Here is a 121,896-nt window from a genome sequence, read left to right on the forward strand (position 1 = left end):
TCACAAACTACGTGTTAATGTGCTTGTGAAAATCAAATTGAAACAAGTAATATCTCATACTGCCAAAGAAATTAACAAAACTTCTTAATTCCTTAGTCAAGTGATCATGTGTTCATCATGTTAAGCTCACCAATGAAATACGAATCAGAATTCAAAATCAACAGCATGCTCAAGAATAACATAGCAAAATATTGGACAGTGTTTCGTTCTTCCATACTCCCAAACTGGAATCACACATTGTCCCCAATGTGTGTATAAAACTAAACATAACAATAAGAGGATAGGAATACCTGAATGAGCAGATGCGGGGCATATCATACCCCCAAACTTGATTGCAAAAACACATGTCCTGAAAAAGAGAGTGATACTCCAACCAAATACTAGTAAAGTGCAACACATTGTTGTAAAAATATAAACTAAGAATGAAGCAACAATGGAGAAGATAAACCTGGAAGGAGATCATGTACCCTAGCCTGATAGAGGACTCGAGCGTACAGGGCCTCTGCTCGAACCAATAAGGCTGACTCATTTAGTCAAAATATGTGGGATCTGTCAAGCCAACAGAATCCACATCCTTGATGCGCTCAGTGCTCTCTGACCTTTAAGTTTAAATTTGAAGCACCAATCTTTTCTTCTCTTTGACCAAAGAGAATAAATTTTACCTACATAAAGGTAATTTCGAATGCCCGCATATCGAGGTAGATCCTTCTGAGTATTCTTAAGTAGTTTCTCATCCGGAAGGGAATCATGAACTGGAATAGAATGAGGAGAATACACAAGGAAGTTTTCTACCTTGATGGTCTCTTTTTGCTCTTCTAATATCCCCAACAAACTACTCTCTTGACCTTTTGGTAAATCACAAGCAATAGGGGCTCGGGGTTCATACTGCGTATCGAGAATAAGAGTGGATGATATATGAGCCTCAGTGCTCACTTCCTCGCCTTTTGCCCGATGTAGAGCTTGTGGGGCCTCAATATACTCCTCCTTCTTCTCTCCCCCTTGAATTTCGACCACTTCACCATTATTCATTGTGGTGATGGTTTGCTCATGATAAGAAGTACTCTCATCCATCACATAGTATCTATCAAGATCAGCCTCTGATTGTCTTTGAAACTCTTCTTCTTCTATTTGCTTTGCCATCTGCTCCATCTGAAGCTCTAACTTGGCAATGGCTTGGGAGTGAGAGTTCAATGTCTGACCCCGAGATTTCAAATTCTGATTGATCTCACCCATAAGTTTCAATATTTGAACTTGAACGTCAGAATCTGACTGAGTAGATGGTGTAGCCTGAGACTGCTGTTGTGGAGGCCAGTAGATGGGAGATGGCTCCTCTTCGTGAGCATCCATCTTGCTCATAAATTTCAACAGCTGATCTTGAGAATCCGAATCCAACCGAGATGGTGGTTCGGCATGGTATTGTTGTTGTGGAGACCAGTCAATGGGAGATGGCTCCTCTTCGTCAGCATCTATTTTAACAATGGATTCAGAGCGAGAGTTCCATGTCTGACTGACAGAGGTCACTATCTGATCCATCTTGTTCATAAATTTCAACAACTGATCTCGAAAATCCGAATCAAACCGAGGCGGTGGTGTGGCCTGAGAAGAAGGTTGCCAGTTATCCTCAAAGTTAGCACAATATGGAGATGATTGCCATTGCTGGTGGGGAGGACGGAAGTTAGATGGTGGATAGGTCGCTTGATCATTGAACTGCGGATATGTCTGATGGTACAGTTCATGAAATTGTGGAGCATAACTTTCAGGAGCTTGAGCTTGCCATGGGATATCAGACTGGTTACTCCATGCCGGGTCATAGGAATCACAGTAAGGCTCATTCCTCGGTCTAGAGAACTGTGTGTTCATATGCTCATAAGAATAATTAGAAAATTGTCCTGCAGTAGGACAATCTTTAACATGATGATAAGGACTATAGCAATATGAACATGGTTCATGGGGTGTTAGAATGCCTCCCCACATGACCTAAATTGAAAAAAATAAAAGAAAATAACAAAACAAAATAAAAACAAAATTGAAACCAAGAAAAAAAAAATAATAATAATAATAAAGAAACCAAAATTAAAATAAAATAAAATAAAAACAAAAAAGAGAATCAAGTTAAATTCAATCTTTAAAACTTAATAACATAACCGTTTGCAGTCCCTGGCAACGGCGCCAAATATTGATGTGGTCTTTTGTTTACCAAAATATATCAATAATAATTAACCACTCGCAATAGGACGAATCCTTGTAGGATAAGGCTATAGAGAGGGTGTCGAACCTCAAGGACTGCAGGGGTATTGCTATCAAGTTTATGAAGATTAAAAATAACTAATGAAAAGATTGTTGAATTTGTAATTAACTAAAGTGCATAAAATAAACGTAAAAGAGAATTGAAATATAAGAGAGAGAGAAAGAGTAGAGTATTGACTTCACCGCTATCCGCACATCAATGGTTAATCATATTTAATTAGAGAAATTCATTCTATGCATGCTATAAATAAACAAGAAATTACCATATTAAAGCATAAGTATAATCTATCTTCGGTTGGCACGGACCGTCCACCTAACCACTAAGATGCGGTACGACCCGTCTTCCCTAGGCATGGATTAGCTACGTCTTTAATAGGATACATACAATCAAAGCATAAGTATAACCCATCTTCGGTTGGCACGAATCGTCTACCTAAATTACACTAAACTAGGGTGTAGTACGATTCGTCTTCCCTAGGCATGGCCTATCTAATCCTCTTGATCATATGTCAATTAAACCCGTTGTATAATCATCATTCTCATAATCACAGAAAATAAGAATGATTTGAGTTCAATAAAGGTAAAAAGCTTTCTAAGACAAGAGAAGAATTCTACCAATATTGATTATGAATTGAAGAACAATTGCATTAAAAGATGAAGAACAATATCAAATTGTAGCAATTCTCATAATTATACAACCAACATGCATAAACTAAAATTCTCTAAATTAAAATACAATCAAACCATTGTGCTTGGATAGGGCTACATCAATACCCTACAAAGGTTTTTAGCCGTTCATGAAGTTGCTGCAATGGCCTCTTGCCATGATTACTTCTCTTCAACTCTTCAAGCCTTCAAGAAGTTTTTCTCTGAATTTGCTCTAGGTAGCAGTGTCTTTCTTCAATGTTTAGAGGCCTATTTATAGAGATTAGGAGAGGCCTAGAAGCTCTTATAATTCCAGAAAAATTGTCTCTTGAGTCTTCTTGTCCAAGTAGGAGATTGAAACTTCAATCCAAGTAGGAAAAGGATTCCAAATTCGGCCAGAATTGCGGTCTTTTATTACGAGGCAATTTTGATATAGTAAACGTTCGAATAAGAGAAAAGCTATTTCTGACATATTTGTTTAATATTTTATTAGCTTTCCAACACCACCAATTTCATTGCAATCCGATATCTGACGCAAAATTTATGATCCAAACACTGAGACATATGCAGAATCCAAATTTGAACCCAATCCGATTTTGACTCTTATTAGAGAAATTCCGATTTAGTCATTCCTTTGATTTGATTAAACTTAACCACATCACATAGGTATTCTATTATGATTGGTTAAGTTTAAACATATCTTCTAGATCTTCTCAAAGTGTGCTTTAAGCCCAAAATTAACGGAATTAATTGTATCTTTATTTAAAACCTGAAAACATTAAAACAACACAAAATCAAACAAATAATAATGCTAAGGAATTAACATATATAAGTTAAGGGGCTTGAATGTGCAACATTCAACGCTTATCACACCCCCAAACTTACATATTGCTAGTCCCTTAGCAATACAAAACAAGAAATAAAACTGAAAAACAACAAGATAAATCCTTCTTTCGTGGGATGTACGATTGCATTTAGCGTATGCAATAAGCCTTTTAAACCCCTAGGACTCCCTAGTGGACGAGTGAAGTCTCGTGAGGATTTGCCAGGAATGTTACCCACAAACATTGTTCTTACCATGTTATCCCCAAAATTGCAGCATCATAAAAATAATGGTTCTCATTCATTGCCAAGCTTAACAAAATAAACTTCATCTTCACAATTTCATGGAATTAAAAATTAAGCTACCAACATGGCATTATGAGATATCACAAGATTCAATTAGTGTAAAGTGAACTTAACACATAGTCATGAGGTTTCAAAATTAATCTCAATCACGAATGGTTCAATACTCAAAATTTGTTGGACTCCCCATTAGAAAAAACAACCAAGGCATATATATATTTATTATTATTTTTATATATGCAGGCTGTGCAATGCTTAGCTCCCTTAAGCTTTCTAATTGACCCATGTAACAAGTGTTAGGTCAATGACTCCCAAACCAGATGGTTTTAGGGCATTAGGTGTAAAACACCCTAAAGACTTACTAACTCAAGTCAAAAAGGCTACGGAGCTAAACTTAGCCATTTTATCAATCAAAACAAACTTCCACCTTTTGACGCGAATACTCAATGCTTAATGAGGCAAGAGATCCGGTTACTCAGCGAAAAGCTCAAAGTGATCAATATTTTTTTTTTTCTTTCTTCTCTTTTTTTTTTCTTTTTTTTTTCTTTTCATTTATTTTTTATGCCAAGGTTATTCCTCCAATAAGTTACCCAGCTGCATCCAAGATATTGATAACAGACATAACTGATTTCAAATTTCATACCCCACAGACTACGTGCTAGTGTGCTTGTGTGAATCAAATTGAAACAAGTAATATCTCATGCTGCCAAAGAAATTAACAAAACTTCTTAATTCCCTAGTCAAGTGATCATGTGTTCATCATGTTAAGCTCACCAATGAAAACTTCTTAATTCCCTAGTCAAGTGATCATGTGTTCATCATGTTAAGCTCACCAATGAAATACGAATCAAAATTCAAAATTCAACCAAATTCTTAGAAATAGCATGATCAGGCGGTCACAATATCTATAAGAGGACAAAATGTTTTTTCCATCCCCAAACTTAAACGATACATTGTCCCCAATGTATAGATAGAGATACAATACCAGGTGGAAGGAAAAAAAATAAATGGGATTGGTTGTACTCCCCCAATCTTCAACGCAAGAATGCATGTCCTAAAAAAAAAAAAAAAAACAAAAACAAAGCATTACTCCAGCTTTATAATAAGAATCAAGAAAATCAACAAGAGAAGTGTTTGTAAAGTGGGTTGCCTCCCATTAGCGCTAAGTTTAACGTCTTCAGCCAGACAAACTAGATCCACAAACAAATCAAAAATAAAAATGAGGAAGGGTAAGAAAAACTCCTCTAGTCCAAGTAGATAGGATCCGTCAAGTGGATGGATGCAGCATTTTCATTCTGTGCAACGCCCTCTATGTAGGGCTTCAATCTTTGGCCGTTGACTTTGAACAAAGTGCCATCTTTTGGGTCCTGTAATTCGACGGCGCCATGTGGAGACACTGACGTGACTATGAAAGGGCCATCCCATCTGGAGCGAAGCTTCCCAGGAAAGAGCCGGAGTTTAGAATTGAAAAGCCATACCTTTTGTTCTGGCACGAAGGACTTGGGCAGAATATGTCGGTCATGAAATGCCTTTGTCTTTTCCTTGTAAATGCGGGCATTATCATATGCATCATTGCGCAGCTCCTCCAATTCTGTCAACTGAAGTTTCCGGTGAGAGCCAGCTTCTTTCATGTCAAAATTGAACTGCTTGATTGCCGACAGAGCTTTGTGCTCTAGCTCCACAGGAAGATGGCATGCCTTGCCATAAACAATCCGGTATGGAGACATACCGATTGGTGTCTTGTAAGCTGTGCGATAGGCCCATAGTGCATCATGGAGGCGCAAGGACCAATCCTTGCGATCGGGCCTAACTGTCTTCTCTAGAATGTGCTTGATCTCCCTGTTGGAAACTTCCACTTGGCCACTAGTTTGAGGATGGTAGGGAGTGGCTACTTTGTGTGTGACGGAATATTTAAGGAGCAAGGTCTTGAGAAACCGGTTACAAAAGTGCTTACCTCCGTCACTAATGATGGCCCGTGGGGTACCGAATCGGCTGAAAATGTTAGTCTGGATGAATTTGACCACAACCTTGTGATCATTAGTCTTGGTGGCCACAGCCTCAACCCATTTAGAGACATAATCCACTCCTACAAGAATATACTCAAACCCAAAAGATGGCGGGAAGGGTCCCATGAAGTCGATACCCCAAACGTCAAAGATTTCAACAATTAGGATAGGGTTTAGTGGCATCATGTCCCTCCGAGACATAGCTCCAAGGCGTTGGCACCTCTCACAAGCTCGACAAAACCCATAGGCATCTTTGAACAAGGTAGGCCATGTGAATCCGCTCTGTAGAACCTTGGCTGCAGTTTTCTTGGCACTGAAGTGTCCTCCACATGCTAATGAATGGCAGAAGGTAAGAATACTGTGGAATTCACTCTCGGGAACACAACGACGGATTATCTGATCAGCACAATACTTGAATAACTCCGGATCTTCCCAAAAATAAGATCGAACTTGCTTGAAGAAGCGGTCCTTGTCTTGTTTGGACCAATGAGAAGGGATCCGACCTGTGGCTAAATAGTTAACAATATCAGCATACCAAGGCAGCTCCCTCGAAGTAATCTCAAATAGTTGCTCATCTGGGAAGGAATCATTAACTGGAATAGGCTGAGGTTTCTCAAACATAATCCGTGACAGGTGGTCAGCGACAACATTCTCAGTTCCCTTCTTGTCCCGTATTTCGATGTCAAATTCTTGCAGAAGAAGTATCCATCGAATCAACCGGGGCTTAGTTTCTTTTTTGGCTAGCAAATGGCGCAGAGCCGCATGATCTGAGTAGATGATTACCTTGGATCCCAGAAGATATGAGCGGAACTTATCCAAGGCAAAGACAACGGCTAGCAACTCTTTTTCTGTTGTTGTGTAATTGACTTGAGCATCCATCAGAGTCTTGCTAGCATAATAGATGACATGAGGAAGTTTACCTTCATGTTGTCCCAGGACCGCACCCACAGCATAATCAGATGCATCACACATGATTTCAAACGGCAAAGACCAGTCGGGAGGCTTCATGATGGGAGCAGAAGATAGCATAGAACGGAGCTTATGGAATGACTCTAGACATGCATCATCAAAGTGGAAAGTAGTATCCTTGGCAAGTAAATTACACAAGGGTCTTGAAATCTTACTAAAATCCTTGATGAAGCGGCGATAGAAGCCAGCATGGCCGAGGAAGGAACGAATCTGCTTCACTGAAGTAGGTGGCGGTAGATTTTCAATCAGCTCAACTTTGGCACGGTCCACCTCAATTCCTCTTTTAGATACTATATGGCCCAAAACTATTCCCTCTTGCACCATGAAGTGGCTCTTCTCCCAGCTTAAGATTAGATCTGTTTCTTTGCAACGTTGAAGCACAAGTGATAGATTGTGGAGACATGTATCAAAGGAGGAACCAAAAACAGAGAAATCATCCATAAATACCTCTAAAAATTTTTCTACCATGTCTGAGAAGATCGACATCATGCATCGCTGAAAAGTGGCAGGTGCATTGCATAATCCAAAGGGCATGCGCCTATAAGCGAAAGTGCCAAAGGGGCAGGTAAAGGTCGTCTTCTCTTGGTCCTGGGGATCAACTGCCACTTGATTATACCCGGAGTACCCATCTAGGAAACAGTAGTAGCTTTGGCCAGCAAGACGTTCCAGGATTTGATCAATGAATGGGAGTGGAAAGTGATCCTTCCGAGTATGGGAGTTGAGCTTGCGGTAGTCAATACAGACGCGCCATCCCGTGGTTGTGCGCTGGGGAATCAATTCACCAACTGAGTTCTCTACCACTGTGATGCCCGACTTCTTTGGAACCACTTGGGTGGGGCTCACCCACTTGCTATCGGAGATAGGGTAAATGATACCTGCATCAAGTAATTTGACCACCTCCTTCATCACTACCTCTTTCATATTGGGATTCAGCCGGCGCTGTGCCTCACGAGATGGTCGAGCATCTTCCTCTAAATGAATCCGGTGCATACAGATGGAGGGGTCAATGCCCTTCAAATCAGCTACAGTCCATCCAATAGCCTCTTTATGCTTCTTCAATACTGCTAATAAACTATCTTCCTGGTCCTTTTGTAGATCTGAAGCAATGATGACCGGCAAGGTATCATTAGCGCCAAGGAAGGCATACTTAAGCTTGTTTGGCAGTGGCTTCAATTCAAGCTTCGGTGGAGACTCAAGGGAAGGAATGAGAGGAGTGCTTGAAGTTGGAGGTAGGGGCTCCTTGGGTAGTCTCCATGGATGAAAATCTGCACTGGCAGCTGTCTCTAGCAAGGTATTTACCTCATCAATGTATTGATTGGTGTTGAAGTCTTCAGAGCCAAAGTGAGTTAGGCAATCTTCCAAAGGATCCCTTGCCAAAATACTGGGGAGTGAATCTTCTACATATTCTTCAATGTTGTCCACAAAGAAACACTCATTCTGATCAGGTGCATGCTGGAATGCATTGAAGATATTTAACTTGACCTTCATATTACCAAAGGAGATCTCCATGACTCCTGTACGACAATTGATGCATGCATTGGCCGTGGCTAAGAAAGGGCGCCCAAGGATGACAGGGATCAGCTTCTCAGGATTGGGAACGGGCTCAGTGTCAAGTACGATGAAGTCCACTGGGAAGAAAAACTTATCTACTTTGATGATGACATCTTCTATTACCCCTCTTGGTTTCTTAATAGACCGATCAGCCAACTGTAGAATTACTGTGGTGGGCTTCAGTTCCCCTAGGTCAAGTTGCTGATACACTGAATAAGGAAGTAAATTCACACCAGCTCCTAGATCTAGGAGTGCTTTATCAATCTCACTCTGTCCGATGATACATGAAATTGTAGGGGATCCAGGATCCTTGAACTTCGGAGGAGTGTTGTGTTGAATCAGGGAACTCACATGCTCAGTAAGAAGTACTTTCTTGGGAATATGATTTCTACTTTTCCTTTTCTGAGTACACAAGTCCTTGAGGAATTTTGCATAGGCAGGTACTTGCTTGATGGCATCAAGGAGTGGAAGGTTGATTTTTACCTGTTTGAAGACCTCCATCATATCTTGTATTTTCTCTCCTTGTTTCCCAAAGTGAGAAGGTGCCTTGAGACGTTCCGGGAATGGAACCTGAGGCTCATATGGTATCTCAAGAGTGGGAGCTGATGAAGAAGAGGCCTCAATGTTTACTTGCTTACCCTTGTCCTTCTGCAGATTCTGTGGGATCTCAGTTTGCTCATCCACCTTTTCTTGCACATAATTGTCGACCCTTTTTCCACTACGCAATGTGGTGATGGCGTCTTTCCTAGGCATGGTCTATCTAATCCTCTTGATCATATATCAATTAAACCCGTTGTATAATCATCATTCTCATAATCACAGAAAATAAGAATGATTTGAGTTCAATAAAGGTAAAAAGCTTTCTAAGACAAGAGAAGAATTCTACCAATATTGATTATGAATTGAAGAACAATTGCATTAAAAGATGAAGAACAATATCAAATTGTAGCAATTCTCATAATTATACAACCAACATGCATAAACTAAAATTCTCTAAATTAAAATACAATCAAACCATTGTGCTTGGATAGGGCTACATCAATACCCTACAAAGGTTTTTAGCCGTTCATGAAGTTGCTGCAATGGCCTCTTGCCATGATTACTTCTCTTCAACTCTTCAAGCCTTCAAGAAGTTTTTCTCTGAATTTGCTCTAGGTAGCAGTGTCTTTCTTCAATGTTTAGAGGCCTATTTATAGAGATTAGGAGAGGCCTAGAAGCTCTTATAATTCCAGAAAAATCGTCTCTTGAGTCTTCTTGTCCAAGTAGGAGATTGAAACTTCAATCCAAGTAGGAAAAAGATTCCAAATTCGGCCAGAATTGCGGTCTTTTATTACGAGGCAATTTTGATATAGTAAACGTTCGAATAAGAGAAAAGCTATTTCTGACATATTTGTTTAATATTTTATTAGCTTTCCAACGCCACCAATTTCATTACAATCCGATATCTGACGCAAAATTTATGATCCAAACACTGAGACATATGCAGAATCCAAATTTGAATCCAATCCGATTTTGACTCTTGTTGAGAAATTCCGATTTAATTCTTCACTTGATTTGATTAAACCTAACCACATCATATAGGTATTCTATTATGATTGGTTAAGCTTAAACATATCTTCTAGGTCTTCTCAAAGTATGCTTTAAGCCCAAAATTAATGGAATTAATTGCATCTTTATTTAAAACCTGAAAACAATAAAACAACACAAAATCAAACAAATAACAATGCTAAGGAATTAACATATATAAGTTAAGGGGCTTGAATGTGCAACATTCGACGCTTATCAATAAGCCCATTTACTAATTGTTGAGAATATTTCTCAACATTTGGTAAATGGTTTTATATTGGAATCTTTGTTTGAATATTAATAAAAGGTGATTGATGTGATATAAAGTAGTAAAATCTTTGTTTGAATATTAATAAAAAATTATTGATGTGATATAAAGTATAAATAATTTTTGAATTTTTTAAAAGGAAAAGTGAAAAGCTTATGATATGATATGTTATAAAAAGTAAGAATGTTTTGAAGTTGTTTTTTTTATAAAAATTTGGATTGTTTGCCAAACGGTGTCATGGATGGATGGATGTAAGGCCTAGTTCTATATCTTAATTTCTTCGGGGTAAGTTACCTCTCAACTCTCGTATTTAAAAATATTTAAATTTATGTAAAATTTGAGTAGCTTCATAATAGGGATCCTTATCATTAGTGTTAAGTAATTGATGTCATTCCTTACTTCTGTCAACTTGTTACTCAAACAAGAAAATGTCTAATTGTCTATGGTTTAGTACAAAATAAGTCATATGCACTTCCAAAAAAAAAAAAAAAAATGAAAGTCGTATGTGTATAACACAGATTTATTTTACAAGTGACGTGTGGAATTACCATATCTATTTTATAAGCAAATCTTTAATTAGGTGCTTAGAAACAAAATTAGATACCAATCTTGCCGAATCCGACATTTTAGAAAAAAAAAAAAAAAAAAAAAAAAAAAAAAAAAAAAAAAAAAAAAAAAAAGAAGAAGAAAAAAGAAGAAGAAAGAAAAAGGTAAAAATATATATATATATATATATATATATATATATATATATATATATATATATATATTTTTAGAAAGCCTTGGGTTTTTAGAGGGTTGATATAGCTAGCAAGGGAGGTCAAGAAATGTTCGTCCAAAGATTAGAGCAAAATGGAACATTTTGCCGAGAGGGAAAAAAAAAATACGTAAGGTATTATTGTTCAATGAATGACTATTTGGTCATGTTAAATCACTATTTATTTTAAATGTTTAAACTTTCAGGAAAAATTATTTAATATGGTAAGAGTAAAAGTCATGACTTCGAATTCTGGTTCCAAAGTTTACACCCTATTTTTTAGTTGAATATTCGATATGTTAGAGCATTACTAACAACTTCTCTAAATCTCATTTCTTTCCTTAAATGTAGAGAAAACTTTTGGAAAAAAACCCTGCAATGGACTCTCTTAGTGTTTTCTTTATTAGCACCAACTTCTCTAAATCTCATTATCTTCTCTAAATAGAGAAAACTCTTGAAAAAAAAACCATGCAATAGAACACTAGCTTAATTCTCTAAATCTCATTGTCTTCCCTAAATATAGAGAAAACTCGTAAAAATTAACTGCAACAAACTCTTTTGGTGTTCCCTAAACCAAAGGAACCAAAAGTACTGCTATCTTAAATCTTGAACATGATCATTCTTCCATAAATCTAGGGTATCACTTTTGTTTCTCTTAACATTATTTTAATATAAAGACTCTCTCTTTTCTCTATCATTATTTGAAATAATGGTTAAATGTTTTCAGTGTCCTCTCTTTTTTCTTATAATTTATTTGAAATAATATTTAAATGGTACGTGCCGAAGGAAGGTCGAAGCAGCAGATGGAGTTCGTTATCCTCCATAATCAAAGCTAACTAATTTTCTCGGTCCTAAATTTGTAGTTTAAGGAGGTAACAAAATCACTAGCTCTCTCTCTCTCTCTCTCTCTCTCAACTTTGTATGATGATCTCTGGAAATTAAGGTGGCCATGGCGTACAGTATCTAGCTAGCTTCTATTATTTAATTATAATCTGTGTTGATGGCATGATTATTATAATTATGATTGTTTTTATATTGTACGATTTGAAAGTACTCCAATATTCTGTGATGGTTGCAGATTACCATTCAAGCATTATATGGTTGCATTTAAATCATTTGTGGTTTGACGATATATAAAATCATAGTGGGGCTTAAAACCCATGTAATTCAACTAGCTAGCTAGGCTCATATATTGAGCCTGCTGCTAGAAGATCAGAATTATCCTTTATTTTGATGGTAGGATGGTTAATTGTATTCTTTGATTTGCCTCATTTCCATACTTCCATGATTGTCAAGCCTTAATTGATCAATTCCTCAATAACATGAAAGCATTACAACTTTGTCCATATAAGCCCTCTTCTTTTCTTTTTCTTTTTCTTTTTTTCTTTTTTTTCTTTTCATGAATGAGATAGTCAATTGAATTAATGAAACCAAGCAATACAAAAGCAGGCCGTTAATGGAAACAACCCAAAAGAAAGTGGGTTGTCTCAAAACAAGAACAAGACAGATTAAGAGTTAACCCTGGTCCTAATCCATAAGGAAAGTGGCAAGGTTTTCCTTCTACCTGGCTGGATCAGAAGAAATTTCTCAAACTTAGTTTAGCTACTAAATTGACATATATCCAATGTTTAAGGAACCTATAGGAAAGCTGTTGTAATCGATATTTTTTATTTTTTTTTTTAGATTTTTCTCATATTTAGGGAAGAGAAAAAAACTATAAGGTAATTGTGAGTCTCACTTGTTGAGAATGAAAGTTTAAGTGCACAAGTGAAGGAGGCCGTTAACAAAATGATTAAATAATTAAATTTACTTTAAACATTTAAGAAAAGTAGTAATTTAAAAAGTGGAAATGGTATTCATGATTGAGAAATAGTAGGCATCCCAATTTTTTTTGTTTTTAGAATTTGGTTTCAACTTGATGTGTCACAATCCTATAAGATTGTGGCACAATTCTCAAAATAATAAATCTCATAAAATTATAACACATCATATTAAAATCAAATTTTTTAAAAAAATATTTAGATGTCTATCATTTTCATTCATGGTTTGAAAGGATTCAACTCCATGAAGGTGGTTTCTCGTCGCCCATGGTCTCGTTGATTATTCTATTATCCATTCATGCATGCGTATCCTAACCCAATGGGCTCGTGTCGGCCCACTAATGATCATAACAATAAACAACCTGCTTGGGAGAGCCGTTACGTTCTCTGTCAGCCTTCACAATCACATCCCTTTCGAAACGCACCGGCCCTCGTGAATGCAAATTCTCACTCTACAGTCTACAATCGGATAAGATGGAAAATATTCGGGTCAGAGGAGGCCCATTTCCCTTCCAAGATAATATTATAAATATACTTCACGCAATTTCATTCATACATTGTTTCTTTTTTTTTTTAATTTCTTCCACCTCTATAATTTCCTCGAAATATCGTACCCAGAAAAAATCAAAACATTTGTAACCGACACAAATAAAACAGCTGGTCGATTATTGAGGACCCGGGTCGTCGTAAGATTGCCTGGTGGCCTCTAGTTGCGGCTTAGTGGGAATGAAAAGCTCCAGGCTTGGCGGCTCGAAAGCGATTTGCGTAGTCGCATGCCATAAGGATTGGATTACATGGGTGTCCGTATGGTAGCGCGAAATTGAGATTGTGGATGAAAGTTTTTCTTGGGTAATTAGTTTATTCAACTATATAATATAATTGTATGTGGTTCTGTATCGTTCTAGCGAGAGAGAGAGTACGGGAGAGAGATATTTGGCAGGGTGTGTGAGGTGTCAAGCTTGTGCTATTGATAATTAGTCGGCGTTTCTGGTCGGATATCGGGTATTTCTTTTCGTCGTAGAGAGTTGATATATAGGTTCTTCAATCTTTTGATCAACGGAAACGAAGACAGAGAAGTGAAATCTCTTCTGGGTTGGCCGTAGATCCCTGTGGTTGCTGGTGGGTTCTTTTTTTCCTAATCCAAGTTATTTAATTTCCTGTTCTGTGATATATTCCTGCTATGCTAAATTCTGAATTTGTTTGATACTTTCTTTTTTTGATCATTCAGACATTTTTTGAGCTTCGTCCTCCGTCACTTTCTGTCGATACTAATAAGATCAGTTACGAATCTGAATTGGTTCTTAATTGTTCTCTGTTATAATTGTTTGAAACTGAACTGTGTATTTGTCACACATATTAGAGCATTCACATTTTTTTTTTTCGTTTGGGTTTAGTGGGGTTGCTTCTTGGTCAGCCTGCATTTCCTTGCAGTTGTGATTTGGTCTTCAATTTTTTTTTTCTTTCCATATTTAAGGGTTTCTGTTCCTTTTTTTATGCTTTTAGTTACAGCAAAGTAAAGTAAAGGCGACCTTTATTTAGCTTTGTTCTATTTGTTATAGATCGATATTGACTCCTGGGTTCTCTCTATTTTTTTCCTCCCTATTTTATCTTTTTCATCGGACCCAAAAGTTGATAGAGGGAAAAAAAACTGAATTTTTATTTGTGTTTATCTAACTAACAAATTTTCTGTTGGTTTTTGAGGCAGGTTTTTCACTGGTAATCTGATTCCATTTTGCATGGCAATTGGCAATGTCATTGTCTTAGCTAATAATATTGGAGGGTTTTGAAGATTAATTAAGCTTGTGAATGATGGAGGGTCTTTGTGAAACAAAGTTGAGCAATGGTGAAGCGGCCAATCACAACCTTCAGATTATTAGGTACCAACCCTACATGAAACTATCATCACCTTGGTTTGATTTGAGAGTCTTCTATGTGAGGATCAGCCATTTCCGTGTGGATGATTCAACCCCCGAGTTCCTCACTCTAAACCATATTCCTCTAAGCCCTGACACCCTTTTGGAAGTCAATGGTGCTAGAAGTGGCAGTTACTCTGATGGGGTCTCTTCCCTTCTTAGAAGGGATCGTGCAGATAAGAAATCTGAAGAAGCCACGTTTGTCGGCACAGATAGTATAAGGTTGACAGGGAGTGTGAAGTTTGAGGTTTTCGACAAAGAAGATCTCATTCTCTCTGGGGTTTTGGAGATGCTTAACAGCAATGGAATCATCGAGGAATCAAAAAACAACAAGACCAAGAGGTGGAACATGAATTGTGAATCATCGATCACCGCTGGCACTGGATTCTTAAAGGGAAAACATCTTGGTGGGCCCGAATTTCCCACACCAACAATTGAGGTTTATGTCGCAGGTTGTTTCTCTGGAACACCCATCATCTTAACCAAGACTTTACAGCTTGGTTTTCGGAAGAAGCACAACCGGAAGGGCATGTTGGATGCAATTCCGGAGTATGAGACAACTGAACCCCAGAAAGATGTGTCTCCTGAAGATCTACAGGTAATTATACTGGAAAATTGTTTAGTTTGGAATTCAAAGATTGTGATGTTCTCTTTGTTTCTCTGGTTTTAATTTATTGGCGTTCACTTTAGTGTTTTAGTACAGTACTGATATTTGCATGTTTAAGGGAAGCGAAGTCTTTTTATTTAGGTTCTCTAAAGTCTTGGCAATGTCCAATCAATGGAGTGACTGAGCAACCCCTCCATTGTGAGAGACGGGTTACTGTGATCCAAAACTACAGTGCGGTTGAGGAATCATATGTTACTTACCTTTCTGTTATGGCAATGTCCATTATTAACATGCTTCCTGTGTTGAAGCATGTTCATTTCTTGTTACAAAAAGTTCAATTTTTGTTGCGCATTGATGTCTGGGATATGGCGAAGAGAATCTTATCCTGATGTGTCATTGGGGTATGGGCAGGGAACAAGTTTTCAAATCAGAGTGTACTGGACAGTAGTACCTACTAATGTTATAAATTATATTTTTATTTTATAATTATCTCATAAATGCTGATATGACTGTCCAAATTAGATTAGCTATGGTTAAAATAAAAAAGAAAAAAAATTAATGGTTGGTTGAGACTGTCATATCAGCATTGTGAGATAATTGTAAGATAAACATCTTGTATATAGCATTACTCCTCGATCAACTCCCCCTTTTATTTTTGGTTCTTTTCTGCTGCATTGTTTTTAAATATCATTTTTTCTGGCAGAATCTGGTTTGCATGGGCCTCATCCCAAACTCACGTGGAGGATTGTCTACACGTGGGGTCCACTCCACTTTTTGGGTTTTTCTTTGGCTATATTGACAACTGCATCATATGTGCTTAAGCTTAGAGCATCCCTAGAGGTCTTTAAGTTTTCTCCAAATTTTAACTAAACAATCTACTTTTGTTATTTTATCTATCACTTTTAACAAACTTCATACACCAAATTCTCTAAATATTTCTCTATTTCAACTAAATGTTAATTTTTTATTGGTTTTAAGCAACCACTTCTGACAAATGAGGAGAGAGGAAAAGTTAAAAGTGAAGTGAAATGAGAGAAATGATAAAATATTCAATAGCTCATGAAATTTGTGAGCTAAATGGTGAAATTTTGACAAGAGATAAAATAGAGAAATTATAGAGAGTTTGTTGAAATGAATTTTTTTGAGTTTTTCACCAAATTTTGGTGAAAATTTTGACATGGAGAGGTCACTAGGGATGCTCTATGGGGTTGTTTATAATTTCTCTTCTTTGTTCAATACGCATCTCAGGCTGAGCCAGTAAATATCTTGGTTTGTTTTCGAAAATCCTTGACAACTAAGATTATCTTGCTCGTCAAATGTTCTATTGTTAATTAACATTGAATCAGTGTACTTTGTGATTTGTACTTGAAGTTGCCATAGAGACTATATATCTGCCAGATTGCCAGAAACAAGCATGGCATAATTTTGGCTGTCAGATATATTGAATGTTTCTCGAACTTAATAAATTGGATGAAGAGTTAAGAATATAGTTTTTGATATTGAGATAGTTCTGAATCTCTGCCTCTTTTTTTCTTTTTTTTCCCTAAGTTAGTTCTGTTTCACTGCTTGCTGTCCTTGCATGCATAATATTATCATTAAATTAATTCCTTAACCTCATTGTCTTTCACCAACTTTATAGAATGCATCTCTGTTGAGAACTGATATAATATTGATTGATATCTGCAACTTTTCTCCTAACATGGAAGAAGTAAATCTTATAAGTTTCTTGAGTAGCTGTCATGGATTGATTATGTGTACTTTCAAAATTTTCTTAAGCATTCTGCTGACAATTTCCAAACTATGTGTTCGAGTGGCGGTGTTCATTTGAGGATGGGAGGGCTAAGTTTGTGTTAAATTGAAAGCAATCTTACTTCAGTCTTTTGGGTACTTCCATTATTCTGGAAATTTTTTATCTGTCTTGTTTGGTGATTATAGCATATGGCCTTTGCACATGGAGTTCTTTCGCAAGCTGCAGAGTTTTGGAGTTTTCTAATCAATCATATCTCGTAAATTCATTTATTCTTCTTTTATTATTTAGATCCAGATCTGAGTTTTGAGAGGTAGCCCCTTTATTCTCCTGCATTTCGTCATTTCCTTGTGATCATACAATTTTCTCTTCCATAGTTAGTATGGTTTTAGCTTTGATGAAAACTCCTGCAAACCTTTGAATGTCTTAGATACTTTTCTTAGGCAACTGCAAGAAACTTTTCTATTCAGATTATTATATATCTTGAAGAGTAAATTGTCTGTTTTTTAATATTACTAGAGTGCTTGTAGTGAATCTTGAGTATTATTATCGGGCCATCGGGTGCTTGTAAATCATATTCCTGTAGTGGTATTCTTACAATGATGATATGGAGAATGTTAAAAAGACATGTTGGGTTCAGTCAGGAGCAGAACCAGAAATTGTGATATACTGGATTCTCTTTCATCATGGGACATTAGTGCAGCCAATTATATGAACATTGTTAACAGTAGGATTGTATATGAGCCTATTACATGCGGTGTTTCTTCACAATGTGTCATTTCTTTGGCTAAGTTGTGATATCAGTGACCCCGCTTAATTTTTCATGACTGGTGACAAGTGGCTGTCAGGTTAGAATATCCTACTTTGGTGTAGTTCTACAATGTTTCTACTATCTAGTGCTGCTTATATGGAAGATTTTAATAGGAAAAAAGCTAATGAATGAGTGTAAACAAGCAATTAGGCTGTTGCCACTTTTGGTTCATCAAGCATTTTATACTTGTTGGTGCACTTGGTTAATCCTCCTGAACTGTTCACAGCAAATACTTGTAGCTTTCTGGGCCTTTCTTGTGAAGTGATAAGCTCCTTGTCTGATTTTATTCTTTATGTTATATGTATGCTTTTAGCCTGTACCTTGGCTGCCAGAATCCCAATAGTCGGTCTTTTGAATTTCAGGTAGAAGAATACAGAACCTACAAACCAGAAAATGAAGACTATTACAGTAATATGTACTTGAGGAGGATGGAATACATAGATGGTGAAGATGGTGAATTGTCCTGGTTCAATGCTGGTGTGAGAGTTGGTGTTGGGATTGGGCTTGGCATTTGCGTTGGAATCGGTATAGGAGTCGGGTTGCTAGTCCGCACTTACCGATCGACTACACGTAACTTCAAAAGGCGGCTCGTCTAATCCCCTTCGTTAGAACTACCATACAATTGGTTCCCTCAAATCCAAACAAGGCTAACTTCATTGTTTTTCTCCAACGTTCATGCTTGTTTGACATGCATTTTTCATTGCAGGTTTTGACCAAGTAGTTCTCTATGTACGTAACTAAGGCTCCTTTGCTCATTTTGCGTGATTTTGGCCCCCATAAAATTCTATGAAATGTTTGTTTAGAAGCGTATGAATTATAGATAACTAGTTCCTGAAAAAGGGTAGGGATGAATGAAAGTTATGTGGTTCATGAAGTTGTACATGTTGAAGCTTTTGGTACTCGTATTTTTCTGTAAATAAATTTGTCTTTGGGAAGTGAAGCGTAGTCTTTCAAAAATGTTAATGATACTGGCGTGCGTGGACATGGATATAGTCTATAGATCATCTTCGTATTCTTAAAATAGAAATCCTAGTGCTAATGCCTCCTAAATTTATTGTTTGGGAAGGGACATGTCAAAGTTTTTTGTTTTTTGTCTTTTATTTTATGTTCTCAAGACAAACACATTAACAAACAACTTAAAACACAACACAATTAAACAGTTTTTGACTTTATTTAACATGAATATTTTTCCAAACTAAATATAAAAAAATACCTTTCAAAACACATTAACAAATAGTTCAATCATAAAGATTGAATATGATTGCTCGTCTCAAATAGTTCGATATGCTGAGCGTGAAGTGGACAATCTATGGTCATGTGAAATTGTGAATTGGCCTATGAAAGCTTGTGACTATAGATTTTAATACTTCAGATTATCTTTCACCCAAAGTTATTGCATCTAAGGACTGTTCTTCTGCCAGTTAATCCTTCTGACCTTCTTCGAACTTATGTTGGTCTATCACATATTATTACCCTTAACCCAAAATCATATTTAGAGAGAGAGAGATTTGGATGGTAAAAAAAAAACGTATTTAAGAAGATGTCACGATTCTAAGGGTAAAGGGTTTAACCAAATCAGTGTCTAACAATTTTAGATTACGCCCTTAACAGAAGATTATGCAGGATCTTACACAAACAAGAGAGAGACCCATCATATGCCTGTATTTTTTTTTTTTTTTTTTGACATATCCACACAAAAAGGAAGAGGGAAAGGGAGATTCAAACTAGTAACCTCAACTTCTTGAGGCGTGATTCCCAACCGATTAAGCTAATCCTTGGGAACCCATCGTATGCCTTTATTGTTCATATCTTTATTTCAAGGACGCTGGGAATGGATCCACGTGGCCGTGCATATGCCTATTTCATTTCATATAGTTTTTTCCGGGACAGGTGGGAGTGTGATCATATCAGCAACAAGATGAGGAATACATGAAGATAGATAATTTCCCATGTTAAATAGTAAGGAGTTCAAATTGAATCTGTTTATGATATGCTAAGCCCGAACATCGCTGGCGGCCGCTCTTGAGTTTTCTATCTCTTTTAGTCAATGGACAAGCATTGAGGCTTGGAGAGAATTCTACGACTTTATTGTAGCAAAATACCGTGCAGGGGTAGTCAGCTCAGCTGGCTGGCGGTGCAAGACACACTGGCTCTGGAACCACCTCAGCTCCTGCATATCCATTGCCAACGTGTTTGGGCTTGTCGTCAAATCCCCAAAAGGCAGCAGTTTTGGAATCATCTTGAGTCATTAGTCTGGTGAACTCCTCGTGGTCATAATTCAGTATGGCCTTTCCTCCAAACTCGGTAGGAAGATTTTCCTCGTCGAAATATGATCTCATCAGCTCCACACTATCTTTATTTTTAGGGTACACAAACTTCACCTTCTGGAATGTCTTGGCATCCAAGAAGTACTTGACGATCTGTATGTATGGAAGCAGAGCAAGTCATATACCCTAAAAGCAGAATCTTAACATAATGAAAAAATAAAAAATAAAAAAGAGAGAGAAGAGAGAAGAGAAGTAGAAAATAAGGTAACCAGACTTTGGAGAAACCTCGGTTAAGTTCTATCTCGTTGTTCTGGGTGGTCTCAAAAGATTACTTCAGCTAGTATACGGTATACCTTATTTTGTTGAAGGCGAAGGAGGAGAACGCGGGTGCTCATAGGTGGCATGGAAGCAGAAAGTAGGGCCGATAATGTTTTACACAATGAGTCGAGTTAAGGTTGACTTATGTAGTCTTTCTCAGAGGCGGATCTACATGAGGGCCAGGCCAAGCCCCAAAATTTTCCCCCAATTTTTTTTTAAAAAAATTAAATTAAATTTTACCCATAATTTTTTATTATTATTTTAGTTCTGCCCCCCTAATTTTTATTTTTTTTTTTCAATTTAGCCCCCTCATATTCACAAGGCTGGGTCCTCCACTGGTCTTTCTTATGCCTATACCTCGATACAACCAGAACTCGACATGTAAACACGAATTATCACCCCTAGCAAAAAGCAACCATGAAATGTTACACAAGCATATTAGCAACTGCTAGACTGCTAGTGCAGGGAAGTACCATTTTGAAGGATTTTCAAACTAGGAAGCAACTTTGTCTAAATAAAGCCTATATTTATCTGACAAGAAACAATCATACGTCGCTCTATCTTCATCTTCAAGGATATTTGTGGTGAGAGGTCTTAATCCACAAATCAGAATTCTAAGCAAATGGCCCTTGGTCAAAATCACCATGTCTAGGAAGGAATATAAAAGAGTACCTAGACTTGGTGTAACTCTAAGATGCTTTAATTACCTATAATTTAAATGAGGGGTCTAATCCGTTTAATTAAATGAGTCAGATTAAGGTTAACCTATATAGTCTTAAACCCATATATTGATACAACCCGAATCTAATAGGAACACAAATTGCCACCCCAACCTATAAAGCTATTTAAACTTATTCTGTTAGGGACATCACCTTCAGGGAATCAGGGGACTCTGCTGCACTAGGGGCACTCGAAAAAACGGCCCATATTTGTTTAGTTACCACACATTCATTAAAGTAATTTAAATTCTAGTCATCATTCTGCTATTCTCTGATGAATCGGAATGCAAGTGGGGAGAGAGCAGAAGTCAAACCTTCCAAAATGCTTCAAAAATCCGTGGGGGATTGTAGAGAAATGCTACACCTAGCCTCTCAGGATAGTGGTTCTGCAAAATATTGATGGTATCTCGAGCAGATTTGACGGGCACGCTGGTGCTTAAGGACCACCCAGTGAAGTCTATCAACCATGACATCTGTTCTTGACCCTCTGGAAGGTTCAGAATAGCATTCTCTATGAGATACACTAGATGCCGCATCTGGCTATCCAAACATTTAGTGTTCTGCAACATTTATCGTAGCATTAATTTTCAAAACCTGTCAGGGAAATATGGCACTTTAAATAAATAAAACTGTACCTGCATTCCTGGTCTAAGTATAAGAACAGTCCTGCCATGTCGGTCATGAAAATTTGCTCTGTATACTTTTCCAGTCTCACCTTCATTTGCAATTTCATGCTGGCAACAAAATCATTATATCTATTAGTATTAATTTCTGGCTTTTGCAAGCATTACCAAGCAGGAAAATTAAACCCAACATACCCATTGGATTTCCTCAGGCTTATAGGTTGATCTCCAATTGAGTGTCTCTTCCAACATTTTCTTTGATTTCTCTAAATTCCAATTCCGAGCTGCCAAATATCTCCTCAAGCATGCATCACTGCAATACTGTAAACTACGTCCAGATTGGGGTCCGATTGCAGCCTTAAGCTCATTGATCTGCATGTGAAATAATGCCATCAACGATTTTAGAAAGTTAACTGAAAGATCTTATTTTGTCAAATTAAAAGTATAAATCAAGTATGACAAAGTACAAATGAGCTTTCTTATCACAAAAACCTTTTCTATACATATTAACCGAAAACCAAACAAATGGCAATTTGTGTTTTCGTGTTGGATTCAGGTCATGTTGAAGTATGGGTCATGAGCCATGTCAAAAATTGAGAGCCTTAAGTATCGTGTGTTAGGTTTGGGTCGTGTTGAGGCATGAATATAAAACTATATAGTTCAACCCTAACTCGAACCATTTGATTAAACGAGTCAAACCCTTCAACCCTAATCTACTAATTTTGTGTTGGATTCATGTAAAAAAATTGGCAATCCTACACTAAGTGTTTGGTATTGGTTCAGTTGAGCTAGACTATTTGATAGATTTTTACCAACAAAATGATGGGTACGGGTGTAAAAGCCATTCTAAATTAAAAATTGAAATAAACTTAACATAGTGGAGCGAAATTCATGTCCTAATCTCCGAAATTCCAATTTGTAATTACCTTTAACTCGGGCCGTAGTGGATCATCCTCCTGATCATGATGAGAATTACTCCAAAGACCAAACATCGTGACTGGCAGCCTGATACCACAATTTGACAACCAAGTTTAACCTACAACATTAAACATCACGAAAGAGCACTCGAAAGAGATTTATTCTAAGTCAGCTTTAAAGAAAAATCCCCACTCAACAATCTGTCCAACAGACAAGTAGAAGATGTCAACTAGCTTAATTACCCGATCAAGTTCTAATCAGATCTTGATCGATTTCTGTCAACTCAAGTGATAATCATGCTATAATAATATCAATAACATTAATGACAGTAAAAACCTACCACGCAAATTGTCTGCTATATCAGCAGATAAAGCATGAGTTTTCTTTTTTTTGATAAGTATAAAGCATGAGTTTTCTATTACTATACTAGTTATTGCTATTATTTAATTAATATTAAAAAAACTGTCAAGCAAATTGTATGTTACATGTACAGATGAGGCATGATTCACACCCCCCTTCCACACACCCAAAAAAGAAAAAAAAAAAAAAAAAAAAAAAAAAAAAAAAAAAAAAAAAAGAAGAAGAAGAAGAAGAAGAAGAAGAAAATAATTCAACTGAATCCAACCCCGTTAGAAGAAAGAAAATCGCATTTGCTCTTGTGTTAGTATTCCCAAATTGAAACCATATAAATAAAATCAACGACCTCAAGATATTCTCCACTTAGGCAGCTCTAAACTCAACGTAAGAACACCTTTTTTTTCGCTTATTTAAGGTGGGAGGTAGTTCATATTAATTTCAGGGTCAAATTTCTGGAGCTTTTCTTTGTTTTCTCAGCAAACAAAAAGAAATTTGGGGGAAAATATTCAACATTTAGTCAGATAATTGAGAAGAATCAAAAGAGAAGCTTGTGCACATCAGATTATGATAAAAATAATAAATATAATAGATTATAATATAGTTACTGATACTAGATAGTAGCAAGATCTCAACGTAAGCTCAAAGAACAGCTCTATTCTCAGTCGAAAACAAAAATTATTAGAGAAAAAATAGCATGAAAGATCCATCCATTAATACAAAAGATTCTCATCCAAAATCCACATTAATTTCAATGCAATTCAAAAAATTAACAAAAAAAGAAAGAAAAGACCACGCGTATAAGCACACTCACGGGCTCCAGAAACTGGGCGTACCTCCTCCTCCTCCTCCTCCAATCTATTGTCTCTTCAAGGAGATCATTGGTGGTCTACGATTGAGTGCACCAGGGAGAAGCGAAAGTCGGAGAAAGAGAGAAAATTGAAGCTTCTTTTGTCTGTTTGTGGTTAGCTCTAGATATTTTCTCAGAAACTTCACTTTTACCCGTAAAGTGCCACGTCATTTTCCATATTAAATTTTTCATTAACTCCTAACAAAATAAATAAAAATGGCCAAAATGTTTCGTATATAAAATTAAAAATAAAAAATAGACGTTGATCATTGTAACCTTTTTTCATAATTAAAAGTATATTTAAATTTTTATAAACCGTAAGAATTATTTTTATTAGGTTTTGAATATATATATATATATATATAATCATGGGTCTTCCTTCATTAACCATTTTGAGACATGTTCTATAGTACATTTTTTATATATCAATTTTTTAAATTAATCATTAAATTTATAAGATCTACATATAAATTTTTGTAACTCTTACAAATTTAATTGTTAATTTAAAAAAATAATTTAAAAGAAATACAAAAAATGTGTAAAAAAAAAAAAAAAAATCATTTCTCAACCCTTTGTTTTCAATGTCACCTTCATTAACCGTAAGAACTTTTTTTAAAAAAAGAAAACATTAATCATAAGAGTGATTGAAAGGTGACATTGAAAAAGGTTGGATGAAGGTGACATTGATGGCTTTAGCAGTGTCCAGACAATGCACAGACAATGCTAGAGCCACCAATTGTTTAATGTATTTTGTAGTGACAGGCCCACGCGGACCATCGCGTGGAAGAGGATGAACCATCATAATGTAAGGGAAAAGAAAAAAAAGAAGTGTTATTTTTACACCATCTTATTTTATATCAATTTTATATTAAGATATATTAAGTGTGAAATTTATATATAAAAAATTTACGTATATAGAATTTATATGCACAAATTTTACATTTTATATGTTTTAATATAAAATTGATACAGAGTAATATATGGTAAAAAAATTATTTCTCAAAAGAAAAAAAAAAGTAGGCTTTTGCTTTTTCGTCCAATTGACTTTACACGCGTGCTCTGGATGGACGAGGATTTCTCCACCCAAGTTGTTCAGAAACAGAGGAGATCTACCCGTTCAGAAATATTCTGACATTAATTTTCCGAGAATCAATTAATGGTGTCACCTATGTTGGTTTTGTCTGAAATTATGGGTCCGTACCCGTTCCCAAACCGTGGGAGTTTTGAACAGCGAGATTGGACCAACGAGTCCTTGTTATTATATATATATATATATATATATATATATATATATATATATATATATATATATATATTTCGAATAAAAAAAACGGAGAAAGAAAAAAAAAATCATGGACACATCTAGAGGATTTCTAAACTTTTCATGATAATATTTACTATTTAGGGAGTGCCACCCAATACAACTATTTAAGTGATAGGGTACTAATTTTTTATTTTTTATTTATATAAATTTATGTCATAATTTATATGAGTGCACGTGAGAGAACATGGTTAAAAAAAATTAAATAATAAAATTTGACACATAATTTAATGGTTTAATAGTTAATATGTTAAAGTATCATGTAAAATATTATATTAGTTTATAAAAAAAAATTATAGTAAAGATTATAATATCGATGTTCTTTATGAATTTGAGATCATTTGCTCAAAGCAAAAGATGCATTATTTTTATTTATATTGGATTAAATTATCAAGAGGAAAGAAAATGAGAAAATAAATAGACCTTCTTTTGTCATTGTTCTTAAGAATAGATGAGGCCCCTTTTGTTTTTCTTTTTCGGTTGGCCATGGAAGAGCACTTCTCACGGAATTATGGGCACGTCAATTGGTTTTTCTCTTTTTTTCTCCATTATTTTTTTTTTTATTCATTTTGACAAAAAAGAAAAAGAAAAAAAGAAAAGAAAAGGAGCTTTTAAAGTCAATAATTTTGCAGTCAACAAATGTGAACCAAACGGCCTCTTTTGAAAGTGAACATTGATTCCTTCAAGGCTTCTAGAATAAGGCCCACAAAGCATTCGTTGTGCTGTAAACATTAATCTATTTTTCACTTAAAGTCATGCCGACCATTGACTTGATGATAGGAATCAGAGCATTAGAAACAGTTGTCCTATAAATAATTTTATTTTAAAAATAAATAAATCACAACAGACCGTAGCTACCCAATTTAATATTTTAATAAAATAAAAAAAATAAAAATAAAAACGTCTCTATCTGACTCTCTCTCCTTCACGCTTCATGTCTCTTTCTTTTTCGTTCTTCTTCCTTTCTCTGATTCTCTCTCTCATACACAGTGGCAGCGATAGAAATAGCAAAGAGGTCTCTGCAAGGAAGCTTCTTTCCTTCTATTTACGGATGAGTCTATGAATCTATGGATTTCAAATATACGGCTGGTTTTCTGGGGTGGGATTTTATATTTTCGTATGAAGATTAATTGGCATTAAGGGAAATTCAAGGCTTTTCCAAAATTGCAGCAAGGTGTGCATTACTTCGTTGAAGCAGAGAAATTATTCAATTGTTGTTCTTGGTTTTGTTTGCTAAGGGTGTTGTGGCATTCCTTCTATTGGTCAAGATTGGGCCATTGAGAGAGCTCGTGATAAAAAGTTTGGATCAGCTGAAAATGGGTAAAGGTCCTGCTACAATGAAAACCATAGCTGGTATCATGTCGGTGATTCTCCTATCAAGCCTTATGAGCATTGTTAAGATCCAGAACAAGGGTGCAAAGCTTGGCACCATGTCATGTCACCCATGCGCGTGAGGAACATGGAGACTTAGTAGATGGTGTTCAAGGAAAAGCCTAAGAGAATGGAAGATGACGGCGATGGTGGTGGGGAAGGGAGCGGGGTTGAGAAGGTTGATGTTGCGGCGCTGCGACGGGGAAGATTGTGAAGAAGGTGAAGCAGGCCAGGGATGGTGAGGCCGAGATGATCCACAGTGTTTAGATGACGGAGGTGGAAGATAAATGAATAAAAACTAAAATTAATATTTTAATATACAAATAAAGATAAAAGAAATCTCTTGCGGAGTATTTTTGTAAAAAAAAGTGATTTAGTTTCATAAATTTTCCTTAAAATAAGATATATAGTTGGGTGTCTGCTGGCACCCATAAGCGATACCAAAAGAAAATTATTTTAAGTTTTGAAAAGTATAATTAGGCCTTACCAAAGAAAATCGCACACCCTAAAAATTGAGAACTAATTTAGCGGAGTAAACTTTTGAATAAAGTGTTGTGAGCGAGGTCATCAAAAGAAAAGTTGTTTGGTAAAATTTTGCCAAGTTATTTGGGTTTTGAATATATACATATACGCAAAATATTAAATCCATAACAAAAGAAGTATATAAAAATTAAAAAAAAAAAAAAAAAAATTTACCCCACCATGGCGCGATGATCTAGCGGTCGGTGCAGGCCGACAGACAGAATTGGCGACCACCAAATGCATCTGACATCTCTGCATGACCACTATACTGTGGTCGGCACTGCCATCAGTTGGCGTCAACATCACCCTAATTTTTATTTTTATTTTATTTTTAAAAAAAAAAAGACGTTTACTGTTTTTATTTGTTATAAATGTAATAATACCCTACATCTTACAAAAAAAATTTAGGATTAAATACGTTTGACCCACCTATAGTTTAAAGATTTTATTTTTTTGTCTCCTGTGGTTCATTTTGTATCGTAGATAGTACCTCGTTTATTATTAAAGACGGAAATAGTACCACAATGTAACTTTCATTTAAAAATTGACAGAAGTCCACGTCAACACCTTTAGGCCTGATTAAAAATAAAAAATAAAAATTTAAAATTTTTTTCTTTTTTTTTTTAAAAAAAAAAAAAGATGAGTGGTTGAGTGACCTCATAGCACGCCTAGGGGTGACCAAACCACCCCCAAAAAGTAAAATGGGGGTCGTTCAACCACCACCACAAGGGAAAATAAAATAAAAAACAAACAAGCGTTTAGGGTTTAACCCTTGAGGTGGCTAAACCCGGGTACAAGCAAAACACGGGTGGAAAGCCACCCACAAGCCCATGGCTCTTGTGGGTTGTTTCGGCTATCAATTTTTAGCCACCCCCAAGGGCCATGGCCACCCCCACAAGGGCCCAAAAAAAAGAAAAAAGTTTAAGGTTTGGTCATTGGAGGTGTCCAAACCACCCCCAGATCGACTTGTTTGGGGTGGTTGTGGTTCAAGCCACCCCTCTTTTTTTTTTCTTTTTCTTTTTTTTTTTTCTTTTTTAAAGTTTTTTTTTATTAATTTTTAATTAGTGATAAGACATGTATCAATCAATTTCTTAAAGGTGTCGACGAAGACTTCCATCAAATTTTAGACGGAAGTTGGACGGAACTACAATCTCTATATTTAGCTATAAACGAGATACTATCTATAATACAAAATGAACAATAAGAAGCAAAAAATAAAGTATTTAAACCTCAGCGGTCAAAAACATATTTAACCCAAAAAATTATACATCAACAACTTCCTTTAATATTAATTATTTTTTGAGAAATATTTTTTGTTTTATTTTTAAAAAGTTTTTAATGGTTTTTGAAAAGTATATTAGTAGTAGTGAGAAACACATCTAAAAATCCTCAGAGCAATAATATCAACTTTTATCTAATTTTTCTTAAATTTAAAAAAAATAACTTTTCTTATCTTTCCATATATCATTAAAATATTATTTATTTACAAAATACAAGTTCTTTACCTATTTTCAATCTTTTTATAAAATGGCAGTACAATTTTCAATGAAAGACAAAAAGAGGAGGGAAGTGAGAAGAGAGATAAATATTATTTTTTTTAATTTTTAATTTTAGAAAACCTTGGGGCTTAGAAAAACTAGGCCCCAAACTCCTTAGTGGATCCGCCACCGATAAAAGATTTAGCAACTCTAAAATTTCTAAAAAAAGCTTTGCCCGGAGCATAAACAAAGCCTTCCTCAACCATGAGTGGGCTAGCTAGCGTAAAAGTTAAAGTACTTCGACGTAGCGTAAACGTGAAAAGCGTTTTGATTGTTTTGTGTTTGTTAATAATTTTTTATTTTGAAAACATAAAAACAAAACTTTTAATGGTCATTTCCTTTACGTAAAGTTACAGGGTAAAGAAGATATAAAATTCGTCAATTTAGTTAGTTATTTCACGGCACGTTTGGACTTGACCCTTAAGCATTGGTGTGGGGACCCAAGGGCCAAGGGGGAGAGAATGGAAGGCGGTGGGAGTGGGGAGACTGGAGAACCCAATCAATTGAAAATTAGAGTAGAAGATAAACAAAACAAACAAAATTGACAAAACGAACAGAAAGAAAAAGAGAGGAAGATGACAAAGTCCAAAGAAAAAAAGGTGACAGACGTCTACCAGGAAATCCAACAAGCAGCTTCCCACTATAACCAAAAAGTAAAAGTCGACTCCCATCCAAACGTTAAAAAGGCTTTATCTATCTAATCGATAGTGGGCATCTGATTCCATTAGATGCCCCCGATGCCTCATGGAAGCTTTGAGATTATCTTTAGTTTTTTTCTTTTTCTTTTTCTTTTTCTTTTTGTGACCAAGTTCCGAGAAATGAAAACTAAAGAACTTCATTAACGAAGGAAAACTAAAGGCATAGCCAGCGATTAGTTTAGGGCTTTAGGCAAACACGTTGTACTCTTGAAAACAAAAGGCGAGTTTCCAAAACCAAACACGTTATCTATGATTTTTTTTTTTTTTTTTAATGTTGTTCTGATAAATAGGCCATGAGCATCCCTTAACTCTCAAAGTGTCTTTTAAAGGTGAGTTAGGCTAATTGGTCTTTAACAATCTGCATTAAGATAATTAAAAAAAAAATCAAAAGGAAGACCCGCCTTAAGGGGCGATCGACCAATAGAGTGACCGACCATGATTTTCTCTCCAAGTTTAAAGAAATGATCGGCTACCCAAAATAAAATGCTTTAAAAGGAGGGGACAGTCGACCACCTTCAAGCTAATTATGAGGTAACCAATCCTCCTTTAAGGAGGGTGGAGATGGTCGGACCATCTTAACCACTCTTTAAAGTAGATGGCCATCCCAATAAGATAGTTTGACTAACTCTTAATTCCAGACCAATCCAACTCCCTTAACAAACTAAACTGATGGCATAGGCGTTGCAACACATTAAATTCTTCAAAACACAAGGCTTAGGTTTCCATAGAGCAGAAGAACATAATTGCCACCAACTACAGAAATTACTTCTTTTATATAAAATACAAGAAATCCAAGATTTTCTTTTATACAAACAACAATATCGGACCGCACGTTCACCACCCCACCTCCACCTCTTCAAGACTTCAACCTGTTGGCAATGATTAAGGCAATGTGTCGGAACAGCAACACTCTCTTGAATGGTAGGAACTTCAACTACAAGACGGAGCCACGCCTCCATTCTTTGAGGGAGTCCGTGGGTATGACCAGATATTCCACAGCTGCCTTCCTTGGACTCCTTGCCCTTGGGCCGATCCTTCAAGGCACTTGGGAGACCAGTCCTTCACAGTTTGGATTGCACAACATGCAGGGGCGGAGCCAGGCCCACCAACTCAGGGGGTTAAATTGAATAAAAAAAAGTTTTGGGGAGCCAAAATTAGAAAAAATAATAAAATTTGGGGTAAAATTTTTTTAATTTTTTCTTTTTTTTGGGGGGGAGAACCTTGGAGCCTAGGCCCCCCAAGCCCCTTAGTGGCTCCGCCCCTGACAACATGCCCAAACAAACCTAAGCTACGCTATCAGTCGCAAGGTCTATTAAAACTCTTTCAATTGTTAATGTTTTCAAAACTATTAATTATGTTATTGTCTTCCTAATATGTTTTCACATATATAATTTTAACATTTATTATTTAAAAAAGTACGTATGAAAATCACAAATAGTAATGACAATTTTTAGTTCAATACAATAGGTTATACGATTTTTTTTTTTTTTCTTTCTTAACTCTAAAACCGCAAATTCGCCAATATTATAACAGTAATTTATGAAAAAGAGTTTTTCTTCAAATAGAATTGGAGGAACTTTCTCGATCTATAAAAATGTCATATCCTTTTTACCTGTAAAAAATGTATGTTTCTTAAATAGTAAAGATAAACTGGATTGGAGGAGCTTTTACTGTCTATAGAAATGTCATGTTTCATTTACATGTAAAAAATCATATATTTTTTAAAATAAAAACAAAGTTAGAAAAAATATTATTTAAAAAGCATGTCTCTTCCAACCGTTTTTGCTACATAAAAAGCACGTATAAAAACACAATGGTATCTTACTATCTTTATAGATTGGATTGAAAAAACTTTCTCCAACCTAATTTAAAAGAAATCTTAATCAATAATTTAAATCGATTAGTAAATATCTTTGTAAGTAATTTAAATCAATTAGTAGATATTTGTAACCATTCCATTAAGATACCCTCTTCCTTCTTTTGTTCTTAATTATTAACTATTACTTATTTCATTTTTCAATTTAAGATAAATTCTACCTGAAGTAATGAATACTTTAATTACAATCCAATTAAAAAGAGACTAGATATTTAGTACACTTAGTCCTATTTTGAAAATCGACCAGGTACGGTTGATTTTCAAAATGGTAGGATAGAATAAAAGGCTAGAAAAAAGATAGACGAAATAACCAAACCACACAATAAAAAATTAAAAATAAAAAATAAAAAGAAAAAAAAGAGCTCCATTAAAAATGTTCCCAGGCAGATATTCATTCTAAAAAGAATTTGGATAAATAAGATAAGTTGTAAAAATCGTAAATTTCTCAATACAATAGGTTACGGGTAGTAAATTTCTCAATATACCAACGGATCCAGGTGGAGTCGAACCACCAACCTCTCAAACCTTGCAAGCTTGAGCGCTCTCCCCATTTTGAGCTTATGGATCCACATCATGTTCGGAAGCAAATATATTTTACCAAAAAACCATTTAGAATTTCAAATTTAAGATCACCATTAAATTCAAAACAATTATTGTTGCATTTAATTTTAATGATAATTTTAAAAGTATAAAATATTTCTTTTTTTTATGTAAAACTACAGAATACTTGAAAAGACAATTAAGACTCTAGTCCTCACTCGAAAGTGAAAAATTTTCAGACCACCATGCCTGAAGCACTTTCTAATAACATTAAACTCCAAAAAAACATTTAAAACAAAAATGTTTAATAAAACTACTTCATAACTAATTGTCTTTAACACAATCATAACTAATTGACACGTCAGGATATGATTAGAAGATAGACAAAGCCCCAAATTTATATAGTATCAACCAAAACATTATTGAAAATTAAGTAATGCTATATAATATATTTTTAATATATAATTGTCTAACCCCGTTGACATGACAATCCAAATCAACTATTAAGTATTCTATTTAACTTAGCAAGAATTAGTTGAAAATTGTACTCCCTAGCATTTCTCTTAAAAGTAACACACGGGTCCAAAGCATATTTTCAACAGTCCTGTTTGGCTACAAAAATAATAGGAAATACTACCTCCACTTCCACAACTTCCAAATTCCCTCCTGGCAGAAAATTTACCATCAGTGCTAACAGTGATACGTTACAATTTTCACTGCCACATCAATACATGCACCGAGTATGCTTAGCCTCTCTCTAAAAATAATATCCCAGGGCACCCTCAGTAGGACCAGGAACCTCTCCAGTTTAGAGGATCCTTTATACATGGGCATTTTTGAAATTTCACACCTCGTAATATTTCAAAAAAAAAAAAACCATGAATAAAGGACTGGCTCTTCTCCGGTTGATTTTCCTCAGTAGTCCAACATACAAAATACGTTCGAATAAAATATTTAAAGACATAAGCCAGCAAAAATAGAATAAGACACATTAAAGAATAAAGAAAACCCCACATCTTATTAGCCAATCTAAAATGCATTCGAACTACAATAAGAAGCATTTTAACACAACGCACAAAATTTTCATTCAATTCTCTTTCCTGAATAAAATGTGTCTTCATTGAATAGAAAAAGATTAAAATATAAAATAAAATATACAAAACAATACTTAAATGTTAAAGAATGATGATAAGATGTGTGAGTGAATTTGAAAAGTCCAACTGCAATTTACTTTAAAACATAAATAGGATTAGCAATAATAAACAGAAATTTAGAGAAGCATGCAAAATGGCCTTGAGAACCAATGTCAACAATTATACAATAAAGCTAATAAAATGTGGGGAAAAATAGCCGGATCAATAAACCAAATAACATGACATAGAAACTAAAAATTGGGTATAACCGTATCATGAATTGCTTTTTACCTTTAATAGCCTTCATCATCCTAGTAGGATGAATATAGCCCAGAAATACATATATCACACTTGAAGCCGATCAAAGTTCAGTCTCAGATCCGCACGCACGGACCTCCCATGGAAGATTTTGAATTACAATAATGACCTCCTGTGGCTGAAGATTTTACTACGACGAATAGCCCAGAAATCCATCAAATGTTGAACACCTTATGCCGATCAAACTTCAGTAAAATCACAATTCCAAGCATGTCTCAGATCCACAAGCATGAAGAGTATTCAGCAGAAAGTCTTCTAATCCCCTGGTTGAATTATAATAATGACCTTCTGAGGTTGAAGATTCAAGTGTTATGCCACAACCCACAAACACCCGCTGACCTAAAGTAGCTCTACCACAAAATCAATAGTTATTTTAGCATTTAAAAATAAAAACCTTACATGAAACCATCATTCAACACTCCTGCCATCTAGATCAACAACATAATTTCAGCTGTCTAATGTCTTTGAGCAAGTAAAACACAACTAACATCAAACTTTAAGGAGTTCAATGAATGAATTAGCAGCTATAAAATGAACAAATTCCCAAATATGAGGTAGCCGCAACAAATAAACTTACTGCTTCATCCAAGCTACTTAAGAGGACTGAAATATAACTTACAGAAAAGAAATTTGATAACTAAGAAAAAGCTAAAAAAATTCTGTTAATGCGGGTGACATCGAAAGTACAATTAGTGATCAAATTCCCGGTTCATGAAATGCATTTACCTTGTACAGTCCTCAAAAACCCCAAAAATACAAGAAAATCCCAATCTTGCAGCAGATAAGCATTTGTTTCGCACTTCTAAACTGGTCAAGGTTGAGTAAGAAACAAATCCAGTCATATCTCCAAATTTGAATGAAAAAACAAAAATTCTTCATCAACAAATCTCCGGCTCCAAGAGAGAAGCAAAAAGACCGAAAGCAGACACTCTGTTGCAGAACATTTACACCAAAAAACAGGATACAGAAACTCTACCACAAAACACGATATCTCAGAAGCTCTAGAACGAAACAAAAGAAATTCTCCTGCCAGCACAAGAACCCAAGATATGTCAGATATAAAACAGAGGCAGCTTATTCTATGAAAAAAAATACCTAATGCAAAGATTAAAAAAAAGAAAACGAATCAGCATAAAATCAAAAGGAGACATCATAAACTTCAGAGGACAAAATAATCAGTAATAGAAAAACAAAACATTGGCAACATATTGGAAGAAAAAAGATATTTGATGCTATTAGACAATTTAAGGAAAAGAAGCAAGGAATAATGTGTTGTATTCCCCAAAACTCCAATTTAGCTAATTCTAATCACTGCAGCAACTATCAAGCAGAATAGAAAATGAACGTGAAAGGGAAAAAGAAGAGATCAAACAATGCAATTGTCCCCAAATCTCAAGTTTGCAAAATGCGAGCAACTAGTCAAAATACATCAGACATTCTCAAATCACAGAAAGTTGCCAATTTAACATGATAGAAAAAATCCAGTTTAACAGACCAAACAAAAGGATAATATTCCGTAAGCAAGGAGAAAAGCAAAAACTAGATGGAATTATAAAGATATTGCTGAAAAACTATAATCACAAGCATCACCAGTCCTGATATATAACCTTTTACCTTGATACCCAACAGAACACTTCCGTGGCTAGGAATGGCAGGTTAGGAGTCAAAACAACACATATTTGCAAGCCATAACATCAATGAACTTGAAAAGATGCCTGAAACTCCATCCTCGCTTCCAAACTTCAACAGCAGTGATTCTGGTACATCAATGAACTCGAAAGCATGCCTGCAACTCCATACTTGCTACCGAACTTCAACAGCAATGATTCTGGTGTGTCAAAGGAAGACAACCCAATTCCAGCAATTGGAAGCAAATTGCTCTACAGACGGCACTCATCATTATCAAGAAGAAATTACAATATGACATAAAGGCAACCCCACAATTCATTTAAGGATCCACTGATAAAAGTACAATACCGAATTCCCCATGCCTAAAATTAAGTGGACTACAATGATAAACACCACGCAAATTTCACTAAGAGCATAAATTCATTGCAAATGTACAAAGAAGAGGACAACAATAAAAGATGCATTTCAATTGAAATTCGCATCCTCATTCTTGTATCATTGCATATCAGAATTTGTACTCAATAAATCTTCATGAAATGCCATCTTTTAACGAAGAGTAGCAGCTTGCGCGTGCAATGGAAACTAACAAGAATGAGTGCAGATAACAACTTATAGGAATGGTTGCTGATATCTACCGCATATATATTCACCTTGAGTTGAAAAATAACCGGCTCATGCTTAAAATAAGCTCATTAAGACGCATAATCATGTGTACAAAAATAATAACAGACCTTTATAGAAGATGGCGTACCCGGGGTTGTAAATAGCGGAGAATATAAGTTTTACCTTGATAGGGCATATTGTAGTCGAAAAACACGATTCCTTTTTAACGTTTTTATCTTCGTTTTGATAGTAAGTATGATCAAAATCCTTACGCTAAGTATAACGAAAATGAATAGATAGCATATAAAAAAGCCTTGTTTATTGAAGAACTGACTTTAGATTCAAATAGCAGATAATACCTTTTGAGGAACTAAACTTGATGAAGATTGATGCACCATTTGTTCTAGCTCAAGTGGCAGTTAATACCTTGTGTGATTAAAAACTTGATTTGGCAGAACCCAATGCTTATTGAATGACAGACTTCAGATTCAAATAGCAGATAATACCCTTTTTGAAACCAAACTTGATATTGAAGATTGATGCTCCTTTTGTTCGAGTGCAAATGGCAGTTAATACCTTGTGTGATTACGAATTTGATTTGCCACCCATGCTGATTGACCAACAGACTTCAGATTCAAAGAACATAACCTTTTGGGTAACCAAACTAGATATTGAAGATTGATGCACCTTTTAGCGAGTGAACAGATATACTTTGTACCTTTCATGTCTTCATCCGTAGTCTGTTTGTGTCAATGTTATAGCCACAGCCAATGACGCACTTACTTGGGCATATAACACCAAAAAGAGAGCGATCGGGCCATTTAGAGGGGGAGAGACAGAGAGAGAGAGAGAGAGCACGCACACACACACATGGGAGGAGGCCGGCCCAAAATGGAAAAGAAGAAGCTAGGGCCGTCTCCCCCCAAAACCCCCCAAAAAATAAATTTTATTAAGCATCTTTGACCTGCCATGCAAGCGCACCCGTCATGGCAAAGGTCGATACATGGCTACAACCATCTTATCATATCCTACGATAATACCTGCAGGTGTCATATATAATAACCACCCGCGGCTCTATCAATGGATCAGACTGATATAATAACAAACAGGAAAGGAAAGGTATGTTACATCAAAACCGCTTGTAATTTCCAAGATCCCAGGCGTCTTCCGCGCTCAACGACTCCATCACAGTACACAGATCCACCACCACGATCCGATCCCAAGGCTGATCACAAGTCCTACAAGACTCTCTGAAAGTCGACAAAAAGCATCGAATATAAGAAATCTATAAACTGATAAACAAAGCCACGAAAAATAAAAAAATAAAAAAATAAAAAACAAATTACAAAGGGCTTCAATTTGTTACCTTTTCGACACCTCAAAACGAAAGTAAACCATTGAAAATAGAGACGGAGCAGATCCAAATTCGTTTGTAACTGCTTGAATGAAACCACAAAAATCCCCTCTGATTCAGACTCCAAAGAAGGCAGGAACCAAAGATACCTCCAGAAGCGTTCGATCACCAAAACTCCGCAGATCTACAGCGAAAACGAGCCGGAGTCTGCGAAAAATGAAGATACCGACCAAAAACGAAACAGCAAAATTCCATAATCGAAACGCGGGTAAAGAAACTGATCGAATCTGGGGCAAGAAACGAAAGAAACCAGAAGGAGAGGAACCAGATCTAGGAGAAAGAAGAGGGGATAGGTTTATATTGGGGAAAAGAGAGCGGCAGCGGGAATGAAATATTAGAGGAGGAGGAAGAACTATATTTATAGTGGAATCTTAGGTTTATCAAACGGTTGTGATTGATTGACCTAAAAAGATAGACGGTTGGATTTGCGCGATGACGGAGTCAATGTATATAGGGCACGCCCCCTCGTGTAGTCTCTATCCTTTAAAAAAAATATATAATAATAATAATAAATAAATAAATAAAATTATTGTGACACAAATTCTCTTACAACTCGAACAAATATTTTTTTAAAAAAACTAATTAATAGACTTGTTTACCGGTTTGATACATTTTTTGTGCAGTTTTTATACAATTTTAACAAATTTTTTAAAAATTAACCATTAAATATATATAACTCACAAGTAAGAAAATAGATCTAATTGTTAATTTAAAAAAAAATTATTGAAGTTGTATAAAAGTTATATCGAGAATTGTATAATAATTATTTCTCTTTTTTTGCATATAAGTCCTGCATATTAAAAAAAAAAAAATATATATATATATATATATATATATATGTTTGAATTATACAAAAAATTATATAAAAATTATAGGCGTATTAAATCTCAAAAAAATATATAATTTGTGACAGATTATTATTAAATTTTAATTAATAATTTTAAAAGCGACGTAATTACGTAGGAAGGATCTGGAATACAACTCAGAGATTTGTAAACATTACTTTGATAAGGCATCGACGGCTCTTATGCGAGAGAACGTTCTCGAATGTACTGTTGGATGAGAAATTTCTATCCGTTACACGTGTTTTACATGCTGGCCGTCCCTGGCACCGACTAAATCCAGGTGTACAGACCAATGAAAATGAAACAGGCATATCTAAATAAACGTCATCCTACCATATAGTTTTTTTAAAAAAATCCTACCATATAGTTAATTACGTTAATTTTCTTTTAAGAAAAAAAAAAATGGGGTAAAATCGGACAGAATTCTTTTCTAAACTAGGTAAAATAACTTTTTTTCAATTTAATTTATAAAAATAACATGTGTGATTTGCATGTGAAGCGTTTAAAATAACATATATTTTTAATAATTTTTTTAAAATAAAAATTGTTCTTGCAATTAAAAAAATATGCATTTTTGACATTCAAAGTGACATGTCATTTTTATAGATTGGGTTAGATAAAGTTTGGAAGAAATCTTTATCCTTTAAAATTCACCATCACCATTCCCAATGAGTAGCTCAATCGGCTGGAGACCATGCATTATGAAGCGGAGGTCACTAGTTCAAATCTCTTCTTCCCCCCTCTTGGTTATGGTGGATTTTTTTTTTTGACACGTTCACACAAGAGAAGGGATGGAGAATTCGAACTAGTGATCTCTGCTTTATGAGACGTGGTCCCCAACCGATTGAGCTATCCCTTGGAGACACTCTTCTTTTAGAATTGATACATCTAATTGTGTAAATTATTTTATATTATTTAATTTTTTTGTAAAAAAAAAAATGTTAATATTGATTTGATATATACAGTTAAAGCTTATTTAGGATTGCCTTCGGAAGCTTTAAAAGTATTTTTATTGCCTAAAAAGTTTTGTTAAAAAAAAAAATTATCTGTTTAGTTAAAAAAACTCTAAATTACTTTTTTACTCTAAAAAAAGGCTGGGCTTTTTCTAAGGATCCGACTTTAATGCAGTAGAAAAAAAGTAAACCAGGTATGCTCAGCTGTAAAAGTAATGAACGTTCTAGATTTTACTCTAGAGTTTTAGGCCAAACCACGCGATGTAGGGTAGAGGAGTCAGGAATTTAGTAGGGGTGAAATTGGAATAATAAAATGTACTGATAAAATAACTTTTTTATTCTCATTATATACTATTTTTTATATATAAAAAATTATGATAAACAAAATTCAAAATAAAAATAGTAACCCAATATGTATATCACAAAAAAGTATAAAATTGAATCCGACGCTCAAAATTGTTTGTGCTATTGAGCCGGCCATGTTGGCATGACTTCCCAAAAAAATTAAAAATTAAAACACCACCTGATACGACGCTGTTTTGTTGAAGCGGTGATAATATATGCAGCTAGCAATTTGGTCGGCTGGTTTCCTTTTTCAGGCTGGGGAACATGAATATTAATTACATGTTTGGCACCATTAGTATAGCAGCATGGCATGCTGTCTCTTTGTGTGTGGATCATGGTTTTCAACAGGTTGTGTATTGTGTTCGAGGGGATTCAATGGTGGTAGTTTCAGCTCTCAACCAGCTACTTTACAATATTTCTCCGAATTTAACATTGATGGCCGTGCATAGACGTCTAACTGGGCCCTCTCATGAATTTTGAACGGGCTTCAACTAGCTAGTTGAGTACGATTATATTCGAACCGTATCGAGTTAAGTATTTAATTGTCAAAATAAATATCTTATTCTCAAGTTGCATTATTATTTTGTGACAGCCAAGCAGCCATTCATATAAATATCAACTCTATCTGCCAAGAATGTGTCAAACACATAGAAATAGACTGTCACATTGTTTAAGAACAAATTCAGAAGGTTCACACCTTACGTGTTAGCTTCAAGAATCAACTGGCATACACATTCACTAAAGCTTTGGGCTTTTCTCTTTTTGCTGATAATGTATCCAAGATAAAGCTCATGAATATCTATGCTTCCTCTTGAAGGGGGTTTCACATATTAGGTTTTAATGATATGGATCTTATATATTCAATGCTTTATTAAAAAAGAAAAAAAAATTGTTAGAGTTATATAAAAGTCAACGATCATTTCTTATCTCATAAATTCAATAGTAAATTTGAATTTTTTTTTTTTTTTTTTTTAGAATAAAATAAATTGAAACATAGTTGTATGGAGATGTACAAAAACGTACAAATATCATTTATCTTCTAACCCTAGCTTTACAAGATTACAAACGTCTAAATTTCCAAGCATTATGGCTTTCTAACGGCTGTCGACAGTTACAGAATTAAAAGTTATCCAGGAATTTACTTTTAAGAAGAATCATAATTCTGAAATATTTTGCATGCAGAACCTACTTCATCACGAAATCAACTTTTTAGACAACTATCAAGGAATTTGCTCATAGTGATTCGGATCCAGAATTACTATTATCATTTTGCAAGAATCATCCAAAAATATAGTATCCAGACAAGCTATTTAAGTTACTGTTCATGTACCACCAAAGTGCCGGTGGTAGTTGAGTTGGTAAAGTAACAGGGGATAGGATTCAACTCCCCCCACTCCTTTCTTCCTAGTGGTCACGGGTCTGAACCTATTTGCGATAGTAGTCCGCGAACCAGATGCTACTAAGAAGGGGCTTTACCAACTTGCATTTTGGTGAGGCTGTAGTGACAGACTCGCTTTCTAAGGCTGTAGCTATGCTCAAACCGAACATTTCACAGTGGATGAGAACCCCGATGGTCAGCCCAAGAGAATAATTACACTAATCTCCCCTTTGCATTTTTAATTAGAAAAAAAAATTTATTGTTCACGTAATGAATATGCAATTATATCCGGCAAGAAGAATATCCTTTTACTATATTTTGATTTTATTTAGTTAAGCTTTTTACTATATATATAAGGGATAATTGCACGACTGGTCTATGAAATTTGTCTAAATTACAAATCACTCATTATGGTACAAAAAGTTAATGGAGGGTCCATGTGGTAAACTATAATTACGAATCACTCTTTGAACCCGTTTTCCGTCCACCAAGTTAACAGATTCCATTACAATAAAAAAATATGAATAAATAAAACTTAATATATATATATATATATAATTTTTTTATTTATATATTTTTTTTATTGTAATGGACACATGTCGATTTCTTATTGGGTACGACATAGCAAACTAACGAAATCTGTTAATTTGGTAGACAAAAAACAAGTTCAGTGAGTGATTCGTAATTGTAGTTTACCACAGGGACTCTCCATAAACTTTTTGTACCACAATGAGTGATTTGTAATTTAGGTCAACCCTAAAGACCAATGGTGCAATTATCCATATATAATAATATAGAGAAATGATTGGTGTACAAGTCTAACAACTTTTTTTCAAACTAATCATTTAATTTGTTTTTTTACATGTGGATCCTAAATATCCAATAGTTGATCTTATAAAAAGTTATTAAAGTTGTGCGAAAGTTGTAAACATATCATATCTCTATAATACAATCTTAGTGAAGTCTAAGGTGATTGAATATCATTAAATCTTTGAATTCAATATAATTTTCATCAAATCCCTAATTTCAGGGTAATCAAAATATACTTTAACATTGATTTTATTTTAGTTAAGCTTTCAGCTATATAAGGGATAGAGATAAGAGGGGCAAGGCATATATCTCTCTAAGTTAACAGGATTGTCTTCGGTTCATGAGATCAAATTTAGCCTTCTTTTCAATTAATCTTGTTTTCATTCAGGCTTTATAATTTCGATTTTATTTTGGAAGAAATCAAATACTTTTCATAATGATTTTGATATCTTCTGTTACAGGACATTATACGGCTTCAGCCACTTATTTGATAACCGTAAACAACAGAAATAAAGAACTAGTACGTAGTTGATTATAAAATAAAATAAAAGCTAAGATAATTATTCAATCTGGTCCTGCAACAAAAGGGAATTTATCTCCATGCAACAAGAAAAGTTGATCCCCAGGCAAACTTATCTTCTTGGGTGGTAGTTGAGGCCAAAATGGACTCCATCAACAAGAAATCTTATTGACCAATGACACGTTCCTGAACCAAGGAGTCTTGTTTTTTACTGGTCTTCAAGTCTAATAATGATGTATTCCTATTATCAAAAAAACTATCTAAATAAGATAGTAGTAGTAGGATTGGAATAAGACACTTATCTTATCTATAAGGTAGTAGACTCTCAAGTCTCAACAGTATGTGTTCAAGTGATAAGATTTTATTTATAGTTGTTCTCAAACTTCTATTTGCTTTTCACTTCTTCGTATCAATTGTATTATTTAAAGACGTTTGATAATGAATAAAGTATGTTGTTTTTTAGAGTCGCTCACTCTCTTTTCCTTTGTTTTATTTTGTGTCAGTTGATTCACATCAATCAACTTTACTGTTTGGTGCAGTCAGTCGACTTGAAAGAGACCATCATTTTTTCCATATCATACCCAATCAAGAAATTTGATTGAGCGAAGTTTTCACATATTCCGTATTGTTGACCATTGGGAGAAGCAGCAAAAAACCTTAGATATAGGAAAAGGTGGTGGAATGAAAGTGTATAAGGGCGTTAGCACCACGTCTGCGCCCTCAAAATGGACAATCAATATTGGTGCGTCTAGATTAATATTTTCACTTTTATAGCAAAGATGCGACATCAAATCTTCGTCGTCCACAATTGGATCCAACGGAATTTGCTGCTTCACTTCTGTTGTCAAGCGGTTGAGAAAATCTAGTGGCACATATATACATTATCGGAGTTCCTGAATCGAGAAGCATGTTTCCCTCGAAAATCGTACTTGAAGAGTCATAGGACAAATATTTATCTCCAACACTAATTCCTTTTAGGGTGACAAAATAAAAACTAGGTTGAGTGTCTTTGGATATTAAACATCACCCAAAACTTCAATGCTATCGCCAAAACTTATCCTGCTTGAATTGTTGGGATCATTACCTAATGGGGTGAAGCAATGGGAGAAGCTCTTGCTGCCAGAAGTGGAAAGCTAATTGAGAAACAAATGACATAACCCCTCTTCCTAAGCCAAGAATTCCAGTCTCAATAGTAAGAGGCAATATCCTTGCTATTGTTATGACCACACCTAAAAAATATGTCTAAGGAAACTTCTTCCCCTGAGGTGGAAGTCATGGCGACAGTTTCTTTGGCCCAAACACCTTGGGTAAAGGAATGGTATGCGTACCAACAATCATAATTGCAAAGATTTTCAGGAGAACACGTCCAACTGTGTAGTAGATGATATTGTTCGGATTGACAAGAAATGCCATATGTTGAGGACATTAAAGGATCGAAAGGTGGATATTTATGCTTGTAGCAGCTATCACAAGGTAAGCATTGTTTCCAAATAAGGTCACAACCTGCAGACATAAGACATTCTTGTAAGGGATGAATGAAAAATATATTAAAATTTATGAAAAAATATACATAACCCCCTAAAACTAGCATTTGGATCCTCCCCATTTAGTACATTTTTAGGGATAAAAATGTACTTTCATATTCCCTAAAAATATACTAACTAGACAAGGATCCTCTCCTTTTGAAATGGAGAGGATCCTTGTCCTCAAATCTACTACCATATTGTCAAGCCAATTGTGTCAATGTCCTCTGTAAGCTACAAAAAATGTAAATGTCATCTCTAATGACAAAAATACCTTTCATAAAATTATATAAAAAACTAAAATATATATATATATATATATATTAAAAAAAATCTGGTTTTTAATTTTTTTTTTTTTTAATAATTTCAGTTATTTGTTTTCGTTTTTTTATTTCTTTAAAAAAAATCTTATTTTTTTAACATTTTTATAATAATTCTCAGTTATTATTATTTTTCTTTTTTAAAAAAAATACAGATTTTTTTAAAAAAATTTATAAGGATATTTTTGTCTTATTAAAAAAAATTTAGGCTCATTTTTGTCTTAGGGGTGGCATTAAAATTTTTTGGTAATTTGAGGGAACAATAACAGATTTGGTAGTTTGGGAAGGACAATAACAATTCAGTGGTAAGTTGACAGGGATACGTGTATTTTTTCCTAAAATTTAGGATTAAATTAATCAAGGACGGAGCCAAAAACTCTTAAGGACAGGGATCAATGGCCAAAAAAATTTGTTGGTAGGGATCGGACCAATAGGCAAATTTTTTTTTTTTTATCTTTTTTTTTTTTTTTTTTTCCTAACCTTATATTTTTTTTTTTTTAGAATTTGGGGGGGGGGGGGGGGGGGGACACCCGGGCACCCCCTCCCTCCGTCCCTGAGATTAATATATAAATAATAAAACTAGTATCAATAGTTTGTGTTAGTAAAATATAAATAAGAGGAAAACACATAAAATAGCAATTTTTACCCGTATCGATAGTGACAAAGATGTCTACCGGTGGTTTTCCGATGGAGAGCTTAATGACAAAATCACTTCCATATGCTCTTCCTTCATATTGGAGGGTGTTTGGATGTACTTTTCTCATTCGACGCTGAGAAAGTGCATCCAAGTGCTCTTTATGAGTATGAATAGCATTGTAAAAGGGAGATTTAGGAGAGTCTCGTCAGATTAACTCGACTGTAAATCCACCATTGCTAGCAGCTGTAACCAAAAGCCCTATAAGATAAATGGAGAGAACAGACAAAACAACAAAGCGTGAATGAAACATGATTTAATTTTGATATGATTGGTCTCCAAGGGGTAGCTCAATCAACTAGAGACCACGCCTCATGAAGCGAAGGTCACTAGTTCGAATCCCCCCTCTTGTGTGGACATATCAAAAAAAAAAAATTAATAATTTTAATATGACTGTCTCCAATGTGTTAAAATAATTTAGGGAATAGAAGATTCGGAACTATGAGTTATAACTTTAAACATAAGTCAGGCATATTTATAGGTCGGCGGATAGGAAATACAATAAGAAGATTAATGCAAAATCTTACCGAATTAATAAAATCAAACCTTACAAACAAAATAAATCAGTGTTTGATTTGTCTATAAATGACTAGTGAACACAATGAAATCATATTCTGATAACAGGCAAACAAGGAAATAATTGTGAATATTTCTAACACCATGATAGCGTAGACACTAATTCTGAAACAAATTTTCGCTAATTCTTCTATATTTGAATGATTGCTATAAATTTTTTTCACAATAAGTAAATGAAGGAATTAATTTCTTATTTTTGAGAAGAAAGGAATTAATTGTTAAGAGTAAATGACAACAACATTGATTTAATATTCAAAAATGATAAATTTATATCTGATGCATAAAAATTATCTTAAAATTCATTGTGATATTTTTTTGTATCAAATTAATCATTCCATATATTTTTCTAACTAAATCTTATAAAATAAAATTCTATCCTCAAAATTAAAAACTAAAAATGTAAAAAGTATGTAACAGTATCATTAGTGTTAATGGACTGGATGGGCTTAGTTTTAATAGTAGGCTGGATGGGCTTGGGTTTAGTAGTTATTAATAAAGCTCATATCAATTGTTAGAGTTTAGCTTAGATGCTATAGAAGGCCTAAGAGTCTAATTGTAGGTATCTCTGGAAAGTATAGAATTTACTTTGGTAAATGGAGGATGAGCACCTCGAATAGCTCTAGGAGACTGAACATCTTTAATTGTCCAATTTCATTGTTGTTTCGTTCATCAATCTTACAGATCTTCCATTGTCTCATTGATTCATCAATTTCTTTCTATTTCATTCCATTTCCATTTACAATTCAGCAAAGCAAACCTAGATTCAGCAACAGATAATCTACTTGTTACAGATAAACACGAAATTTTTATAGAGAAAAAAAAAAAAGGCTACCCCCCACCTAAGATGCTCAACCTCCCCTCATGAAAAATGTGATTCACTTTCTACATTTAGTATGATAAAGTTTCCATATGCTAAATAAAGATATTTGTTATTAGGATTAAATCATTTTCATATCTGAGTAAATTAAGGGATTAACTATTAGGATAAAATATGTACTAATATTACAACAATCAATTAGTTGATTTTATTAGGGGTGTAAATCCGGAGCGGGTTCCCGGGTATTGGGTGAAACCCGGGATCCGGCTCCGGGTCCCCGGATTTTACTTTTTTTACACCCGGGCCCGGACCCGGGTATCCCGGATATCCGGGGTGTCCGGGTACCCGGTTTTTACACGGGTACCCGGGTAAAACCGGGTATCCGGTCCGGGTTATATTTTAAAAAAAAAAAAAAAAAAAATCTCTTGCCCAATTTTTTGAAACTGAATGCTGTAAATAATTTCAACCGAACCCTTATAATTGTCTAACTAGATCAGTAGCCAATAGAGTAATAAAGTCTCATTATCCTTGATGTTTTTTTAGCCAAAAACTTAGTAGTAATGCCCAGAATCAAAATTGTTATCTAATTTATCTGATTTACAGGAATCTCATAATGTCATTGAAGAGGGAAAAAGAAGTAAAGAACAATGCAATAGGCATTATATTACTGATATAAAATAAATGAATTGAACCACCCCTGAATGTGTACAGAGAGAAAAGATGCAATCCACCATAATGCATTAATTCTCATAAACATATTACATATTAAAAAAGTTCAAACTTCAAATCCAAAAGTCCATAACTAAAAGTCCATAGACATTAAAAAAGTTCATAACCAAAAGTCCATAAACATATTAAAAAAGTTCAAACCCAAAAGTCCATAAACATATTAAAAAAGTTTATAACCAAAAGTCCATAAACATATTAAAAAAGTTCATAACCAAAAGTCCATAAACATATTAAAAAAAATTCATAACCAAAAGTCCATAAACATATTAAAAAAGTTCATAACTAAAAGTTCCCAGCATGGTCCGGTTTCTGGCTTTTTGTAGCTTTGCCTTTGCTCTCAATCATCTACAACTACAATAGAAGGAAAAAAAGAAGAAGAGAAGAGAATTAGTTAAATGAATAAATAACTAAAATGAATTAATAATAATGAAAACTAAAATGAATTTATAAACATTTACCATGCTCATCAAACATTTCAATAAAATTCTCATACTCCAAGCCTCCATTGCTCTTTAACCAATCTTGTGTGCAAACCAAGGCCTCAACTGTCAATGGAGATAAAGAACTCCTAAAGGGATCCAATATGCGTCCTCCATTGCTGAATGCAGACTCAGATGCAACTGTAGAAATAGGAATGGCCAATATATCACGGGCTATCTCTGCGAGGATAGGATATTTATGTGCATTAACCTTCCACCAAAGTAAGATGTCAAATTCATTTGTTGATGCTTCACACCCATCCAAAAAATAACGATCCACCTCCGACATACACTCCGAGTTGCTCTCTTCATCAAGGTGTTTCATGAAAATCTTCATATATTGCGTCTCTGTAAGTGCATCATCATCATCATCAACATCAACACTAACATCTATAGAAGCAACACTTGAACTTTCCACACCCGCATCAAGGTTAGACAAATGCCTCACATATAACTTATCATATTGCTCCCACAAACGGTTCAAGAGGTCTTTCACATTTGTCTCGATTTGTTTCGCCCAATCAGAGCCACTACATTTTTCCAAATAATATTTTAACGCCTTCAACTTGGTACGCGGGTCAAGGACATGAGCAATATACAACAATAAGTTAATCCTTTCCATAGTCCCCCAATACTTTTCATATTTTTTTTTCATATCCCAACTCACTACACTAATGATAGGATTACAACTCATACACCCATCGGCCAATGTCTTTATAATAATACAAAGTTGAATGAAATATGAGTTGGAGGTGACATGAGTTGAACTAGAAAACTTCAATGTGGCTTCATAAAAAGGTTTCAAAAACTTCACAAATTCCCTAGCATTTTTCCACTCATCATAGCTAGGAACAACAAAAGGATTACCATCTTCCTCCCCAAGTCGAGTAAAAGCTTTTTCGTACTTCTCAGCCGCACTCAACATTAAGTACGTAGAATTCCATCTTGTTTGAACATCTAGACACACTGTCTTCGTACTTTGAATTTTTTCACACTTTATGCATTCTTTAAACCTTGCCATTCTCTGCGGTGAAGACCTCACAAATTTCACTGCGTTCCTAATATTAGAAACACAATCACCCAATCCTTTCAAGCCTTCATTTACAATAAGATTTAATATATGAGCGGCACACCTCATGTGAATGAATTCACCTCCCAAAATAGAACCTTTCTTGTCCTTCAACTTCCTTTTCATATAATCAATCGCCACATCATTGACTGTCGCATTATCAGCTGTAACAGTGAACACGGATTCAATCTCCCATTCTATCAATGTATTTTCCAACATTCTTCCAATATTTTCACCCCTATGACTTGAAATCAAGTTAAACTTGATTATTTTTTTATGCATTCTCCAACTAGAATCTATGTAGCTAGCGGTGACAACCATGTAGTTCAAATTTTGAAGAGAAGTCCATGTATCAGTAGTGATGCAAATTCTTTTACCCCTCAAAGAAGCCTTCAATTTAAGTTTTTCTTCCTCATAAAGTTTCATGCAATCTTTTTGTAGAGTAATGCGACATGGTAAATTGAACCTTGGTTCAATTCCATTTATCAATTCTCTAAACCCATAACTCTCCACATGCCTAAAAGGTAATTCCTCCATGATGAAATATTGAACAACCAACTTCCTTATTTTAATCGGATCGTACTTCACAAATCCTAGTTGGGTGGTAGTGGTATGGGAACTACCGCTCTCTGATATTTTTTTAAATGACTGTTGCAAGAGAGTTTGACCTTTGGGTACACTGCATTTTTCCAAATCTCTAAGTGGAGAGGTTGGACAGTTATAGGTAAGGTGGTTCTTCAACGCAGTAGTGCCATGTCTCCAGTGACACCCTAACATCTTATGGCAATGATTGCATGTTGCCTTAGGCTTTTCCTTGTCAATTGGTGTCGCTTTTGTAAAGTGCAACCATACTTTTGATCGATTCATAGCTTGTGATTTGTTTTTGGAGGGATCCAATTCAGTTTGCAAGGAAGGCGAAGGGGTTTCAACATTTGTAGTTGGAGGCTTGTCATATGAATCATTGTCATTGACATTTTTCATAATAGGCCTAGTTGGAGCATAAAAACAATATTACACTTAATAGTATTGACCATACAATAAAGAACCATAATAATATAAAACAACATTAACAACATAATAATACAAAGTTTCTTGCAATCATATTCATCGATAATATGAAAAACAATAAAACATGCATAAATTTAATTGTTCTTTTTTTTTAAAACACCCCTCAAAATACAATAAGAACACCCTACAAGCTCCCAACCAGAAGCAATGAACCCCCAACATGGTACCAACCCTAAAGAAGCAACCCCAAAAATACATTAAGAAACCTTCAACAAGCTCCCAACCCTAGAGTAGCAACCCAAAAAAACAAAAAGAACCCCCAACATGCTCCCAACCCTAGAGTAGCAATCCCCAAAAATGCATAAAGAACCCCCATCAAACTCCCAACCCTAGAGCAGCAACCCCAAAATTACCATAAAAACCCCCCATCAAACTCCCAACCCTAGAGCAGCAACCCAAAAATACCATAAAAACCCCCCAAAGCCCAAGCCGAAATATAAAGGAACCCAAAATACAAAGGAAAGAGAGAAATACAGCGGAAAAAAAAAAAAAAAAAAAAAAAAAAAAAAAAAAAAACTGCAGACACGCCGGCGCGTGGAGCCACTCGCGCCATCGCCGGCAGGGAAACCGCCGGGCAAACCAACGGGCGTCGCGGAAAATGCCGGAGAATCCCACTGTGCGGCGCGTGCGCGGTGAAGAAATCCCATACTTCGCAGATCTAACACCCAAACTTCAGAAAACACCCACGCTCACGCGCGGTGAACCGGCACGTGGCGGCCACCGCAGCTGATCTGGCGGCGGGGAAGAGCCGAACCACGACGGGAAACCCTCCGGTGAGGCACGAGCACATGGATGAGGACCCAAGCACCGTAGATCTACAACCCATGAAGCTAAAGAACCCATCGACCACTCACAACGGCGCGGCGGCCAACCACAAAAAAACGACGACGACAGGAAAGACCGGAACAAGCCGGCGAGGCCTCAGGAAGGGGCGCGAGACCGCCGGAGAAAGCCCAACCACCGTAGATCTACACCCAAGAAGAAGAGAAACCCCAACCTAAAAGACCAAAAAGAAGAAGAGAAGCACAAGAGTATGAGGAGGAAGGAAACAGAAAAGGAGAGGAGAGGGAGGGAACAACGTTCCCTCCCTCTCCTAGACGAAAACTGAGAAGAGGAAAGGGTTTTTTTCGGAGAGGGAGACGAGAGCGAGAATAGGGAAAAATAGATTACAACACAAAGAAAATAATTATTGTTGCTATCTACAAAAAACAGACTCAAATAACCAACACTCAGAACAACCCAACTCAGAACAACCCAAAACAGACAAGAGATATATTATTTCTTACAGTGATGCCGTGATGCCGTGAGGAATGTGATGCCGTGTCGCCGTGAGCAGGAGATGGGTTCTGAAGGTGAAGAAAAATGGAGCGGCGGCAGTGAGGCGTGAGCAGGAGACGGGTTTTGAAGGTGAAGAGAAATGGAGCGGCAGGCCGGTGGCAGTGAGGCTTGAGCAGGAGATGAGTTTTGAAGCTTTTGAAGTTTTGATACTTGATTCTTGATTTGGATGATCTGATAGCTTAGGGCAACAATGAATCAACAGAGAATGACCAAATGGTCCTCCCCCTCTTCCTATGCATGTAGTTTTAGGATAAAAGGGCAAGGAGGTAATTTTTCATTTTTTAATTAAATAACCTACCCGAAGCCGGGTACCCGGGTATATCCGGGATTTTTTGAAATGGATACCCGGCTCCGGCTCCGGGTACCCCGAGTACCCGGATCCGGGTATCCGGGTTCCAACCGGATTTCCCAGATTCCCGGTTTCCCGGAGCCGGGTAATGCCCGGAGCCGGTTTCCTGGCCGGATATATCCGGTCCGAATTTACACCCCTAGATTTGATATTCAATTATGATGAATTAGTTGACTATCTATTTTCATATTTTTGAGATTTTGCTGTAAATATAGGATTAGGATCTCAAATGATATTTTTTATACCATCTATCAATATGCTTATGAAAACAGAAGAAGTTTAGCACGTCATAAATATCAGGATGTCATTTGCTTTATCTCATGTAACCCTATTTATACATAATCATGTGATATCTACTTGGCCAAAACTTTGCTAGAAATCTATAGCAGATATCTATTGGAGGCAGAATCCGTAAGATAAAGGGTGAAAAATGAGAGAGAGAGAGAGAGAGAGAGAGAGAGAGATTTACCACTTGTTCTGGAATAAAAAGAGATAGGCTGAAATCCGGAGCTCTAGCAGAATCATAAGTGCTTATTAGGCCTATACAAACATGGTGGTTATAACCGCTCTATAACCGCTAACTGTGTAAGCACTTTTGAAGGTGGTTATAAATGGGTTTTGGTTATTTTCCTCCTTTACACACGTGGGTATGCTGAAAATTGAGGTTTTGATGGTGGACTCGGGTGTAAAGAAAGCTTTGGCTGAGTCTGATTTCTGCTCCATTGGTTTCTTGTTATGGGTGCGTGTGTGCATGTTGGCAATATGTCCTTTGTGGGTTTTGGTTGTGGAGTGGTATTTGAGGGGTTACTTAGCTTTTTTTTTTTTTTTTTTTTTTGTGTGGGATGGAAGGGGTTACTTAGATTTGAGTCGCCTTTAACGCTTGCTTTGAGACATTGTTTTATTCTCTTTAATGATGTTATGATGTGGATTGTGCTTGGTTTTTGATTTCTTGTACAATGAATTGAAGTGACCTATTTATAGATTAATGAAGTAAGAAAATAAGGAAAATACCGTAATTACAGCATAAGAAAAATTTTGGGACACGAATGCAACTCCGGAATGCTTACTTTTGTTTCGTCTGAAATTAATTCTGTAATTTTATTCTTCTGTGTTTTTTTACCCGATTTTTGTAATTAGAAACGAATCTAACATCGCACTATATATCTCTCAATGTTTTTGATTTGTAACTGAAAAAGCCGGCCCAAAATTAAAACCTTCACAAAACCGACCTAAAACCCACATAAAAAAGAGATTTTCAAACTGTCGGTTATAGGTTTAATAACTGCTAACCGCCTAAGCAGAATGGTTGTGGTTGTTAAATTCAATAACCGCCTTAAGCGGTTTTGGTTAGCGATTATAGCTAATAACTGCTAACCTTAACTTATTCAACCAACCAAAAAAAAAAAAACTAGAGATTTTATCCATCTACCAATCTATCTAGACAGCAATGTGTTGTAAAATAATATTAATTGGTTGAAGGCAAAGAGGCATCAAGCAAAGACCTTAACCAAGATGCGTGACGTGCTTGATCAAAGCAATTTGGCTAACGCCCTTGAAGACTTGGTTGGGCTTTTCTTCCTTTGGTGGCAGCATGCAACACAGGCAGTACCTTGATGAAGCTCTAAAAGAGGTATAAAACCAACGGCGTCTTCTTTTTCTTCCCGCAGCTTCTCTGCTTCTTTCCGTCAAACATCCACGCCTCACTTATGCAGATACCGCAAAACCCAAATCCACTTCAATTCTTCCTTTCCTTCGCACCGATTCAACTACAACCAGCACATCCCAAACCTTCATCGACCCAAACTTCGGAAACCAATCAACCTTTCTCCATACTCATCTTTGCATCTTTCCCTTGATATTGAACCAAGCCCCAACACACTGTTTGTGGGCAGCAGCCAAATCATCCTTAGAAGAAGGCATGTCTCACATGAAGCAGAAAGAAAACAAAAAATGTAGTCCTTACTCTCACCTTCGTTGACGAGTATTCAACTTCTTTCTTTACATGCAATCAAACCACCTTCTGCTTAAACCCTTTAATTGAAAGAATTTAAGGAGAAGCTCTCTTTGGTTAACTTACCAAGAGTAGAGTAGTTCATTCGTACTCATAACCAAAAGGTGCGGAGCGGAGAGTTGCATAAAAGACAAATTACAAGAGGCAGCAAAACACAAAAGGGAAGCCCAGGAACTTTGATTGAGTGAATTGAGTTTTATACTAGTATAATTCGTTTAATAATAGAATATATTTTCGTATTCACCAACTGTTTGTTTTTGAGCTGAATTTAACAGAGTCGAATCCGAACAAGCTCATTAATAACTTTTGATCATTTATGATCCTAATTTGGTCAATACCCAAAGTCTTGTTGTGATTATTCACGTTGACAAAACAATCCCAATAAAGAGTCACTACAACCGTCATATCAATTCCAAAATATTTTATCAAATTCATTTTAAATCGCAAGTAATGTTATAAGGAAGACTTTTTGTTTTTTAGTCATTTCAAATGTCACGTGGCTTTAAAATTATCATTAGATCAAAATCTAATAATGATAATCTTAAATTCAATGATAATTTTTAAGTCATTTAAGGCTTGTTTGATAAGTAGTTATGTTTTGGAATAATTATTTGAATGGTAGTAAAAAGTGATTGATCTGATTTAAAATTTGAGAATATTTTATAGAAAAGTGAATAAGTTTTGTTTTGTAGTTAATTTTTTTATTTAAATAATAATAAAAAATTATTGATATGATATAAAAAGTGTAAAAAAAGTTAGTAATGTTTTTTTAAAAGTAATCATTTTTTTTTTGAGAAGTGAAAAGAAATAGAGGGAGAGTTAGAATGATTTGACAAACAACCTCTTAACATTTGAGAAGACCAAAAAAAAAAAAAAAAAAAACTACCTTAAGCTAAACCAGTAAACTTTTTTATGTTCATATAGTTTCAAGCATTTTTATATTACAGGCTTTACAGCTAACCTAATGTCTTTCAACCCTTTAATCATGTACTTCAACCAACAGTAATTTCACTATTACAACCAACCTTATTTAATGTCTTTCAACCCTTCCATCATGTACTTGTATTAACCGTAGTTGTTTTTTTTTTACTTTTATTTTAAATAATTTCTTTTTTATGGCACAAGACAGAGTTAATTAACATATCTCAATAAAAGTTATACAAATAACATATCTTAATAAAAATGACGCCACGTAGGATAAGATATACGAAAAATATAAAAAAATCATTTCGCAAAGCAATATTTTATACTTTAATTACTTGCATTGTTAATATACACCTCTAACAGAAGTTTCTATTCTCTTATTTATTTTATTTAAATATTATTTTTCATTATTTCTTTCCAACCACACTTTGTGTACATGTCAATTAAACCTTCACCCACAAACACATCCGAAGAAAAAGTCAACATCAAAACAATTGTGGAAAAGAAACTTATATTTCAGATGTGTATACATTAAACTCAAGGAGTCACCCCTCCTCCACTTTCTCTCATTTTTTTTAAATTCTTTATTTTTTAAATAATAAGGTAACTCTTAATTACTTCTGTAAAAGTTGAGTATCTTTTTTGTCAAAGTCTTCTTACAACAATGGAAGTATACATATTTATAAAAAGTATTTTATGTTTTGATTTGTTTATTAATGTTTTAATATTTTTTTTAAAAAAATAATATATATATATATATATATATATATACCCAACACAAATAAGATACTGCCACATGTATAGCGATGTCTCATAGATTAGATGTAGACAGTAAAGTTCCTAGGATTTGGACAAATTGATTCATTCACGCAAAGAAACTGTCTCTCTCCACCTTATATGATGCCTTTTTTTTTTTTTTTATTGACAGGAAAAGTCGAAAAGACACTCCACCGACTCAAAATAGTAGATTCCAAATTAAATTGCCAACTTGGATCATAAACGTCTCCTCCACTCTCCAGCATACCAAACTTCATCCTGCGATCCAGGCATCCATGCACCCACTCCTCCACTCTCCTTGAATCATCATGAAATATGCTGTGCTGCACAAAATGTGATGGCTCCTTTCAGGAAATATAGAAAAGAATAAGAAGAAAAGCTGCTTATTATCAAACAAGCTTGGAATAGAAGCCCCCCTTGAGACCTCTTCCATTGCTTGGATTAGAATAAAAGCTATGACAACATGACAGAGAGAGAGAGAGAGAGAGAGAGAGAGAGAGAGCTAACTTTCACGTCAATCTTTGGGGATAGATTTTCAAAACTCTATTAGATAGCTTGGGACAGGACTTCCACCCCCCACCCAACTCTGAAAGAATCCCTCCAGCTACAAAAAGAATCACAACATTCCTCCTCTCTCTTGCCTGTAAAATAAATATCCCCCCATGCACAATATAAACAAATTCTGCCATTTTTGTTGCCGATTGGGGAATTCTTCTGCAAGCACAACATGGCGAAAAGATCAGATTTTGCGCAGAAGCTCTTGGATGATCTCCGCTCACGAAAGGAACGGATAGCCGCGTCTCAAAGCTCAAACCGTTCAAACTCAATGGCTGTAGGTAGGTACCCAAGCATTAGCATTGGATATATATATCAATTAAATCAAGGCAAATTTAGGCATTTATATTGTTCTACATAAGCAAAGAGCATGAAACGATGTTAATATCACAGAAAGAACTTTCTAGAGTGTCTGTCGTATGTAATAGCACTATCAAGTTACTTCCCTTGTTTCCTAGAGAACTTAGGAAATGGGCCATGAATGATTATTTTACTTCCAGATGATCTAATAAAAAATAAAAATAAAAATTTAAGATAAGAATTTAAGTATACAGACCAATCATCTATTTGCAGGGATGGAACCACGGGCCGGGCCCAGTTTTGAAATTTTCTCTTGATATATATGTATGGGCCTAAAAATTAGATTTAACCTCTTGTTCATGCTTTGGCCGTTCGATGAGAAATCTTGTTTCGGTCCCGGATCTATCCGGTATCATTAAGTTAACCATGTACACAAATGCATCAATCTTCAGTGAGTGGAGTGTTTCAATTACAAGGGGTTTCTGATAGAACTGTGTGCAAATGTGACACACACTGACATCACTGACTGTCTTGCTAACTAGGACATTGATGGGAGTTTACTCTGTCTGCCCTTTTTTTTCTTCTGTGGGGAAGGTTGGGGGGGGCAACAAAGCAGGTATTTCAACTCACTGAATTCAAGATGGTGGGAAAAGGCCATGATTGTTTATTCAATGTCCCCAGCTCACTTACAATAAGATGGAAACTTCTCCAACTCATTGTATAACCAGAACAATAAATAAACATATAAAATGAGGAAACTATATAAAATGCTGATTAGAGTTCAGACATTGTGTGGCTAATTAGGACTGATAAACATTGTTATATACTGTATTGCTCTGTCTTTTGTATGTACAGATGCTTATACTTACTCCAAGCAAACTCATAAAGGATCCAGAAGCATAAAAGCACATGAAACTGTAAGTTACAATACCTTACTTCAGGGCAATCTGTTTGTAATAGTTTAATCAGATGGCGGGAACTTCCTTTAATCAATTGTTTGATTTTCTGCAGAATGGTTCCAGAACTACAAACATGCACAACAGGTCTACTGGAAGCAATAGATCATCCATCATTGAAGAAGGTTCAAAACAGATTGTTCCTTATGGCAGAGGTCGGAGCTCAGAACAAATAGGAGATCTGTCCATGGCTCTGGCTTTTGCCATTGAAAATGGAGGAATACTACGAAGAACAGATTCCTCTGGCAATAACTCAGTATTGGGTTTCCTAAACCAAATTGGTAGGAGGTCCGTGGAATTCGTCAAGATGGAGAGAAGCAGTGCAGGTAGGCAGAGGTCTTCAACTACTGGCTTCCCCAATCTCTCTCACCTCCACCTTAAAGAAATATCAAAAGGGGCAGAAAAGCTAAACCAGATTCTAAGAGCCTGCTCTAATGGCCTTAACTTTGATAGATATTCAATAGAAATTGGGAAGGAACTGTTAAAAGGAGCCGTGGATTTGGAAGAGTCTCTCCGGATGCTTGTAAACTTGCAAGAAGCTTCAGAGTACATGGTAACCCCACAGAGGAAAAATCGGATCATATTGCTGGAGGAGGATGAAGACAACGAAGACAACACTGTCAGAGTAGCCGAGCAGAAGCAACTTGCCCGGCCAAGATTCTCCTTTGACAAATCCTCAAGCAATTTTCATAACTTACTGACTTATCCTAATGAAGCTACTAACTACAACCATGGAAATCAAGCACTAGTTACTTCAAAATCTGTTTCTCACATTGCTGCATTCTCAGAACAGAAGAATCGCTCAAGTTCATCTGGATCCAAAGCAGAAAAGGGGAGGATTTCAAATGTTATTGCAAAACTAATGGGGCTGGATGAAATTCCACAACACTTGGATTCAAAGAAAACCAGACAGAAAGATTCGACACAAAAGCAAAAAATAGAAGGGGTGCCCTTACAGCGTACGACACAGGGAAGTACCAAGAATGCTGTGCTGAAAACTAAAGACAGCAATGATCTTGAACCCTCCAAAAGACAAAAAGTGATAGAAGCTAAAAGGAATCATGTTATTCATAATGGGAAACTACCCCAGAAAGATTTGGAAGGAATTCAACCAGGGACAAGCTCGGAGAAGGCCTTCATAAAAAATGAAAAGCAGCAAAGCAGCATGCCCCAGTCAAATCAGAATAATGGAAGTCGAAAGAACATTCAGGAAAAAGAGAGGAGACAGGATGATATAAAGCACAGAGAACAGAAGAGCACAGGAATGGGCATCACCAAGGAACCAATTTCAAGGGAACAGCGGCAGCAGATGGAAGCACAGGTATATAAAAGATCAGAAGCTGCAGTGATGCTGCAAGGAAAAACAGGGTACAAAGAAAGCATGCTTCAAACAGAAAAGAGATATACAAGCAAGCTTCTGCCAAACAACAATCAACAAAGGTATGAGAACGGTCTTGGATTAAAACAACCATATGTTTTCCAGAAACCTGAGCAACAAGAAGAAAAGAATCAAGGAGAAGAGAGGGAGCAGCAGAGTGCAAAGCAAAAGTTGCTGGCGAGTAAACAAAGAGGAAGTGAAATAAATTTGCAAAAGAAGCATCAACATATGAGCCAAGCCACACACATTAAGAAAAGTTCTAAAGAAGCTATTCGTGCAAATCAATCAGAAGGGTTTCCAAATGGCAGACACCATGAAGATCTGGTCACTGAGGAAAGCTCTACAGACTTCAACTTCCACATGAAATCTTTAATGAATAGGAATTTAGAACAAAATTATTCTCCAAGAGAACCAGAGTCTGAACCAGGGGTAGGAAAAGCTCGCATTCCACCCGTTATGGAGGAGAAACAACCTCTTTACATACCAGCCACGCAGAAGGCAAAAAACACGAAAGCTCATAAAAGTGAGACCCCTCGAAAGATTGATGAAGTAGCAACCAAAAGAAATGGAACACTCCACAATTTTGCAAGGCCACTAAAGCATCAGAGCTCCATTTTGCAAGAAGCGAAGCCAAGAAGGAATGACAAACTCAGTGGTTACAAAGGATCAGCAGAACAAGTAAGAGCCAGCAGGTCTAAAGAAGCAGAATCACATATCATCAAATCCAACAAATCAGCATCAAGTATCCAACAATTGAATGTGATGCAACTAACGAGAGAAGCTGAACAGGCTTCCCATTTGTACAGTCCTCCAGGATCTGGATATCAAAGCCTAAAAGAACCAATTCTACCTTCAAATGCCAGCGTAAGTGTTATTAAGATCTTAAAGCTTCATTGTCTACAAAATTTGTTACCTTTGCAATTCAATAGGAAGCTCACATAAGTTTCATTGAGTGTTGTGCAGAGTCAAAGCATGGTCCCAACAATCAGTGGAGATCAGCAAGATCAAGTACCTGTTTTTGGTGGAGATGAACTCGAGAGAAAATTCACATCAAAAGCACTTCGTGGTAAGTACAACCCCCTTTTTTTTTTTCTTTTTTTTTTCCTTTTTGATAACCGGGGTATTTGGAGCTTCGCTCCAAGTAGATTCTTCGGACACCGTGTAAAGTGCCCCCTCCACACTAGTCGGGTAAAGTTCGGATTTTCAATCCAAGTATCCAACTTACATAAATAGACATTGTAACTTTCCTTTTCCACCAAAAAGCAGAGAAGAGAATTAGCAGAAAGTTTCAATACAGTTAGGAATCCTTATTCAGTCAACAATAATGACATCACAGATACATATAAACCATGCCAACATATATGTGAACAAATGATGAATTTTGAATTTAAAGTTCAATATTTTTATATGTAGCAGGAACCCTTGAAGAGAGCACAGACATCTCTTACCCCTCACAACCGGAACACCAGAAAATTCTCCAATCAGGAATGCAAGAGCCACCATTGACAGTGAGTGAAAACTGCCTGCAGCAGATACTGATAACAAGTGAAGTATTCCTCAACACCGCAGAGGCACTCTTCAAGCTAAACATTCCGTTCGACATTCTTAATGCCGGCGGCAGCTATGACTGTACTCGAGACGAAGAAAGCAGGCTCATATTAGACTGCGGCTACGAGGTGATGAAACGAAAAGGTAGAAGGCAAGAGCTCATCGTTCATCCCTGCGTGAAGATATCAACCGGTTCCATAAAGTTAAGGTCCTTGGAAAACTTGATCAAGCAGCTACACAAAGACTTCGACACGTTGAAATTCTACGGTAGAAATGGGAATCCAGCGTGTGATGTTGAAGATTACCTGCCGGAAATGCTGGAGATCGATGTCCACAACAGGGACTCCGACGTGAATTGCATGTGGGATTTGGGTTGGAACGATATCATGTTTGCATTGCTTGAAAAGGACGATGTTGTCAGGGACGTGGAAAAGCATGTGTTTCATGGACTCATGGACGAGATCACCAGGGACCTTTTGCATGTCTACGTTTGATCGAAAAGCAATTTCGGTTTTGTCTTTTGGTTTTCTAATTATAACGGAATTTCATGTCGCTTGCGTTGTTTTGTAAACGACGAATTACAATGTAATATTGCTCACTTGCAGGCTTGCAATTCATAAGGTCAATTATATGTAATTCTCAATTCAAAATTTCAAAACAATGTACGAAATTTCATTCATGTTCTTGAGAAGTACTCCAATCTCCCGTTTGGAGATGGGATTAATTCCAATATTTACTTTCTTTTGTATATAAACTCTAAACTAATTCCCCGTTATAAGAAAAGATAAGAAAGTGGTTCAATTATTCTAGCCATTTCGGGCTAGTAAACAAAGAGATCTTATTGGAGTATTACAATTTTTGTTACAATATCATACACCTTCGTTACTAACTAAATAAATAAATATAATTGTGACATATGTAGTAGTGTCACATAAACAGTCACATCAATTTATAATTTCACGTGGTATTTACCTTATTAGTCACTAAATAACTAAATTTGATTGTAGTTGGTGTGACACTGTCACATGAAATAACACGTTAGTTCGTAAAGAATTGTAATAAAAATTGAGGCTGAGCATTTTTCAAAAATAAAACCTCCACTAAACTGGCACAATATTCTATATTTTTCAATCCTTCTATGTGAATATTTTTTAAAAAATATAAATAAAAGAAAATATATTTTCTTATCATTTTCTTATGAGAAATGCTACATGTACTTAAACTTTTACAAAATAAACCTTACAAATTGATGTGGAGTTTATTTATTGGAGATAGTCGAAACAATTAATAAAAAAAAAAAACTGTGAGTACTAATAAATATAATGTCACATCAGAGACAACTTTTTAATAAAAATCAATTTTTTTATTATAAAATGGTGATAAGAGGAGGATGAGGGGAGGATGTGTAGAAGGGCTCGTGTTAAAGATGCTTTAGCAACTTTTCAAAGGCAACATGCATAACAAGGTGGTGAGGTACTGAGGACAATAATCATCTCCCCTCACTTTCTTTTAGCTCCATTGATTGTATAGAAAATGTGAACAATGAAAAAATAATACTTGGCCTGCTCCCAATCAGGACGCTACCAAAAATAAATAAATAAATAAAAATCTGATTTATGCTTTTATCCTTTAATTTTATAAACTATATAACTTTGAAGTTCGATTTATGTTTTTTTTTTTTTTTTAAACAAATAGCATGTACTATCATATATTATTGAAAAAAGTCTTAGGGAGGACAAAAACAAGAGGTTCAAGACCCCCAACAACCTAAGCCCGATAAATCTGACTTCAAACAGCAATCTAAACAATACATAATAATTACAGAGACAATAATGAGTTACTCTTTACATTTAAACACAATTAACAAATAAAAGATGACAGATCTAACACCTAAGCTAACAAATAGTTCATAAACTTTTAAGCATAACAGATGCAGACTGCGAACAGACAAGAAAAGACAACATAAAACACCCTAAGCTATGTTTAGTTATTGTTGGGGTCGAAATATATATAAGTGTGAGTGCTTAAATTCTATATCAAATAATAGTAGAGTCAATATAACGTAATTTAGACTCAATCTATAAATTTAAGTTTTCAGTTCAAGACCATGTTTAAATACTTCTATATCAAATGTTGAGGATAAGGATACCCAACTCAACTTTTTTCTATTTAATTTTTTATTTTTTTGAAATCATGTTTGCCTCCAATTCATTTTCTTTTCAACCCAACTCAAACTTTTTTCCAAACAAATTAAACATTTTTTTTAAAGAAAAGAAAAAAAAAAAGATCAATCCCAAATTTTATTTTTTCAGTTTTTTTTTTTTAAATAGATTTATTTTCAATATATTCAATTTAATTCATCTTCCCAACTCAACTCTTCTCTTTTATTTTCTATTTTTTTTAAAACAATTATCACCCAAACATCATTTCAAACATTGTGCCTCTATTTTTTGTTTTTTGGGTATCCATAATTTTGAAAAAAATTTAAAAGAATACAAAACAAAACAAAACCAAAAAATCGCACACACAAACATCCCTATCCTATCTTCCCAGCAATTAATATAAAAAATATATTTCCCCTTCCCCTTTATTGCTTAGAATATATTAATATACATATATAACAATGGCAAACCTTAACAAATCAGGCTAGGCCATTATCAAAATGACTTGACCTATCATTTTTGCTATGGCCTCTTCCCATAAAAAATATTGATTTTGTCCTACTTGAACTTTTTAATTTATCAAACTCCATGGGAGTAAGCTTTATTATTAGAGTTGTCATTTTTTTTATTTTTTTTTTAATTTTTATATATATATATAGCCGGGTTGTCACTTTTTTAGTTATCTAGCTTTTGTTTAGAAATTATCATGATCAAAAGCAAAATCAACCTTTAGAATAAAAAAGTGGTAGGAAGACAAACGTATTTTACACACACCCAACCAAAAAAAAAAAAAAAAAATGAATTAAAAAAATGAAAAATGTTAGATTTGCAACACCAATACAACAATTGCACAACAACCCCTCACATAAGGGTGGATCCCCCAGTGCCCACCCTTATGTGATGGGTTGTTGTGCAGTTGTTATATTGGTGTAGTACAAGAATCAAATCCCTAAAAAAATAGAACAAAAGAAAACATGTTGTGAATGTCAAGAGGTTCTACAGGCATTTAGTAGAGCACTTTTAATACCATAATTTTTAAAATATTTATTAAATAATTAAATTTATAATTTTTTATTAGTTTAAACTTTTCAAATAAATGATAATTTAGTATATATACAATTTATTATTTATTTTCAAATAAAATAATCAATGAATTGCCGAGTCCGCCACGTAAGAAAGTGTTAAAATATTACCGAATATTACCGCCTTGATTTTCTATTGCGAGTTGCTTCCAGCTTGACAATTAAAATGAGTGACATTTCAAAAGGAGTGACACCAGCTGCAACACGTTGTCGGAGAGATCTCCCTATGCCTTTTACTTTAAAATGCACCTTTGGTCCAAAAGGGCAAAGGCATTCACATATCTTTGCTTCGTGTTGTAAACTTCCTCAAGTTCAATTAAATAATATATAAAAAAGGTTAAAAAAATTAAAAAGAGAACTGCTACAATAAAATGTTGGAGTTGATTTAAGCATGAGTGGGTATATGTTATACCAAAAAGTGGTATATGATTGAAAAGGGGTTCTGGTTATTCATATTCCACAAGTGAATATAGTATTGATTAGGTTGCTTTCTTTTATTCTTCTTCTTCTTCTTTTTTTATTTTTATGTAATAATATTATGGAAAGAGTTTTCCTCCAAACTAGGTTAAAGTAATGCAATAAAAAAAAAATGTGTGTTTTTCACATGCTAAATGACGCATGACAATTTTATAGACTCAATTGAAGAAATTTCCTTTAACCAATACTGCATTTGTTTCGGCGTAAAATGATTTTCTAGAAAATGGTTTCGGCATTTTACGGTGTTTGGTAGGGGCGAAAATAATGGTCAACAAAAATCGTTTTCAGTTTGACCGTAAAACTTCTTTAATTTTCGGAAAACGATTTACGATTTTTTAAACCGTAAATCGTTTTCCGAAATTAAATTCTTCGTTCTTACACGCACGTTTGATATCCGATTGTCAGAATTTAGCAATTGTCGATCGTCGGAATCCAACCGGCGCCGAAGTCCAACAACATCCGGTCGCCGGTATCCTGTTGGCGTTGGAATCCGACCACCGACGCCGGATTCCGGCCGAAATATTGCCGGATTTCGGCCGTCTCTTGCCGGATCTGGCCACTGATCGGGCCGGATCCAGAAGATTCCGGCCATTTAGGCCGGATCCGGTCAAAATTTATCGCCGAAATCCTGCAACGGCGACCGGACGTTGCCGGATTCCGGCAGCATTTGCCAAACTTTGATTTTTGCATTTTGTAATTTTTTTCGTGCGAGCCAAACACCGAAAAATATTTTCGAGAAAATTATTTTTCTGAAAATGATTTCATCGAAATTATTTTACGACGGAAATCATTTAACGTCAAAACAAATGGAGCATAAGTTTCGAGAAAAACTCTATCCAGTATTGATTATATTATTATAAACATTTTTATATAAAGTACAAGTGTTAATTCAAATTTCGAACCATACTCAACCCTAAATCAATTACTATGAATTACAATCCAAATTAGGGGTATGCAGATTAACCGATTACCGCCTACCGAATCGAAATTGACCGCCTACCGACTTAACCGACAAAATTCGGTTCGGTAGTCGGAAGAGAATCTTTTAACCGAAAATTGGTCGGTTCGGTAGGCGGTCGGTTAACCGACTTACCGAACCGAACCGAAAATTAACCGATCGATTAACCGATCCTTGAATTGAGATTTGAGAATTCACTGAATTGGATTTTTCATTTTTATGTAATTATGTTATGTTTTCCAATGTCCACTGCCACTGGACCACTTTTCCATTTTGTTTTTTTGTTTTTATGTATCATTGTTTTTTTTTTTTTTTTAAAAAAAAATGTATATATGTAAAAAGGACTCAAAGTATAAGAAAATAATTTTGATTTTCATTTGAAATTTTGAATGGGCCAGTAGGGCCATTGGCATTGGCTTGTAGTTGTGGAGTTGTAGACCTTGTGGTGGACTAGTGGCAAAAAGGCCTTAAAATTATTTTGACTTTTTGAGTCTTTTTGACCCATTAAAAAATGAGGCCCAAAATAAAAAATGAGGCCCAAAACCGATTAACCGACCGCCTTACCCAACTGTTAACCGATGCCTTAACCGACCGCCCTAACCGCCTAAACTGAAACCTTCGAAAATTTTCCTTGTCGGTTAAATGTCGGTGAATTAACCGACTTAACCGACCAAGTCGGTTAACCGAACCGACTTTGCCGATTTAACTGACTTTTGAACTGCTGCACACCCCTAATCCAAATACCCATGTTTTGACACTGAAATTTTCCTAACATGAATACAAAACTTAATAAGATTAGAGAACCAAGTACATACTGATTTATAGTTTAGTTATTATATGCCATTTGACGGTCTCTATTTACATTTGGCATATGGTATAATTATATCATATAATTAAGAATCATATGACATGACGGAAAAAATCAATTTTTAATTTTTTTTATAAATACTAATCTAATGATTGATCTTCAATATCATATCTTTAAATTGATATATAATTAAGAATATGATGAATGCAAGATAGCTTTAATGGATATAGGATGTAATTTCCATATCAGTTGATGGAAATCGGTTTAGATATAGTAATAACAATAATCTTAAAGACAGTAAATTATTATTATTAATGATTGGGCTTCTGTTAAAGGATTACTTCCATTTCAAAACATTCTTGATCAGGCATCTATATATGCTTGGAGTACTACTAGTCGTTCAGTAGTGAAATTTGAAAAGCTTGAAGTTGTCTGAAAGCTTGCTTTTCGTTATACTATATATATATATTTCAAAGGTTGCTTGTGCACGAATTATACCATCCTTCTTAAAGTTTGCAAACCTTTGTGGGTTCCTCCTTAAAGTAACATGTATTCTCCAATTATATGCAGCGTGGTTTAATTGAAAACGCTTTCTTTACTTTTAATGTTGCTCAAAAACTCTTCTGTATGTTGGAAACGTTGTCACGTGTTCTAGAAAGAGCGTCTTGCTCTTTCTTAGCACACAAGTAAAAACCACTTTTTAGCTTTGCCTTTTTGCCTTATTGAGTTGTTTATTTCTTAGCACATAAGTAAAAATGATTAAGGAAATTATGTAATTAAAGAATAAATGTCAGATTGATAGATTAAATTTGAGAAAAATCTCCTTAATTATCCATTTCAAAGAAAAATTTGTTCTTAAAAAGTAAGAACCAGATTTTCTTTCTAATAATGGTATCTTGCAATTTTGTAAAACTCATGAGTTGAGAAGAAATTCCTCCGATCTAATTTGGAGAAACTTTTTTTTTTTTTTTTTTGCTACTCTTTTAACAAAAAAGAAAAGAAAAGAAAAAAAACGCTACTTTAAACATACCACATCAACTGATATGAAATGGTAACATGAAAAATCATTTAAAATAAGTTACGGGTGAAACGAAGCCCCAAGACTCAAAATGTTTTTCAATTTTTTTTAAAAAAATACCTCTAATTTTTTTTTTTAAAATCATATTTTTACTTTCCTAATTTTTATTATTATTATTTTTAATTTCGTCCCCCTAATTTCACCATTGATTACGCTAACTAGACTTTCTTTCTGAACCAGACAGAAATTCCTTATAAACCGGTTTGTGTGAAAAAAATTCATATTACTCACATATAAGATTGACATATGTTCTTTCATATGTGAGAATCACATATTATTTTAATAGCATGTGAAAAGTACATATTTTTTTAATAACGTTAATAAAAAAATATGCATTTCAATTGTAAATATGTGAATCATATTAAATTTTCTACCGACAGAAATTTCTATCCATAACCTATCTTGTAAAACTAACGGGTTGCCACTAATAGAATCCGACAAACCGTATACACCGGATCCGAATCACATGCTGAAAAGCCCATATTCCCATCTGAAAGGGGCATTCCAACGGTCGCAATTCATGGGCATTCACGTCATTTGGGCAACGGTCTGAGGGACTACCTCTGAGATAAAAAGCGACTTTCAGCTCGTGTCGCTGCATGAAACAAATTTCTGAATGTTCAGAGCATCAGAAACGCCACTTCGACTTCGTACCCTTCCAAAGCCACGCGTCCAACTCACGCAGGAACTTTCAGCTCGCACTTACTCCATCTTGATGCGCTGAAGTGCGTACGCTTTACAAAAGTTCTCGCACCTCCGAAACCTCCTTTTACGATCTTGCCCTTGGCCTTTTCGCGTCTCCATCTATATCCTGCCGCTACCTTCAACCTCCCGAATACTCTGAGAGTTGCTAAACCGAGAGTCCTCTTCACCTATGGCGGTGCTTCGTAACGTTGGTGTTCTCGTCTTTCTTGCCCTTTTCCATGCTGTACACGTCGCCAGTAAGTCTATAATTTATCTTCAGTTTTAATGTCTTTGTCTGAATTCTTGGTTTTCTTGGAGGACAAAAAAGGAGACCAGCTGATTCATAGTCTTCTGATAAATCACCTGCTGATGCTGTGCTACTTAAGTAGTCAATTCTTCAATTTAAGCTTTTTTAACGTAACGGCTTCTTTGAACATTGACCATGCCAGACCAAAGGAGAAAAACAAAGAATTGTAACGCTCTGTTTGGTAGCTAAGAAATCGCAGGAAAGAAAGAAAATGAAAAAGAGAAAGAAAGTATAATATTGACAACAATCAAACCCATTTCTGTTTCTCTCTTCTTCTTTTTTTCCGTTTTTTTTTGCCATAACGGTGTAATCTTCTTTGTGCAGACTCGCAATCATTCATCGGCGTGAACTATGGGCAAGTCGCCGACAACCTCCCGCCACCTTCAGCCACCGCGAAGCTTCTCCAATCCACCTCAATACAAAAGGTCCGACTGTACGGATCCGACCCTGCCATAATCAAAGCACTGGCGAACACCGGGATCGGAATCGTCATCGGCGCTTCCAACGGCGACATCTCGACCCTAGCCTCCGACCCGAACTTCGCCAGGAACTGGATCAACTCCAACGTGATCCCCTTCTACCCAGCGAGCAAGATCATCCTCATCACCGTCGGCAACGAGGTCATGACCTTCGGCGATCGGGGCCTCATGGAGCAGCTCCTGCCGGCGATGCAGAACCTGCAGAACGCCCTCAACGGCGCGTCGTTGGGCGGGAAGATCAAGGTCTCGACGGTTCACTCCATGGCGGTGCTCAAGCGATCGGAGCCTCCGTCTTCCGGAAGCTTCGACCCGAGTGTAAGCGACCTGCTGAAGGGGCTCTTGGCCTTCAACAAAGCCACCGGGTCGCCTTTCACGATCAATCCGTACCCGTACTTCGCATACCGGGGCGACCCGCGGCCGGAAACCTTGGCCTTTTGTCTTTTCCAGCCGAATTCGGGGCGGTTCGACCCAAACACGAAGATCAAGTACACAAATATGTTCGATGCTCAGGTCGACGCGGTTCGGTCGGCGTTGAACTCTATGGGCTTCAAGGACGTCGAGATTGTGGTGGCGGAGACTGGTTGGCCGTACAAAGGAGACGGTAACGAGGTGGGTGCCAGCGTTGAAAATGCTAAGGCTTATAACGGTAACTTGATTGCCCACCTAAGGTCCAAGGTGGGGACCCCATTGATGCGGGGGACGTCGGTGGATACGTATCTGTTTGCGCTGTACGATGAGGACCTGAAACCTGGGCCTGCTTCTGAGCGAGCTTTCGGCCTCTTCAAGCCTGATCTAACCATGACCTATGATGTTGGGCTCTCCAAGAGTAGCCAGGTGAGAGAATGCGATGCATTAATTCTTAATTGTCATAGAAAACATTGTGGATTGAATTTTCAGTGATATGTTATTCGGATGCCTAGTAATTTTGACCGTTTATATATATATGTCTGAGTAGAAAGATGGGTTGGTGAGTTCAACACTTGAACGCATTCGTTTCTAACCATTTGGACAACAAAATTATGAAAATTTCTGTCCAACATTTTTACTCCCGGACGAGGATGCCTTGAAATTAGGCTTCCGAATTTTGGGCCATGCATTCTAGGCTGCCGGAAGTATGTGGCTCTGCAGCCCTCGATCTCTTTTGCCATGAAATTTGGGAGTATAATCGCCTAAATTTGGGCCGACTAATTTGAGGACTCCCAATCTGAACCAGTTTTCTCTTCAAAAACATTCTAACATTTTTGTGTTTTTGAAATCTTTACTTTTGTTGCTCTACTAGGCGGCAGTAGTTTTTGTCGTTATAAGCTTTATTAACATGAATTCTTTTGCTTGAAGACTCCATCGGCATCTACGCCAAAAACTCCAGTTACTCCATCACCAACTCCAGTTACTCCTTCACCAAAGCCGAAGAAAGCAGCGTGGTGCGTGCCAAAGGGAGGAGTATCAGATGCCCAATTGCAGACAAACTTGGATTATGCTTGTGGACAGATCGGGATGGATTGTGGTCCAATCCAACCAGGCGGGGCTTGCTTTGAACCTAACACGATCGCATCTCATGCTGCTTATGCCATGAATCTCCTCTACCAAACTGCCGGTCGGAATCCATGGAACTGTGATTTCTCACAGACGGCCACACTCTCATCCAACAACCCCAGTAAGTTCCCCAACACCAAACCTTCTTCCATACCCATGTTAGTTTTCTTGCCTGTGTCAACATTAGGACAATTAATTGAGAACACAACTTTCAGCTATTCTATGGGGGATCAGTTACTCTAGTTTGGTTTGAGCTTGATATTTATTTGCCCATGTCAAAACAAAAAGATAAACGGATTTTTCTTGGTTTGAGCTTGATTTTACTTAATTTTACGAGCCTTATGATTAATATATATCTTCTTTGCAGGCTATAACAACTGCGTTTACCCCGGTGAGAGTACCTGAGAAGTGGACTAGTTTCTACGTTATCAAACGAATAAAGGATTCTCACTTGAAATGAAGAGGGAATTTGTACGAGTCAGCAGGAATTCGAAATCTCTCTCTAATGCTTGTGAAGAAATGTTTATATATATGAATTAGGAAACGCTCTCTAAGTGTAAATGTTTAATAGTGCTTGTAGTTGGTAATAGACTTGTATTTCTTTGAATTCTTCTTTGTGAATCGGAGATTTTACTATATAATATAGGTCTTTTATAAATTGACGTCCACGTTATATTTAAGGTCAGTATGAATTTACAATTTTAAAAATTGTGATTTTAAAAAACGATTTTGAAATGTGCGATTTAAAAAATTAATTTTTAAAAATGTTAAGCGTTTGACAAAATTAGAGTTTAGCTTTTAAAATTTTGCATTTTCAAAAAAATACTCTCTTACAATTTAAAAAAATAAATTTTCTCCATTTTTAAATCGTAAATTTTTAAAAATTCAGTTCTCAAACGATTTAAGTTCTATGATTTGATTTAAAATTGCACTTATTATCTATGAATTTACAATTTTAAATGCACCCTTATTTGTTTTAGCTATTAAACGCAGATTGTTACGTAACAGTTTTAAGTGATGAGTAATGCTACAACTTTTTTTTTTTTTTTTTTAACATATATAAGTGTTTAAAAAGGACAGAAATTTTTCTACAAATTGATTTGTAAAAAATTTTTAACAATTCACATATAAGAGTAGCACGTAAGATGTGAGAAGTATATATTTTTTTATTAATATTATTAAAAAAATATGTAAAAAGTATATGATATTAAAATAATACGTCTTATATGTGTGTTGTAAAATAATTCATACAAATCAATTTATATGAAATTTCTTTACGTGTAAAAATTGTAAATCTGACAATTACTTTTTTGCCATGTAATTATCCTTTCATTATCTTTCTCACTCAGGTGATGTTATTTGAGCGTGACAAATAATTGTTGTCACGTCTTTTCTTTTACTGCTACGTCGTCTGATGATGATTATGACTAAATTTAGTAATTTTAGTCCCCGGAAATAAAATCCTCAACAAGCTTCTTTTCTGATTGGCTAAATTCATGAGTTTCCGTTGAGAGCTTCCGAGTATCCCGACCCAACGTGATCACACAGTTCCACATACGCGCGCGCGGGAGAGAGAAGGCTAAAAGCCCAGAAAACGAATCTGATAAGAGAAAGAAAGAAAATGGCGACGACGACTAGAGATAGGGAGAGAGATCTGGAGCTCCTGATCCCCGTAGCGGGAATTACCGAAAACGGAGGTTCCAAATCTTCGTCCCCTTCGTCCTCTCCCGCGGCTGCCTCTTCGCATCATCACTCCGGCAGAGAGGTCTCGTTTCAATCTCTCTTTTATTAGCTTCTGTCATGTTCTAAAATGTAAGAGATTTATGAAATAAAAAACTAGTAATTCCTCTGCAATTTCAGCTCTTTTGTCTCAATTTTTTTCATTATGGATCTGCTGAATGAAACAGGTACATGTATACGGTGACGGTTTGATTAAAGAATAAGCGTGATTTTTATTAGAGTTTTGGGCCTTTTGGATAATTGTTCGTGTCGAATTTACATTTGATCAACAATATCTGACAATCGTTACGACAACCCAATGATGTTATATGTAATATGTGAGATTCCATCATACGTGAAACTCCAATATATGGAGCAAGCGCCATTGCTGACGACTCCTCGACAATTATATAAACAAACTATTGTTTGTTTTGCTGTGTAGGCATTTTCTAAAGTCATCCGCAGCTGGGCCTCGAAGAAGTTTATGACCGGATGGTAAGCTCCTTATGTTAATTATTTTGGATGATCTTTCTTGGTTTGGGGGTTTGGCCTTTTGGGGCATTTGGTATTTGGAAGAGTTTTTTGGTAGCACCATTGTATTGGTCCACAAGTTTTAATAATACTTCCACCGTTATAACAAATAAAAGAGTAATGCTATTTAGTAATTGTTATACAACTGCCATACATACAATTTGATATTGTAAAATTAAAAAAAATAAAAAAATCAAAAGCTTATTTTTACTGTCACGTCATTCCAGTTGTATGACAGTAGTATAACAATTTTCAAAATAACATTACTCCAAATAAAAATGGTGGTACCACTTTGTCAAACTCCTAAACCAATATGGCACTTCTGCCAATGAATGGTTATTGACACGACACACACCTCCACCATAAGCTAGTAGATCTGCACTTTCCTGTTAAGGAAAGAACAAGTATAAGAGTGTGATTGGTCCCATGATTTCACAAGTCAAAATGCGTTTTTAAATAAAATTGGAGAACGTGTCCCGTTTGAGTGCGTTTAGAAAAACGGAAATTCATGTTTTCAAACAGTAGGTAAAAGGTGCGTTTTTAAAATCGCAATGACAACACTCTTTTACAAATTTTTAAAAAAAATCATGTTTTGAAATTGCTAGTTTTTCAAACTGCTCATTTGAAACCGCTAAACCAAATGGACACTAAGAAACCCATCTTTGTTGTTCTTGGCATACTTTAGACCTGTTGCAAACCAAAGGGATTTTAACCAAAAACGAAATGTGTTTTTGTCACCATGAATCCATGATCATGGAATCATTGCTTTCTTAATACTTAAGTTTGGAGGTCATTGTTTAATTGCTATGAAATTGTCTAAAATGAGCTTGAACATGAAGCATTAATCTATATACTATATAGATTTAAATGAACTCTGCAAGAAGACCAAAAAGGTATTTTGTAGTAGTACTATTAGAGAGATAATCCAGTTGATTCATTCTTTTTTCAAGGTACCAAAAAGTCATTCACGTATTAACACCACGTATACCAAAAGGGTTCTAATAACCTCTAACCTCAGTACCGTTATTTGAGATGAGTTGACCAATTGAATTAGTAATTGCAAGTACCTGCAGTTATGTAGAACTGTTCCACTGCAACTTGCATGAAATTTCTTAAAGACACATTTGCTATAAGATTTTATATATATATATATATATATATAAGTAATTGACTCAAGGGGAGAGGGAAAGAGAGATTCGAACTAGTTAGCTCCGCTTCATGAGGCGTGATCCCTAACCAATTGAACATTTGTTATAAGATGATAATCATTGGTTGATTAGATTAATGTTTGTGTAGTTACTTGCCCTATCATATCCTACTGACATAAATAAACAATGAAGTATGTAACCGTTCGTTGAGAATCTTTTGGATATGTTCCATGAAAAATCTTATACTGTTTGCAGCGTCATTCTTCTTCCGATGGCCATTACATTCTACATCACTTGGGGTTTCATTCATTTCGTGGATGGTTTCTTCTCCCCGATCTTTAATCATCTTGGGATCAATATTTTTGGTAAGTATATTTCCTTTTTCTGTGTTTTAGCAACTTTCTGAGGGTTGGGACGTTTTGAACTTTTTATGGTTATAACTGGTTAAGATCAATTTGATTGGGTTCAGCTACATCTGAGGAAGGCAAATATAATTCAATCTTTACCTCTATATTTTCACTTGCTACATACAAAATAGGAAACATCTTATTACAGGGAGTGCTTACTTAACCAAGTCGATTGAGCTGAACATTTCATGCCATGTGCTATTATTTTAGTTTTCAAACATGTGCATAATTTGGATAACCTGCAGGTCTTGGATTCGTGACCTCCATCACTTTCATATTCTTAGTTGGTATTTTCATGTCATCGTGGTTGGGTGCTTCTGTTCTTACTCTTGGGGAATGGTTCATCAAGAAAATGCCACTTGTAAGCTACATCTATGCTGCCTCTAAGCAAATAAGTGCTGCAATATCGCCTGGTAAACATATCAATATGTATTTACGCCCTTGGCATTTGGGTTTTGAAACTCATATATACTCACTCATCTGGGCATTACCTTACAGATCAGAGCTCTAATGCCTTCAAAGAAGTAGCTATCATAAGGCACCCTCGCGTTGGAGAATATGCGTTTGGATTTATCACGTCTACAGTTGTTCTTCAGAGAAGCCAGGGTGATGAAGAACTCTGCTGCGTTTATGTGCCCACCAACCACCTTTATCTAGGAGATATTTTTCTCATTAATAGCAAGGACATAATAAGGCCCAGTCTGTCGGTTCGAGAAGGAATTGGTATGATTTTAAACATTGAAATTGACCCTTTTTTTCTGATATGAATCTTCAACTGAAACGGGTTTGGTTGTCATGGGAAGTGCAGAAATTGTTATCTCCGGCGGCATGTCAGTACCTCAAATACTGACTACAGCTGATGCCCGGGCCAGTCCAGCAGCAAGGATTGGCGACTATGGAGCAGTGAAAGTATAACGGTGGACTATGAATGGTGGGAATACATTTCAATGTTCATATTCCTTTTTCTTCCTCTTTTTTTTTTTTTTTTTTTTTTTTTTTTTTTTTTTTTTTGAGCAATCAGAATTATGAAAGACTAATTGATGAGAACTCGATCGAACACGACAGCGCTAGTGATCAAACAAGTGTTTCTGAGAAAGTGTCGAGGCTTGAAAGTTGCTAGACACTTGTGCAGAAAAGGTGATGGCAGTTCATGCATTGAGGTGACCAGTGGAGAAATCCAAAGTGAGGTGAAGAATCAAGAACCTCTAGGATGACACAAATACAGGCGCAACTATGGCGGTTCTTTTTCTAATTGTTTATAGTGGGAATTCTCTCGATTCAAATCGTCTCCTTCTGTTTTCTTTATGAAAGAGATAGTGTACTTAGATTGAACTAATTTTGGCTAGATTAGATTTTTAAAATCTAAAACTTGACCATATGTAACACGAAACAGCAGGGAAAAGTGAAATACATGCCACATATTAATGAACATGTTTTTATCTTTGACATGTGAATTGTAGCAACACAAGTTACACCATCGCAGAAAGTGTTTCTCCGAACAGCTTACTTACTGGATTGCCTCAACAATCGTCGTTTTGACTGCTTTTTTCAACTGTGCCAAAAAACTATTAAATCAGGTCGTTTATGTGGACCATTCTAAGATGTTAGGTTTTATCTTACAATATGATGTTTGTGCTGGGTGTCGTAGTGCTCCACCTTCTTTTGTATTCTCACTTCTTCTTCTTCTTCTTCTTTAATTAATACAATCTCACTGACACACACACATATAGGCCAATTACATAAGGTAAAAAGGCAAATTATAACAAGGAAAAATACAGTAAAGCAGCATAGGGGGGATTGTAGTAGTCAATTTTGCTGTCTACTATAATGATTAGCAATCTTGTCAGCGCAATCCTGTCGGCCAGCTGATGGTATAGCTAATAATTTTGCATAAGACAAGCGACCTTTCGGTGGAGCTCTGTGGAGCCAATAATACTGTCTGAAGCGTGAGTCAATAATAGATAATCCATATAGGTCAATAGTTGATATATATATATATTTGACTGTATGCCAAGAAATCCATTTTTGTGGTATTTGATGCAACGAATGTATTTTATAATTATAGGCGCCTAAAGGCACATAACCTTTTACATTTGAAAAACTTTGTTCTCCTACACGATTGAAAATAGACTAAGAATTACCTGAGAATTTCAGTATAAGCGAGCATGTAGTAATTCCCCCTTATAATATTGTCTCAAATTTGGCCTGTTGTCTTTGAATGGCTGGCCAAAATGTTTCATTGGATAATCTATGAATTCATAAACCTGAGCCTCACTTTAAGTGTCAATGAATTCATACTTTATTTTAGGATTAATAATTTTTTACATGGCTTACGAACAATCCAACATGAAATTAGTAGATTATGGTTGAGATATTTAACTCATTTAATTAAATGGGTTGAATTATAGTTGACCTATATAATCTTATACTTATGTCTCAATATGACCTGAACTCGACACACAACACTAAGCTAGCAATTTTTAGCACGACTTACGAGCTCAAAACAAATTCGATAGAAAATTAATGGGCTAGGTTTGAAAAGTCTGACCTATTTAATTAAATAGGTCAGATTATTTGATTAATCTATATACTTTTATACTTATATACCGATACGATCCAAAACCCATATCCAAACACAAATTATCACCCATAACTTCATTCAACCGCACTACCATCCGCCACATCAAAAACGTATTTTGTTGATTGGCAAACAAGATATGCATCATATGCTGAAACTGTCATTTTCTTTCGTTTAAAAAAAAAATAAATAAATAAATTCCTATTCTGCAAAGATCCAATGTGACAAAGAACATAATGAAAATACCAGGAAGCATGATACGGGACCCAAGCTTCACTCCCTACAAATAAAATCATTGGAGAACAGGATTTTTTTTTTCTTTAGGGGAAAAAGGGACATTCCTTACTCCAGCATATATTCTCTGCCTCATTGAATCATTGGAGAAGGGGGATTTTTTTTTTTGGTTTGTTTTTAAAGACAAAAAGGAAATTCCAGCATATGGATAGGAAAATGTTTGTATTATCATAAATCTATTTTGGTTTTATTGTAATATTTTATTTAGGGTAAGTTCTTTAGAGGCAACTTGAGGCTCACGACAAGAATTTCTTGATTTTAATTTTTCAACGTGTTTTTATTGATTCATACTTGTGCAAACACCTCATAACATACCAACAACGTTACACCATCGATCACTTGACTTCTGTGACAGAAACTATCATTTATCTCTGGAATTTAACATAATACAAGTATAAATAATATTTGTTATCAACAACAATTCCGTTGTCGTCCAGCGGTTAGGATATCTGGCTTTCACCCAGGAGACCCGGGTTCGATTCCCGGCAACGGAATTTTTTTTTTCGTCTTTGAAAAAAGCAAACGGGAAAAGTGTTTGGAAACGGCGACGTTGAGATACAACCTCGAGCATGACTGCATGAGCATCTCATCAGCATCACAACAGATATACCCTACCATACGCCACATCCTCTCTCCTCTTCTCACTGTCAACATCTACCGTATAAACTAAGCGCAATTCTCGCTCTTCGGAACATCTCTCCCTCAGGTAACGCTCTCTACCATACCACAGAGCAATCTCACTTCCCAATTCCATTTCTTTTTCTCCTTTTCTTGTCCTTGCTCCGATTGGATTTATTGCTTATTGCTTTTATTAGTTCACCACCATCGAAATCAGTAATCAGTTTTTCTTTGAATTTAGTTTAATTACTTGTGTTGTACTTTTAATCATCACCTGCAATGCTTTTTATTGAATTGATTTTATTTTTGCGGAGTTTATATCGTTGATTTTGTTAATCCGTCAACTTGATAGTATGATTAGTTTGGTTGCCGAGAAATCATAGGAAAATGAAAGGAATTAAATTTTATTAAGCTGATATTATAATCGGCGTTTGACTAAACCAGATTTGCCGCCCTACTGAACAGTATACCACGTAGAGTCATAAAGCAGTTTTCTTTTTAGTAAGTTGCAATTTGAGCTCCTAAAATCTCACTTTGTAAGGTCTTAATGTGAAAATTGGACCTATGAATACCTTTATAATCCACACACTTTATGTTGACTATTCATTCTGTTACAATATCTCCCCTTAAATCCTTGTCAGGGCAATATCATGCAGCCTCCAGTATCACATGGTGTTATTATGTTTCTCTAGACTATTTGTAACGATATATGGAAAAAGCTAGACATAGTTGTGATATCATTCTAAAAAGACTGATCAAGTTGCAATTTAAAATTCAGTCTCGCCTAGTAAAGGGCCAATGTGTAACTTAACACTCATGGGTGTCTTTATAATCCACCCACTCTATGTGGGCTACTCATCTGCCCAATGTAGGACTGAGCGTTATGTTAAATGGGGCTTGCTCTACCTATAAGGGATGATCTTGTGACAACTATATGTTGAATATCAAATTTTGATTCCAGGAATGACTGTGGAATTGCCTTAAGCTTGTTTTGGATAAATAAAAACAATGAATTATAAAGATAAGGAGTCCTTTAATCCTTGTGGAATTGCATGCTCTATATAAATCTTTTTTTCCTCTTAAAAGTATAGATCAAGTTTCGGTTTCTTCCACAGCTTTCTTCATCACCAATCTGTTCCATAAGTACTCAAATATAATTAGACTTTTTGGAACAGGTTTTGGTTGTGGAGTGCTTTTACACAGTACTTTCAAATGGCTTCACCAACTCTAATCGCTGACACCGAGACTTGGAAGGACTTGAAGGTAGCTGGCATGATACTTACGCTTATTTTTTGGAGAAGTAGATACTAAGGCAAAGTGCATTCTGAATGTACCATAAAATCTGTGTATGATATGTTTTATTATGTAGGCCCATGTTGAGGAGATTAAGAAGACTCATTTACGTGATTTGATGAGTGATGCTGAACGATCCAAGTCAATGATGGTGTATGATTCTTCATTGGGCTTTTAGATGCTATAATTATCTTAATATCGTTGTGTCGTTGTTAAGAGAAAAGGGGGTGAAACGTGGTGTAAGAGATGAATATTGGATTATTGTAATGAAGTTAATTACAATGCTATCAATAACATTTTACTGTGTATATTCTCTATAGAGAGTTCGATGGGGTGTTGTTGGACCACTCACGGCAGCGCGCCACTCTTGAAACCATGGATAAGCTCTTCAAGTTGGCAGAGGTGTGCAATTGAGCCGTTAAGTTTCTGGGATATTGACTATATGGTCTTTTAATCATTGTTATCCTTGTCTAAATGTAGGCCGCACATCTCAAAGAAAAGATTAACCGCATGTACAATGGGGAGCATGTGAGTTGTATTATCTTCCTTGGTCAAGTCTGCCCCCCCCCCCCCCCCCCCCCCCCCAAAAAAAAAAAACCTAAAGAAAAATTGTTGTTCATTTTTGCATCATTTTTGGGTGGCAATTCCAGATAAACAGCACAGAGAATAGGCCAGTACTTCATGTAGCTCTTCGTGCTTCAAGAGATGCTGTTATACAGAGTGATGGGAAGAATGTGGTCCCAGAGGTCTGGAAAGTTTTGGACAAGATTCAGGACTTTTCTGAGAGGGTCCGCAATGGTTCTTGGGTAATCCACTGCTGTTATTTAGTATCTAATTTGGACATGAAATGTGTGAATTGTTGAGTAAGAGGGAAATTGTGTTAGGTTGGAGCAACAGGAAAAGCGCTTAAGGATGTTGTTGCTATTGGTATTGGCGGCAGCTTCTTAGGTCCTCTATTTGTGCACACTTCTCTTCAAACAGGTTGGACGTTGTATTCCCTTATAAATCTGCACCACCATTATGCAGTCTTATCTTTTCGAAAAAAAGTGTTGTTCTTTTCCTTGTGAAATCTTTAAAGCTTGTAGTACAGTCAACATGTTCATGGTTTAGTGTTTGCATCTTACAGATCCAGAGGCTATTGAATCTGCAAGGGGACGCCAGCTTCGTTTGTAAGTATTCATGTTTCACTATATATAATATCATAAGTAATGAAGAATAAAAATTATAGTTGTATGAATCTTCTTTTAAAGGCCTTAGTCGTGTGTGAGTGTGATATTCCTAGTGTTGTCTTAGAAGGCTGATTTAGCCTTCTGCTAACTCCTTTATAAATGGTCTACTTGATTGGCGTGGTGAAATTGTCCATGCTCGTGCTAGGGATTTAAAGTGTTTCATAGGACATAAGAAAATGGTGAATTTTTCTTCCACTTAAGCAAAACGTGACATGCGTGTCTGTGTTTTTGTTGTGGTGGTAGGTTTGAGGGGTGTTTTGCTTTGGTTTTTTATTATGAATTCCACGTAGAACAGTTACATGCTATAATGTTGAACTATTTTATTTTTATTATCAAGTTAACCTTTTATTTTCATCTGCCTGCAGTCTTGCAAATGTTGACCCTATTGATGTTGCTAGAAATATAACGGGATTAAACCCTGAAACTACCCTTGGTAAATGAAAATTATTTGTTTATTTATCTCCCTAAGTAATGCTGTTTAAGACTAACCTAAGCTCTATTTGGGTTCGTATTAACCTCACTAAGTTTCACTATTTATGTGTAACCTAAGCTCTTTTATTTTTCTTTTGATATATGCAGTTGTGGTGGTATCAAAGACTTTTACGACAGCTGAAACTATGCTGAATGCACGAACTCTTAGGGAATGGATTTCAGCTGCTCTTGGGTCAGTGATCTAATAATACTAGTACTTCAAGGATATGGGTTTAGTTGTTGTTTTGGGATTCTGAAGTTCCAGATTTGATAATATATGTGAATTAGTTTTGAATATACTGGAAATAATTCATAAGAAAGCTTAAGAATGTATTTGAGACTGGTACATGATTGAAATTTTTTTTTTTTCAGGCCTTCTGCAGTTGCAAAGCATATGGTGGCAGTTAGTACTAACCTTGCGGTATTTTCATATCCTTGCATCTCTTGTTTGAGTGATAAAGCATCTGCTTTACCACAATCTTTATATATTTGTTACTGTCTGTTTTCTACTTAACAAAAAAAAAAATGTTACTGTTTGTTTTCCCTTGGTCATGCTAAACATATATTCTGCAAAAGAACCCCCTTGTGACTTCCCCTATTTTACACCTTTACTTTATGTGTAAATATGTGTTTGTGTTTGTATATATGTATGTATGTATATACGTATATGTATAGATTCATGGGTTAGTAAATGGACATTCACATACCTGTAACGAGGATGGCTTGGACAGGCCCTACAAAAATTAGAAAACCAATACAGTCTGAAAATTTACAATTTTTTGAATATCTGCCCATGATAACTGAATGAAATCAAATTTTTAGCAGACTGATACTGATTGGGATTGGCCAATGTATTTTGCTCATTTTCCTCCCTTTTAGCATTTCTTATGCATATGGATGTGGTTAAATATTTCTTTTGTTCTCCCTAGGCATGCGATTTTGTAAAATCCATAAATATAGCTGACCTCATCTTAATTTTTGTTTGATTCTCGTGCAGCTTGTGGAGAAGTTTGGCATTGATCCTAATAATGCGTTTGCATTCTGGGACTGGGTTGGTGGCCGCTATAGTGGTAAGTTATTCGTCTTTCCTTGGAGGCATTTATGGCTAATGGCTAATCTATTAATCAATTGGTAATGTAATTGCTTGCTGCAGTTTGCAGTGCTGTTGGAGTGTTGCCATTATCTCTTCAATACGGTTTCTCAGTTGTTGAGAAGTACGTGACTTACAATTTCTTAAACTTTTTTGCAAGCACTTTGTCTCTTTTGGGTGCTAGGAAGCCCTTCTTAATTTTGTGACATAGAAATGTTTTATAAAACAGCAGTAGGCATTGCACATTAGTTAGTACTCTTTAATAGGTTCTTTGTTTGAGGAAAATACATGCAACTTCAAATGTTACAAAAAGAATGTAGGATAAGATTTTGCTTCTTTGTTCATGCATTTTATATATCATGAATCGGAAACCTATTGTGCTCTCTACAGACTATACAAGTTATAGTTTAATTTTATTTTTTTTCACCTTTTAATTGCTCAGATTTGCTGCTTGCTTTGATTCCCAATGATTTATACCTTTTAAATGCTCTGACATTTATCTTAAAAAAATTGACATAATTTTGGCATTTACTTGATTTAAATTATATTTTCTTAATTAAAGGTTCTTAAAGGGAGCCTCAAGCATTGATCAACATTTCTTCTCAGCACCAAATGAGAAAAATATACCTGTAAGTGCCCTAATATCGCAGATTTTAAGTACTGATACTCATGTCTCATCCACTGGATATAGCGTAGGATGGATCTATTGGTTGCAATCATTAATGTTCCTGCACCGGGCTGCATTTACCAATTTTTTTTTTTGGTGGGGGGAGTAGATTATCCTGATGACCTTCCAGAAACTATATTCAGTGTTGCACTATTAGATAAGTGACGACATGTTCAATAACATTGTGTTGGTGGTTTCAGGTGCTTTTAGGTTTGCTGAGCATTTGGAATGTTTCATTTCTTGGATATCCTGCAAGAGTAAGTTCTAACTATTTGCGCCCGACTTTATTTTCAACTGCCACTTATTAAGCATTTTCTATGTTCTCTTTATTAGCCGTTCGATAACACTGAGAATTTTGGTTTTCCTCCAGGCCATTCTACCTTATTCCCAAGCCCTTGAGAAGTTTGCCCCACACATTCAACAGGCATGTATTTGACTGGATTCTGCTTGCATATTATTTGTGGGAGGTGCTCTTCAAATGTTCTTATACATTCGTAATTTAAGCAATTCAGGTTAGCATGGAAAGTAATGGCAAGGGTGTATCAATTGATGGTGTGCCACTACCTTTTGAGGCTGGTGAAATTGACTTTGGTGAGCCAGGAACAAATGGTCAGCACAGCTTTTACCAACTAATTCACCAGGTGATGTAGTCATTTCTTTTCGAAACGATAGTAAAATCATGTTAATGTGTCTAATTGCAGGAATACTTATTAAAACTTTTACATTAAATCCTTGAAGTTTTTTGTATTCTATATCTCTTATGAAGTTATTTTTAAATATGGAGGGATTACATGTTGAAGGCCAGTGCAAAGTGGTTAAATTCCAAATGATCTAAGTTTATCATTTTATCTACTTCATTCCTACACAAATGCTTTGTTAGTTAATCTCTCAGGATCTTGGTATGTTAAATGTATTGTAGTGCCATCATTTAACAATTAAGCATATGTACAATTATATGCTTAGTATGTATTTTTGCATCTGAGTTTCCACCAATCAGTCATAATTAATAGAGCTATAAATCCTGCCCGAAGCATTGAAGCTCCATTGCTTAGTTGCATTGAGCTGACTCAAGTAACAAGAGAGAATCATAACTTTAAAGCATCAGTGGAAACATAAACTTCCCAGTCATGGGTATCCACTCTTGCGGACTCTCTGTGTGTGTGGTTTCAGTTTTCACATGCACAAGAGGGTATGCATGTGTTGATTTGGCCCCGCACCTAGATTTGTTGTAGTGTTTTCCGACCTTTATCTGATTGGTGTGCAACAAATATATCTTATATACTTCTCAGTGGCCTTTATCTTCCATTGGCGTGACATGTGAGACGTTGTCTAAGTCAACTTCAATACATCTGTGATTTGGTTTAAATGTATACTCATCATTTATTGACTTTGAAGCTCTGTTTTATGCTTACTAACCCAATAATGGCTCCTTTTTTTTTTCCTTGAGTTTTTCTTTTTTGGGGGGGATGGGGGTGCGTTATGGCTTAACTTTTTTGACTGAGATGATTGATCATGATTTCCTGTGGATTCTTGGCTTATTTGTGGAAGGTACTAGATCTGATAGGAAACATGTTTTTTAATATGCACAAATTGATAAATAAATATGAATAATAAATTCTTGATAGAAAGTAAAGATAAATATGAAGAAAAACAAGCGCAGTTTTAATTATTTGATACTGTTATGGTGATTGATTGCATAATAGTTAGGTAAACAGGTCTTGTCTTAGATTGTTGAAGTTAGTCAAATTAGTTATCTCCATCAATTAAATAGAGCTGGAATATATCAGTAGTGCCTGTTATTGTACCATTGAATGTTTGTGTTCCCTGCTGAAGTTGCCGATTTCTGTTCAAATTTGCCACTGATGGGTCAGGAAGGCAAAAAAAAAAAAGGCCCTGCTATGTAAATGTGACAATAACTTGATATTGTGCAACAACAAAAATAAAATGATGTATTGGACAGCCTTAGTTATGGAGGTCTAGATTAGTTTTCAATATCTTTGGCTATTTTTATGATTTCTTTTTTAAAGATGTGGGTACTGCCTTTATTAATCTAACTGCACACTTATCAAAAAAAAAATTAATCTAAATGCACACTTGTTTTCACATAATGACCTCTGTTTTTTATTTCCTGAGTCACGCATAACTGAGCTTTACTACAAATTACATTGTCTTGTAACTACAAAATTTGCTAAATGATTTCCTTGGAACTTCCAGGGACGTGTTATTCCTTGTGATTTTATTGGTATTGTGAGGAGTCAGCAACCTGTTTACCTTAAAGGTATCTATTACCAATCTTGTTGGTTCTTTTTTTTTTTCGTTGATGGCTTGTTGGAAGTCATATTGTCATGCATTGATTTTCAGTATGTGATGTTTGATTCATTTTATTTTAGGCGAGGTGGTGAGTAACCACGATGAGCTCATGTCGAACTTTTTTGCACAGCCAGATGCCCTTGCATATGGGAAGGTAAGTTTATACTCTCTCCTATCATGGACGTATCATATAAAGTATTCCAGAGAATGGAGTGTTCTTAACTACCATCTACCACCCCATCCCCCAAATCAACCAAAAGGAAATAGGAGAAAGTATGCTGTTTTGTTTTTTCTGTAAATTAAGTATGCAAGCTTGTACAGCCGCCTTGTTTTATGATCTATAAATTATAAATTTGCATTATCAGGTTTAAAATGTTTTTGTAATTATCCCTCCCTCCCTCCCTCCATTCCCAAAATTTTATAATAATAAAAATGAAAAAGCAAAGAAATCATGGGAATTTCTCATGCTGCTGGGACATGCAATTTCATCTGGGTTATGATGAAGCATCTGCTATAAATCCAAATGCCTAATCAAACAATGTTTCCATGAAAATCAAAGAAATCATGGGAATTTCTCATGCTGCTGGGACATGCAATTTCATCTGGGTTATGATGAAGCATCTGCTTATAAATCCAAATGCCTAATCAAACAATGTTTCCATGTAGACCCCGGAGCAGTTGCATAAAGAGAATGTTCCACCACATCTTATTCCTCATAAAGTGAGATTCTTTCTGCTTCTGTATTAATCTTCATGATTAACTGCTGAATGAATACTCCTAACTATTGGTTTATATTTCACAGACCTTCTCTGGCAATAGACCTTCTCTCAGCCTTCTGCTTCCTTCATTAAATGCTTACAATATTGGACAGGTTTGAGATTTCTTACTCTTTTTTAGTTCTTCAATGAACATTTCATGCCTGATTGTTCAAATTACTTAAGGAGATAGGAAGCTTCTGATGCTTTCTCTGCATCGGAGTGTCACATGTGAAGTTAGACGGTCAAATGAGATTTTGTGCACAATTTTTTTTTTTTTTTTTTTTGGTAAGTAGATTTTGTGCACAATTAAATGCTTGAATTTCTACAAATGGAAATTTGCAGCATGAATGAACTTCGTGATCATGGTGGATATGCAACAGTCATACCAAGCATAGAAACTGACTGCTTATATCTCTCTCACTGCGGTTGTAGAACATTTCATGGATTGGTTTTTTGTTGAGCCTATAGAAACTCATTTACATTATTGAATCACAGCCCCCTTGATATCTGTTTTTGTATCCAAAATGTTAATGCTAGCCTCTATTTGTTGGAAAATGAATTTGCATTTTCATATATGAGAGCATTGCCTACACTATTATTTTAGTTACAATTCACCGTTCTACAGTATTTGGTTGAAAATTGTTCTACATCTGGTCTAGAGTTAGTTGAGACTCCCCAGTGTAAATACAGTATGGACATGTTTTATGGCATGGTTAATTTCTTAGAGAATGGATCGGTTATATCCTGGAAATTTTGTGCATGGTATCATATCCTTTTGTACATGTCGTACATGTAAAAAGTGATTGGACATGTAATGATATAATTCATAACTTAAAGCATTTTTTAATTAATTTAATTTTGTTAGATGAATGAGCTAGTACTTTTTCTTTCCTTGCGAGGTGTTATATGTAAACTGATTCTTTGGGCTAATACTACCATTTCTTGCCTGTGTTCTGCAGTTGCTGGCCATCTATGAACACAGAATTGCTGTGGAAGGTTTCGTATGGGGTATCAATTCTTTCGACCAGTGGGGAGTGGAGTTAGGGAAGGTATGTGTTACCTAAGAAACCTTATCATATTGTTCCCTTACCACACAAGCTTGCTGTTGTAAGATAAACAATTTGTTCTGTTTTTCTGACAGTAGTCTTTACTGCCATCTTTTTAGCAATACAATGTTTACCAAAACTTTCACATTCCTTATCATATCCGGATCATATTTGTGAATGCAGTCACTGGCTACTCAAGTCAGAAAGCAACTTCATGCGTCTCGTACGAAAGGGGAACCAGTGGAGGGCTTTAATTTTAGTACTACAACATTGTTAACTAGATATCTAGAGGTATGGCAAATCATCATCCTACAGTTTTTAGACAGGTTTTGTTGTATATTTGGCACTGTAACTAAAGTCTTTTCTATTTTGCAGGCTACTGCAGATATCCCTTCTGATCCTCCTACCCTTCTACCAAGAATATAATTGCTTTTTGCTGAAAACGTTTGGGTTTCCAAGTTAGGAAACCTCATGGTATCAACCTCAGTCAGATGAGCTGATGGTATCAGCCTAATAATTGGTACCTATCCTTGCAATTTTGTTAATGTTTTCATACGAGTTTGCTAATGTTATGAACATTTTTCACTCCCATCTTTGTTCAGCTTAAACTGCTTGGTGGGGTCTCTTTGATAAGGAGGTTCAATAAATGGGTAATATCCACTTTTAATTATTAAGATGAGTCTTTTTTCTGAGCAATTATTAAGATGAGACTACTTGAAAGATAGGATTGCTCTTAAAGGCCCCAATAAACCTTATATTTGGATTTCAATGTTCTGGTAGCTGAGTTGTGTGATGAATATGGTCAGTTCAGTTTGAGAAAGCTTTTCAGTATCTTCATGCTCCCAATTCGCCTTCTTGGCGTGTCTAAAGTTTTTCATGTTGTGCACCCTCCACGCACACAAATGCATGGATGGATATGGATAATGATATAAATGACAATAATTTAGTGTTGCTAGGGATACGATACAATTTTTTAATCCGGCTTAGGTCCTGTAAACAGACGGTCCAGATTTAGCTCTGGTTTCTTCAACTCAAACGACGTCGCGGAAGCCAAGGACATGCATGAGATTGAAGGAAATATATCTTTGGGATTGAACTTTAGCTTTGGTTGAGTCTTGGTAATTACTGTACGGTACATGAAGAAGTCTTCAACTACTTGTATTGCAGGGGGTGGGTTTGTTTTGAGCTAAATTTGGACGGTCCATTTTTTAAATAGAATCCACAATTTTTACTACAAATCGAAATAATTTTTATTACGAATTCTTTAAAAACCGATGTGACAATTTTTCCATGGCACTCATTACACGCAACAATTTTTCCATGGAAGGAGCATTTTCCTGATTCTAATATCAATAACCTTATCAATGAACACGTTCTTAATTCAAACTTTTCCTATCTTCTAACCAGCCCTAACTTATTTAGCCACGTTGATCATCTATCTTATTACTTTCTTTTTTCTTTTTTCTTTTTTCTAATTGAGTAAGGAAAAAATGTTATAAGGAAGGATCTTTCCCACTTTGGATCCGTATGGAAGAGAGAATGAGTGATCCTATGGAAATGCTTCCGAATACAATATGAGAAGCGGCTCATTTAGCTAAAGTATGTGTCTAATAATTGGCACAATGAGATACTAATGACTGCAGCAGCAATAGAAAAAGAGTCCCTCACATCCACATCAAAGTTTCCTTTAATACCATCAGCTCCCGAAGGAGTCCAAAGAGAGGGACTAGAAGCAGCATTCCAAGCCTCAATGTAAAGTGAAGACCCAAAGTGGAAGAACGTTGTTTAATGAGTTTGGCAGGAACGGGTTGATGATCATCATGCACCAGTTTATTTCTAGAAAACCAAATAATATCCAAAGTGAGAGAAGCGAAAAGTTGAAATTTTCTAGCTTTTGACTTAGGAATGGACAGTCGCTCAACCGGATATAAAATGGCAAGAATTCAATCTAAAATAGGCAAAGCAGAGAATCCAACAGTAATAAGCGGCCAAGAAGAGGATCGCCAGAGAATTCTAGTCAGATCACAATCTAAAAAGATATGACATAAAGTCTCTAAAGGACCTTTACAAAAAGGACAAATCCAAGCATTTGCATCAACCAAATAAACAAAACGACCAATGTTACCTATTGAGGGAAGAATATTCCAAGCAGCCTTTCAAAGAAGATGTTTAAGTTTAGCTTGAATTTTTAATCCCCAAAGTTTATGCTAAGATTATGAGGAGAGAGGAGAGACTCTTCCAAGCAAAGATAGAGAAATCTCATGGGCAGATTTTACTAAGAAAATACCAGTAATAGAAGGGGCCCAAATCCAACGATCAAAACCAAAAGACTGCGGAAGATGTATGCTAAGAATGCACTGAACCGACTGAGAATCAAAGAGATCTTCCAAAAGCAACATGTTCCACACCCTTGTATTATGTAAGATTAAATCTGCCACACAAAACCAGGGTTGATCAACCAAGTTAGGATTCAGTATAGGAATGAACTCAGGCATCAAAGGAACCCAAGGCATATCCCAAATAGAAACATTCAAACCATTAGAGATAGAAATACAAACTCCTTGTTAAACAACTACACTATTCTTCAGCAAACATTTCCACAACCAAGAAGATAAAGGATTATTATGAGCATATAGAAATGAAGCATTATTCATAAGATATTTAGCCCTAAGAACATCCACCCAAAGAAGATGAGCATTAGAAACCATCTTACAACCCAGTCGGGCCAACAATGAATTGGTTAAAAATTCAATAGAGCGAATACCAGGCACACTCAGAGCCTTAGGCTGGCAAATATTATCCCAAGCTAATAAAGATAGACTATTTTGTTTATCTTGGGAAAAACCCCACCAAAAATTCTTTAGAACGGCATTGATGGCAGAACACAAAAAATTCTTTAAAATTTGTTGCTAATGCTATCCCCAGTAGTCTAGGCAACTTCAGAAATAAGCCTAGCTTTCCATCTGATTAGTCTTACCAATTTCAACTATAAGATTATTTCAAAAAATCTTATCTAAATCGGTTTAAACCAACAGTAAGATTATTCTCTATTCTTCTTGAGACCCACTTTCTCCTTTTCTATTTATTTTGAGGTTGGAAATTCTTTCCAAGTTGCTTTTGAGAGAAGAGCCCTTAAGGTTTTTGAAAGGTATCAAAATGTCTCGATTATGTCCTTCTATCTCGCATCTTTTGTTTACAGATGATGTAATGATATTTTCTGGTGCCAATGTTTCTTGTTAATGCGATACTTAATTGTCTCTCTACTCATTCGAGATGGTCTGGTTTGTGTATCAACATAGGAAAATTTCGGATTTTCTTCAATAAGAATTGTCAGCCAGCTTGTAAGAATTATATTCTTGGGATTCTACTTTCAAGTAACTTTATTTGGCTAATTCTTTTTGGTTTTTGGGGTCTAGTGATGGGGAATTCTGTGATAGAAGGGTGACAAATTTTCAAGTTACTTTATGCCTTAGAGCATGCTACATTACGTTTAAAAGCAAAAAACATTTGTATGAAAAGTTGACGAACACTCGCTTGGGAGAGACCATAATCATGTCAAAAGAAACGTAGAGGAGAAAGAAAGAAAAAAAGGCAATAGCTTTTGCTCATACTAGCTTTTGCTATTACTCAAGTAATGAAACTCCATCAAAATCAAAAGAGAAAAATGTAAAATCAAGTCTATTAATTTAACAGAATATGTTAGTATCCAACTTAAATAAAATGTGTCAAATTTTATTGGCCGCCGTGTCAAATTGGCTTTGTCACCGCCATAAATAGCAATTGGCTGCAAAATGAGAACTCACAAAGCTATGCCAGATCAACTAGAATATGCACCACTTCGCCCTATAACGTAGTTAATAAAACACACTTCTCTAGATCAGTAGTTGATCAGACCAAAAAAAAAAAAGAATGCACATCTCTGAGACTCAGTTTGGCTGTGCTACAGCTTAATTTGCAGGATGAAGATTTGAGACTATTTAAGCATTGAAAACAATATAATACAAATGAAACTTGTTAATTTCCATCCAGGATGCTAGCAAGCAATATCACAGCGCTTGCTCACTATCTGTTCGACAAAATTACACACATAACAAAATCCAACAAGTCCCTTATCCTTATCACTGAGAAACAAAGGAGCAGAACATGGTTGAAGCACCGTAACTAATAGGAAGACCCGCTCATACGCCGGTAGATCCGAACCCACCCCCACCTCTCACGGTCGAGTCCAAATCCTCAACCTCCATCACATCAGGCGTCATGATCTTCTCAATAATCAACTGCGCGATCCTATCGCCTGCTTTTACCTCGAAATCAACGTCGGCGTGGTTGAACAGTACAACCCCAACTGGACCCCTGTAGTCAGCATCGATCACGCCTGCACCCACATCGATCGAGTGCTTCCACGCCAAGCCCGATCTCGGCGCTACAGATCCACACAAACTCATTTCATTAAACAACCAAAAAAAAAAAACCCACCAAAAAGAAAACGAGAGATTGAGAGAGAGGATTCACCAACGCGCGCGTAGGTTCCTTCGGGAATTGCAATGCTCAGGTCGGTTGGAACCAGGGCTTTTCCTCTCGCTGGTACCTTGATCTCTGTTGCACTGCACAAAACATGAATACCCATCAGCAATCAGATTCAACCACAGTTTTTTCTTCATGAAACAATGGAAAATCGAGGGTTATTTCAACCTGGAGAGATCGTAGCCTGCGGAGAGAGAAGAGGCTCTGGAAGGCAAAACAGCTTTCTCGGAGAGCTTTTTCACTCTCAGGAGCAACGAGGGGCTCTCCGAGAATGCAGCGGCGACGACACCGTTTTGGCCCAGCTTGGGGATCTTCGGCAACGGTTCTTTGACTTCGGGGGGGCTGTTGCTTTGGAGATCTGACTGTGCCATTGTGAGAGCCAAACAGAAAGCACGGTGACGAGATGGGTATGGTAGTATTCGCCAAAAACTGTGTTTTAGAGGGTGAAAGGAAAAATTTGGGGTGGGTTTAAATAAAAGAAGAGCTCCGGAAAAATGGGTATTTTGCAGAGTTTTGGCGCCAAGCTTTCCCGCCATTTTTCCTGCAGTCCGTGGACGAGTAAGAGGATCGGCTGGCACTGCGCCGTCTGCGCGCTTTAAGTCGTGCAAAAAGAGACATAACCCGTAGGACTAGTTTGCGGATGATTATTCTAGAACAGAGTAATGTTCCCACACCCTTGTTTCTCCGTACTTTTAGGAAGTTTTTAAAATTATTATTATATTAAATTTTAATAAAGATTTATATTAAAGTTAATAGTAATTTTAAAAATCACTTAAGAATTTGAAAATATATTTTTAATATAACTTTCTCTAACAATTTTTTCCTCTGCGAGCAAATACTTCTTTTGAGCGTGATAATGGATTAGGGGAGCCTTCCGCATCCCTCCTCCTCAATAGGTTGTGGTAGGTTTTGTTTATAAATAAGTTTCCTTCTCTCTTTGGACGTCATAAGCACCTGAAGAAGTGAAGGGATTGTGTTTTGTCTCGTCCTGTTTCGGGATGGAGATGTGGTTTTCTTTCGCTTGGTAGGGTGTAATGGCGGACGTTTTCTCTCGATTTGTGGCACACGGTGTTTGATTTATAATAGGAGTTCGTGATAAGCTGCTGCTGGTTTGGATGGCCAAGCCGGTGACGAAATCGCATTGGTCCAAGATTTGGGTTTCTTCCATGGATATTCCAGTATGATGGTGTTGATTTCGAATAGGAGGCTTTGATCTGCCACTACTGGTTTGGATGGCCATGTTGGAGACGAAATCACTTGCTCAAATGCTTTTCGTGGTTGTTTGCAGCAAAAAGGGTCTAGGGATTTCTACTGGAACAGCGGTTAGGGCGAAAAGGGATTGATGGTTTTAGCGTTTTTGTTTCTTCGATTTTCTCGCAATAGAGGCGACACATGGTTTTTCTGGAGCTGTACCAGTGATTCGGGCACTATTTTCAAGTGTGGCTTTAGGGGTAATTAGGGCGCTTTTTCGGATGCGGCATTTAGGGGTGATATTCCAAGAACGGTTTCCGAAATCTTATGGAGTCTGCAAATCGTCTAGCAAAAATGGGAAGTGGGGAAAATTGTCAAGCCAGTGCTTTTGTAGTTGTTTTCATTTTCTTTGTTTGTGTCTGGTTGTTGTTTAATGTAGCTGCTATGTTGTTTTTATAAGATCAAAACCTGATCTACAAAAGCCATCTCCTTTTTATTTTTAGTTTAAGATCAAAACCGTGGCCCATGGGGCCGGCTTTTATTTTTTATTTTTGTAATTTTTTATATTGTGACATGTGTCAACCCTCAGGGGTTGATACGTGGTGAACTTTTACGGAAAACTTGATTGAGGTACTAATTTGGTATTTTTTCAAAATTGAAGTACCATCTGTGATGCGAATTGAAACTCAGGGACCAAAAAATAAAGTTTCAAAAACTCAATGACCAAAGGTGTATTTAACCATTTTATTAAATCAATCTCTAAAGTTTAAAATTTTATTGATTTACTCTATAAGGTTTTAATTGTTATCAAATAAATCATTATATCAACCTTCCGTTAAATTTATAACGTTATACCCATTTAAAAGGTGACATGTGTCCCCTTTAATAAATATAAATTTTAAAATAAAAATTGAGATGGGTGGCTGCATGGCCACCCCAATTTTTGTTGGGGTGGTCTGAACTATGGTAATTTTATTTAGTTATTTATTTATATTTGTATTAAAGAGAATATGTATGGGTAAAAAGACGAGCAGTTGAATAACTGCATACTAATCACCCTAAATTCCTAGCCGTCTAACTGTTTTTGTAGACGGTTGGAAAAAACTAGTAACGGCCTAGAACGGGGTGGTTATCGATTTGATAGCTAGGTAGAGGCGATTACTAAGTGCTAGCCACCTACTATATATATATATATACACAAGAAGATGTCGTTTCATTTGGAATTTAAAATGGCGGCATACATTCGGCAAAAAAAAAAAAAATATATATATATATATATATATATATATATATATATATATATATATATATATATATATATATATAAAATAAGCCCAAACAATATGTTTAATAAATTCCCAACACCCAAAAATAGGCAAAAAAGATGCTCACATTTAAAAAGCGGTTGTGCAATGCAATTATAACTTTAAATAACTGTTAACCGCTTAAGGTTGGGTGGTTGCAGTTATAAAAATAAAACAACCGCCTAAGACATTTACAATTAGTGTTTAGAAGCAATAACTGTTAACTGTAACCCTTTTTTTACCCTTAAGAATATGTGTTACCTTGCCGATACAAATTTAACGGAAGATAGACAAAATAATTTAATTGATAATAAATAAAACCTTATGGAGTAAATCAATAAATTTAAAATCTTTGTGAGTGATTTGATAAAAAGTCATACGTCATAAAATATCTAAAATATTTTTCCCTATTAATACTTCAAATGAGTGATAATATCACACATAACAATAGAACACTCCACACATTTACGATGAGTCAGATTAACTAGGTTGGGCAATTGGGGGAGGTTCATGGGTAAGGGTTCTCATTGTGTTGTCCATTACTTAATAAAAAATAACAAAAGAAGAGATTTTTGTAATCCAGATAAGTTAAGATATCTTATTGCAATAGAAAACAAACAAAATTTATAAACAATTTTTTTTTTGGGAAAAATGAAGAATAGTTATTTTTAAGATATTTTAAGAAATTTGGTTAAAACATGATTAAATTTCAGGTAGAAAATCTTGTCATTCCTGTGTTGTCAACTTGTCACCAGGCAGATTAATATAATTATTCATTTATTTTCAATTTATTATATGGACAAAAAATTCTTACAAATTAATTTATAGAAAATATTTACAATTTACATATAAAAATGATATATGTCATTTAAACATGTGAAAAATACATATTTTTTATTATTACTATTAAAAAACCATATAAAAAATAAATACTATTAAAATAATTTATATTTCTCACGTACTCATTTTTAGGTAATTATCATTTAAGTACAAACCAAAGTCGACTAGGACAACGGCAATAAAGTAAGAGAGCAAGGGCACCTATAATCACACCATGCTATGATGTCGTTTCGACATCCTAATTCGGCGGGTTTGTGGCGCAGTGCGCACCACGGCTCATAAAACCCAAAATACGAAAAAATCCACTTGAATCTCAAAATTCTTTCCACCACCAAGTCGCGTATAAAACACGACAGCAATCTTCAAATGACGTTAACCTAAACTTGTAGATTTCACACGGAGGCGTCCCGTGCACTCCTCAGCACTGCGCGTGTGGATATGACACTTCCTGAGAATGGGAAGAACACGTCGAAGAGTAACTCGGGTCAGACATCAAAACGTCTCATCTCGCTAACGTGCACCGCTAAGGGACACCCTCTTAACCTACACCACAAACCTCATTTATCTTCCATCGCGCTTAACCTATATTCTCCCCCTCTCTTCAGCTTTTGTTCTCTTTAAGGCGCAATCAAAAGCAAGAAAGGGTTTCTTTGGCTCTCACTCTCTCTTATCTCTCTCACTCTCAACTCTCGTCGATCATCCATGGCCGACCGCACCGACTCCGATTCTAGCCACCACCTCTCTGTCACGCCTCCCACTCAGCAGATCTCCAAAGGTATTTGGTCTCCCAATTTCCGAAGCTCCATTTTCTTCTTCGATTGAAACCCTAGCTTATCTAGGGGATTCGAGCTCTTTGTGTTAATTTATCGCACCGTTGTTGATATAAAAAATTTCGTGCACGGAGTTTAGGTTTTGTGTATTTTTGTACCTAGGGTTTTGGTTTATATTAGGTAATGCATTTCTTTGTTCCCTTTTTGGCATTTGCGTAACTCTTAGTTTGGTTCCCGGAACAAGGAAGGAAATGCTCATGCTTTGAAATGGTTACTGATACATGCATTAGTTTAAACACTCTAGGATTTTTTTTTTTTTTTTTTCTTTTTCCCGTTTTCAGTTAGTTTTTAAAAGGTCAAAAAGGTTGTTTGTTTATTTCACATTTTGTGTTTGAAATTTTTTGCTACTTTTCTTGTAACTGATCTTGCACGTTTGGTTATTTATACTCACTCGCTGCACGCTCCATTTCCTCCTGTAAGTTGCGGGATATTAGTGACCCAGAATTTACATGGTAAAGATCAGATTTTTATTGGCATTTTTTTTTTGTCGTTAGGGTTTTTCTTAGCTAATCGTCTTGGTTGGTTGATTATCAGAAGTCACATCATCATTACCGCGATAACTTTGGGTGCAGTATGCTGCTGACGAAGTTCTTACTAGAGAAAAGTATGCTTGATTCACGGACTTCACGGACTTTAAATGATTGGTTTTAAGCTGGTCTGTGGACTAAAATGTCTTACGGCATGGGCTTTGTGACTCAAATTTTCTCCAAATTTGGTCCAGTGTATATGATGAGATTTTTTGTTGCTTGTGGACTTGGTGCAGCGAGATATTAAAGAGATACCCTGGTCTAGGTCAACATAAGTCACTTGTCTTTAAGTTGGATTTTGGTGGTTGCCATATAAGTAGACTGTCACGTGAATGAGTTTTTGGTTCATGGTCTTCTAGTTTTTGCCTTCCCTATTTATTATTTGTTTCAGTCAAATTTTGTCGAATTTGCTCTCACCAGTTGCCCCCCCTATTTTTTTGCCCTCTTGTATATTGGAAATGGTAGTTATAGTGAAGTTGGATTAGTATAAGAAACAAGTTTGAAGAAAGAGGAAGAAAATTGTGAGGGGTAGGAGAATTGGTAATGCAACAACTTGCCTGGGACTTGGGAGCTAGAAGTTGGAGGATCAATTCCTTGCTACCAACTTACAAAAAAAAAATCCTTGCTACCTATACGTGTGGGTTGTGGCTGATATTATTACAACTATCAAAATGGAGGCCTTACTGTTAAAGCTTATACTTTTTACATTAGAAGTTGGGTGGTTGTAGTTTCTCAATAAGAAAATAGTTTATCTTTTATCCACAAAGTTTTGTACAGTCCCATACTTATAAAAAAAAAAGTTTTCTACAGTTTCACGCATTTGAAATCCATTGAGGCTATGAATTAAAATCTCCATCTCTTAAGGTGATAAGATTCATAATATTCCTCTTAAGTTTGAAGTAATTAAGTAAAATTTTGGTGCAAGTGTCAAAACATGTGAAGGACATGGGTATGAATTATGAAATGCCAATTATTATGGTATAATTTTACTTGTACACCTACAATTTTCTTGTCTTCAACCTAGTTTTTTGCAAGCTTTCCTACATTAAGAAAAATGTCACGAGTGGATGTCTTAGTGACTTGGACTGTTGTGTTAACTTGTTATAAAGATTATAATTCAGATAATGAGGGCTTTTCTGTTTACCTTTTTTTTTTGGGTGTAGATTGGGTGTAGGAAGCATAATTTTCATCCAATTTGTGCAAGAATATTGTGTTGAATCAAAAGTGAAAGTATAGTTTTCTTAATTCCTGGTGGAAGTGAATTGGCTAATTTTTTACCTAAATCGCAGACTTAATGAATTGGCTAATTTTTTATTTGGTGTTTCTGTGAGAATATTTGTAATTTGGTTCCAGTCTCTTTTGTATGCTGTGATTGTAAAGTAACTTGCTTACTAGCTGCTACAAATGGACTTATTTGGCGCAAAGATTTTGAAGGCACTAAGAATGATATGTGTAATTTGATTGGAACAAGGCTTCCCTTCTATATTAGTGGTGCAGAATTGTTCATTTTAATTAGTTCACAGTCAATGAAGTGTGTAATGTAGCAAATAGTAAGAGTAAGCTGCTGAACAAAAAATGAAATACGTCGCTGTATTTTTGCTATAATCATCCCTGAAGTCTTTTGTTATTAATTATATTTAGTTCATTTTGCTATGGTCTATGTGGATCCACAAGAATGTCCAGAGTATATTCTACAGCCTTACGGAATTGCGGTGTTTACAGTTGTAGTTGAGGCTGAATGATGGAATGATATGGCCAGACTTTATACTAGGCCACATAGCTTTTGAGGATAAACAGATATCATTTTTCTTTCATGTATATATATATCTTCATAATCCCCCCCCCCCCCCCCCCCCCAAAAAAAAAAAAAAAAAAACCCGCCAAAAAAAAAAGAAAAAGAAGAGGAAACGCTTACCTCCTCCGTTAAAAGAAAAATTCCTTGCAGTTAAGTCTTTTGTGGTGCTTTATCTCATGTTGTCTAATTCATACTTTACAAGGGTTCAAACACAAAGGAAAAAAGAAAAAGCAACACTTAATGTTGTTTTATATGAAAATGTGAGCAACACTATTACTTGTTCTGCTCAAAGTATGAGATGTTGAGTAAGGTTTCCCATCTCTCAAAAACTTTTCTGTTTAACCAAATGAAGTTGGTGGATTGCATGGACAATTTGATATGTACTTGTGGTGTCAGTCACTTAAACATCGTTTATGAGATAAGCCTAATGATTCAAAATCCTGCTTTGGTTAATATTTGATTTTTCTTTTCATTTTTTAAATTTAATATAATTATTGTTCATTCTCTTTGATTTATCCAGATATTCAAGGGTCTGACAATACCATTCCACTCTCACCACAGTGGCTTCTGCCAAAGCCAGGGGAGAGTAAGCCTGGAATAGCAGCTGTGGTATGTTTTCGTTACATTTTGATCGAATATTTATGTAGTCTACCTGAGCATGCATATTTTCTAAGAAAAAGTGAATGTGTTATATAGTTACTGGGATTTTTTGTTAGCAGCATGTGTCCTGTCTTCTTTTTTATTTGGTAATTTATTATTGCTTCAGATTTTTTTTTTTTGTTTTTTGTTCAGGAAAACCATTTCAGCCTGCATCCAGCTTATGGCAATCGCTCGGATATCTCGAAGTCACCGGGAAATGGTGAGGAGATGCACGAAAGCCATAAGAAAAAGGATGTCTTCAGGCCATCCTTGGTTGATATGGAAACTGGTCGCCGTGACCGCTGGCGTGATGAAGAAAGGGACACTAATTCCTCTGTGCGCAAAGATCGTTGGAGGGATGGAGACAAAGACCTTGGTGACATTCGTAGGACGGATCGTAGGATGGAAAATTCATCCGTTAGACAACCTGGAGAAGTGCGTCGTGCTCCACCTGAGAGGTGGTCTGACTCAAGTAACCGGGATAGTAACTATGAACAACGGCGTGAGAGCAAGTGGAACACACGTTGGGGGCCTGATGATAAGGAGACTGAAGGTTTGCGTGAGAAGTGGATCGATTCTGGCAGAGATGGTGATGTGCATCTTGATAAGGGGATGTCTCATGTTGCCAATCATGGAAAGGATGAGAGGGAGGGGGATCATTATCGGCCATGGAGATCTAGTTCCTTACAAAACCGAGGACGGGGAGAGCCTCCTCACCAGCAAAGCTTAACACCAAACAAACAAGTTTCTACATTTTCTTATGGCCGTGGACGTGGGGAAAATACACCTCCAACCTTTTCTCTAGGACGTGGACGGGGAAGTTATGGTGGCAGCTCTACTAACACACATTCTCTTGGAACAGTCGTAGACAAAGTTGAGTCTGGCCAAGGGGAGCCTTACCGTTTAAGATATAGTAGAACGAAGTTGCTTGATGTATACAGAACGACCGATATGAGTTCATATAGAAGATTGGATGGGTTTGTAAAAGTGCCGTATCTGACACAGGATGAATCATTAGAGCCCTTGGCACTATGTGCACCGAATTCTGAGGAAATGGTAAATTTATTTATGAATTGATATTGAGAATGTTATTGATACCTCAGCAGTTGATTTGATTTATATCTGCTTGAGTAGGCTGTTATGAAGGGAATTGACAAAGGCGATGTTGTAAGTAGTGGTGCACCACAGATAGCTAAAGATGGAAGGACCTCAACAGATTTTACACAAGCAAGACGAGCCAAGCTTGGTAGTACTTATTACCAAATGTCTTCAAATATTCACTTACACATACTCTTGGGTAAGAATTAACATCTATGGGAATTGTATTATCTGCGCAGGCTCTAAGGAAGATTTACCGCATGCTTTGGATGATTATAAAGATGAAAGTGCTGAAAATTCAAGAGGTAGTTCTGCAAATATTTCAGAAGGTTATTCCTATGAAAGGCAGACACCCTATCATGGGTCCAACATGAAAATGGAATTTCCGCGAGATCATAAGTCATGCTCTGATAACAAGTTTAAAGCCGAAGGTATGTATTTAGAAAGTTGTTCTCAGTGATTATGCAAAATAAAAGAAAAAGAATAACTACTTTCCCATTTGGTCTGATTTTATAAGTGAGTCTTGTATGCTATTTGATGAGTGTAAAAAGTGATTCGCTTGACAAAAATTTTATGTAATCGGATTATCTTATTAGCTACCAAATGCATCTTGAAACTTTGTTTCAACTTTTACGTGTGACTGGGGGTTGGAGTTGAGATCCTTGTTTTCCTATCTGTCGATGATACACCCAATTTTTGTATCTCATAAGCATGAATCAATTTTGCCATTTATTGTGAAGGTGTTTCTTTGTACTTTCTATCTGCAGCTTTCAGAGAAGATGGTGATCCTTATAGCAAGGCTGAGGAGGTGCCCATTAATAAGGAATCAAGTCTCCCAGGAAATACTTCTGTTCCTGCCACTACATGGCGAACCCCTTCACTGGGAGAACGTTCACATAATGCCTTGCATGATTGGAGAGAGAATACAAGTGATGGCAGGTCCAGGTCCTCCGCTATGGGCTGGTCAGAACCACCCAAGGAACTACATAGTGAATGGGAAAGTAAATTGGGTAACCTATCAGAAACCAAAGATGGATCCAAGTGGCGAACCAGTGAGGATCCCATTCTTAAGAGGCAGCCATCTGGAATTATGGACAGGGAACAGGAAGCTAGGAAAGCTCTGCAGCCTTCTCCAGAGGAGTTAATGCTTTATTATAAAGATCCCCAAGGGAGAATTCAAGGCCCTTTCAATGGGTTTGATATTATTTCATGGTTTGAGAATGGATATTTTGGCTTAGATTTGCTAGTCTGCCTAAGTCCAAATGACTTGCCTTGGTCACCACTCGGTGATGTTATGCCCCATTTACGAGCTAAAGCCGGGCCACCACCTGGATTTACTATGCCAAAACAAAATGAATATGCAGATGCATCTAGCAGGCCAAACATCGGCAGCTTGGGGAATCTTCATGCTACAGTAAACGAGATTGATGTTTTGAGGGACGAACCCAGGCATAGACATGGTTCCATGACAGAAGCTGAGAATAGATTTTTGGAGTCACTGATGTCTGGTAATGTGAGCAGTTCATCACTGGAGAAGTTTGCTTCTGAAGGTTAATTTTGTTAAAGATTTCTCTTTTTAAATATATTTTGATTATATATTGTGAGCACATATTGTGCTTTAGCCAGGCCCTGTTCTCTTCCTTTTATTGTATTGATTATTACCAGACAGCGGCCTAATTTCACTTGGATGATTACGATTAATTTGTAGGTATGCAAGGATATATTGGAAATAATTCAAGTAGTATGCCGCCATCTGGAGTAGATAGCGGAAACAACCTTTACCTGTTAGCAAAGAGAATGGCTCTTGAACGGCTGAGGTCCGTGCCCAATTCTTATCCATATTGGCCTGGAAGAGACGCCGCATCCCTGGTTTCGAAGTCTGATGTTATCCCAGACTCCCCGACACCACAGTCAAAGATTCTATCTTCTATGAATGACAATCCTCGTCAGCCTCTTCCTTCAAATAATGCTGACTTGTTGTCCCTTCTCCAAGGCTCATCTGACCGGTCATCCACTGGTGTAAACAATGGTCTTGCTGGTTGGTCGAATTTTCATGCCCAAGGTGGAATAGATCCACTTCCAAATAAGATTGACTTCCATCATGATCAGAGTTTCCCTCCTCAGGCCCCATTTGGGATCCAACAACAGAGGCTGCAATCACAAAACCAACCGTCTTTAGCCAATCCAGTTGCTCAAGCTATAGATAATCCATCTGGTATTTTTACACCAGAAAAGTTGCTTTCATCTGGCTTAGTACTAGATCCACAATTGTTAAATATGCTGCAACAGCAGTACTTGTTGCAGTTACATTCGCAGGCACCAGTTCAAACACAGCAGATGTCATTGTTAGATAAACTTCTGTTGCTTAAGCAGCAACAGAAGCAGCAGGAGGAGCAGCAACAGTTATTACGACAACAACAGTTACTTTCTCAGGTTCTGTCAGAGCATCAACCTCACCAGTTATATGGTGACCCATCTTTTGGACAGTTACAGGCAGCTGCAATACCATCGGCGAATGCATCTGTAGATCCTCCTCGGCTTCAGCCACCACAAGAGATGTTTCAGATTGGTTCCCAGACGGCAATTCCCATTATTCAAGATCAACATAACTCTAACTTTGTGAAATTGCCTGTACAAGTTAATCATGATGTTAATTATAGCGTAAGTTCTGAAGCGTCTTCTTTGCTTCTACCTCATCAATTATTTGGGAATATCACCCGTCAAAAAGCGTGGGATGCTACTGTTCCAGAAGAAATTGTTGATACCCTTAAAAAAGAATCGTTACCGACATCATCTTTTGTTGAAAGCTCCCGTTTGTTTGAGATGATGAACAGATCTGTCGAGGGGCCTCAGCTTGTGAAGACATCTGTTCCTGATTCTGAATTCCATGATACCAGAACTCTGGAGCAGTCATCAGACAACACTTTGAGGACCAATGAAACTGTCATGGTTGAGACCTCTGAAGTTACTGTGGAATCAGTACCTGTTTCTGTGTCATCAGCAGGAACTTGTAAGGGTGAAATGCCTGTGCCTGAGCAAAGTGATTTAAAGGTTCAACCTGGTGTTTTACATGAAGAACTGGAAGCTGAAAGGGAAAGGTGCACTATGGAGCCCTCTATGGTGACAGAAGTTAAGAGTGTTGAAGTGCGTGAGCAAAGAAAAGGTTCTGAGAAGAAGCCTAAGAAGCAAAAATCTTCGAAGTTACAGTCTTCTGACCAGGTAAAAGAAGTGCTCAAGACTTCATCTTCGCTGCAATCAAGGCAATCTGAAATTCAAAAGCAGAGAATTGAGACAGAAATTGGTGCTGGAGATGCACTATATGGAACATCTCCGCAAAAGGCAAGAGATAACAGAGGCAGTAAATCTGGGATCACTACTGTGGAAAATGTGGCTTCCCAACAAGCTCAAAGCATTGTACCTGCTAGAGTTTCGGCAGATGACATTGGAGGTGTTGATATCAAGAGCAACTCAGGAGTACTTGGTTCTACCTCAGTGCAGGATACCCAAACACATACTGGACACCGAGCTTGGAAACCTGCTTCTGGTATCAAGCCTAAGTCATTATTGGAAATTCAACAGGAAGAACAGAGGAAAGCACAGATAGAAACAGTAGTATCTGAGATCACCACTTCCGTCAACTCCATGAGTTTGTCAACTCCTTGGGCGGGCGTTTTAGCTAATCCAGACGCAAAAGTATCTAGGGAAACTCGCAGAGATGCAGGGAATTCTGAGTTAAGTCTAGGGAAACCTGAAGGTTCTGTGAATTCTAAGATCAAGAAGAGCCATTTGCATGACCTATTGGCAGAAGAAGTTTTGGCAAAGTCTAGTGAAAGAGATGTCGAAGTTCCTGACAGTATATCTACTCTGGCTACTCCACAAGTTATGACCACCCATTCAGAATCCGTAGATGATGATAACTTTATTGAGGCTAAAGATACTAAGAAGAGTCGCAAAAAGTCAGCAAAGGCTAAGGGAGCAGGAGCTAAGGTCTCTGTATCCCTTGCTTCTGATGTTTCTATTGGTTCGAGTCCCATTGAGAAAGGGAAAAGCTCTCGTCCTATACTGCAGGAGAAGGAAGTATTGCCGGCAATCCCATCAGGGCCTTCTCTAGGAGACTTTGTTCTTTGGAAGGGAGAGTCAGCTAACTCTTCCCCTTCTCCGGCATGGTCTACTGACTCTGGGAAGCTATCTAAACCTACATCTTTAAGGGACATCCAAAAGGAGCAGGAGAAAAGGGTCTCTTCTGCCCACAATCCAACCCAGATTCCAACTCCTCAGAAATCCCAGCCAACTCAGGTCACCCGCACCAGTGGTCCTTTATGGTCGCTTTCTGCATCTTCTCCTGCTAAGAGCGCGTCTCCAATCCTGAATAATTCCCATGCTGCTTCTCAGTCAAAATTTAAAGGAGATGATGACCTATTCTGGGGCCCAATTGATCAATCAAAGCAAGAAACTAAGCAGTATGGTTTTTGTCTCTCTCTCTCTCTCTCTCTCTCTCTCTCTCTCTCTCTCTCTCTATATTGTTTTATTTAGTTTTTTGTACTGTCTATTGCATGCTGCTGTCTGTTGAAAATTTGCCATTTTCTTATCTATAATGGGGTGGTTGCACCATGTGATATGCTGGTATTTCATCCGTAACTTTTCTTTTGCATTCTGACAATATGTTGTAAGTTCATTATGAGTTGTAGCATTTATGTAACAGTTATGCTTTATACATTTATAGATATGCTCATTTTGACACCAAAAAAATGGTGTTATTGTATCTGATTTTGGTTATTTCAGTAATGTTTTTATTTGTTACTATCTTGTTTGTAATATTTTAGATAATTTTTTAACTTATTTTTAATGTGAAAGATGCTGCGTGATTAAAACAGTATATAAACTTTTGCTGGGTGAGTTTGGTATTGTATCTGATTTTGGTTATTTCAGTAATGTTGTTTTTATTTGTTACTATCTTGTTTGTAATATTTTAGATAATCTGACTTATTTGTAATGTGAAAGATGCTCCATGTGACGAAGTTTGGTAGTGAATTAAAACAGTATAGAAACTTTTGCTGGGTAAGTTGTGGAGTTGTGATGGTATTCCCTAGGGTCAATAAAGGATTAAAGTTTGTCAAATTAGCAGTCTTTTTCTGAACCATTTGACACGTTGGAACTCTTGCCATTGCACTTTGGGGCCATACATTTGTTTTATATTCCATTTTTTTAACGGACTCATGTTTATAAGGATCATGCTTTGGAATTTGAATTGGCTGACAGTTACCTGACATTCCCTCCCTCCCTCCGGCTTGTGATCAGTTGTGTAAATCAACATGTAATTAAGTGATCTTGATGCATCAACATGTATATGTCTGAGCTCGTTGCATGGATACTCTAAATTAATGTCAATGTTCTTTTTGGGAAATGAATGGAACTTGCCGTCCTCTCTGATTCTTTTACATTTTAGTCAGTTTTTTCCCCCTCGGAACACCCCGACTCAAACAATAAGTCAGTGAATTTAAAACACTGTTTTTGTGATTCTGGGTATGTACACATATATGTTCTGGAAAGTGTTGTAGTTTTCTGTTTAATAGGTGGAATGGTCAATTTCTGTAATTATTGTGTTTATTTGCAGATAATGTGTGCAGCCATCATTATCAATATATTTCTTTCTTTTTTTTTTTTTGGGGGGGGGGGGGGGGGGGTGAGAGAGAGAGAGAGAGAGAGAGATTAGTGGTACTTTTGTTAGAATTATTAATCTGTGCAGCATGTGAAGATCATCCGTCTTAATTTAATGCATGTATGTTTTGCATTTTGACTTCAGTTTGCTTGTGTCATAACTGTTACCATTATTTCCATTTATCAAATTGATAAAATACCGTACTCATTTCTCTTTCACATTATCAATATACGAGTATGATGAGATGTATTTGTCATTGTTGAAAAGTGAAAATTGTTGTTTTCTTAAGCAGGGCGGATTTCCCTCATCTTGCAAGCCAGGGCAGTAGGGTGATCAAAAGCACTCCTGTCAAAGGAACTTCAACTGGATCATTAAGCCGACAAAAATCAGTTGTTGGCAAACCTGCTGAGCGATCTCTTTCATCCTCGCCTGCCTCTGCTCAGGCTTCTCTGAAAGGAAAAAGAGATGCTATGAACAATCATTCTGGTAAGGCATGCTGGACTTTTGATCCTTTCATCACATATATTGTCAATTGACCTTTCTTTTCTCATGTCTTTTCTCACCTTGCAGAGGCCACGGATTTTAGAGATTGGTGCCAGAGTGAGTGTCTCAGGCTTGTTGGTACAAAAGGTGAGTTTGATTTCACTCACATTTGGCAGAAATTTTATTTCTAGATATTTCAAATACATGAAATTTAGGTATTGGCTACAGAAAAACAATGTTACGTTGTAAATTATGCTTTGCATTTTTTGTTTAGCCAAGAAAGTAAAACAAATTTTTTAAGAAGAAAAGATAGAGGCCATGGCTTGTCAGACCAATTGGTCCAATGCCCTACTTATTGCTGGAAACATGATTAGCCTAGTCTTGTTCCTTGCCATGTCTCTATGGTCCTGAAAGGCTGGTCCAGTAATCTTAAGATTTGCTAGCATTCAAGCTATTTTACCTAATGTAATGCTATTCTGTTTTCATCTTTGCTAGATACGAGTTTCCTTGAATTCTGCTCGAAGCAGTCCAGATCCGAGGCTGAAATGCTTCTGATAGAGAACCTTGGATCATTTGATCCTGATCACCAGTTCATTGACAAATTCCTCAACTACAAGGAGTTGTTACCAGCGGATGTCCTTGAAATCGCCTTTCAAAGCCGGAATGATTTGAAGGTCACTGGATTCAGTACTGGAGGTGGGAATTCTGGCAATGCAGGTGTTGGGGACGCTGATAATGATCCCGATGGTTCCTCAAAAGGGGGAGGAAAGAAGAAGGGGAAGAAAGGGAAGAAGGTTAGCCCCTCAGTTCTCGGTTTTAATGTCGTCAGTAACCGGATCATGATGGGTGAGATCCAGAGTGTCGAAGATTAGGAGAGGGTCTGGAGCCAATTGTAAATACATTTTGGCTTATTAACTGTTTGTAAATGCTTCTCACTTTAGGATTTTTGTTTCCCTTCATAGAGCGACAGCAGCAGTACTATTTTAATCTGCTCAAGCGGTTTTGTCTCGTCTGCAGTAGGGTTCTTGTTATTTTGGTCACAACCTTAGCGAGGTATAATTTTAAAATTAAAGTAACCTTTAATTCATTTGCTTTTCTTTCTTAAGTTTACCCGTTGTTCTTCTTGCTGGACACGTCTTGTCTCTACTATTAATGAAGAATGAATCATGTTACTTTTGAACTACCAATTCATTTTTCTCTAAGCTTCAAAAACACCCTTAATTTTCAACATTGTTTAACAAAATCACCTCTTCTAAATTAACGTCTTTAAGGATTTTTTGCTTGCACATATGATAGGTTATCCCTTGATCTATCTTACCACCATGGAGGAAGAGTTACAGACACGCATGCCTCAATGACCAAAATATAGGAGTCTTATCGTGTTGTTAAACAGTGTTAGGAGTCCAAGGAGGTCTAGGTTACTTCTAATAACCTATCAGCTATTTTATTTTTAACTGAAATAGGGAAGGGAACAAACGAAGGAAAGACGTTGCTGCTTTCCCAAGTAATCGCCCAGCTGCACAATCAGTCTGCAAGGTTCGAACCATCTTTCTTTTTCCTCCACTTTTCACGCTATCTTTTCTAATGTCTAATTCTCCAATTTTTTTTTTTTTGCTCCCCTCGTCTATCTCCTCTCTTTCAAAGAATTGGCGATGCACTTACTTGTGCACGTGTGCCAGAGTCTAGTTTTAATTAAATTCAAATGCTAAAAAATCCCAACACAACTATTGTGTATTTATCTTACTTTTTGCCCAAGGGTTTTGATACATTTAAGGTTTTCCAGTTGGCCATAAAAATTCTTTTGGAAAAAAAGCTCCATTCATTCTTTTTTTTTCACTTCTTTTTTTTTTTTTCTTTTTTTCTTTTTTTTTTTTTTTTCTTTTTTTTCTTTTTTTTTTTTTTAAAGCAAATCACTCCCTAAGATTTTCATCAAACATGTCCAATAATATTGGTTTTTTTTTTTAAAAAAAAAAAAAAAAGAAAAAAAAAAAGACGTGTCCAAATCATTCTTAAACACGAATGAAAATCTCCTGAAATTCGGTAATATCCCCTGAAATTAGACGGTCCAAATTTCAATGAAATTTAGGAAGCCTAAGATCAGGAGCTGCGGGGCCCCTTTTTCCCGAACAGATAAACTGCACACCCTAAGCTGCCTGAAGCATGTGGCCCTTGCAACCCCTCTCAAAGCTGCTGCCCGAATTTCACGCTTCCTAAAACACTATTGAAAAACACCACCCACACCAGTCTTATCCACTTCAAGCCAAGCATCTTCTTGTCAAACCGCCAAGACACATTCCTCTCATTCTTTCAGTTATGAGAAAGGAGAAGTCCGTGATTCAATTTTCAATCAGATAACCAAAAAGGAAAAGGTAACAAGTGGCATAACTACGAGCAGTCAGAACTTTTTATAACCATCTCTAATCTCTCTTTATCTTATGCTTATTTATTCATGCGATATTACAAACCATCATAGAAAGTCATCTAAAATCCTTAAACAATAAACAAAAAAAGTTAAAAACCCTCGATTTCATGGGCTTATTTGGAAAGGCAACCTATACAAACAGTTTTGACTTTTGCAAGGTCCTTTAGCTAAAGCAAGTATGCAACTGATTTGTTTGTTCTAATATAACAGATTGTGTATTACTCCAGCTCATCACCATCTTCTGCTGACTTTAAGCAGGAAATGGGATATCCCAACGTGCATAAACAAATAGAAGGAAGCACTCCAGTTATCAGCTACTCCCAGCTTCAGTTACCTTCTTTCCTTTTTCTGCTTGTTTGAGGCTCTTCCTTGATCCTCTAGAACTCTGGACAGCATAACAACACATTAACACAATGACATTATGGCCTAAAGACCTTTTTCTCAGCTCAGAAAAGAAAGAAAGAAATAATACTACCTTTCTAGGATTCAATTCTCTAATACTAAACAGTCTAACTGCTTTGAAAGCTGTGAGAGATGACTAAGATCTACCATCGATCTTTAGAGTTCGCCTATGAGCAAACTCTCATAATGAACACATCCAAGATGATCTTACTATTTAAATAACAAAAATAGGGGTTGTTAATATATATCACTAAGTTGAAATGACATTAGAAATCTAAATCCATAATTTACCCTATCCTCTACGAGAGTCAAGAGAGCAGCCCATTTTTCACAATAGTTAGAAGAACTCCTCGTTAAGAGCTTGTTTGGGATTGCGTTGAGAAATATAACTTTTATCTATAGAAAAAGCCTCAAAGAGCATTTTTTAAAAAAAAAACCTCATTTTCAAGCTACCCCCACAACGCAGTTTTTGGCTATTTTTAGAGCAACAAAGTGATTTTAAAGTTTTTTACCAAACCAACAATTTTTTCCTTGAAAGAGCTTTTTAAGTACTTAAAAGTTAAAAACTCTTTTTAAGCTCCTTAACACAATCCTAAACAAGCTCTAAGTCTACATCATGTTACTTACCTCTTCTGGTTTGAGCCATGAATTCAAAATATGGGATGAGAATACAGCAGTTCATCCATCGGAAAAATATTAAACTAGGAAGCATCCATGTGGACCTGCAGGCTTCTAATCACCAGTAGGGGGGGGGGGGGGGGGGTGATGCTGAATTTCAAGCCCCCAACTAATTTTACTAAAGGGATTCTATTTTAAAGTTGTCTAGGAATGTGGATCGCATTCTCTCTCAAACATAATTGGTGGTCCAGGAATTTCAAAATCTACTTCCCTTTCCAGACAACTACTAAAAACTAAAAACTCATCAAATTTGTTCCTTCATACATTTATAATAAAAGACTTGCATTCCAGAAGAACCAATCAACAACAATAAGCGGTTGCAAATTTACCATTTGCAAAGAAAATCCCATTTAAAACAGTGAAGAAAATGAGCAGAAATGAAAAGAAAAAGGGAGAAAAAGAAGAAGCAAATGTAATCAAAAGAAAGACTTTACTACACTCTACCAAACCGTCCCTAACAAAGAGAACAGAGAGCAATAGTAAAGAAAAACAAATATCGCATATGGAACAACTTAACTAAATTGGGATTTGGCTTAGGTGCTGTAAAAAACTCTAGCACACGTGCTGTAATTTTTTCAAACGGTCTAGATTTAATACCAATTTTTTTAATGAGAATGAGGGAGATAGTGAAATTGAATCTGGACCGTTGAAAAAGCTACAATGAAAAATGACTTTGTTTGTAGTTAAATGCCAACTGTCATTCTAAAATAAGTATTCAATTTAGTGGATTTATACTGTAAAAAATATGACAAGAGTACATGATATTAGAGTTTGACTTTTAGAAGCAAATGGAATCCAGCCATATAACCGGATAATAAGCATTATGCTTTTGATTAACCTTTCCACTAACCCATAACAAACAAAAATACAACTCAAGAGGACAAGTCAAATTATATCCACAATCACATGGGTGATCCCATTTCCACTCTGAGACTCTTCAATATGCCCTTTTCCGTTTTCCCTACAAATTTTGGAGCTCTTAAACAGCCATCAAATAAATGACATTAACCGAACACGGAGATGAAAATGTCAAATACTGAGAAATTAATTACAAGAAAAAAGTTGTATAATTTTATTTTTGGTTAATTGGAATCACAATTATGGTGCATGATTTACAATATATCTAAATTAGTGACTTTTGGGAAAATTCGATCACCAGACATTAAATTTTGCTCGGTCTCTCTCCCCGAAAGGTGAAAAACACGGCCAGAAGCAAAGCCCAATTGCGACAGTAAGTGAAAATATATATATATATATATATACAAGCAACAAGACAAGTGTGAAGAAGAAGAGCCAACCTGTGAATGACTAGGAAGTGGGTCGAGACTGATGGAGCGCATGGACATCTTTGCGATTTCCGAAACGGCAGCGTCTCGGACGCCCAGAACATCACTAGTCAAATGCTCGTAAGCAGCTTCGAAAGCCTCCTGCCAAAACTTAGGCAATCTCATACTCTTGCTCTGCGTGTACACGCCCCACATGTGCCTCACCACCTTCTGTCTCTCCTCCACTTCCTATCCCCACCAAAAAAGAGTAAATCAACAAAACAAAATTCATTACCTTTATCTTTCAGCAACTGAAAACAAAACGAAGGTTTTTTTTGCTAAGAAGAGAGAAACGAAGGTATTAGGCACCAGAATATCAAGATCGTCGAGGATCAGAGAGTCGGCGGTGTCGGAGAAGCGCGTGAGGTTACCGGCGGACCATTTGAGAGTGACGGAGCCGGTGAACATGGACCAGACGGCGAGGAGAATAATTGCGACCAGGGCCCAGAACTTGTACGAGCGGCTACGGCCGAAAAGGCCAGCCTCTGAGTTATCTTTCTTCACCGTTTTTGCTGAGGAAAGAGCTGGTGTTGCTGTCGGTGGAACGTCGTCGTTCAGTCTCATCGCGTTTTGGAGTTAATGACGACTGAAGCGAAACTGCAGTACTGGCTCACAAGAGAGAGAGAGAGGGAATTATTTAGGTCGGTTGGGTCCGACATGGGACTGATGTCTGATGGAGTGGTAGGTCGCTTGTCAAAGACACTAATGACAGAGGAAATTGAGGCTTGTCAAACTACCGACTTGGTGGGGCCAGGCATCCAACTGGACGCAGGATTATACGACCGTGACTCTGACCGGGCCTGACCGCGTAGCCCGGTGTCTTTTGACATACATGCCTGTCGACTGAGATCTGTGGGTATTGCCGTATTGCAATTCAGTTTTAAAATGTATGTGATTCTAAAGTATAGTTCTTATTTTTATTAGAACACAAATGTATGTAATTTTTAAAATGCCGTTCAAAATTATGTGCTCTATTAAAAATATATATGTAAAAATTACATATATTTTGAACACATCAATTTAATAGGTTGAATTGAAAAAAAATTATTTAACCCATTTAAAAGAAAAATAGCCTTAACATAGATAAATAAAGTTTTCTTTTATTGAGTTGGAATAACTTTTTCCAACCCAATTTTTAAATTTGGCATGTGTCATTTGAAAAAAAGAATGTGCTTCTCACATTTTCAAAGAATATATTGCAATTTTAGAAGAAAAATCTTTCCAACATAGATTTCGTCAAATTTTTAAGTTATTTTCTTAAAATATACATAGCATGAATATTTATTAATTTTTATCAATTGTGCTTTATAAAATAGGATAAGTAACATTTAAAATGGGAGGGATTAGTATCCACTATAATAAATCATATGCTGCAATATTAGGTTAAAATTATAAAATATTATCAATTCTTTTTTTTCTTTTTTTAATATACATACTCTTCAAACTAACCACACAATTTGCAATATCTCCCAAACTTTCAATTGAAGGAATGTCCCTCAAAACTACCTTTTGTCCAACAAATATACCAAAAAAAAAAAAAAGAATAAAAAAAAACCGTAATAATAAAAATTCTCAAACAGACAAATACCAAGATGTCTTCAAGAGTTGCGATTGAAGTAATTTCAAAGATTGATAGTCTTGTTGTTTTTGAGAATTCAACAAGCTACTCTATTCTGCTTACGCAATTAGTTGCTTGCTGGGTCATCTTCCTTCTTACATTATAGCAATGCAGCAAGCTTAACGCGACAAGCAGGACAATGAGTAGGAAAGAATAACATAGTAAATAAGAAAAACAAAACCCCACGATAGCTGTTGGAGAGTCTCGTGAAGACCCACAAATGCTACCATGTGTCAATTGGAAGTTGAAAGGGACTTTGCACATTAAAGTACGCATTTTTCAATATATATTTAGGAAAGTAAAAATCGTACCAACGTATTTTTATTCATTTATATGCCCTTAATTACAACTACTTTCCTCACTTACATTTTTCCTTTTTCCTTTACGCTAGTTGATCGTCTTGAATAAAATTGAACGATTTGAGAAATAAGTTAGAGATAAGTAACGGGTGTTTAGTCCAACAAGATAATTTTAAGTAAGAACGGTAAAAGTGGAAGCCGAATCAACTTGTTAAATTGTTAAAAATTAAAACTTGAGACTTTAACTTTAAAATCATATTAGTTGCACCGAGAAAGAATATCTCAATTGTATTTGCATAGAATTTATGCATTAGTAATGTTAGGGATCATAATTTTATTCTCCTAAATTAATGTTAACTCTTCAAATCATATTAAATTTGAAAAGGATCACCATTAAATTTTGATACATTTTATCAATTTAGTTGCAAACCAGATATGGAAAACAAAAACACAATATGCTAAAAGAAATTATTGCTATAAATAACCACTTCTTAAAAATACAATTCCTTAATGGATTATTCAATCAAGAGGCAATTTTTCAAAAAATGCCATCTGTCAAGAACATGCCCTAATCCCACGATGACTTCCCTCAACTTACCGAGGGGATCTCCCAATCCAAATATTAAAGCACAATCGTAAGCAATCCACACATCAAACTAAGCATTAAGTAATGGAAAGCTAAGGAGAAGGCGATCGGTACTGCAGCAACACTGGTTCATTCCAAGCTCATCGCCTAAAAGCCAAAGAAAAGGATATACAAACATGACCAGTGAACGCACCAAAAAACAAACATTAGTACTAAAGGCAGAATCCGAGTCGGCCAATAATTTCAAAGAAATGACTATAACCAAAACCAATTGAAACTATAATGTGAAGTTTCGAATAAACCAAAAAACAACCATAGTGTTGAATTTTAAACAACAGCAACTTCATCATAGCAGCCAGAATAGGGTGGTTGTTAATTTTAAAATAACAGCACGTGGACCCAAAAAAAAAAGGAAAAAAAAGAGATAACTATCACATTTAAAAATTACAAAGGGGCCACAAACAATAACACCACCAACAAAAAGAGTAGGATTACGAAATGAAAACATTAAAAGTACAGAAAAAGAATAGAAAGGAACCCAGATCAAGACAAGGAAGGCATCAGATAATAAGCGGAGTTGTAGTCTACATTTAGTTCAGTGTGTAGAATAAGAATTTTTTCATCATTTGCCTTCCAATGGATGTGAGCCTACAAAATTGACGATAGAACTTGACTTATAGAGAACAAGGTATAGAATAATTCAGAAACACCGACTGGCAAAGTGTAGGGAATAAAAATAGAGCCTTCAACAAAATCATCCCAACATCTAAGGATTCAAACGAACAGAACTTGACTTATAGACAACAAATTATAGAATAATTCAAAAACACCGACTGACAACGTGTTTCCCTGTCCCTCCATTTTAATGAACCAAACGAAAACCAAAAGTAGAGCCTAAAAAACAAAAATGGTGTGTTTACAAAAAAAATGATGGAATGTATCAAAAAAGGGGGATCCAGATATGCAATTACAATGATAACCGGACAAAAATTAACCCCAAGACTTCGACAAAATTCAATCTATGCCTCAAGAACAAAGCCAACAAGAAATAGATCCTAAGATCTCATACCTTGCAGCCGAAAGGAGAGGCAAAACACGGACAGAATACAACAGACTACAATGTCTTGCTCTCCTCAAGTAAGAGATACTACATGTATAATATATCTTGGAGAATTGGATAAGCCAAACAAAGCCCAGAAAGGTATTCGGCGACTGCAGTGTAGCCACATCAACCCATAAATCGAACAAGCTGTCAGACAGTATTACCATGGCCCAGAGGCCAGAACCCATAAAACCACCAACCCATGAATCCAAGTACACATCATATGCACAAATACAGTGTAATAGGGTGAAAAGGGGGGCATTGCAAAAATTTAATCATTTGGGAGAAAATTGCATAAAGGATGGTAAGGTGGTAAATGAAGTTTCCCAAAATTGTTAATATGTCTAGTTAGTAAAAAATCTAACACCCAGCAATATCTTCAAATTCCCTACAACAATTAAGTTACCCTTCTAATTAATCAACTATACCAAGCTAACAAAAAAGAGAGTCAAAAATCAATCTTAACTACAAAGATCAACCCAAAGTTAAGAGTATTAGCTTTTCACTGCTTTCTAATTAATCAACTACAGCCCCAATGTCCTAAACTTAATTACTCATACGCAAAAAAGATAATCAAGTATGCGAAATTCTGCTCAGAAGATGCAGATAATCACAGAAAAGTTTCATATGTCCAGACATATTTATGCGACTTCATCATAGCAGTCAAAATATGGTTATACAACCAACCAACAACCATAATTCAAGTTCAAAATAAAATGAAAACAAAAAAATCACAAAAACTAAAAAATTTATTAACGAGAACCTCAGATAATATTCCACAAAAGTGGAAAGTTGCAGACAATCAACACGGCATCAGATTCAGACCGCCCGTCCGCTTTTTCTCATCATTAGTACATACCAAGTAGTCTAAACCACAGCAAACCGTCTCACCAACAACAACAAATAAAAAATTACAAGCTAGTCATGCAAAAGTAACAAAAAAAAAAATATAACAGCTAAATGACAACGTTAAAAGTAAAGAAAAAGAAAAGAACATAACGCTGATCAAGACAATGAAGGCATCAGATAATAAGCGGAGTTGTAGTCTACATTTAGTTCAGTGTGTAGGATAAGAATTTTATTCATCATTTGCCCTCCAATGGATTCTAGCCAATAAAATCGACCATTAACAATAAAACTTTGAAAACGCTAAATAAAATATTCCGTAAATTTTAAACAATTTAATAAGCATAAGAATACACATACGAAATGGAAAATGGCATCAGAACATGAGTTATTGTCAGCACCAATTATCAGTATATCAATAAGCGGTTTAAACAAACTCCTCATCTGCCATTTCCAATATATGATTCGGCTCAAAGATCATAAAAATTATACAGCAAAATAAGCAAATTTAAGGAATAGAAATAAGATATGGTAGTTTCGGAAGGTCTATTTGACACCAAGGCAACAACACTTGAGAGTCTGCAATGGGCTGGTAAACCTCCTATTATCTCTCTGCATCAGTTATATCTCCTCGAGCACTCAAATCTACACAAGGAGAGGGTAAAACAGATGCACTACATTTATACAAATAACTAAAGTTTTCAGACTCGAATTACAATCTCGATTCGACGAAAAAGTTACAGATACCGAAGAAACAACGGATTATTTTTCTATTCGAGGTTTATAGAGGCCGAATAGATGCTGATTGGGGTAAGGAAACTTAGGGTTTACATAAACTAGGGTTCTGAACGCTGAACAGGATATTGGGAAGAGACGGCGAGGGATGAGAGATAGACAGGATACAGGCATTTAAATAGGGGTTTACATGAATCAGGGTTTTAAAACCCTAGGCAACTCGAAGGAGCGGCGGTTTATTGCTTATTAAGCGGCGTCGTTTAATGGAGGTATGCTGTAACCTCTTTGGGCCTGAAACTGTGTTTCCGTAGTGTCATCTGCTGGGCCTAGTAGCCCTAGTCTTCACTTTCCATACCATTGTCAAAAATAAGCCTATTACATTGACAGAAGTTTCTACAAAAACTTCTTTCTTTGGACTTTCCATACCATTGTCAAAAAGTTTCCTCTTTCTTTGGACTCTAGATCTTAAGGAAAAATTAAATGTGAGCCCAAAAAAACACTAACGATTTTAGGAAAGAAAAAGAAAAAAAAAAATTCATAATCTCTTCATTTGGAGACTCTATAACTCCCGCATAACAAAAATCAACCCTCTAAGCAAAGAACACAAATCTTATTTTTTTTAAAAAAATATACATATACATATACATATTATAAAGGAAAATGACTCAACAGTTCACAACTGTTGTCCAAAATTTTAAAGACATTGGGTGGGACTCATGTGGTGAAACTCATCCCATATCTCTTGAGTAGTGCACAACTGTTGTGTACCAATTACTCCTTTATTACAAAACTGGAGGTGGTTCTTACGCAACAACTATATACAATAATTACACCATTATACTCACATGGGATAGGACCCATGTAATAAGGGGAATACTAAAATTACAATAAGTGCACTATAAGTGCACAACTCCAAGGCACATTAGAATAGGACCCAATGTGTAAAGCCCACCCCAATATGCTCTACACATTGTGTCCTATTCCAATATGCCTTGTAGTTGTACATTTATAATGTACCTGTAGTGTATCTATCATTGCCCCATGTGATAAATTCCACTCATATAAGTACCACCCATATAAATAAAGTTGTTTAATTATTGTACATAGGTGCTGTGCAAAAAGCTTTTTCCTTTGTTGGAAAGAGTCGAAAGACGCTGTTTTGAAAGAAAAATAGTTATTGTACAACCATGCATAACAAATCCACAACAATCCCCTCTCTCCAACAAAATGAACAAATTACTAAAATCACTACCTATAAAGCACCGCATTTTGACATTTTCCTCTAGCAGCCAAAAACTAGGAGATGCAGGAACCCAGCTACAAGTTGCTCTCGGTACTCGCCCGCTTGACCACCAGCCAGCTCTAGTCTCTAGCGTCTAGCCTCTCCCTGCATCTCTCTCGTCGTTCTCCGCCTGACACACAACACCAATGGGGTATTGAACACCCATTCGACTCCGCTATTTTTTTTTTTTCGATCTGGGGCTTGCCCTTCCACTTTTTTCTTTTGCTGTACGTGAGAGCTTGTGCTACGATGGCTCATGGCACTATGGCAGTTCTTTTTCTGGATCCTTCTATGGTCATTTCAAACCATACTTGTGTTATCAGAGATAAAGATAAAAAGTAAAAAAGATGTGGCTGAGGAGTGTGGACTTTTCTACGGTCATTTCAAGCATTCAGCCACTTTTTTTTTATTTCATTGCAATGTGAATTCACTAATTTTTTTTTCCTAAACAATAAGGAAAAGGATCGACGTGACTTCAGTGTTCAGACTTAACTTTATATATATATATATATATATATAAAATAAAATAGTATTATATTTTTTTTCCAACAAAAACTTAAATTAATAAATTAAGTATATCAAATTATGAAACATACTAACTATTCCATTAATTAGTCATTATTAACAATTATAAAGAAAATTTGTCTTCATTTATGCAGGTAAAGAGTGTTAAATGATTTTATTTTAAAGTGACGTGAATTTGAAATATCAGGTTCAATTATTCTTTTATGTAATTTTTTTAATTATATATGTGTGTTAGAAATATTCATAAGATATGAAAAAATTAAAAAATAGAAGAATACAAAAATTTAATTAAATCTATAAAAATATCGAGACAAATTTATTACTAGCATATAATGTTAATTGTTAAATCTTAAAAGCCAAAAAAATTTATAATATATCAATTAAAAATTATTTACTATTTAAATATAAAAAGGCCTCATTTAAAGTTATCTCCTTAGGCCTCATAATATATTGAGCCGGCGCTAACTCACACACAAAGATTGACATATGTTCTTTCACATGTGAAAAACACATGTTTTAATCACATGCTTTTTTAATAGCATTAATAAAAAAAACATGTACTTCTTACATGTTTAAAGGACGCATATCACTTTTATAGTGGGTTATATGAAATTCCTTACAAATTAGTTCTTACGAAATTTTTGTCCTTCATAAATTATCAAAATAATTAAGCCCCGGATTGCTATTAAAGAAAACTTATAGTAGGAAGATCGATGTTCTGTCAAGATTAGACAAATTTTTTGTTTTGAGGTTAAGGTCAAGATTGGACTAGCTGATCTAGTTAAAGTTTAGTAAAATGCTACCACAAATGCCTTCACATCAAATCCATATCAGTCGAGAAGCATAGAAATTCAACACAAAATACCAAAATTCATAGAAAACCCAAATCATCTTTTCAGCCAAAAATAAAAAATCATTCATTTCACTCATACAATCAACCCAACCAAAAACACAAGACCACAACCAAAGATCCCAACCATGACCCACACGAACTCTATGCGCCGCTGCCGCCATCTCCAACGACTCCACCTTCTTAATTCCTTCGCCTCCCACCATTACGCCTCATCTTCTAGAAGATGAGATCTCACCAATTTTCCTTTCCTCTCCCTTCGCTTTCCATCATTCTCTTCGGTGGAGGTCGTGCGCGCACAACGGAGAGAGAGAGGTGTCGAATATAAAAATGCCCGGAAAGAGTTAGCTTTGCTACAGTTGCTCTATATCTTTAGGGACTAGCAATAGCTAGTCCAATGCATGGTTTATTTGAAAGGTTTTCGCTGAAATTTGGCTAAAGAGCTAGTTTAGCTAGTCCAATGGATTTGCGTCATCCTCTTATGGGAACTCACAACGAATTGAAGAACAAAACTTTGATATAAATATTAATCAACTTCTTTTGAGTATGACAAACCACACATGCATGAATCCTATTAGGGTTTGGAAACAAACCACGAGTTCTTAATAATTCTCAACGTAAAATATGTCCATTACAATGGTCCCTTATTATACCACTAATAATGAACTACTAAAGCAACACGTAAAATGAATACTAAATAGTAAAGAAGATAAATAATATGATATATATATAAATATTAATTATTTCAGGTAAGAGAGATCACAAATGAGTTCAATTATAAGGTTGAAAACAAATCGCAAGTTCTTAATAATTTTCAAAGTAAAATATGCCCATTGCAATGATCCTTATTTATTGTTCTACTACTATATAATGAATAAAAGGAATCTTATTATAACTAAACTTAGACTATGACAGATAAAGTAAAGGCTAAAGACTAAAGAAGAGGACTTGAACTTCAAATAGGACTTGACTACCACTCAAATAGAACTAGGACTTTGGACCTCATCCACTCCTACGTAAAAGAAGATAAATAGAACTCCCATTCAATTCCTTGACAGCTTGGAGTTATGGTTCTGGCCCTAGCTAGCTAGGTGGAGTGACGTGGAGCTCTATCATCCTCACTATCTTGTCTTGGGTTAATAGGTTAATATCCTTTAATTTAATTGTTTTACGTTTATCAAAAATTTTCCAAAAGCGTCATCCTCGATCATTCCTCGATCACTAACATGGGTTCAATCAATAAACCATAACATTCAAAGATCGAAAAAACGGATTTCAGATTCTCCAATATACCTATGTACAAGCATTTTTGTTTTTAAGCTTTCTTGTTTTTTGCAGGACAAAAATGACGACACTAGCTCACTGCCACACCTTGCTGATCTCCATCTTGTTGTTCCCTCTTAAGCTCAGCAGGAGGCAGAAAGCAATCCATGGACAAGCCACAAATATTGAAATCAATCTCCTCAATCTTCCAGGTCTCCTCAATCTTCCGCTTGTGATTGTGCGCCTCTCCATACCTGTACAGCGTCGTGGCAGTCCAACCGCCATGCGCTATGTTAATCCCATCAATGTATTTATAGTCCTGGATCATCGATTCCATGCTTGTTTCCCAAAACACGCTGTCACTCCCTTTGAGGGGCTTCATCCGCACTAGCTTCGTGTCCTCAAATTGGACGAGAAGCCCTGTGCGTTGGCTGAAATAGCCCCACACTGTGTGGTGGACGATTTCGGTGTTGGGTGTGCTTTGTCCTTTGAGGACGTGGGGGGCCGTCTCAATCTTGAGTATGAAACAATCTTCGTCGTTAATGGTTTTCTCTCCAATGCAGACCGCATCTAGGAACAGGTTAGCCGTGCACCTGGGATCTAATCCCTGTTGAGATCACACGTACAGCAAAAAGAACACATGTTAAATGCAAAGGATCGACAACATTTTGTGTAACATGGCATGTATATATGTGAGGTATGTCAAGTACTAAGATTATAAACAGCATTGATGGTGCCTGTAAGTACTACATAAGTCATTAAACTTCATTCCAATTTAATGAAGTAAACAACTTTTTATTTTTTTACTTAAATGCAATCCGCAATAGTTTTTCTTATTCTTTTTTTTCCTATACCATTTAAATGTTATTTAAATTACATGATAGGTGAAAGAGAGAAGAAAGAGAAACCATTTAAATATTGTTTCAAATAAATGTTAGAGAAATATGAGAGAAAATAGAAATTTTTTTTATTAAATAATGTCAAGAGAATCACTTTTGCTTCCCTACATATATCTAAGGTACAACTTTTGGGTAATTCCATTGATATTTTCTTAGATTAGGGAGCAACAAGGGACTTAGGAGCAACAAGGAATGTAATGAACTTTAGGAAAGCTGTTGCTAGTACTTTTACCTCCATTAAAAAAAATTATTGGAGCTGAAGAGTGCTGAAACAAATAATCGATATTCTCTCCCAATCTTACAATCTTTATCGTTAATTTTTGCAAATCAAATTATCAATGGAGTTAAGCCAAACTCATGTAACTCAAGAGTTCAAAACTGTGGCTGCTAATTTTTTACACGACTCGCGAACTCGATATGAACCTAACACGAAATTAGCGGGTTAAAATTGAAGGATTTGACCCGTTTAAGTAAATAAGTTAGGTCAAAGTTGACTTATATAGTTTTATAACCATGTCTCGATACGACCTAAATCTAACACACGACATTTAGGGTTAGCAATTTTTTACATGACTAGCAAACCCGATAAGAAATTAGTAAGATATGATCGATCAACCTCTATCTATAATTTTTTTGTATAGAAAAACTATAGAGTTTCATTTTTACGTATGTCATAGCAACAGTTAAAAAGGAAGTATACATGGAGCAACATCTTCTGTAAAGATATCATATAAGTAGTTTACTAGAAAGATGTATGATGTATCAAAGCAAAATCTGGTTGAAAGATTTGTATACCTGGAAGAGGCGGCGCAGGGGCCTTGGAGGGCCTTTATTAGCATGACAAGGTTGAGAGGAGGACTGATTCCAGGCCATCTTGCCATCGCTGCCTGCACTGACCTTGAAACCAGAAACAACCAATTCCAAGAACCACAAGTCCGGATTCTTCTGCCACAGCACGAATCCACCAATCTCACAGTTGCCTCTGGCGTGGACACTATCGTCGCCTTGGCACATTTCCGACCCGACCATCCTCACCTGTCCCACTGCATACATGCTGTTCACTGAATTTAATGCTGCTTGTCCTCCAGTGGCGGCTACGTACTGTTGTACTATATATTTGGCAGTAGAAGCTTCCTGTTCGTATATACAACAAAGTTGTTCATTACTTCTGATCGAAAAAAGTTGTTCATTACTTATCATTGAAGATAGTTACAAGTACGTAAACGATCGCAGAAAAAATCAATTGCAACCAATCTCTAAAATATCAGTAAGTTAAGACTGCAATATAGGTCTTGTTTGGCAAAAACCGGTACAGAACATGCATGGTAATAAGTTGTTAATTTTGAAATTAGTAAAAAGTGATAATATGATATAAAGTAAAAAGAATTTGTATAGAAAAGTAAAAAAAATTTGTATTGTAATGATTTTTTTTTATTTGAATAATAATAAAAAATTATTGATGTGGTATAAAAAGTAAAAAAAAAAGTGGGAATGTTTTGATGTTGATTGTTATTAGAAAATATGAAAAAGTGAAAAAAAAAAAAAAAAAAAAAAAAAAAAAAAAAAGGAAGAAGAAAGAAGTACATAAACAGTAAAACACACTATTGTGTTCCGTTCAGGTTCTTGCCAAACAACCCCACAATCCCTGTAAATGTAGGAGGATAATGGTATAACATTTTTCATAGAAAATTTGGCTCTTTTGGTAACAATTTTTTTAGGGTAGTCTTTTGCTTTTTAACAAAATACAAAATAAATAAAAGTATTAACAAGCAACTCAATATAAAATACGAAAAATTATATTTACATTTATGTCACATCAGAATCAAAAAGTAAAAAGCACTATCTAAAAGTTTTGCCAAAAAAACTATTTGTCTCCTTTATTAAATTGATCTTTTTGTCTAATTCCATAAGAATCTAGTTTTTTTTTTATGGAATTCATATAAAATTATAATTATACCATTTAAAAAAAAAAAAATTCAAAGGATGTTTTGCAGCCATTCCCTTACTTTGGGTGGAGCCATCCCCAACTGCAGCCACCCCCTTAAACATAGGTGGTAGAGCCGCCAGTGTTAGCCACTCTCAGGGTGGCTATGAGTCACATTTTTTCAAGTCTTTCAAAAAAAAAAAAAAGTATGATTATAAATTTATATTGACTTCGAACAAAAAATTAATGGAATATGTGCGTAATTGGACAGACGGATCGATTCGATAACAGGACAAACTTAAAGTGTTAAAAGATATGAAAAAATAAAAACTCAAGAAATAATTTAATAAAAACTCAAAACTCATAGAGTAATATATAGTATTTTTTTCATTTAATTATAATTGATTTTATTACTCATAACATGCATGTGATACTGCTATAATTCCTTTGATATATACAACATCATATGTTTTGTCTTTTTGAGGAAGCTAGAAGACAGGTTATTGCTTACAATAGAGCAATCTTTGATGGGTCGGGTTAGAGGTTGGTCCGGCAGGACCTGAAAAGGGATAAGAGGAGAACCAACAAGCTTTAGCAATGCCATAAACTCATTGCTTGATGCAGCTGCGAGATGTGATGACTTATCTACACCTTGAGCTTTCATCAAAGCGCGCAAATTCTGCCAACGGACGGCGGCATTGTTGCCCATGCTGGTGAACATCTCCTCAGGTATGGGCACCTCCAGGACGGTCTCCAGGCCATCTTCCTTATCAAAATTAGGACACATCTTCCTCATGGAAAGGGACAACCTCATAATTAATATATATATATATAAATATATATGGAGCTAGGCACTGAGAGAAAAAGGAAAAAGAGGAAAGAGAAAAGGTAATCCTAAGCGAAAAACTGGAAAACCTTCCTCTTTCTCCCCTTAAACTGGAATCTGGGTGATTTTTGTGTGAAGATGGTGCAAATGAGAAGGAGGGGAGGGAGGGCTTTCTTGCCTAAGGTTCTCCTTGCGCGTAGGTGTCGTGTTGGCGCGGTTTTAGCGCACGTATATTTATGGTTTCCTTTGTTTAAGGACCCTTCCACCACCTAATTCAGAACGGACCACAGATTAATAGGCCTAGGTTATGCTCCTTCTGTATGTAACCAACTGCGTAGAGCCATATACGATCATATATATATATATATTAATAGGGTACATTTGCTGAAGT

At 35.9% G+C, this 121,896-nt stretch overlaps 10 protein-coding genes, 2 long non-coding RNA genes and 3 other non-coding genes across 24 annotated transcripts; 7 read left to right on the top strand and 8 right to left on the bottom strand.

The window, feature by feature from the left end:
• The first annotated feature begins 13,543 nt into the window (after positions 1–13,543).
• LOC133866383 (uncharacterized protein At1g01500) lies at positions 13,544–18,972 on the top strand. The gene is made up of 3 exons (XM_062302891.1): positions 13,544–14,073; positions 14,660–15,465; positions 18,395–18,972. The coding sequence occupies exons 2-3, from the start codon at positions 14,761–14,763 to the stop codon at positions 18,626–18,628; spliced, it is 939 nt and encodes a 312-aa protein (XP_062158875.1). The 5' UTR covers positions 13,544–14,073; positions 14,660–14,760; the 3' UTR covers positions 18,629–18,972.
• Positions 18,973–19,864: 892 nt separating this feature from the next.
• On the bottom strand, positions 19,865–24,202 carry LOC133866502 (uncharacterized). 5 transcript variants are annotated; one of them, XM_062303045.1, is made up of 6 exons: positions 24,046–24,202; positions 22,886–22,964; positions 22,155–22,331; positions 21,972–22,070; positions 21,651–21,896; positions 19,865–20,452 (listed from the first exon to the last, which is right to left on the bottom strand). In XM_062303045.1, exons 2-6 carry the CDS (start codon positions 22,949–22,951, stop codon positions 20,153–20,155), a joined length of 888 nt encoding a protein of 295 aa, XP_062159029.1. In that variant the 5' UTR covers positions 22,952–22,964; positions 24,046–24,202; the 3' UTR covers positions 19,865–20,152. The 5 variants fall into 5 exon arrangements, with proteins under 5 accessions (XP_062159029.1, XP_062159032.1, XP_062159031.1 ...); XM_062303048.1 differs by having other exon boundaries at positions 22,886–22,995; positions 24,068–24,198; XM_062303047.1 differs by having other exon boundaries at positions 22,886–22,995; positions 24,046–24,186.
• Positions 24,203–33,329: 9,127 nt separating this feature from the next.
• LOC133865618 (uncharacterized) lies at positions 33,330–37,371 on the bottom strand. 3 transcript variants are annotated; one of them, XR_009899785.1, is made up of 4 exons: positions 36,997–37,371; positions 35,013–36,880; positions 34,125–34,424; positions 33,330–33,737 (listed from the first exon to the last, which is right to left on the bottom strand). It is a non-coding gene; the product is annotated as an uncharacterized LOC133865618 (long non-coding RNA). The 3 variants fall into 3 exon arrangements; XR_009899784.1 differs by having other exon boundaries at positions 33,330–33,748; XR_009899783.1 differs by lacking the exon at positions 33,330–33,737 and having other exon boundaries at positions 34,043–34,424.
• A 17,876-nt stretch (positions 37,372–55,247) lies between these two features.
• On the top strand, positions 55,248–59,985 carry LOC133867211 (uncharacterized). Of its 2 annotated transcripts, none has more exons than XM_062303924.1 (5): positions 55,248–55,405; positions 56,280–56,341; positions 56,436–58,622; positions 58,722–58,824; positions 59,172–59,985. In XM_062303924.1, exons 1-5 carry the CDS (start codon positions 55,297–55,299, stop codon positions 59,798–59,800), a joined length of 3,090 nt encoding a protein of 1,029 aa, XP_062159908.1. In that variant the 5' UTR covers positions 55,248–55,296; the 3' UTR covers positions 59,801–59,985. The 2 variants fall into 2 exon arrangements, with proteins under 2 accessions (XP_062159908.1, XP_062159909.1); XM_062303925.1 differs by having other exon boundaries at positions 59,175–59,985.
• A 6,475-nt stretch (positions 59,986–66,460) lies between these two features.
• LOC133866695 (glucan endo-1,3-beta-D-glucosidase) lies at positions 66,461–69,532 on the top strand. Its single transcript, XM_062303312.1, has 4 exons — positions 66,461–66,812; positions 67,187–68,175; positions 68,677–68,995; positions 69,242–69,532. The coding sequence occupies exons 1-4, from the start codon at positions 66,746–66,748 to the stop codon at positions 69,277–69,279; spliced, it is 1,413 nt and encodes a 470-aa protein (XP_062159296.1). The 5' UTR covers positions 66,461–66,745; the 3' UTR covers positions 69,280–69,532.
• A 752-nt stretch (positions 69,533–70,284) lies between these two features.
• Positions 70,285–74,125, top strand: LOC133866590 (protein LIKE COV 1-like). Its single transcript, XM_062303159.1, has 7 exons — positions 70,285–70,639; positions 71,036–71,088; positions 72,528–72,637; positions 72,925–73,092; positions 73,178–73,402; positions 73,488–73,610; positions 73,745–74,125. Exons 1-6 carry the CDS (start codon positions 70,496–70,498, stop codon positions 73,592–73,594), a joined length of 807 nt encoding a protein of 268 aa, XP_062159143.1. The 5' UTR covers positions 70,285–70,495; the 3' UTR covers positions 73,595–73,610; positions 73,745–74,125.
• Positions 74,126–75,973: 1,848 nt separating this feature from the next.
• TRNAE-UUC (transfer RNA glutamic acid (anticodon UUC)) lies at positions 75,974–76,045 on the top strand. The gene has a single exon. It is a non-coding gene; the product is annotated as a tRNA-Glu (tRNA).
• On the top strand, positions 76,028–85,707 carry LOC133865833 (glucose-6-phosphate isomerase, cytosolic 1). Of its 2 annotated transcripts, none has more exons than XM_062302318.1 (24): positions 76,028–76,257; positions 77,345–77,432; positions 77,539–77,615; positions 77,783–77,864; positions 77,943–77,990; positions 78,113–78,268; positions 78,347–78,443; positions 78,589–78,631; positions 79,057–79,124; positions 79,271–79,355; positions 79,535–79,583; positions 80,160–80,232; positions 80,316–80,376; positions 80,815–80,881; positions 81,120–81,176; positions 81,290–81,343; positions 81,432–81,560; positions 83,134–83,197; positions 83,310–83,383; positions 83,896–83,949; positions 84,032–84,100; positions 84,947–85,036; positions 85,217–85,324; positions 85,409–85,707. In XM_062302318.1, the coding sequence occupies exons 2-24, from the start codon at positions 77,382–77,384 to the stop codon at positions 85,457–85,459; spliced, it is 1,707 nt and encodes a 568-aa protein (XP_062158302.1). In that variant the 5' UTR covers positions 76,028–76,257; positions 77,345–77,381; the 3' UTR covers positions 85,460–85,707. The 2 variants fall into 2 exon arrangements, with proteins under 2 accessions (XP_062158302.1, XP_062158303.1); XM_062302319.1 differs by lacking the exon at positions 76,028–76,257 and adding an exon at positions 76,275–76,385.
• Positions 85,708–88,971: 3,264 nt separating this feature from the next.
• On the bottom strand, positions 88,972–90,165 carry LOC133866676 (deoxyuridine 5'-triphosphate nucleotidohydrolase). Its single transcript, XM_062303283.1, has 3 exons — positions 89,726–90,165; positions 89,546–89,637; positions 88,972–89,456 (listed from the first exon to the last, which is right to left on the bottom strand). The coding sequence occupies exons 1-3, from the start codon at positions 90,091–90,093 to the stop codon at positions 89,212–89,214; spliced, it is 705 nt and encodes a 234-aa protein (XP_062159267.1). The 5' UTR covers positions 90,094–90,165; the 3' UTR covers positions 88,972–89,211.
• A 3,282-nt stretch (positions 90,166–93,447) lies between these two features.
• On the top strand, positions 93,448–105,028 carry LOC133865815 (protein ESSENTIAL FOR POTEXVIRUS ACCUMULATION 1). 2 transcript variants are annotated; one of them, XM_062302299.1, is made up of 10 exons: positions 93,448–93,667; positions 96,565–96,653; positions 96,837–97,739; positions 97,818–97,929; positions 98,021–98,212; positions 98,549–99,331; positions 99,490–102,241; positions 103,730–103,926; positions 104,011–104,070; positions 104,419–105,028. In XM_062302299.1, exons 1-10 carry the CDS (start codon positions 93,595–93,597, stop codon positions 104,793–104,795), a joined length of 5,538 nt encoding a protein of 1,845 aa, XP_062158283.1. In that variant the 5' UTR covers positions 93,448–93,594; the 3' UTR covers positions 104,796–105,028. The 2 variants fall into 2 exon arrangements, with proteins under 2 accessions (XP_062158283.1, XP_062158284.1); XM_062302300.1 differs by having other exon boundaries at positions 93,449–93,667; positions 103,733–103,926.
• A 1,277-nt stretch (positions 105,029–106,305) lies between these two features.
• LOC133865816 (uncharacterized) lies at positions 106,306–109,435 on the bottom strand. The gene is made up of 3 exons (XM_062302301.1): positions 109,060–109,435; positions 108,724–108,939; positions 106,306–106,730 (listed from the first exon to the last, which is right to left on the bottom strand). Exons 1-3 carry the CDS (start codon positions 109,312–109,314, stop codon positions 106,656–106,658), a joined length of 546 nt encoding a protein of 181 aa, XP_062158285.1. The 5' UTR covers positions 109,315–109,435; the 3' UTR covers positions 106,306–106,655.
• A 1,621-nt stretch (positions 109,436–111,056) lies between these two features.
• Positions 111,057–114,131, bottom strand: LOC133865267 (uncharacterized). The gene is made up of 2 exons (XR_009899679.1): positions 113,119–114,131; positions 111,057–111,400 (listed from the first exon to the last, which is right to left on the bottom strand). It is a non-coding gene; the product is annotated as an uncharacterized LOC133865267 (long non-coding RNA).
• Positions 111,807–111,887, bottom strand: LOC133867533 (small nucleolar RNA R16). Its single transcript, XR_009900090.1, has one exon. It is a non-coding gene; the product is annotated as a small nucleolar RNA R16 (small nucleolar RNA).
• On the bottom strand, positions 113,371–113,452 carry LOC133867534 (small nucleolar RNA R16). The gene has a single exon (XR_009900091.1). It is a non-coding gene; the product is annotated as a small nucleolar RNA R16 (small nucleolar RNA).
• A 3,680-nt stretch (positions 114,132–117,811) lies between the features above and the next one.
• Positions 117,812–121,475, bottom strand: LOC133865461 (uncharacterized). The gene is made up of 3 exons (XM_062301874.1): positions 121,191–121,475; positions 119,551–119,889; positions 117,812–118,463 (listed from the first exon to the last, which is right to left on the bottom strand). The coding sequence occupies exons 1-3, from the start codon at positions 121,473–121,475 to the stop codon at positions 117,948–117,950; spliced, it is 1,140 nt and encodes a 379-aa protein (XP_062157858.1). The 3' UTR covers positions 117,812–117,947.
• Positions 121,476–121,896: the final 421 nt, after the last annotated feature.

This window comes from Alnus glutinosa, chromosome 4 (genome assembly GCF_958979055.1).
Source record: "Alnus glutinosa chromosome 4, dhAlnGlut1.1, whole genome shotgun sequence".
NCBI lineage: Eukaryota > Viridiplantae > Streptophyta > Magnoliopsida > Fagales > Betulaceae > Alnus > Alnus glutinosa.

Bases quoted from the DNA above. Each gene is read 5' to 3' on its own strand.
- LOC133866383 (XM_062302891.1), top strand. From the start codon at position 14,761: ATGATGGAGGGTCTTTGTGAAACAAAGTTGAGCAATGGTGAAGCGGCC. The intron at 15,466-18,394 runs GTAATTATACTG...TTTGAATTTCAG, and splicing joins TGTCTCCTGAAGATCTACAG to GTAGAAGAATACAGAACCTA.
- LOC133866502 (XM_062303045.1), bottom strand. From the start codon at position 22,951: ATGTTTGGTCTTTGGAGTAATTCTCATCATGATCAGGAGGATGATCCA. The intron at 22,332-22,885 runs GTAATTACAAAT...TTTCACATGCAG, and splicing joins CACTACGGCCCGAGTTAAAG to ATCAATGAGCTTAAGGCTGC. The intron at 21,897-21,971 runs GTACAGTTTTAT...TAAATGTTGCAG, and splicing joins TACTTAGACCAGGAATGCAG to AACACTAAATGTTTGGATAG.
- LOC133867211 (XM_062303924.1), top strand. From the start codon at position 55,297: ATGGCGAAAAGATCAGATTTTGCGCAGAAGCTCTTGGATGATCTCCGC. The intron at 55,406-56,279 runs GTAGGTACCCAA...TTGTATGTACAG, and splicing joins TTCAAACTCAATGGCTGTAG to ATGCTTATACTTACTCCAAG. The intron at 58,623-58,721 runs GTAAGTGTTATT...AGTGTTGTGCAG, and splicing joins TTCTACCTTCAAATGCCAGC to AGTCAAAGCATGGTCCCAAC.
- LOC133866695 (XM_062303312.1), top strand. From the start codon at position 66,746: ATGGCGGTGCTTCGTAACGTTGGTGTTCTCGTCTTTCTTGCCCTTTTC. The intron at 68,176-68,676 runs GTGAGAGAATGC...TTTTGCTTGAAG, and splicing joins GGCTCTCCAAGAGTAGCCAG to ACTCCATCGGCATCTACGCC. The intron at 68,996-69,241 runs GTAAGTTCCCCA...TCTTCTTTGCAG, and splicing joins ACTCTCATCCAACAACCCCA to GCTATAACAACTGCGTTTAC.
- LOC133866590 (XM_062303159.1), top strand. From the start codon at position 70,496: ATGGCGACGACGACTAGAGATAGGGAGAGAGATCTGGAGCTCCTGATC. The intron at 73,093-73,177 runs GTAAACATATCA...ATTACCTTACAG, and splicing joins AAGTGCTGCAATATCGCCTG to ATCAGAGCTCTAATGCCTTC. The intron at 73,403-73,487 runs GTATGATTTTAA...TGGGAAGTGCAG, and splicing joins GTCGGTTCGAGAAGGAATTG to AAATTGTTATCTCCGGCGGC.
- LOC133865833 (XM_062302318.1), top strand. From the start codon at position 77,382: ATGGCTTCACCAACTCTAATCGCTGACACCGAGACTTGGAAGGACTTG. The intron at 77,865-77,942 runs GTGTGCAATTGA...GTCTAAATGTAG, and splicing joins AGCTCTTCAAGTTGGCAGAG to GCCGCACATCTCAAAGAAAA. The intron at 78,632-79,056 runs GTAAGTATTCAT...ATCTGCCTGCAG, and splicing joins AGGGGACGCCAGCTTCGTTT to TCTTGCAAATGTTGACCCTA.
- LOC133866676 (XM_062303283.1), bottom strand. From the start codon at position 90,093: ATGGCGGGAAAGCTTGGCGCCAAAACTCTGCAAAATACCCATTTTTCC. The intron at 89,638-89,725 runs GTTGAAATAACC...TGTTTTGTGCAG, and splicing joins GCAGGCTACGATCTCTCCAG to TGCAACAGAGATCAAGGTAC. The intron at 89,457-89,545 runs GTGAATCCTCTC...GTGGATCTGTAG, and splicing joins AGGAACCTACGCGCGCGTTG to CGCCGAGATCGGGCTTGGCG.
- LOC133865815 (XM_062302299.1), top strand. From the start codon at position 93,595: ATGGCCGACCGCACCGACTCCGATTCTAGCCACCACCTCTCTGTCACG. The intron at 93,668-96,564 runs GTATTTGGTCTC...TGATTTATCCAG, and splicing joins CACTCAGCAGATCTCCAAAG to ATATTCAAGGGTCTGACAAT. The intron at 96,654-96,836 runs GTATGTTTTCGT...TTTTTTGTTCAG, and splicing joins AGCCTGGAATAGCAGCTGTG to GAAAACCATTTCAGCCTGCA.
- LOC133865816 (XM_062302301.1), bottom strand. From the start codon at position 109,314: ATGAGACTGAACGACGACGTTCCACCGACAGCAACACCAGCTCTTTCC. The intron at 108,940-109,059 runs GTGCCTAATACC...TGGTGGGGATAG, and splicing joins TCGACGATCTTGATATTCTG to GAAGTGGAGGAGAGACAGAA. The intron at 106,731-108,723 runs GTTGGCTCTTCT...TATGCTGTCCAG, and splicing joins CACTTCCTAGTCATTCACAG to AGTTCTAGAGGATCAAGGAA.
- LOC133865461 (XM_062301874.1), bottom strand. From the start codon at position 121,475: ATGAGGAAGATGTGTCCTAATTTTGATAAGGAAGATGGCCTGGAGACC. The intron at 119,890-121,190 runs GTAAGCAATAAC...ATATACGAACAG, and splicing joins CCATCAAAGATTGCTCTATT to GAAGCTTCTACTGCCAAATA. The intron at 118,464-119,550 runs GTATACAAATCT...TGATCTCAACAG, and splicing joins CCCTGCGCCGCCTCTTCCAG to GGATTAGATCCCAGGTGCAC.